The sequence below is a fragment of the Ovis canadensis genome, chromosome 20, assembly GCF_042477335.2.
Source record: "Ovis canadensis isolate MfBH-ARS-UI-01 breed Bighorn chromosome 20, ARS-UI_OviCan_v2, whole genome shotgun sequence".
Classification (NCBI taxonomy): Eukaryota; Metazoa; Chordata; class Mammalia; order Artiodactyla; family Bovidae; genus Ovis; species Ovis canadensis.
This window is the reverse complement of record NC_091264.1, coordinates 21,257,903-21,402,081: the sequence shown is the minus strand read 5'-3', so window position 1 is coordinate 21,402,081 and position 144,179 is coordinate 21,257,903. Positions and strand designations below refer to the sequence as shown.

Here is a 144,179-nt window from a genome sequence, read left to right as displayed (position 1 = left end):
ACTCCAGGTGTTTCTTGACTTCCTACTTTTGCATTCCAGTCCCCTATAATGAAAAGGACATCTTTCTTGGGTGTTAGTTCTAAAAGGTCTTGTAGGTCTTCATAGAACCGTTCAACTTCAGCTTCTTCAGCATTACTGGTTGGGGCATAGACTTGGATTATGGTGATATTGAATGGTTTGCCTTGGAAACGAACAGAGATCATCTGTTGTTTTTGAGATTGCATCCAAGTACTGCATTTCAGACTCTTTTGTCGACCATGATGACTACTCCATATCTTCTAAGGGATTCCTGCCCACAGTAGTAGATATAATGGTCATCTGAGTTAAATTCAGCCATTTCAGTCATTTTAGTTCACTGAATGTCAACGTTCACTCTTGCCATCTCCTGTTTGACCACTTCCAATTTGCCTTGATTCATGGACCTGACATTCCAGGTTCCTATGCAATATTGATCTTTACAGCATTGGACCTTGCTTCTATCACCAGTCACATCCACAACTGGGTATTGTTTTTGCTTTGGCTCCATCCCTTCATTCTTTCTGGAGTTATTTCTCCACTGATCTCCAGTAGCATATTGACTGACCTGGGGCGTTCCTCTTTCAGTATCCTATCATTTTGCCTTTTCAACTGTTCGTGGGTTTCTCAAAGCAAGAATACTGAACTGGTTTGCCATTCCCTTCTCCAGTGGACCACATTCTGTCAGACCTCTCCACCATGACCCGCCTGTCTTGGGTGGCCCCAAAGGGCATGGCTTAGTTTCAGTGAGTTAGACCAGGCTTTGGTCTGTGTGATTAGATTGACTAGTTTTCTGTGAGTATGGTTTCAGTGTGTCTGCCCTCTGATGCCCTCTTGCAACACCTACCATCTGACTTGGTTTTCTCTTACCTTGGACCTGGGGTATCTCTTCATGGCTGCTCCACAAAGTGAAGCTGCTTCTCCTTACCTTGGATGAGGGGTATCTCCTCATGGCCACCCCTCCTGACCTTGAATGTGAAGTGGCTCCTCTCAGCCCTCCTGTGCCCACAGAGCCACTGCTCCTTGGATGTGGGGTTGCTCCTCTCAGCCGCTGCCCCTGGTCTCTGGTGTTGGTTAGCTCCTCCTGGCTGCCACCCCTGACCTCGGATGTGGGGTAGCTCCTCTTGGCCATGCTTCTGAGAGGTCTGTCACAGCTGGCGCACTTCCCCCGCGCGGTCCGTCGCAGAGAGGAGGTAAAATAGGACCCGAGGGAGGAGCTGCCATGGGAAGATCCCATAGAGTCCTCTAGCATATCCAAAGATATGTGGGTTTCCCTGAAGAGGCAGCTGATAGCAAGGGTAGAGAGATCTGAGGGGATTGGTGGAGGATGGAGAAAGCCAGCTTCTACCCTTGATATTAGTGAGAGAAGAGGAGGGAAAGATATCAGGTAGGGGATACTGAAGATTCCTGGACAAATCTCAGCTTTAAGATTGGCACTATATCTACCTGGTCTGTGGGTAATCATGTGGACAATGTAAAAGGAGGACTCTGGGGAGATCCCTTCACCCCTGTGTAGAGTTCTGGGGATTTAGAGGTTCCCAGGTCAGAAGAAGGTGCTAAGAGGCCAGAGTGCTAGCACAGACTAAGTTCAGAATTTTTTTTTTTTTTTTTTTTTTAGAAAAGAAGCAATATATTTGAGCTTCAAGCCCACAGGCAAATAACTGGGATCATAGATTTTTATGATTGGTCTTTCCTGCCATCCCAAATGGTTTTCACTATATATCTGAGAGAACTCAGGAGCCTACTTCACAGCTAAGTGCAATGCAATTTGATAAGAAGATTGCATTGCTCAGAGTTTGGGTATAGTTTTTTAAAATTAAATTTACTGGGGTATAATTGATTTACAATATTGTATTAGTTTTAAGTTATATTACTTTATATTTAGTTATATTAGTTTATATATATTGTTATGTATGTATATATCTACCATAGTCCAGTGTGGACTTGATGAGAAGGCTTCTTCTGATTATGAAGCACTTTATTGAGATCATGTGATTACCACATCCTTAAGGGTAAGTGGAGTTTACTCAGGCAGAATAAGGAAGTGGGATTGACATTTCAGTCCTCAAACATCACATAAGTATAGGTCTAGAAGGGAGAAAGGACACATTCTGGGTGCTGTATTTCAAGTGGCTACAGCTCAGTTGGTAAAGAATCTGCCTGCAATGCAGGAGACCCTGATTTGATCCCTGGGTTGGGAAGGGACAGGCTACCCACTCCAGTATTCTTGGGCTTCCCTGGTGGACTCAGCTGGTAATGTCCATGGGGTCACAAAGAGTCAGATGTGACTGAGTGACTTTCACTCTCACAGGACAGTTTGAGGCACATTTTAGGTTCCCCCAGAAATGGAGTCTAAGACCGAGATGTCACTATAGAAAGTTACTGGGAAGTGTGTTCAGTTGACAGCACTCGCCAAGGAGAAAGAAGGAGGCGGGGCTGGGCTGCCAGAGAAGCTGGGCTGTGATGCAGTTACAGCAGGGACCTTAGGTTGCCACATAATAAGTTCTAGAACCAGGATGGCTCTTTAAAATTATCACAGATGTGAAGAAAGGAGAGGGTCCTTGTATTTTCCACTGACCTTGGATAAATGTTGCCCGGAGGTGAAGGAGTCACCTTGGCTGAGGCTGCTTCCTTTCATAGAAGACAAAATCCAGGAAAAGGTCTCAGTGGTGAGCTGTCAACTGGCCACCTTTGAGAGTCTCAGGAAAAGAGCCAGGACTTAAAGGGGCTCCCCAGCACAGCACAGTACTCACTGCAAGGAGTGAATCTGTAAAAGATGCAATTAGAAAGGTGAGAACATACCAGATGATATAGAGTCTTACAAGTCATATTTACAGGTTTGGACACTTTTTGTTTTAAGCAACAGGGAGCTACTGAAGAATTTTAAGCTGAGGTTAAATCAATACGCTCATGTCTGTATTTTAAAAGGATCACCATGGCTGCTGTGTAGAGAATTGATCAGAGAAAATACCGGAGGCAGGGCACTCTGTGAGGAAGTGGCTACAGTCATCAAATACAGACGTGATGAGAGTTTGAATTTACTAAGTGAAGAAATAAAGAAAAGTGGGCTGATTAAGGAGATAGAAAGCAAAATTAATCACATCCACTTATGGATGGATGGGCTTCCCTGGTGGCTCAGTGGTAAAGAATCCACCTGCAATGCAGGAGCTGCAGGAGATCCCTGGGTCAGGAAGATCCCCTGGAGGAGGGCACAGCTACTCACTCCAGTATTCTTGCCTGGAGAGTTTCATGGATGCAGGAGCCTGGCTGGCTACAGTTCATAGGGTCACAATGAGAAGGATATGACTGAAGCAACTTGGCATGCACACACACACTTATGGATGGGTAGAGCATGAGGATGATGGAGAAAACTGGATGAAGTCTAGATTCTGGTCTGGGAATCTGAAATAAGAAATTTAGTCAAAGACGATGCTGCATAGTTTTCATTTTCTGTCCTATCCTCTACCACATGGACGACTAGACTTGGCAACACTCTTGTGGTGAGGAGAGACAGTGTAGCTATTGCCAGTTGAGGAGATGTGCGTGGAGGGTATGGCTGCAACCTGGGATGAAGCTGCAGAAAGCCCAGTGCATCTTCTCCTCTGTTTCTTCCTCTTTTGTAGAAGGGGGGAGACCATACGTGGAGACGGTAGAGCCACAGACTCGAAGCAGCTGAGAACTCTGTGTCATGCTGAGGAGGCAGCTGCTCTGGATTGTTGCCCAGGCAGGAGAGGACACTGTGTGAGCTGGAAACAGACTTTTCATGTTATGCTTTAAGATTGGGGGTGTTCTTGCAGAATAAGGCTAGTCTGTCCTGAAAAATACTGAAACATAGAAGAATGTGTGTGTGTGTGTGTGTGTGTGTGTCTGAGTATGGCAATGTGTGTGTGTTTGGGTGTGTTGTTGTGGGGCTGGAGGCAAAAATAGAGAGGGTGGAAAAGGCAGAAGGTAAATTTAGTTTTACAAATGTTGAGTTTAAGGTTCCTGAGAGGTATTTTTTCTTTTTTATTAATTTTTAAATTGAATATAATTGCTCTGTAATGTGTTGGTTTCTGCCATATACCAACATGAGTCGGCCATAGGTGCGTATACATATGTGCCCTCTCTCCTAAACTCCCCCCCACGCCCACCTCTTCCCAGCCCTCTAGGTTGCCACAGAGCACCGGATTGAGCTCCCAGCATCGCATAGCACATCCCCGCCGGCTATCTATTTTACATACGGTGAGGTGCATGTTTCAGTGCTACTCTCTCATTCCACCCTCCCTCTCCTTCCCCCACTGTGTCCACAAGTCTTCTCCATGTCTGCATCGCTCCTGCTGCCATGCAAATAGGTTCACCCGTATCATTTTTCTAGATTCCATATATATGCGTTCAATTCAGTTCAGTTCAGTCACTCAGTCGTGTCTGACTCTTTGCGACCCCATGAATCGCAGCACGCCAGGCCTCCCTGTCCATCACCAGCTCCTGGAGTTCACTCAAACTCATGTCCATCGATGCAGTAATGCCATCCAGCCATCTCATCCTCGGTCGTCCCCTTCTCCTCCTGCCCCCAATCCCTCCCAGCATCAGGGTCTTTTCCAATGAGTCAACTCTTCACATGAGGTGGCCAAAGTATTGGAGTTAGTGTATGATATTTGTTTTTCCATTTCTGACTTACTTCACTCTGTATAATAGGCTCTAGGTTCATCCATCTCAGTAGAACTGACTCAAATTCATTCTTTTTTATGGCTGAGTAATTTTTCAATGTTTATATATACCTACATATATATATACACACAGTATATACGATTGTATACATTCCAATGTAGATATGTGCAGTATATGCTATATATATACACACACAGACACACACACCACAACTTCTTTATGCATTCATCTGTTGATGGACATGTAGGTTGCTTCCATGCCCTGGCTATTGTAAATACTGCTGCAATGAACATTGAAGTACATGTGTCTTTTAGAATTGTGTTTTTTTCAGGGCATATGCCCAGTAGTGGGGATTAATGGGTCATATAATAGATTTATTCCTAATTTTTTTTTCTTAAGAAATCTCCACACTGTTCTCCACAGTGGCTGTATCAATTTACATTCCCACGAACAGTGCAGGAGGGTTCCCTTTTCTTTACACCCTCTCCAGCATTTACTGTTTGTAGATTTTTTGATGATGACCATTCTGACTGGTGTGAGATGATAACTGATAGTTTTAATTTTCAATTCTCCAATAATAAGTGATGTTTATCATTTTTCATATGCTTACTAGCCATCTGTATGTATTTTATGGAGAAATATCTGTTTAGGTGTTCTGCCCATTGTTTGATTGGGTTATTTTTTCTGATATTGAGCTGCATGAGCTTTTTATATATTTTGGAGATTAATCCTTTGTAAGTTGTTTCATTTGCAATTATTTTCTCCCATTCTAAGGGTTATCTTTTCGTCTTGTTTTTGGCTTCCTTTAATGTGCAAAAGTTTTTAAGTTGAATTAGATTCTTTTTATTTTTGTTTTTATTACCATTACTCTAGGAAGTGGGTCATGGAGGATCTTGCTGTGATTTGTGCCAAAGAGTGTTCTGCCTATGTTATCCTCTAAGAGTTTTAGAGTCTTGTTTTACATTTAGGTCTTTAGTCCATATTGACTCTATTTTTGTGTTTGGTATTAGGAAGTACTCTAATTTCTTTCTTTTATAGTTTTCCAGTTTTCCTAGAACCACTTATTGAAGAGACTGTCTTTTCTTCATTGTATATTTTTGCCTCCTTTGTCAAAGATAAGGTGCCTACAGGTGCATGGGTCTATTTCTGGACTTTCTATCTTGTTCTGTTGATCTATATTTCTGTCTTTGTGCTGGTACCATACTATCTTGATGACTGTAGCTTTGTAGTATAGTCTAAAATCAGGTAAATTGGTTTCTCCAGCTCCATTTTTCTTTCTCAAGATTGCTTTAGCTATGTGGAGTCTTTTGTGTTTCTGTGCAAATTGTGAATTTTTTTGTTCTACTTCTGTGAAAAATGACATTGGTAACTTGATAGGGATTATATTGCATCTGTAGATAGCTTTTGGCAGTATAGCTGTTTTCACAATATCAGTTCTTCCAATCGAAGAACATGGTGGATCCCTCCATGTGTTTATTTCACCCATTTCTTTCCTCAGTGTATTACAGTTTTCTGTATACAGGTCTTTTGTCTCCTTCAGGCAGTTTGTTCTTTTTGTTGTAATGATGAATGGGATTGATTCCTTAATTTCTCTTTCTGATTTTTTTGTTGTTAGTGTATAGGAATGTAAGGGATGTCTATGTATTGATTTTGTATCCTATGACTTTACTAAATTTACTGATTTAGCTCGAGTAATTTTTGATAGTATCTTTAGCATTTTCTATGTGTAGTATCATGTCATCTACAAACAGTAAGAGGTTTACTTCTTCTTTTCCATTCTGGATTCCTTTTCTTTCTGTCTTTCCTCTGATTGCCATGGCTAGGACTTCCAAAACTATGTTGAATAACACTGTCAAGAGTGAGCATCATTGTCTTATTCCTGATCTTAGAGAAAATGTTTTCAGGTTTTCACTATTGAGAATAATATTTCCTCTGGGTTTGTCATATATGACTTTTATTATGTTGAGGTAGGTTATTCTATGCCCATTTTATGAGGAGTTTTTATTATAAATGGGTACTGAGTTTTGTCAAAAGCTTTTTCTGCATCTAAAGAGATTATCATATGATTTTTATCTTTCAATTTGCTAAAATGGTGTATCATATGTTTGATTTGCATAAATTAAACAATGTTTGCATCCCTAGGAAAAGCCCACTTGATCATAGTGTATGAACCTTTTAATGTGTTGTTGGGTATTGTTTGCTAGAATTTTGCTGAGAATTTTTGCATTTGTATTCATCAGTGATATTGACCTGCAATTTTCTTTCTTTTTTTTTGAAGTGTCTTTATCACAATTATATGGTATCAAGGTGATGATGGCCTTGTAGAATGAGTTTGGAAATGTTCTTCCCTCTGCAATTTTTTGAAAGAATTTGAGAAGAATAGATCTTAGCTCTTCTCTAAATATTCGATAGAATTCACCTGTGAAGCCATCTGGCCCCAAGCTTTTGCTTTAGGGGAGAGTTTTGATCACAGTTTTCGTTTTGGTACTTGTGATTGGTCTGTAATTAATTTTTATTTCTTCCTGGCTCAGTTTTGGAAGGTTGAACTTTTCTATTAATCTGTCTGTTTCTTCTAGGCTGTCCATTTTATTGGCATATACTTGTTCATAGTAGTCTTTTATTGGAGAAGGCAATGGCACTCGACTCCAGTACTCTTGCCTGGAAAATCCCACGGATGGAGGAGCCTGGTAGGCTGCAGTCCATGGGGTCTCTAAGAGTTGGACACGACTAAGCGACTTCACTTTCACTTTTCACTTTCATGCATTGGAGAAGGGGTTGCAATGGCAACCCACTCTAATGTTCTTGCCTGGAGAATTCCAGGGATGGGGGAGCCCGGTGGGCTGCTGTCTCTAGGGTCGCACAGAGTCAGACACGACTGAAGCGACTTAGCAGCAGCAGCAGCAGTAGTCTTTTATGATCCTTTATATTTCTGGATTGTCTTTTGTAACCTCTCATTTTTCATTTATAATTTTGTTGATTTGAGTCTTCTCTCTTTTCTCTTGGTAAGTCTGGGTAATGGTTTCTCAATTTTGTTTATCTTCTTAAAGAACCAGCTTTTAGTTTCATTGATCTTTTGCTATTGTTTCATTCATTTCATTTTCACTTATTTCTGCTCAGATCTTCATGATTTCTTTTCTTCTACTAACTTTGGGGATTTTTTTTTTTTTGTTCATCTATTTCCAGTTGCTTTAGGTGGAAGATTGGCTTGTCAATTCAATAATTTTCTTGCTGTCTTCTTTCTTGAGGTAGGATTGTATTGCTATAAACTTCCCTCTTAGAACTGCTTTTGCTGTATCTCATTGCCTTACAGATAGCTGTGAAAAGAAAAGAAGCAAAAAAACAAAGAGATAAGGAAAGATATATCCATTTGAATGCAAGTTCCAGAGAATAGCAAGGAGATAAGAAAGCCTTCCTCAGTGATCAGTGCAAAGACATAGAGGAAAACAATAGAATGGGAAAGACTAGAGATCTCTTCAAGAAAACTAGAGATACCAAGGGAGCATTTTATGCAAAGATGGGTTCAATAAAGGACATAAATGGTATAGACCTAACAGAAGCAGAAGATATTCAGAAGAGGTGGCAAGAATACACTGTACAAAAAAGATCTTCACAGCCCAGATAACCACGATGGCGTGATCACTCACCTAGAGCCAGACATCCTGGAATGAGAAGTCAAGTGGGTCTTAGAAAGCATCGTTACAAACAAAGCTAGTGGAGGTGATGGAATTCTAGCTGAGTTATTTCAAATCCTAAAAGATGATGCTGTGAAAGTGCTGCACTCAATATGCCAGCAAATTTGGAAAACTCAGCAGTAGCCACAGGACTGGAAAATGTCAGTTTTCATTCCAATCCCTAAGAAAGGCAATGCCAAAGAATGCTCAAACTACTGCACAATTGCACTCATCTCACATGCTAGTAAAGTAATGCTAAAAATTCTCCAAGCCAGGCTTCAGCAATATGTGAACCATGAACTTCCAGATGTTCAAGCTGGTTTTAGAAAAGGCAGAGGAACCAGAGATCAAATTGACAACATCCGCCGGATCATGGGAAAAGCAAGAGAGTTCCAGAAAAACATCTATTTCTGCTTTATTGACTATGCCAAAGCCTTTGACTGTGTGGATCACAATAAACTGTGGGAAATTCTGAAAGAGATGGGAATACCGAACTACCTGACCTGCCTCCTGAGAAATCTGTATGCAGGTCAGGAAGCAACAGATGGATGAACAGACTGGTTCCAAATAGGAAAAGGAGTACATCAAGGCTATATATTGTCCCCGTGCTTATTTAACTTATATGCAGACTACATCATGAGAAACTCTGGGCTGGATGAAGCACAAACTGGAATCAAGATTTCCAGGAGAAATATCAATAATCTCAGATATGCAGATGACACCACCATTATGACAAAAAGTGAAGAAGAACTAAAGAGCCTCTTGATGAAAGTGAAAGAGGAGAGTGAAAAAGTTGGCTTAAAACTCAACATTCAAAAAACTAAGATCATGGCATCCAGTCCCATCACTTCATGGCAAAAAGATGGGGAAACAGTGGAAACAGTGGCAGATATTTTTTTTTGGGGGGGGAGGGGTGGTGCCAGAATCACTGCAGATGGTGATTAGAGCCATGAAATTAAAAGACGTTTACTCCTTGGAAGAAAAGTTATGACCAACCTAGACCGCATATTAAAAAGCAGAGACAGTACTTTGCCAACAAAGGTCCATCTAGTTAAGGCTATGGTTTTTCCAGTAGTCACATATGGATGTGAGAGTTGGACTATAAAGAAAGCTGAGCACCAAAGGATTGATGCTTTTGAACTGTGGTATTAGAGAAGACTCTTGAGAGTCCCTTGGACGTCAAGGAGATCCAACTAGTCCATTCTTAAGGAATTCAGTCCTGAATATTCATTGGAAAGACTGATGTTTTGAAGCTGAAACTCCAATGCTTTGGCCACCTGATATGAAGAGCTGACTCATTTGAAAAGACTCTGTTGCTGTGAAAGATTGAATATGGGAAGAGAAGGGAATGACAGAGGATGGGATGGTTGGATGGCATCACCAACTCAATGGGCATGAGTTTGAGTAAACTCTGTCTGTTGGTGATGGACAGGGAGGCCTGGTGTGCTGCGGTCCATGGGGTCGCAGAGTCAGACACGACTGAGCAACTGAACTGAACTGATACATTTTGAGTAATCATGTATTCATTGTCATTTGTTTCTAGTTATATTTTGAATGACAAACCTAGACAGTGTATTAAAAATCAAAGACATCACTTTGCCAACAAACGTACATAGTCAAGGCCATGGTCTTTCCATTAGTCATGTATAGATGTGAGAGCTGGACCATAAAGAAGATAGTCCACCAAAGAATTGATGCTTTCAAATTATGGTGCTGGAGAAGACTTTTGAGAGTTCCTTGGACAACAAGGAGATCAAACCAGTCAATCTTAAAGGAAATCAACCGTGAATACTCATCAGAAGGACTGATGCTGAAGCTGAAGCTCCAATACTTTGGCCACTTGTGGGAAGAACTGATTCACTGGAAAAGACCCTGATGCAGGGAAAGATTGAAGGCAATAGGCAAAGAGGTCAGTTGGATGGCATCACTGATTCTATGGACATTAACTTGGGCAAACCCTGGGAGATGGTGAGGACAGGGAGGCCTGGCATGCTACAGTCCATGGGGGCACAAAAAGTCAGACACATTTTGGTGACTGAACAACAACAACAATTTTTTGATTTCCTCTTTGATTTCTTCAGTAATCTATTGGTTATTTATAAGTATACTGCTTAGTCTCCATGTATATGTGTGTTTTTTTAGTTTTTTGTTTCCTGTAATTGATATCTAGTCTCATAGCATTATCAGGAAAAGTGCTTGAAAAGTTTCAATTTTATTAAATTTACTGAAGCTTGATTTTTAACCCAAGATGTAATCTATCCTGGAGAATGTTCCTTGTGACCTTGAGAAGAAAGTGTAGTTTTCTGCATTTGAGTGAAGAAACCAACTAGGTCCATCTGATCTAATGTGTCATTTAAGGCTTGTGTTTCCTTGTTAATTTTCTGTCCTACTGATCTGTCCATTGGTGTAAATGGGGTGTTTAAGTCATCTACTATTATTGTGCTATTATTGATTTTCCCTTTCATGTCTGTTAGAGTTTGCCTTATATATTGACATGTTCCCATGTTGGTACATAAATATTTACAATTGTTATGCCTTCTTGGGTTGATCTCTTGATCATTTGGTAGTGTCCTTCCTTTTCTCTTTAATATCCTTTATTTTAAGATCTGTTTGTCTGATATGAGAATCGCTTCTCCGGTTTCTTCTGATTTCCATGGGATATCTTTTTCCATCCTTTCACTTTCGATCTGTATGCATCTCTAGGTCTGAAATGGGTCTCTTATAGGTAGCATATATAGGTCCTGTATTTGTATCCTTTTAGCCAGTCTGTTTATTTTGGTTGGAGTACTTAATCCATTTACATTTAAAGTAATTATTAATATATATGTTCCTATTGGCATTTTCTTAATTGTTTTGAGTTTGTTTTGGTAGGTCTTTTTCTCCTCTTGTGTTTCTTACCTATAGAAATCCTTTTAGCATTTGTCATGAAGCTGATTTGATGGTGATTAATTCTCTTAACTTTTGATTCTCTGTAAAGTTTTTCTTTTTATGTCTCCATTAATTTTGAGTGAGATCCTTGCTGGGTAATCTTGTTGTAGATTTTTCCCTTTCATTACTTTAACTATATCTCACTGCTCCCTTCTGGCCTGGAGAGTTTCTGCGGAAAGATCAGCTATTAACCTTATGGGGTTTCCCTTGTGTTTTGCTTGTTGTTTTTATTATTTTTTATTTGTGTTCAATTTCTGTTAGTTTGATTAATATGTGTCTCAGTGTGTTTCTCCTTGGGTTTAACTCATATAAGACTCTGCACTTCTTGGACTTGATTGACTATTTCTTTTCCCACATTAAGAAATATTTCAACTATAATGTCTTCAAAAATTTTCTGTACCTTTATTGTTTTCTTCTTCTTTTAGGCCACTGTAACTCAAATGTAGGTACATTTACTATTGTCCTAGAGGTCTCTGAGACTATCCTTAATTCTTTTTATTCTTTGTTCTTTATTCAGCTCTTCAGCAGTTATTTCCAACATTCTACCTTCCACCTCACTTATTCATTGTTCTGCCTCAGTTATTCTGCTATTGAATCTTTCTACAGTATTTTTAATTTCAGTAATTGTGTTCTTTGTCACTGTTTGCTTTCTCTTTATCTCTTGTAGGTCCTTGTTAAGTGTATTAAATTAGCCTTGCATTTTCTCTATTCTATTTTCAAAATTTTGGATCATATTTACTATCTTTACTCTGAATTCTTTCTTGGGCAATTTGCCTCTTTTCTCTTTGTTTATTTGGTCTTGTGGGTGTTTACCTTGTTCCTTCATTCACAAAATATTTCTCTATCTTTTCATTTTGTCAAGCTTTTCATGGATCTGCATATTCCTTTCCAGTGGTCAGAGATTCCAGCCAGTACTCACCTGGTTCTCAGCAAGATCCTCTGCATCTGAAGATGTATTTTTCATGCATCTGTAGAGAGAGATGTACTCCATGTCCACCTATTCCTTCACCACTTTGACTCCTCTTTAAATGAGAGATATCTGAAAGGACATGTCCAGTATACAGTTAAAATGTAGTAAGGGATCTGAGGCAAAATCAAGGCTGGGAATAAATTTCAAAAGACATCATAGCTAATAAGTGAAGCAATGTGAGAAATAAGATTCTTAAATATTCTGATGTTTAGATTAAGAAAAGAAACCTAGACAACATATTATAAAGCAGAGACATTACTTTCTCCACAAAGGTCCATATAGTCAAAGTTATGGTTTTTCCAGTAGTCATGTATAGATGTGAGAGTTGGGCCATAAAGAAAGTTGAGTGTCAAAGAATTGATACTAAAGTCAAGTAGGTCTTAGGAAGCATCATTATGAACAAAGATAATGGAGGTGATGGAATTTCAGTTGAGCTCTTTCAAATCCTAAAAGATGATGCTGTGAAAGCGCTCTACTAAATATGCCAGCAAATTTGGAAAACACAGCAGTGGCCACAGGACTGGAAAATGTCAGTTTTCATTCCAATCCCAAAGAAAGGCAATGCCAAAGAATGTTCAAACTACCACACAATTTCATTCATCTTACACGCTAGCAAAGTAATGCTCAAAATTCTCCGTTAGACTTCAATAGTACTTGAATTGAGAACTTCCAGATGTTCATGTTTGATGTAGAAAAGGCAAAGGAACTGGAAATCAAATTGCCAATATCTGTTGCATCACAGAAAAAAAAAAGAATTCCAGAAAAATATTTACTTCTACTTAATTAACTATGATAAAGCCTTTGATAGTGTGGATCACAACAAGCTGGAAAATTCTTAAAGAGATGGGAATACCAGACCACCTGACCTGCCTCCTGAGAAATCTGTATGCAAGTCAAGAAGCAACAGTAGGAACTGGACATGGAAAAAGGGACTGGTTCCAAATCAGGAAAGGAGTATACCAAGGCTGTATATTATCACTCTGCTTATTTAACTTATATGCAGGGTATGTCATGCAAACTACCAGACCAATGAAGCACAAGCTGGAATCAAGATTGCTGGGAGAAGGATCAATACCTGTGATATGCAGATGACACCACCCCTATGGCAGAAAACAATAGGAACTGAAGAGCCTTTTGATAAAATTGAAAGAGGAGAGTAAAAAGGTTGGCTTAAAAATTCAACATTTAAAAAATTAAGATCATGGCATCTGGTCCATCAATTTATGGAAAATAAATGGGGAAACAATGGAATCTGTGACGGACTGTATTTTCTTGTGCTCTAAAATCACTGCAGAGGGTGACTGCAGCCATGAAATTAAAAGACATTTACTTCTTGGAAGATAAGCTAAGACAAACCTAGACAGCATATTAAAAAGCAGAGACATTACTTTGCCGACAAAGGTCTGTCTAGTCAAAACTATGGTTTTTCCATTAGTCACGTATGGATGTGAGAATTGGACTCTAAAGAAAGCTGAGCACTGAAGAATTGATGCTTTTGAACTGTGGTGTTGGAGAAGACTCTTTAAAGTCCCTTGGACTGCAAGGATATCAAGCCAGCCAATTCTAGGGGAAATCAGTCCTGAATACTCATTGGAAGGACTGATGCTGAAGCTGAAGCTCCAATACTCTGGCCACCTGATGTGAAGAACTGACTCTTGGAAAAGACCCTGATGCTGGGCAAGATTGAGGGCAGGAGAAGAAGGGGACAACAGAAGATGGGATGGTTGGATGGGAACACCGACTCAATGGATATGAGTTTGAGCAAGCTCTGGGAGTTGGTGAAAGACAGGGAAGTATGGTGTTCTGCAGTGCATGGGATCACAGAGTCAGACAGCTGATTAACTGTACTGATCTGAAATATTCTGATCTAATTGAGCATATCATTTTCCAAAATGGTTTCTGTTTTTTTTTCTTAGAGAAAGCAATAGAATTCTAGAAAACTTTATTCTTTACTTTTAAAATTGCATAAGTTAATCTCAATATCACCATATAGTATAAAGATATTTTCATTTTTACACCTCTTCAAGATGCTGTAGACATCTGTGTGCCCTGTTTGAATTTTATTGAAGAACCAACTTCCACCTCAAAGAAGGGCAGGAAAAACGAACAATTGCTGTTAGAAATCTGCAACCAGTTTTTACCTAAGTGATGCTCAAACTAAGAGTTATTTTGAAAAATTATGTAAAAGGATCCTTTGTAGCGTAAGTATCAATATATTATTGTGGACAGCTATAGAATAATCTGAATATCATTTAGACACAAAGCTAAGAAAGCTATTTTGTAATGCAAAATTTACAACATTGAAGCACTTTGTAATGCTGAAGATTTTGTTGTTTTCAGGGATAAAATATAAGAAAGAATCTGATATGAGTTCATTGGCTATGATACCATGCAGAACCCTGTGGGGCTCCTGGGCATTGAAACCTTTCTGTGTCCTTAATTTCTTAGTTACAGGAAATATGCTCTATTCGGCCCCTCTGACCTTCCCTGAATTCCAAGGAGCAAGTTCAAACCGTTGCTAATTAGGGGAAAGAGAGGATGCAGAGATAAAGGAAGAGCAATCAAGAAGACAACAGTGCAGCCTTGCAGCAGATTCCTTGTTCCCCCTCAAATGATGCACACAACAATATCTTTGAGCTGTTTTGCAGACACTAAAAGCCCCATCAGGTGGAAGAAGTTAACTCTATGCTGGGCACAAGCATGTAGACCCCAGGCTGGTTGGAACCAGAAGGTTGATGATGCTGACGCCCACTTATCCTCACCACCAACCAATCAAAAAAGTGTCCACGTGCTGATCATGGCCTCCTCTTTGAACCCTTACTATAAAACCCCTTACTATCCCCCTCCTAGTTGGGACACCGCATTTTGTCAGCATGTTAGCCTACTGTGGCCCCCTTTGTCTGGCAAAGCAATAAAGCCATTCTTTTCTACTTCACTCAAAACTCTGTTTTCAAGATTTCATTCAGTGTTGGAGTGCAGAGGCTGGATATGATTTCAGATAGTCATTAGGCACCTAGACTGACTCTGAATCAAGCAGCAAAAATGTGTGGACATGAGATTTGTACCATATTGCAGGAGAGGCAGAAATATAGAAGTGGGTTTGACTTGGCTGATGGTCTACACTGTCAGTGTCCTTCACACAGACAACCTGCTTGGGAGGAAATATGCTGAACTGGTCTACTTATTGTCATTTCACTTTGAAACTGGTTTGCAGAAGGATTAAGTTATTTCTAAAAAATGCACCAAAATATGAGGGCTTACTATCAAAACCAAAAATTGGTCCTCCTTCACTCCAAAGCCCATACTTTCTCTTCTTGAACACAGTATTTTGAATGAAGTCATTTTAGTTGTGCAGGTGTGTTATTTATATCCCTCGGTATTGTGTAAGGGTGGGGGGCTTCTCAGGTGGCTTTAGTGGTAAATAACTCGCCTGCCAATGCAGGAGATGGGTATGGCAACCCACTCCAGTATTCTTGCCTGGAGACGCCCATAGATGGAAGAGCCTGGCAGGCTATAGTCCATAGGGTTACAAAGAGTCAAAAATGACTGAAGGAACTTAGGACACACACACATTGTGTAAGGATTGTGTTCCTCTATCTTTCTTTCTCCTTAGTGTTTTGAAACATCTCAGATAGTCATTTGTTTCCAATCTCCCTTTTATTTATAATAATGGAAACTCTTTCCTTCTCTCTCCTGGATTTTACTAGAGAAGCTGTTCAAAATGAGACTCAGCTTTTCTAATCAGCTGTGGTTCCTGCCTAATGCTGGGAGAGTGAAGGACCCACCGCATACATTCCTTTAAAACACACCAAGAGGTGTCTATTTCTGATGAGAAACAAGGAACCTTGTCCTGTCTGGAACCTTCACCATCACCCCCACCCCCGTCAATTCACACACAACCATCTCACCCAGTGTTTTATCTCATTTGCCTCACTGCGCTCTGATTGAACATCAACATTTTCAGAGGGGTTGCTATCACTGTCTCTGTGAGTAAATGAGAGGTAAATAGCCTTGGGATCTTTGCTCATGAATGAAAACTTTCCTTTATTCTACCAGAAGAAGAAACTCAACTATGGAAGAAACCCTCAAGAGAGTAGAATTTAAGGCTAGACAATTTAAAGTCCACCTAAGGCATTTTTTAAATTCAAAGGTGAATGATAGGCAGGGGAGAAGCGGAGAAAGAGCATGATCTAGAGAGGAAATGAATATGTATTGAGTGGCTATAATATATATAGTATAGAAGCTTTTTTTAAACTGCAGTATAGTTGATTTACAATGTTGTGTTAATTTCTGCTGTATAGCAAAGTGATTAGTTATACATATGTATATACACATTCTTTCTTTATGTTCTTTTCCATTACGGTTTATCATAGGTCACTGAATATAGTTCTCTGTGCTGTTATCCATCCTACATATAATAGTTTCCGTCTGCTAGCCGCGACTCCCAGTCCATCCCTTCCCCATTTCCCTCTCTCTCTCCTTGGCAACGTTGGGTCTCTTTTCTTTATCCTTGAGTCTGTTTCATGGGCAGCTTCATCTGCATCATATTTTAGATTCCACATATAACTGATATCACCCAGTATTTGTCTTTCTGTTTCTGACTGGCTCCACGTGGTGTGATCATCTCCAGTTGCATCCATGTTGCTGCAAATGGCATTTCACAGAAGCTTTTCCGCTCATAAATGTTCAGTTCATAGACCCTCATTTTGTGAATGAAATTGTGCTACAATTAAAAGCACCTACCACCAATAGACACACGTAGGTCATTTTTGGTTATTACGTTTTGTGAGTCATAGACAGGAAGTCTGCCGTGCATGTATTAGTCTCTCATTATCACGAACACCCCCGTTCTGGTAGATAAGCACAAAATAAGTGCCAAAATGAAAAGACATGATGGGATGAAAAGTAGATACAATTTTTGTAAATTAAAAGTGATAAAGAAATGGATGAGCATTACAGAAGAGTACGGAGTGACTCATTTTTCGATGAATCCAGAGCACATATTGCAAATCACGAAACACTTGAAGCAAGCCCTGGGTCTGTACCAAAATTAACAGACAAGAGCTAAGAAAAAGTGATTGAAGAAATGAACCAGATTTTGAATGTGGGATTCCAACAATTGTTTTTGAGTTTGACCATATTTCATACCATACCAATGAAATAATCATTTCTTGAGATAAGATCTGCAGATTGTTTACTTTTTGTTGTTGTTCGGTAGCTAAGTCATGTCCAAGTTGGTTAATTTGATTGTTTTTCATAAATTTTACTTTCCCAGTGACTCTATTCTGCAGCCAGTGTGAACCCCTGGGTTAGGATGTCAGAAGGGAGGCAATGGGTTTGTAAATGAAAAGGCTTTAAAAAGTTGGGTTTGCTGGTTTTATACATTTAGGATGATTGCTTCAAACTGATAGAGATTCGACAGACCCAAAGCTTTTTCAAAGCTTCCAAATTAAAACTAGTGATGAGGCAGTAAGTGTTACTGCCATATTCTAGAAATCCACTTTCACTTGTGCAGAGACCATTGAGAAAGTGGCCTTATTCACACATTTCATATTAATGAAACAATCAGGTTTTGAAAAATATTTCTAAATAAGTGCATATCAGCAAAGAGGATAAGATTATGTTTAAAGTCATTTTAAGGAAATGCATTAGGACCACAAGCTAAAAGAATGGGTCCCCTTTGGATTTTAAACACACTGGCTTAAGATCAACCTTTTGCAAACTAATCCTTTGCAAGGAAAGGAGCTTCTGCCTATTTCTAGTACTTTCTCATTGATTATTTTATTTAATCCTCAAAACAACTCTGTAAGATTGGTATTATGTTTTCAATTTTGATACATGAGTTAACCAAATCCATAAGAATATAAAACAGCTTGACTCATGTCATGTAGCTGGTAAGGAAATTCAATCGACTCTTGTCTTGAAAAAAATAAAAGCAAAAGCTAAGAGTCATTCTGATACACAGTGATGTCTCTCATAAAACATATACCTGAGGAATATTTGGAATTTTCCTATAGTTTGGGAAAAATGATTTTAAAATGTTCAGTATAGCCCATGAGGTTCTAAAATAAATTTCCTTACAAACACATTTAGACTATTCAGTATCTTCATTCCAGTGTCTTGCTCCAGGTCTGGCTGATGATGGGAAAAGCCATTCATGTTCATGGTTCTTAGCATATGTTCAGTTCAGTTCAGTTCAGTCGCTCAGTTGTATCCGACTCTCTGCGACCCCATGAATCACAGCATGCCAGGCCTCCCTGTCCTTCACCAACTCCCAGAGTTCACGCAAACTCATGTCCATCGAGTCGGTGATGCCATCCAACCATCTCATCCTCTGTCGTCCCCTTCTCCTCCTGCCCCCAATCCCTCCCAGCATCAGAGTCTTTTCCAATGAGTCAACTCTTCGCATGAGGTGGCCAAAGTACTGGAGTTTCAGCTTTAGTATCATTTCTTCCAAAGAACATCCAGGGCTGATCTCCTTTAGAATGGACTGGTTGGATCTCCTCACAGTCCAAGGGACTCTCAAAAGTCTTCTCCAGCACCACAGTTTTAAAGCATCAATTCTTCAGTGCTCAGCTTTCTTCGCAGTCCAACTCTCACATCCGTACATGACCAATGGAAAAACCATAGCCTTGACTAGACGGACCTTAGTTGGCAAAGTAATGTCTCTGCTTTTGAATATGCTATCCAGGTTGGTCATAACTTTCCTTCCAAGGAGTAAGTGTCTTTTAATTTCATGGCTGCAATTAAGATTAAGTTTTGTTGATCTATGCCTCCTCCCAATGTGCCTGGATTATGTTGTTGTTGTTTAGTCACTCAGTCATGTCTGACTGTTTGCAACCCCATGAACTGTAGCCCGACAGGCTCCTCTGTCCATGGACTTTTCCAGGCAAGAGTACTGGAGTGGGTTGCCATTCCTTTCTCCAGGGGATCACCCAACCCAGGGATCAAACCTGGATCTCCTGCATTGCAGGTGGAATCTTTAGCCACGTATACATAAATGTCTGGCGTTTGTATGTATATATGCATGCATACATATATATATTCATATATATACATGGAGAGAGAGTAAAACAGTGAGTGAATAGAAATGTCTTTTCTCAAAATGTTGTGCTATAAAAGCATGCTAAGAGGGTTAGATGACAGGCCTATTACTTTCAAGTGTTTCCTGTGGGAAAAAAGCATTAATTAAAAGTTTTTTATTAGCTCTAGAGGATAACTATTTGCTTTCCAGTTGTTTCCTATTTAAATACATTGAAATTAGTTTTGATGTGAAAGAAAATTTTGTATTAACTCATATGCACACTGATTTCTCTAATAAGTTTTCTTCTGTTGGCTTTTTCTCTGCTGCAGTCTTGTGTGATCTCCTAGGCCTTCGTGCATTGTCCTTCATATTTATTTATTTATTTGGTTTCTTTTGGGGTCTTGTCTTTATGAGGTTTCAAAGGCTCCTCCCCTGTTTACATCCAGGCAAAGACAGGGCAACATAAGCCCTGTAGGAGATCCTTGAAACAGAGTGGAGACCAGATGGGAGGAAAATGGGGCTTTGGTCAGGGCCTGTCTTTTCCTTCCAGGCCCTAATTGGACGCATCCTCTCAGCCCATTAGAGTCTGCCCATTAGATGATTATTGGTCTAAACCAAATACTCTCTTGAGGGTATCTTCATCTGGAAATGCATGCTACATAAATAGGTGTGGGTACAATTCTATGTTGGAAAAAAATTTTTAAATGGAATGAGATGTTGAAATTGCCATTTCAAAAAAATTAAAAAATGAAACAGAGGAAAAGTAAAACTGAAGTACCCATTTAATTATTGTGAGAGGTGAGAAGCTTTTGAGGAAAACTGCTTCTTGCTTGGACCTAGGCCCAGCATCCTGCACTCTCACCAGTTGGGGAGCTATTATATGATCCTCTTTTCCATTTCATGGATCTACTAAGTTTTGAATTTTTTATTTCAATTTTCTTAACAATGTACAGTTGCAAGTCTGCACCACAAACTTCCACAGAGGAGTAGCTTTCACTTGAGTGTTTACACAATGTACGTGTGTATGTGCTCTCAGTCACTTCAGTTGCGTCTGACTGTGACCCTGTGAACTATAGCCAGCCAGGTTCCTCAATCCATGGGATTCTCCAGGCAAGAGTACTGGAGTGGAATGCCATGCCCTCCTCCAGGGAATCTTCCTGAACCAGGGATCGGACCCACGTACATACACAGACATACATTGGAGTTACAATGTATAAAATCTTCTAGGCCTCCTTAGCAGCCTAATCCAAACATAACTACACATTGTAGGCAGAGGTTTTATGTCTCACTGAAATTTTTTATTCTAAAATTTGAGAAAACTCAGTGGAGTAGAAATAAGAAGAATATAGCCTCAAACTATTGCTGATGGCCCAGTGTGTGAAGATGAGCACATCCAGTTTCCTCAAACCAATCCCCACTCTGACATCCCCACTGGTCCATCCCACCACATCATTAGATCATCCTAGACCTCTCATGCAGGTGAGGGGACCAAGTCCCAGGCCCTCAAAGCTGACTTGGTAATTCTTGACTCACCTCACCGAAGAGCACTTGCTCCTGCAGGACACTTTTGCAGCCTCCATAATTTGAAGAGAGAAATCTTTAATGGTGGAAATTAAGCCAATAAAATAAACTGTTTTAGGCAAGCCCACCTTCCTGTTCTCTCTTTCCTTCTCTCTCTCCCTATATTTGCCTATTTAAATATACCTAAATCTTCCAGCTGTAGTACTACTCCTTTATCCACAGGGCATGCATTTGAAAAGCCCCAGTGAATGCCTGAAATCTTGGCTACTACAAACCGTATATGAATAACACTATGCTTTTTTCCTATACAAACACGCCGATAGTAAAGTTTCATTTAAAAGTTGGGCACAGTAAGAGAATATCTGAATTGCCAGCATCACTTCTCTAGTGCTTCGGGGACATGAGCATTAAGTAAGATAAGAGTTCCTTGAACATAAGGGCTGGGATGCCCCCACAGTCAATCTGATAATGGAGATGGCCAATAAGTGATGACAGGTGGGTAGCACGCCCAGCCCGGCACGCCAGACAGAGGGATGACTAGCATATTGGGTGCAATGAAGCTAGACAGTGTGGAGTTTCGTTACTCTGTTCAGAACAGTGTGTGCTTTTTAAACGGAGTGAGATAGTGCCATTTGCAGAGACGTGGATGGACCTAGAGACTATCAAACAGACAAGTAAGTAAAAAAGAGAAAAACAAATAATGTGTAGCATCACATATAAATGTGGAATCTAGAAAAATGATAGAGATGAACTAACTTGCAAAGCAGAAACAGAAACACAGAAGAAGAGAAGAAAAATATGGATATCAAGGGGGGGAAGAGGGAGTTGGATGAATTGGGAGATTGGGACTGACAGATACATGTTACTATGTATAAAATACATAACTAATGAGAACCTGCTGGATAGCAGGGGGCTCTCTTCAATGTTCTGTGGTGACCTAAATGGGAAGGAAATCCAAAAAAGAGGGGCCATATATATGTATGACTGATCCACTTTGCTGCACAGCAAGAAGCTAATAAAGCATTATAAAGCAACTAGACTCCAATAAAAATTAACAACTTAAAAAATTGCTTATTTATGGAATTTTCCACTTAATTTTTTCAAACAACACTTGAACATGGGGAGTTGAAACCACAGAAGGGGAAACTGTGAATCAGATGGATGACTGGATAAGCGTGGCCAAAATTTCTAGTGTCCAGTCAATCTTCACACATCTAGCTAAGATCTAGTGTTAAGAAACATATTTGATTAACTTAATTCTTTGCAAGAAAACATCTAAAGATTGTGATTCCCTTCATTGTTCTTGTGTAATGATGGTAGGAAAAATCACAAGAAGATGGAATCCAGTGCTTTTCTTTTCATCTGAAATGAAGCATGTCCAAGGAGAATCAGTTCAGTTCAGTTCAGTCGCTCAGTCGTATCCAACTCTTTGCGACCCCATGGATCGCAGCACGCCAGGCCTCCCTGTCCATCACCAACTCCTGGAGTTCACCCAGACTCACGTCCATCGAGTCTGTGATGCCATCCAGCCATCTCATCCTCAGTCGTCCCCTTCTCCTCCTGCCCCCAATCCCTGCCAGCATCAGAGTCTTTTCCAATGAGTCAACTCTTCGCATGAGGTGGCCAAAGTACTGGAGCTCCAACTTTAGCATCATTCCTTCCAAAGAAATCCCAGGGTTGATCTCCTTCAGAATGGACTGGTTGGATCTCCTTGCAGTCCAAGGGACTCTCAAGAGTCTTCTCCAACACCACAGTTCAAAAGCATCAATTCTTTGGGGCTCAGCCTTCTTCACAGTCCAACTCTCACATCCACACATGACCACGGGAAAAACCATAGCCTTGACTAGACGGACCTTAGTCAGCAAAGTAATGTCTCTGCTCTTGATGGTCATGTAGAAAGAGAGTGTGGTGCGGCAGGCTCTGATCTTTCTAGTTATGCATATCCTACATCCAATTTCTTGAAAAGCTACTCCAATATTTATGTATTACTGTTACTGGTTATTATCGCAAAGAAGTCATTTATTGGAAATTCATCTGATCAACCTTCATGTAAATCCAAATTGCAAGTAAACATGATCATTTCATTTTCTTTTTCTGATTTCTTGTTGGTTGTTTTATTTTGTTTTTATTTATTTTTTTAAGGTTTTCATTCTTTATTTTTTTAATTTTTTTTTAATTTTAAAATCTTTAATTCTTACATGCGTTCCCAAACATGAACCCCCCTCCCACCTCCCTCCCCATAACATCTCTCTGGGTCATCCCCCTGCACCAGCCCCAAGCATGCTGTATCCTGCGTCAGACATAGACTGGCGATTCGATTCTTACATGATAGTATACATGTTACAATGCCATTCTCCCAAATCATCCCACCCTCTCCCTCTCCCTCTGAGGCCAAAAGTCCGTTATACACATCTGTGTCTTTTTGGCTGTCTTGCATACAGGGTCGTCATTGCCATCTTCCTAAATTCTATATATATGTGTTAGTATACTGTATTGGTGTTTTTCTTTCTGGCTTACTTCACTCTGTATAATCGGCTCCAGTTTCATCCATCTCATCAGAACTGATTCAAGTGAATTCTTTTTAACGGCTGAGTAAACCTAGATGTCCATCAGCAGATGAATGGATAAGAAAGCTGTGGTACATATACACAATGTTGGTTGTTTTAAAACGTTTGTAATGTGTCAATCAAGGTTCACAAACAGCATCATTACTGACAATTTTGGCCAGATAATTGTTGTGAGCTCTGTCCTGTGCACTCTAGGAAGCGCTGCAGTATCCCTAGCCACCATTCACTAGATCCTTGTGGTCTAGACAAACAAAACAGTCTGTGACCTGAAAAATAAAGTCTCTGGCCATGGCTAAATTTCTGTTGGAAGGTAAAGTCATTCTTTGTTGAAAACTGCTAGTCTAAAGGAATTTATTAGTTGTAGAATTTGTGTCAAATATGTCACTTTCAATATGAAGTTTCTTTACAGGAATATTTGAAAGCTTTAGTTAATTTCTAGACCATAAATTGATTGAAGTGAGATAGTATAATTAATAGATACACTTGAACTACAATATTTAACCATGTGCTGGAAACAAATAAGTTAGGGTGCCACTTTCAATCCCTCCCAACTGCAGGTTCCCACTCCTACCTCAGGGTGAAAGTAATATGTATGTGGGTATCAGAGATAACCCCTCAAAGAACAAGGAGAAGTACTTATACATACACTCTTCCATGCATTCTTTAAAGACTGCTCCTGGGTTTCAGAGAAGGTGTTTATTCTCAGCTCTCTTGGATTGGGGTGGGGGAAGTGCTGGAGAAGAGGAGGATTCTGGTGAGTAAATCATAGTGTTGCAGTTTCAGCCAGCTTGTCCTAAGACGGTGAGCTGTGCAGATGGTAATATGTGGAGAGTGCCAGTAGCGTCTGCTGCAATCCTACTCATGGACTGAAGTCACTGAATGAGAAAGGGGTTGAATATGTATGGGAACTAAAAGATAAGTGAAGGGCGAAGAGAAATGGTGGCACATTTAAGCATCATAGGTGGGAGGATTGCTTGGGGACAGGATGACACCTCATCTTCTGAGTCTGGAAAGAAGATGGGAAGGATGGCTGCAGATGGACATGGGTTTATGTGTTTGATGACAGAAGTAATAGGACTGACATTTACCATCTTTGTCTCCTTGGTAACCTCTGAGAGAACATATTCCCTGGAAAGTGATGATCTCTGAGAAGTTAAGAAATCAATAGCTATGAAGAGAACAAGTTAAAGACATGTGAGCAGCATCTAAAAGCTTAGCTGAGACAAAAATCTGAAAATTTGTGGTGGCACCAAGACTGTCGTGGGTCATCTCCAATAGTACCTAAGAGACATTGTACAAGCATAGAAAATGAAAATGGTAGTACTCATATATTTATGAAATAAATGTATATTGACTGCCCGATATGTGTCAAGAACTAAGGGCTGAAGATAAAACAGGCAACAGACAAATTAGACAAAATTCTATGATTTACAGAGCTTTCTGGAGGGGAAATATAGAAAGCAAATAATTGATGAATACAATTATAATGTATTAGGGTGAGGCAGGGTTGGAGATGGGGTGTCTTTTTATATAGCAAATGTGGACCAGGACTCTCAGAGAAGGTGTCATTTGAGGAAAGACTTAAAAGAGGTGAGAAATGAAGTCTTGAGGATTCAGGGAAGCATGGTTCAAGGAGAAGGAAGAGCAAGTGTCAGGATTCTAAGATAGGAGAGAGTGTGGCATGGTGAACAAGAGCAAAGTTAGTGTGATGGCTGGACCAATATGAGCGAGGAGTAAACTGGTTAAATTGAGGCCAGAGAGATACCAAAGCTGGAGGTCCACATTGTATAAGATCTTTGTAGTCTATGGCTTTTAGGTTGGTTTAATGCTAAGAATAATGAGGAAATATTATTTGAGACAACCAGGGAGGAAAAGGATTGAGGATATTATAAAAACATATTTTAAATGACCATAGAAAAGGAGAGGAAGTGAGTCCAAGATGATGTCCAAGAAGAAGATGAATTGGGGGCCTGATGAAAAATGGGATGAGAAGCAGGGGGGAATGTTCAGTTCAGTTCAGCTGTTCAGTTCAGTCGCTCAGTTGTGTCCGACTCTTTGTGACCCCATGGACTGCAGCATGCCAGGCTTCCTTGCTCATCACCAACTCCTGGAGCTTACTCAAACTGATATTCATCGAGTCAGTGATGCCATCCAACCATCTCATTCTCTGACATCCCCTTCTCAGTGAAAGTGCAGGATTTAAAAGATGAGAGAGCTCTTAGGTGGAATAAGTTGTAAAGAGTGAAAATAAGCTATAAAGAACAATATTGTATAGAAACCTGGAATGTTAGGTCCCTGAATCAAAATAAACTGGAAGTGGTCAGACAGGAGATGGCAAGGGTGAACATTGACATTTTAGGAATCAGCAAACTAAAATGGAGTGGAACAGTTGAATTTAACTCAGACGACCATTATTTAAAAATTTTATTTATTTCAACTATTTTTTAATAAACTAGTAAGTTTTATATTATAATATCTAACTCATGACTAAACTTAGAAAATGAAGCTAGATCTTGCACTGTCTAAATATGTCTTGATATGTCTTTGTCTCTGGGTAATATTTTTGAGATTAATTTGTAAATGAGCTCTATTTATTTGGCTTAAAAAAAGGTAAGTGCTTACAAATCAAATAATCCTAAATTAAACAATAAACTCCAGGTTCATGTGAACTGGGAAATATTCAGTATTAAATAATTGATATTAATGTTTGTTTGTTGGCCTAATATAGACATGTCTTAGAGTAATTAACATTAAGTAGAATATTTTCTGGAGAAGGCAATGGCACCCCACTCCAGTACTTTTGCCTGGAAAATTCCATGGATGGAGGAGCCTGGTAGGCTGCAGTCCATGGGGTCACTGAGGGTTGGACACGACTGAGCAACTTCCCTTTCACTTTTCACTTTCATGCACTGGAGAAGGAAATGGCAACCCACTCCAGTGTTCTTGCCTGGAGAACCCAGGGACGGGGGAATCCGGTGGGCTTCTGTATACGGGGTCGCACAGAGTTGGACATGACTGAAGCGACCTAGCAGTAGTAGCAGCAGACCATTATATCTACTACTGTAGGCAGGAATCCCTTAGAAGCAATGGAGTAGCCATCGGAGTCAACAAGAGTCCAAAATGCAGTACTTGGATGCAATCTCAAAAACAACAGAATGATCTCTGTTCGTTTCCAAGCAAACCATACAATATCACAGAAATCCAAGCCTATGCCCCAACCACTAACATCAAAGAAGCTGAAGTTGAACGGTTCTGTGAAGACCTACAAGACCTTCTAGAATTAACACCCAAAAAAGATGTCCTTTTCGTTATAGGGGACTGGAATACAAAAGTAGAAAGTCAAGATACACCTGGAGTAACAGGCAAATTTGGCCTTGGAGTACAAAATGAAGCAGGGCAAAAGGTAACAGAGTTTTGCCAAGAGAACGCACTGGTCATAGCAAACACACTCTTCCAACAACACAAGAGAAGACTCTACACATGGACATCACCAGATGGTCAACACTGAAATCAGATTGATTATATTCTTTGCAGCCAAAGGTGGAGAAGCTCTATACAATCAGCAAAAACAAGACCAGGAGCTGACTGTGGCTCAGATCATGAACTCCTGATTGCCAAATTCAGACTTAAATTGAAGAAAGTGTGGGAAACCACTAGACCATTCAGGTATGACCTAAATCAAATCCCTTATGATTATACAGTGGAAGTAAGAAATAGATTTAAGGGACTAGATCTGATTGAATACCTGATGAACTATGGACGGAGGTTCACGACATTGTACAGGAGACAGGGATCAAGACTATCCCCAGAAGAAGAAATGCAAAAAGGTTAAATGGTTGTCTGAGGAGGCCTTACAAATAGCTGAGAAGTGAAAGGCAAAGGAGAAAAGGAAAAGATATATCCATTTGAATGCAGAGCTCCAAAGAATAGCAAGAAGAGATAAGAAAGCCCTTCTAAGTGAAAAATGCAAAGAAATAGAGGAAAACAACAGAATGGGAAAGACTAGAGATCTCTTCAGGAAAATGAGAGATACCAAGGGAACATTTCATGCTAAGATGGGCTCAATAAAGGACAGAAATGGTATGGACCTAACAGAAATAGAATATATTAAGAAGAGGTGACAAGAATATACAGAAGAATTATACAAAGAATATCTTAATGACCCAGATAACCATGATGATGTGATCATTCACCTAGAGCCAGACATCCTGGAGTGTGAAGTCAAGTGAGCCTTAGGAAGCATCACTATGAGAAAAGTTAGTGGAGGTGATGAAACTCAGCTGAGCTATTCCAAGTCCTAAAAGATGATGCTGTGAAAGTGCTGCACTCAATATGCCAGCAAATTTGGAAAACTCAGCAGTGCCCACAGGACTGGAAAAGGTCAGTTTTCATTCCAATCCCAAAGAAAGGCAATGCCAAATAATGTTCAAACTACTGCACAATTGCACTCATCTCACACGCTAGCAAAGTAGTGCACCAATTTTTCCAAGCAAAGCTTCCATAGTATGTGAACTGAGAACTTCATGTTCAAGCTGGTTTTAGAAAAGGCAGAGGAACCAGAGATCAAATTGCCAACATCTGCTGGATCATTGCAAAAGCAAGAGAGTTCCAGAAAAGCGTCTACTTCTGCTTTATTGACTATGCCAAAGCCTTTGACTGTGTGGATCACAAGAAACTGTGGAAAATTCTTCAAGAGATGGGATTACCAGACCATCTGACTTGTCTCCTGAATAATCTGTATGCAGGTCAAGAAGCAACAGTTAAAACTGTACAAGAAACAACAGACTGGTTCCAAATTGGGAAAGGAGTAGGTCAAGGCTGTATATTGTCACCCTGCTTATTTAACTCATATGCAGAGTACATCATGGAAAATGCTGGATTGGATGAAGCACAAGCTGAAATCAAGATTGTCGGGAGAAACATTAATAACCTCAGATGTGCAGATGACACCACCCTTATGGCAAAAAACTGAGGAGGAACTGAAGAGCCTCTTGATGAAAGTGAAAGAAGAGGGTGAAAAAGTTGGCTTAAAACTCAACATTCAGTAAACTAAGATCATGGCATCTGGTCCCATCATCACTTCATGGACAATAAATGGGAAAACAGTGGAAAGAGTGACAGACTTTATTTTGGGGGGCTCCAGAATCACTGCAGATGGTAATTGCAGCCAAGAAATTAAAAGATGCTTACTCCTTGGAAGACAAGTTATGACCAACCTAGACAGCATATTAAAAAGCAGTGACATTAGTTTGCAAACAAAAGTCTGTCTAGTCAAAACTATGGTTTCTCCAATAGTCATGTATGGATGTGAGAGTTGGGCTATAAAGAAAGCTGAGCACCAAAGAATCGATGCTTTTGAATTGTGGTGATGGAGAAGATTCTTGAGAGTTCCTTGGACAGCAAGGAGATCAAACTAGTCAATTCTAAAAGAAACAAGTCCTGAATATTTATTGGAAGAACTGCTGAAGCTGAAGCTTCAATACTTTGGCCACCTGTTTAAGAACTGACTCATTGGAAAAGATCCTGATGCTGGGAAAGATTGAAGGCGGGAGGAGAAGGGGACAACAGCAGATGAGATGGTTTGATGGCATCACCGACTCAGTGGACATGAGTTTGAGCAGTTTTTGGTAGTTGGTGATGGACAGGGAAGGCTGGCATGCTGCAGTCCATGGGGTTGCAGAGTCGGACATGACTGAGCAACTGAACTATTATGAACGATGTGCTAAGGACTTTTATGTCTTATCTCATTTAACTTTTGCAGCCACCTGATATGGGAATAAATTTTGTTATCTAAATGTTGCAGCTGATGAAATTGAAGCAGAGAGAGACTAATCCACTTTCTTAAAGATGTGTTGCTAATCATTGGTGAAACTAGAATATAATTTCCATTAGTCTCTCTAGGTCCTGTTCTTGACCAGTTCATTGTACAGGGCTAAACGCTGTGGAAGATTCAGGTGTGATGATATGGACTCAGGTCAATGAGAATCGAGGTTAGAGATGATTGAATATGGCTGGAAATGGCACTTTGCAGTACTTTAGTGACTCGGTGGGTGGCAAGGAATCAGAGGCAGCAGAATTAGGATTGCACAGGCAGGATTATGGATATCAACACCAAGATTATATTAAATTAAAACAACAAAAGATAAACACTTGCACTAGTTTATAGCCTGAGAGAAAGGTGCCAAAGAAAGGGAAACAATGAAGATAAAAGTATGAGTTAAATAATTTACAGAGCAAAGTCGGGGAATATGTTTGATATGCTGGAGTTATGAATTAACTTTGGAGAGAAAGACTCTCATTTTATAGGAAAATAACAGGACCAGAGAAGCAAATCATGAACCCAAGATCATAAAGCCAATTAAATAGTAGCTCAGGGACAAGGGTCCAGGTTTTCTGATCTTCAGGACAAGTCCTTTCCACTAGGCAACCCAGACACTCTTGCTGAATCATTGTCTCCTGGTGACTTGTCTCTAATCCAAAGGAAGATATTATAGTTAATGAGTAAATACAGGATGGCAAAACCCACAGCCATACAGAAACATGAAAGGTATCTTGACCTTTGAGTTTCCTTCACATCTCTTCCCTCCCCCCTCCCCAACAGCTCCTTAGCTCAGATCACTGACTTTTCTTGACTATAAATTGCCTTTCAGATATTGCAGACCCCTGCATTGATGTCAAGCAGAAATTCAGGGAGAGAAAACTAAGGTCACCTTCAGGGAATTTCTAGCTAAATTAGGCTCCACTAAGTTTTGAAATCAAAATACTTCTGGTAGGTGAATGCTGTATGGATGTGATATGAAGCCTGTGTGTGACTGGGCATTTGTTATTGATATGACAGAGCCTAGTAGACAATCTCAGGAGAGTCTGGATTTTAGTGGCAGTGCAAGTAGGTGAGATGAATAATTGTGTTTTTGACTTCTGAATTTCCTACACCTTGCCAGTAGTCACTGCAGCCAAAATTTGGGCCATGTGTATTCCAGAGAGGTTTTTGATTTAAGAATCTAGGTTATTTTGAAGGCAAGCAATATTCAATGTATCATCTACACTGAAGATTTTATGTATTTATTTTTATGGTAATGGAGGTTTTTCCTGTAATATGAAATATAAAATTTTAATGTTGGAGGAATGACAATGGTCTATTGCTAACATGCACATTATCTTTGGCAAGCATTGAAATTCCTGATTAATATTTAACTACAAGAAATACACTCAGTTCAAGTAAAGGATCAGTTTCAGGATTCAGGCTGAGTTGTCTTGATGATTAGAACTTAGGCTCCAAGGAGAAGCCCCAAGGCCAAGGGGATCAAACATATCAACCAGTGGGAGCCTTGCTGACTTCTGGAGAATGTGGGCCGGATATAAGATCTTAATCCTTGCTTATCTCACCACAGAAATTTGGACGGAGAGACAGTATTTATCACAACGAGAAGTTGACCCAGGAGCTGAGTTCACTAGGAATCACACCATTTCGGAAGGTACTCGATTCAAAAGAGCCATTTTCGAAGGGCAGTACTGTCGAAGTTTTGGTTGCTGTGAAGACAGAGATGATGGCTGTGTAACTCGGTTTTATGAGGCGGATGCGCTGTGTTACTGTGATAAATTCTGTGAAAGGGAAAATTCTGATTGCTGTCCTGATTACAAGTCATTTTGCCGTGAAGAAAAGGGATGGCCTCTTCACACAAAGCCTTGGTCCCCAGAAGGTAGGATTCGGGAATGTGTTCAAGTATTGCCCTAGTTCATGACAAGGTCTGTCCAACTGTCTTCTCTTTCCTTCCTTCCTGCCTCCATCTCTCCTCTTCCATCTTTCCTTCTTTCCCTCCCCCCCCCCCTCCTTTCTTTCCTCCTTTCCTTTCTTAAGCTGAAATGAAAAACGAATACTTTGATCACAAGGTTAAATTTCTTTGGATTGTTAACAAGCTTTGATTCAGATGCCGGCACCTGCCTCAGCCTAGCACCTTCGGCAAAGTCCTGGTGTGACGGCCACGAAGGCTGATTTCCGTTCTGCTTTGAATAGCCACTCACCTTATAAAAAGTTACTTAAAATTCTTTCTTTGTAAAATGTCTTGACAAAAAACAACCTCTCGTGCTTTTTGGAGTGTAACCTCAGAGAATCACAACAAAGTCACAAGACTGATCCTCTGCAGATGTATGTAACATTTTACTTATTGGCTCATGAGTGGCATTAGAACCTGTGTTACAGCAATGCCATTGAAACCAATGCTGGAGTGTAATAAAGGTGGCCACCCTCCCTGCCTATGTAATACCAAAGAGATTCTCCCTGTACATTTTTGTTCATTTTGCCAATCAGGGATTTTACAAAAAAACAAAACAGTGCTTCATACAGGGTAGTTTTAAAAGTAAGACTGAGTGAATAAATACAAATATTGGGTTGGCCAAAAAGTTAATTTGGGTTTTTCTGTTACATTGTATAGAGCAACCTGAATGAATATTTTGGTCAACTCAATACTTCATATGGAAAATGGTGTTATTTACTCTATTGGTTTAATTATAGTAGAATGATTATAGGTTCTGAGCGATCAATATATCTAAAGTTTGCAAAAAAACACACAACAAAACTCTCTTGCTCCACTTTATATGAGGCAAAATTCAGGTTTCCTCAAAGCTCTGTCACATAATTTTAAGTAGGTGATGGTGAGTGGAAATTACAATTAGAAGACAGTGCAGGAAAAATTAGAATTTGTATCTTTATAGCAAAATCCAGATGCTGACTTTTGCTTTCATTTTCAATAGTGTCGTCTTGTTTGTATAACACACGTGCTACGTTAGAATTTCCACAGCATGGTCATTCCTGCAAGACCTTTGCCTTTCCCAGAAAACAGCAATTAGATAGTCTATCAGAAATAGGATATCTTGTCATTCAGTGAAAAATATTCATTGACCATTGCCACCATGCCAGACATTGCACTTTTGCTGGGGCAACCATGGGGATGAAAAAAGACAAATCTTATCCTCATGGGAGTGATAGTCAAGTTTATGTGTGTGTTTGGGGGGGGGGTGCGTGGTATAAGATATTTAATAAATTCACTGTACAGTTGCAAATTGTGTTAAATTCTCAGAAGGAAACATTTCGGGTGCTGTGGGAAAGCCTATCAGAATATAATGTCAGCATGAAAAGTAGTATACAGTATTAGCTTGGGGAGTGAGGTGTGTGGTCACCTGAGGAGCTGACAGAATGGGGTCTGGGGACCAGGAGCTTGGTGTGGACTAGGTGCTGGATGGAGGCCACCATTTCTGGAGAGTCATGGCCGGAGGAGGGTTGAAGGTGACATAAGAAGGGGTTTGTATACTAACGCATATATATGGAATTTAGAAAGATGGTAATGATAACCCTGTATGCGAGACAGCTAAAGAGACTCAGATGTATAGAACAGTCTTTTGGACTCTGAGAGAGGGAGAGGGTGGGATGATTTGGGAGAATGGCTTAGAAACATGTATAATATCATATAAGAAACCAATCGCCAGTCTAGGTTTGATGCAGAGTGCAGGATGCTTGGGACTGGTGCAATGGGATGACCTGGAGGGATGGTGGGAGGGGGGTTTGGGATTGGGAACATGTGTACACCCATGGAGGATTCATGTTGATGTGTGGCAAAACCAATACAAAATTGTAAAGTAAAATAATAATAATAATAATAATAATAATAATAATAATAAAAAGAAGGGGTTTGAGAGGAGTAGAGATCAGATTTTGCTGGGACTTAGAGGCTATATCAAGAATTTTAAATTTTATCCTATTATGAGAACTCATTGAAAGGTGTCAGGTATGAGAAGGGTCGGCTTCACGAATGCTGAGGGTAAGTATTATGTATTAGCTGCAGCGCTGTTGATGTGCTAAATACTTGAGCTTTTCTTATTTGAGCCCTGTAGCCCTTTTAGATGGAGAAGGCAATGGCAACCCACTCCAGTACTCTTGCCTGGAAAATCCCATGGATGGAGGAGCCTGGTAGGCTGCAGTCTATGGGGTAGCAAAGAGTTGGACATGACTGAGTGACTTCCCTTTCACTTTTCACTTTCATGCATTGGAAAAGGAAATGGCAATCCACTCCAGTGTTCTTGCCTGGAGAATCCCAGGGACAGTGGAGCCTGGTGGGCTGCCGTCTATGGGGTCGCAAAGAGTCAAATACACTGAAGTGACTTAGCAGCAGCAGCAGCAGCAGCCCATTTAGAAAAGAAACTGCTACTTCAACTATGTCTGTTTTTGCTTGAAAGCTAAGACTTTGCTAAGACTCTAATTTAACGTATGTTTTAGGTAGAACTTATGTCCCTGGTATAGCTTTTATTCCATCCATGATGGAGGGAAGCAATTTATTATTTTATTTAGTAGCAAAAGATTCACATCATAACTGTACTCATGAAGGTAATTGTTTCTTTTGTTTTTTCTTTCTTATGAAAGTAGCTTGTTGAAAGAAAATAGCACTACACAATATTGAAAAATGATATAAAATTATATAGAATAAAAAGATAATGGCATACTATTTGTAGTAATTTTTTGCATGCATGAAGTGACTTTCCTCTGAGATGCTAGAAACAAAATCACTGATTTATTAAATGTTTTTCAGTTATTTAACTGAATGATATGGTCTAATTTCTTATACTGTAATTCTTTTCAACCTGGGACTTAAAACTGTATTATCTTAAGGTTTAAAAAAATATTTCAAAAAAGTAAATAATGTCCCTTTTTAAAGAAATTTATTTATTTTAGTTGGAGGCTAATTACTTTACAATATTGTAGTGGTTTTTGCCACACTTTGACATGAATTAGCCATGGATGTACACATGTTCCCCATCCTGAACCCCCTCCCACCTTCCTCCCCCTCCCATCCCTTTGGGTCATCCCAGTGCACCAGCCCTGAGCACCCTGTATCATGCATTGAACCTGGACTGGTGATTCGGTTCACATATGATAATTTACATATTTCAATGCTATTCTCTCAGATCATCCCACCCTTACCTTCTCCCACAGAGTCCAAAAGACTGTTCTATACATCTGTGTCTCTCTTGCTGTCTTGCATACAGGGTCATCATTACCATCTTTCTAAATTCCATATATATGCATTATTATACTGTATTGGTGTTTTTCTTTCTGGCTTACTTCACTCTGTATAATAGGTTCCAGTTTCATCCACCTCATTAGAACTGATTCAAATGTATTCTTTTTAATGGCTGAGTAATACTCCATTGTGTATATGTACCATAGCTTTCTTACCCATTCATCTGCTGATGGACATCTAGGTTGCTTCCATATCTTAAACCACTTGTAAAAGAATGAAACTAGAATACTTTCTAACACCATACACAAAAATAAACTCAAAATGGATTAAAGATCTAAACGTAAGACCAGAAACTATAAAACTCCTAGAGGAGGACATAGGCAAAACACTCTCCGACATAAATCAAAGCAGGATCCTCTATGATCCACCTCCCACAATACTTCCACAATACAAATAAAAGCAAAAATAAACAAATGGGACCTAATTAAACTTAAAAGCTTTTGCACAACAGAGGAAACTATAAGCAAGGTGAAAAGACAGCCTTCTGAATGGGAGAAAATAATAGCAAATGAAGCAACTGACAAAGAACTAATCTCAAAAATATACATGCAACTCCTGAAGCTCAATTCCAGAAAAGTAAATTACCCAATCAACAAATGGGCCAAAGAAATAAACAGAGAGTTCTCCAAAGAAGACATACAGATGGCTAACAAACACATGAAAAGATGCTCAACATCACTCATTATCAGAGAAATGCAAATCAAAACCACAATGAGGTACCATTTCACGCCAGTCAGAATGGCTGCTATCCAAAAATCTATAAACAACAAAACAAAACAAACAAACAAACAAAAAATCTATAAACAGTAAATGCTGGAGAGGGTGTGGAGAAAAGGGAACCCTCTTACATTGATGGTGGGAATGCAAACTAGTACAGCCACTATGGAGAACAGTGTGGAGATTCCTTAAAAAACTGGAAAGAGAACTGCCATATGACCCAGCAATCCCACTGCTGGGCATACACACCGAGGAAACCAGAATTGAAAGAGACACGTGGACCCCAATGTTCATCGCAGCACTGTTCATAATGTCCCTTTTGTATAAATTGGAACTTGGACATATAGTTACTTCCAGTCACTGGAGAATTTCAAAGGTCAGATACAGAAAACAAGTGAGAGAGTTTGAAATGCAACGAGACTGGATTTTCCAGACAAAATCTCTAGTGTGGCAGATTTTAAGGAAAGAGTCTAGTGAACCATCTGCTGTGAACAGACATAAGCTAATTTGATTATACACAATTTCTATGTTCACATTGGCTAGAAAAAAATGGATGTAAATCACTGACATTTGGATTGAATGAGGGTTATTTACCCTTTAACAACCTCCTTAACCACATTACAATGAAGATAAATCACATTCCAAATTCTGCTGTGCGTACTGATAATTACAAAAATATACATTGGCACAGAGACCTAAACTAGTCTATAAACCTGTGTAAGCTTCAATAAGTCTCAGGTCCCCATCCTGTTAGATGTTGCCACATCAACCATGCTTGAAAAATTTATTGGCATTTTCCCATATATGATAATATTACAGATTATCAGGTTATAATAAATCTACCTACCCAGTGGCTGGACAGATGTTTTAGAGATTAATCCTAGGGTATCAGGTTTAAGCATGAAGTCTCTTGATCTTAAGAGATACATAAACACTGGGAGTATGAGTGGGATATGATTTTTAACTATTTAAACTAATCTATATAAATTGAATATTGTTAAGTGATGAGTTGATTGCTTATATCCATTATGCTGATTAAACAAGTCACTAATTTTACCAATGAAAGCCCATATCTGACACTCATTATGCTACACTCTAGTGTTCACTGAAAGATGGAACCCCTTGGAGGAGCTGCCCTTGAGTCTGGACTTTCAGGATAAATGATATTGACCACTCATGGGATGCAGACTCCTGGTTAAAGCAGGCAACTGCCTTCCCTGAAGTGATGTTGGGACCAACACAGATAGTAGAACACATTATGATGGAGTATTTTTAAAGAAATTATATTATACTGTCATTTTTTCTAAAATCAAGAGACTTATTTCACTTTCCAAAAATCTGATTTACCTAAGTCTTGTAATAATGGCTGTCAATGTTGCAAAACTCCTTTGGTTTCGACAGTCACTGCTATGCATCTATCTACTTATTTATTTAGTTATATCAAGGTGTAACCAGTTTGACTACCTCACACTGAAGGCCTTTATATGCTTTTCACTGAGAAAATAAAGACACCAGGAATTCTTTCATCTCTCATCATAATTTTCAACTTACTGCCATCTTGGTTACTCTTTCCATGAAGTAGATTCCTCTTCTTGAGCTCTGAATCCCGTCATCTCTTGTCTTTTCAAGATCTCCACCCTTACAATTGTCCCTTCCTCCCTTCTCCCCTGCCCCTTTTCTCTTTCCTCTCTCCCTTTTTCTCCCTCTTTCTCTCCTAAGCCATCATTTCCCTCCTTCTTTTTTTTTTTAATTTTACAATATTGTATTGGTTTTGCCATACATCAGCATGTATCCGCCACAGGTATACACATGTTCCCCATCCTGAACCCCCTCCCTCCTCCCTCCCCGTACCATCCCTCAGGGTCATCTCAGTGCACCAGCCCCAAGCATCCAGTATCCTGCATTGGACCTGGGCTGGCGACTCATTTCATATATGGTATTCTACATGTTTCAATGCCATTCTCCCAAATCATCCTACTCTCTCCCTCTCCCACAGAGTTCAAAAGACTGTTCTATACATCTGTGTCTCTTTTGCGGTCTTGCATACAGGGTTATCGTTACCATCTTTCTAAATTTCATATATATGCATTAGTATACTGTATTGGTGTTTTTCTTTCTGGCTTACTTCACTCTGTAAACTGGAATCCGTCTTTTCTGGATCAATCAATTTACAAAGTTATTGATTTATGAAAGTGTTTTTGTAGCTCCCAACTTTTCTTTAACTCCTCAATTTCTACTGCCTTTAAATCATCAATCATATTTTCAAATTAACATTTTAAAAGAGATATTTTTTATTTAAAACTAGTAGAATCCAAAACAGGATAGAAACATTGCTTGGGAGATGGAGCTAGACATCAAAGGTTAATTTCTAATCCTGACTCTGTTTCCATGACGAAGTGATACCTAGCGTGGGAACAAAAGTTACAGTTTATTCCTTAGAATAACACAGGATAATTCATCTTTTCATTGCTGGTGAGTGTAAAGTGGCGAAATCATTCCCCCCCCCCCAAAAAAAAGACAATATGAATTAAATGCCTTAAAGATGTCCAAACCTCAATTTTGACCCAGAACTTCCACTTCTTGGAACTTTTCCTGAGGAAATAACTAAGAAAGTGAGCAAATGTCATTTACAAGACATTCTCTTGCAGGACTCTGGTGAGTAGTTGTAGCTCCCAACTTTGAAAAAGCCCAAACTTACCTCCATGTCCTTAACCAGTTTTATCTTATTTCCTCCTTTCCTTCAATGGCAAAATATCTGAAAGAAACATTTCACTTCCTGACTTCTAAACCTCTCATCAGCTCATTCCTACAAGACCTTGTTCCCTGCTACTTTACCAAGCTTTATCTTGGCAGGGTTATTGAAGACTTCCATGTTTTCAAGTGGAGTATTCAGGTGTACATTCTTCTATTTTTTGTTTTTGCTATTCAGCATGTAGGATCTTATTTCCCCTACCAGGGATCAAACCTGCCTCCCCTGCATTGGAAGTGCAGACTCTTAACCACTGGACTACCAGGGAAGTCCCAGATCTCCATTCTTTTCTTGACCCCTCAGCCATACTTTATGTTAGGTAACTGTTTCTACTTCTATGGAATACGTCTGTTGCTTTCTAGGACTCCACCATCCCCTGAATTCCCCCCTTCTTCCCAGGTCACTTCTTTCCAGTTCATTTTTCTAAATGTCTGTTGGTTACAGTGTTTGAGCTTAGTCCTGGATGTCTTTCTCTTACCTACAAACACTCTCTCAAGGAGACTGTTATTTATTCTCAAAAACTTAAAGATATGTATTACTGGCTCTGAAATTCATGTTCCAGCCTTGACTCGACTTTGGACATCCATTACTACTCTACTTGGTGTTCTCCTTTGGGATGTCTAACTTAGATTTGATCTTAGTCCTAAATATGTAAAGCAGAAGCTTGATTTCTCACCACAAACCTGTTCCTTATTTCAATATTAGCGTCACTGCTTCTCTATCCCTAAAGCCAAAATCTTAGTGAGACTTCTGCGACCCTTCTTTTTCCTGATTCTCCAATAGTTAATCCCATTTGCTTTGGCTCCAAATTAAGTTCATCCAGTTCTTTCCACCCTTATCTGTATCAGGCGAATCCTGGAGAGGTGAGGACACAGATTATGGAAGAGACACTTTGGATAAGGTCTCATAAGTCCTTGTAAGAAGTTCAGTTTTAGTCTAAATTTAATACAGAAAAACATGAGGATTTAAAGCAGGGAGTGACAAAACACAGACCTTAAGAGATCTCTCTAAATGCTGTCCACGGGATGACAGATACACTGGAGTCAGGCGGGAGCAGAGGAAGGGGTTGAACTGAATCTCTGTATTAGTGTAGAAGCTGATGCTTCACTTTGTCAGTACTTTGGCCAGGCTCGGATGAACAAATAATGGTTTTTGTTCAAGAAGCCACCTCTCAAGTGAGATTGTAGCAAACATTGTTTCTGATAGTCAATTCTGACTTCACATGAAGGAAGGAAGACCAAGAAATGGGACTTTTGATAACACTAGACATAGTACTCGGAGAAGGCAATGGCACCCCACTCCAGTATTCTTGCCTGGAAAATCCCATGGGCGGAGGAGCCTGGTAGGCTGCAGTCCATGAGGTTGCTATGACTCAGGCACGACTGAGTGACTTCACTTTCACTTTTCATTTTCATGCATTGGAGAAGGCAATGGCAACCCACTCCAGTACTCTTGCCTGGAAAATCCCACGGGTGGAGGAGCCTGGTAGGCTGCAGTCCATGAGGTCGCTATGAGTCAGACACGACTGAGTGACTTCACTTTCACTTTTCATTTTCATGCATTGGAGAAGGAAATGGCAACCCACTCCAGTACTCTTGCCTGGAGAATCCCAGGGATGGTGGAGCCTGGTGGGCTGCCGTCTCTGGGGTTGCACAGAGTCGGACACGACTAAAGCGACTTAGCAGCAGCAGCAGCAGCACCCATAGTCCTAATGATGTTGGGTAGGCCTGGGGATAGCATTCTCTTGGCTTCAAAATTAGTAGCTGGGGAACAGATCAGGGAAGGGACAGCCTCCTTCAATTAGGACCTTTGTAATTTCTGGTCCCTTTATCTGTATAACTGGTATGTTGGACAAGAAACATTTAAACTGTATGAATACAAACCAGCTTTCAGATATACCTATGTATACGTACATACATACAACATCAGTTCAGTTCAGTAGCTCAGTCATGTCTGACTCTTTGCAACCCTATGGACCGCAGCATGCCAGGCCTCCCTGTCTGTCACTAACTGCCAGAGTTTACTCAAACTCATGTCCATTGAGTCAGTGATGCCATCCAACCATCTTATCATCTGTCGTCCCCTTCTCCTCCTGCCTTCAATCTTTCTCATCATCAGGGCCTTTTCAAATGAGTCAGGTCTCGCATCAGGTGGCCAAAGTACTGGAGTTTCAGCTTCAACATCAGTCCTTCCAGTGAACACCCAGGACTGATCTCCTTTAGGATGGACTGTTTGGATCTCCTTGCAGTCCAGGGGACTCTCAAGAGTCTTCTCCAACACCACAGTTCAAAAGCATCAATTCTTTGGCACTCAGCTTTCTTTATAGTCCAACTCTCACATCCATATATGACCACTGGAAAAACCATAGCTTTGACTAGACAGACCTTTGCTGGCAAAGTAATGTCTCTGCTTTTTTAATATGCTGTCTAGGTTGCTCATAACTTTCCTTCCAAGGAGCAAGCGTCTTTCAATTTCATGGCTGCAGTCACCATCTGCAGTGACTTTGGAGCCCCCCAAAATAAAGTCTGACACTGTTTTCACTGTTTCCCCATCTATTTCCCATGAAGTGATGAGAGCAGATGTCATGATGTTCGTTTTCTCAATGTTTTAAGCCAACTTTTTCACTCTCCTCTTTCACTTTCATCAAAAGTCTCTTTAGTTCTTCTTCGCGTTCTGCCATAAGGGTGGTGTCATCTGCATGTCTGAGGTTATGGATATTTCTCTCTGCAATCTTGATTCCAGCTTGTGCTTCATCCAGCCCAGTGTTTCTCATGATTCACTCTGCATATAAGTTAAATAAGCAGGGTGACACTATACAGCCTTGATGTACTCCCTCCTGATTTGTTCCATGTCCAGTTCTAACTGTTGCTTCCTGACCTGCATACAGGTTTCTCAAGAGGCAGGTCAGGAGGTCTGGTATTTCCATCTCTTTCAGAATTTTCCACAGTTTGTTGTGATCCACACAGTCAAAGGATTTGGCATAGTCAATAAATCAGAAGTAGATGTTTTTCTGGAGCTCTCTTGCTTTTTTGATGATCCAGCAGATGTTGGCAATTTGATCTCTGGTTCCTCTGCCTTCTCTAAATCCAGCTTGAACATCTGGAAGTTCATGGTTCATGTACTGTTGAAGCCTGGCTTGAAGAATTTTGAACATTACTTTGCTAGCGTGTGAGATGAGTACAATTGTGTGGTAGTTTGAGCATTCTTTGGCATACATACATACATACATACATACATACATACATACATATATATATGTGTATGTATGTGTGAGAAAATTTTTGCTTCTGGGATTTTTGGTGCCTACCTCCCTTTTACCCCTCCGGTTTCAAACAATGAAACTTTACCACAGGCGGTGCAGTGGTAAAGAATACACCTGTAATGCAGGAAACACAAGAGACATGGGTTTGATCCCTGGGTTGGGAAGAGTCCCTGGTGTAGGAAATGGCAACAGACTCTAGTATTCTTACCTCAAAGATTCCATGGGCAGACGAGCCTGGCAGGCTACAGTCCATGGGGTCCCAGTCAGACGTGACTGAGCCACTGAACACACACACACACACACACACACATGTGTACACATACATACATACTGAATCATTTGCTGTTCAGCATAAATTAACACAGCACTGTAAATCAACTATACTCCAGTAAAATAAATGTTAAAAATCAGCTTTCCCCCCACTTTCATCCACCCTTTAGAACTAATCAGTGGAGTACTTTCCTTGACTTGGTATGAAACTTGAACTGTTGCTTGAATTTTCACTGTTGCTTGCCTAGGTAATGAAAAGTTCTAGGATCTTTGTAAATTGCAAACATAGAAATTTATTTATAAAAAGTGTTTAATCCTGGGTAGTAATTAAAACTCTGAACTTAATTTAAAGTTGAGTCTTTTTCCTCCCGTGTGGGCCACAAGAGAAGTGTTTTACTTCTCTTTTCCTGTGATGGTGGAATACACGGAAAAGGGATGGATAGATGCAAATACAAGGAGATTCGAAATTCATTAAGCAAAACAGTGAACTGTGAGAACATGGTGCTTGCTTAAGAAAGCAGCTGTAGATGTTTCCTGAGAAACAATTTTTTGAAAAATTGAAAGATAGCTAATCTGAAATTGGCTTTTGTGACATTATGGCTTGTAGTTCAACCAGGTCCCTTGAAATGGTTTTTAAACATGTAGATTTACTCCTATTATTATATACAGTAAAAAGTTGGAATTCCTAGAGGGGTGGGATGGGGTGAGAGGTGGGAGGGAGCTTCTAGAGGGAAGGGACATTTGTATACCTCTGGCTGACTCATGTTGATGTATGGCAGAAACCAACGCAATATTGTAAAGCAATTGTCCTCCAATTAAAAATAAATAATTTTTTTAAGTTAGAATTCATTTTATTTAACTAGGGGCCATTGATGTGATCTCTCAATGATACGTTTCCATCAAACAAGTTTTCATGTGACATAGGAGTGAATTATGTTACTTTTGCTAATTCAGTAATTTGTGTAAGTTATATTTACAAAGGGATTTAGTTTCTAGCCAGTGCACTATTTTACCATATCTTTCTGATTGGTTTTCATGCAATGATAATTCACCATTGATCTCTTTGGAGTAGTTTCTATAATCTGGTAAAACAGCAAAAATGTCCATTAATGTGACTTCGCTGGTGGCTCAGACCATAAAGAACCTTCCTGTAATGTGGAAGACCCAGGTTCAGTCCTTGGACTGGGAAGATCCCCTGAAGAAGGGAATGGCTACCCACTCCAGTATTCTTGCCTGGAGAAATCCATGGACAGAGGAGCCTAGAGTGCTGCAGTCCATGGGGATGCAAAGAGCTGGACAGACCTGACCAACTAACACTTTCACTTTTTGGTTAATAGTTGAGAAACATTTAGATTTAGAACAGAATGGGCTGCAATCTTATAAACTTTTCTCCTGATTCAAATTCTGGAGAAAAAATAGAGTTTCTCTTTGTAGGTGAATTCGCTGAAATAGCTTCGTACTTTGGTCCAAAACCTTGTTCCTTCCTCTACTCATATGCAACTGTTTATATCCACATGAGACTTGATTAGATATTAAGATGAGAAATGCTATTAATTATTTCAAACACTATTTTACCGCTTACCTATTTCTTTAAACAGATTAATTATTTTTTGAGTGTGTTTAGTGATTAATACCTCAGTAATCTAGTTTTTAATGCTTTACAAATCCTCTCAGTTGGAACAAATACACAGTGCAATGATAGAAGCTCATGGAACAAATCCAAAAAAATTGGATATATAAACCCTGACAAAAACCCCATGTAGATTTCTGTCAGATCGGCACCAACTATTTTTTGCATATTTGAAAAACTAAGGTCCGTCTAGTCAAGGCTATGGTTTTTCCAGTAGTCACGTATAGATGTGAGAGGTGGGCTGTGAAGAAGGCTGAGTGCTGAAGAATTGATGCTTTTGAACTGTGGTGTTGGAGAAGACTCTTGAGAGTCCCTTGGACTGCAAGGAGATCCAACTAGTCCATTCTGAAGGAGATCAACCCTGGGATTTCTTTGGAGGGAATGATGCTAAAGCTGAAACTCCAATACTTTGGCCACCTTATGTGAAGAGTTGACTCTTTGGAAAAGACTCTGATGCTGGGAGGGATTGGGGACAGGAGGAGAAGGGGACGACAGAGGATGAGATGGCTGGATGGCATCACTGACTCAATGGACGTGAGCCTGAGTGAACTCCAGGAGTTGGTGATGGACAGGGAGGCCTGGTGTGCTGCGATTCATGGGGTTGCAAAGAGTAGGACACGACTGAGTGACTGAACTGAACTGAACTGAAACACAATTTTAGAGTACATGTTATGTGAATGCATTTTATTAATCAATTTAGAATATTGATTTGTTTTTATGTTATATTGACAGGTTGCCACAGAGATGGTCAACATTATGAAGAAGGATCCGTAATTAAAGAAAACTGCAACTCCTGGTAATGAATTTAAGTGGCACAGAACTGAATTCTACTGTCTGTGCATGTTTTCTTCAAATAAAAGGAACATTTGTGAAACAAAACATATGTTTAAATACAGATACACAGAATCATAAGATATCACATATTAATGGTCTTTATGAACATATTTAATTTTAATAGATGCGTCAAATCTACACATGAATATTTCTTTTAATGTTCGAGTCTGATGTTAGTGACAGTACATTAAGCATACCTATTAATTACAAATATTCCGATATACTACAGGCAAATCGAATCATATTTCCTTGAGCACAGTAACTAAATATATTATAATCAGACTGCCTTAAAATGATTATCCTGCAGAAAATTTCCAATTACATATACTGAATCTGCTGTCTTCATTGTTGTCTGTTTTCAAACTTCAATGACTGAGTGGTCATTTCATTCATTAACTGCCTGGAGTAAAAGATACTGTATTGTCCCATAGTTAACAAATGTGTTGTGATTTGTTTTTGCCAAGAATTAAAGAGCCATATGGTTAACATTAATCAAAAATTTTTATGCCTTAACAAGGTGCAATTCTGGGTAGTAATTTTGTAAATGTGCTCCTAAAAGGCCAAGTCACTTTCATAATGTTTGTATTTTTACAGCAAATGCTCAGGACAGCAGTGGAAATGCTCCCAGCATGCATGCCTTGTTCAACCAGGATTAATTGAACATGTCAATAAAGGAGACTATGGGTGAGAAAAAGTTTGCTTTCTGGGATTTTTGGTGCCCACCTCCCTGTTACCCCTCAGGTTTCAAACAATGTCGTTCCTATCACTTATCTGCAAAAAAAGATCATTCTTTAAAATGAAATAAAAACAAAAGAGTGTGAGAGAAATGGAGAGGGAGATAGAAAGACATGTGAAAGTGGAATACACAGAGGTAAACTTCAAATAACTAAAAATTAAATTGTATAAAGGAGAAATGTGGAGCATGGTCTTAAATTATTCAGGAAGGAGCAGTGTCATGGTATGAGTGAGGCGTGTAGGAGGAAATTTAGTTTAAATAACTAGCCAGACAAAATCAGGAAGTAGCAAACTGATTCATTCATGTTTATTTTCTTTCCTTCCACATTTGCCCTGACCTAGCCAATCACAAGCTCAAGCTCTCCTGTGCAGCATCTTACCTTAAGAGAGTAATATTTTATCTTGAGGATTCCCCAAAAGACCAGTCCATCTAGACAGTTTCACTGAGATGACTGTTATCTAGCCAATTTCACTCATAGTTGAGTCAAAAGGTCAGGCCATTTTACTTTGCTAATAAACAAAAACTTGGGCTGGTTGACATTTAAAATAACTGTCTGATGCTCTGATAGATTAGCAAAGTCACTTTGCCACTTACATAGAAGGAGTAAGAAGAAGATGTCAACACTGGCTTTCTTTATGGAACTAAAAGGAAGAGGGATGGCGGGATGGTTTCTGCCTCAGGATTTCTCTACCCTTGATAACATTTTCCACCTTCAGGAAAAGATTTCACTTGAAAAGATCTATTGTCTAGCAACTATAAAAGTGAAGTCATCCTCAAATGAATTTTTTAAAGCTAAAAATATCATTTCTCTCCACACTTAAGCTGTATGTTTCCCAGCACAATGGGGCACCAATTTCCAACGTACCCTGAGTATTTTCTTGGAAGATATGAAAGACAGAAGTCGCATTTGTTGATATTAATATTCTCAAACCATTTTAAACTCCTCTCTGTGTGTGTTTCACCAATATTTCAGGTGACATTATGATCTCTGTGTGTGTTTCACCAATATTTCAGGTGATATTATGATGACATTTTAAGTATTTCTAGGGAAAATCAATTCTTTTCCATGGCTAAGTGATACTTAAATTATTAAAAGAACATGAGAGTATGTGTTATCATGAGAGATTATTTTAATCAGGTGCCTAAAAGGATTCAAATGCTAGACTTAACAAGCACACACTTCCAGGAAGCCAAGATAAGCAGCCAACCTTTCTGCTATCCCTGAACCCAAGAGAAACCACCGCTTAAAGCAGTGTGGAGAGAAAGTCATATAAGAGCCTAGATCTGTTGGGAATGCTATCTCCTCATATAAGAGTCTAGATCTGTTGGGAATGCTATCTCCTCATATAAGAGTCTAGATCTGTTGGGAATGCTATCTCCTCATATAAGAGTCTAGATCTGTTGGGAATGCTATCTCCTCATATAAGAGTCTAGATCTGTTGGGAATGCTATCTCCCTCGGAAGGAAATATTTTTGCATCATTCGTTTACTGTTGAGAGTACTCCAGGAATATTTCAGAGGCATGGGCTTTACCTTTTAGTAGCAAACACAGACGACTCAAAAAAAAAAAAATGGAAATAAAATTGCAGCAAAAGAAAATATACATAGACAAAATGGGGGAAAGAGGTGTATCGCTGATGGCCCCGCTTGTGGCGCCAACTGTCTTGCTGTATCCCAGTGTGCACACTGTTCGTTGAACCGAGGGTAGGCAAGGCACAAGCTAACAGGCTAGAAAGAGGCTCAAGGAGCGGTAGGAACTTTATTCTCTCCAGGTGGGCACAGCAGCCGTAACACAGCCGCTCTCTTGTCTGGCTGAGCGGACGTACTGCAGTTCTCTCCTCTTGGGACTGACCCAATGGACACAGCCACGAGGCAGCAGTAACTCCTCCTACTTTATGGGTGGAGCTTACATATATGCAAATCGCACACAACTCATGACCAACTGAGAACCTTATGACGTGCATGTGCAGTACTATAAATGATTTCAGCTGTTACACAGTCATTATTTACAAAATGTGGGGCAAGACAGCCTGGACAGCCATCTTGGCCAATTTGCTCTCTCCCCACACTCCACCCCTTCAGGGTCTCTCGCTCACATTCTATGCGTCGTCCATCTGTGATATTTCTTTGGCCAGTAACACTGACCCTTGGGTTTACATCTTGCAAAAGCAGTAGCTACAACAGCAGTTACATCCCCAATGCATAGCAAAACCCAACACCAGGTATCACTTGGGACTCCTGTTGCAGTCCTTGCCCTGATGGTGCTGGAAGAGCCGGCCACCACATGTGGAGTGCCTCTATCTTTCATGGCCAAGTCCAGTGCACCATCTGTCCTTGTGAGATTCTAGGAAAGCCTCCACAGGGGCAACTCCACTCCTGCAGAATTTTTATTAAGGACACACAAACCCCCCCCAGGCACCAGGCCCACCCTGCAAGGAAGGGATCTTTTGCGGTGTTCACAGTCCACCCACATGATTACACTTTTCTAAATCTGAGGACACGGCCTTTACAGTACACTCCCCATAAATTAGCCCACATTTGCATCTGCATAACCCAGTTGGGACTCCTGCTAGCTTGGGCCCCCTGTGGGCTCTTTGCACTTTCAAAATGGCATCCTGCATGCCGTCTCTCTACTTCTCTCAGGGAAGTGAAGTGAAGTCGCTCAGTTGTGTCTGACTCTTTGCAACCCCATGGACTGTAGCCTGCCAGGCTCCTCCGTCCTTGGGATTTTCCAGGCAAGAACACTGGAGTGTGGTTGCCATTTCCTTCTCCCGGGCTTCTCTCAGTAAGGACCTGCAAAGCCTCTCAGGTGCCGGGCCCACCCCTGTGTCCCAAAGTCGCAAAAGCCGTGCTTCCAAGTGTTCCTGTGTGTTTGCTGAAACTGCTAACCCAAGTTGGCCAACTCCACCTGAGTGTATGTCATGAACTCAGTCACACCGGGGCCCCTTGACCATGTCCCCCAGCCTTGGCCTTAGGCTGCTCACGCTTCACTTTCTGCTGCACAGCGGGCCTCGCTGTCAAGCGGGGACCCACGGGTTCATAACGTTCATCATCACAGTCACTTACCACCTCGCTGTCAGAGATGCTGGGTTCTTCAGGGCCACGGGGTTCTTGCTCTAACACCAGTATACGCTGCTCCAGTTCTTCCAAGTGTCTCTGCACACTGCACACCGGCATGGCATCACAGAGAGCACTATCAATACTCGCCTTCAGTGCAGTCAGGAAAACCCATCCCACAGTGCCAGGCAGTTAGTGCTGCCTTTTTCGGCAAATGGGAACTCACTGCCTGTAATGCCTTTCAATACTATCCAGTGAACCATCCACCACTTCCCAGTCTTCCAACTGGAGCCCATGTCAAGAGAACAGAGGCCACACAGTACCATATGCTATCTGGTGGCCACTGGCTTCCTCCATCGAGTGGAGCCTCAGACTCCCCTACCCACTGGGTATCCTGCCAACTATGCCAATCGTATCGCTGATCATCCTGTTTGTGGCACCAATTGTCTTGCTGTATCTCACTGTGTGCACTGTTCTTTGAACTCAGGGAAGGCAAGCCGTGAGCTTAGAGGCTGGAGGGAGACTGGAGGGGCCACAGGAACTGCAGGCACATTTATTCTCTGCTGGCTGGCACAGACTTTCTCTTGGCTGGTTCAGCAGCCATAGCAGTATTCTCTCCTGGCTGATGCAGCAGCCACACAGTTCTCTCCTCTCGTGACTGATCCAACAGACACAGCCATGACATCATAGTAAAACCCCCAGTTTATGGGTGGAGCTCACATATATGTGTGCTGCACACAACCTGTGACCACGTGAGTACCTCATGACATGCACGTGCAGCGCTATAAATGATCTCTGCTATTACATACTCATTGTTTATAAAACATGGGCCCAGAGAGCCTGAACACACCATCCCGGCCAATTTGCTCTCTGCCTGCAAGAGGTAAGTAAAAGAGATGAGAGATGAAGAAAAGGACTAACACTGAAATTATTTACCAGGGAAGTAAAGACAGACTGTCCTTGAATTTAAAAGAAAGTTCTGATTCTCAGATATTTACTGTTTCTGATGTTCAAGTTGCTTTCATGTGTGAAAATGAAATCATTTATATCATTCAATGTCTATTTTAGGCTCTTTTAAAAATAACCTACATGGAAATATCTGCAGCCTTTGCTTTAAAGCATTTATTTCTGTCATCTTGGTAGTATTTAGATCCAAGCCTTTATTCATTCTGCATAACCTACTTTGGTGCTTATTTGTTCCTTGTATTATGTTTTCATGCAATTAATATTAACAAAACATGTGTTTCCCTTTTGGCACTGCTGAGAATACAAATAAATAATGTCTTAGAGGAATTTACAATCCAGCTGAGGAGCCCACATGCCATAGCTTTGTAAAAGGGTTTCTAATGATAGGGCTGTTATAAATCCCAAATTCGTAGCACAAGTGATAACTAGCAAGTTAGTGGAATGAAGGGAGAAAGAGATAGTCTCAGTTATCTGATGCTATGTCACAAAATTACTTTGGAATTTAGTAGCTTAAAACCACAAGCTTTATTTATTTATTTTTTAAAAGTTCTCTTTATTTTGGCTGTACCGTGCAACAAGTGGGATCTTTTTTTAAAATTAACTTATTTTTTATTGAAGGATAATTGCTTTACAGAATTTTGCTGTTTTCTGTCAAACCTTAACATGAATCAGCCACAGGTATACATACATCTCCTCCCTTTTGAAACTCCCTCCCATCTCCCTCCCCATCCCACCCCTCTAGGTTGATACAGTAACATGGAAACTTACCTTACATTACTATATGTAAAATAGATTTGCTGTATGGCTCAGGAAACTCAAACAGGGGCACAAGCTTTATTTATTTATTTTCTTTTTTTTATTAAATTAATTAATTTATTTTAATTGGAGGCTAATTACTTTACAATATTATAGTGGTTTTTGCCATACATTGACATGGAAGCAACCTAGATGTCCATTGGCAGATGAATGGATAAGAAAACTGTGGTACATATACATAATGGAATATTACTCAGCCATTAAAAAGAATGCATTTGAATCAGTTCTAATGAGGTGGATGAAACTGGAGCCTATCGTACAGAGTGAAGTAAGTTGGAAAGAAAAACACCAATACAGTATATTAACACATATATATGGAATTTAGAAATATGGTAACGATGACCCCATATGCGGGACAGCAAGAGAGACACAGATGTAAAGAACAGACTTTTGGACTCTGTGGGAGAAGGCAAGGGTGGGATGATTTGAGAGAATAGTGTTGAAACATGTATATTATCATAAGTGAAATAGATCACCAGTCCAGGTTTGATGCATGAGACAGGGTGCTCAGGGCTGGAGCACTGGGATGACCCTGAGGGATGGGGTAGGGAGGGAGGTGGGAGGGGGGTTCAGAGTGGGGAACACATGTACACCCATGGCTTTATTTTTATGTTCACATCAGCAGTGCAGGATGAGCTTAGCTGAGGCTCTTTTCCTGATCTTTCCTGTGGATGTGTCCACAGACATCTGGAGCCTTAGCTGGGCTGCACTGTCTAGGTGGCCTCACTCCCATGGCTGGTGGTTGGTGCTGGTTGTTGGGGGCCCAGATGTCTCCAGGAGGACAGCCTTGGCTTCTTCACATAATGACAGTGTTCAAGCAGGACACAAGTGGAGGCTAGAAATGGCCCCTTTGGAGGCCAAGGCTTGAAATTTTCACACTGCCAGTTTCACTGCTTTCTACTGAGCAGAGCAAGTCACCAGGCCAGCTCATTTTCAACAGTTGGAAAAAATGAACTCCATTTCTTAATGGGAAGAAATGGAGAAGAATTTGTGCCCATTTTTAATCTATCCTATCTCTAAATCTGATTTTTTTTTTATGAGCTCAGTGTTTAGTCTATTGAATAAGTTGGTCCTGATTTCTCAATGATGTGTCAAATCAAAAATACCCCAACTGAAAAGATGAGCCCTTGGCTTGTGCTTGGTTGCTGGCAGCTCCCTCTACCTTGTCAACTAAGCCAGAATACCCAAAGTTAGTGTCAGGCTTTCCCTCTCTTCCCTCTCTTATTTTTCTCACCAGGCTTATTTTAGAAATTTGTTTCCTATATTTCTATGCTATATTGTAGTGCATTTCTTGATCAAGCCTAGCTTGAAGTGATCTGACTTTTTCTTTTGTTTCCAGCCGAATGTACCTCACACCAATCCTTTATACTTTCATGGCTATCCTTCTAAAACAAAGCTTTGCTTCTGTCACTCTTGTTCTTGAAAACTCTTCAATGACACTCCATTGCTTTAGAATAGAATTACGCTCCTCTGCATAAATGACAATTTGGCCCAAATGCTTTACCACCTCATCATTTACACTCTTTCCAGCCTGTCTTTCTGGTGTCTCTCATAGTTTAAGCATTACATATCTCCTCTTTTGTAATATATGCTTCCCAATTTCAAATCTGCTTTACTCCAGAGTTGCCTTTGTTTAGAATAAATTCTATCTTCTCCCACATCTGGCTACCTAACTCATTCACATTCTTCTAGGATGAGCACTGAAAACTCACTGTCTGTAAAAAATTGTTCTAACTTCTTCAGGCAGAGTTATGTTTCAAGTCTCTACTCTGATCAGGGTTTGACCTACTGCTAATAAATAACGCAAACTGAAGTCATTTCTCTCTTTGTCATTTTTTAGGGTATGAGATTTTTGAAGGTTGAGAAGTTGATTTATTTCTATGTTCCCAGTGTTTATTGGAGAATATGATCGATAAATTAAGAGGATTCAGTAAATGCTAACTTGGAGTGTGATGACAGACATAGAAAACAGATCTGTGGTTGCCAAGCAGGAAGCAGGGTAGGGGAGAGATGGATTGGGAGTTTGGAGATAGTAGATGCAAACTGTTACATATAGAATGGATAATGACAAAGTTCTACTGTGTAGCACAGGAAAATATATTCAATATCTTGGAATAAACCATAATAGAAGTTTATTTTTTTAGAAACTATATATGTGTAAAAATATTTTAAATGTTTCTTAAGGAATTTTCTTCAAATATCAACATAAGAGTTTGAAAACAAATCTTCCTTTTCTATGTAAGGCATGAAATATGTTTCTAGAAAAGTATGTGCTTTTTTGTTATTTAATTTTACATCAATTGAATTCATATTATTGTTAATAATGACTAAGATTATTGGGCACTTAACACAAATTAACTCATTTATATGCAATAAACTATTTTAATATTTAAATAAAATTAATTAGCATTGCTATAGTCTTTTTAAGTGTAACTATTTTGTCTTCAATTTTTCATGGATACTTCTTTTTACACCGTCAACTTCTTTTCAAATCTAAATTATAAACAATACATTACCTTATTTAACCTATACATTCAAGCTTCTGTCTAAAATGCATTTAATGATTTTTAAAAGAAACTACATATATTGGCCTTTTACTAAAATCACTTCACTGTAAGTAGAGATTCCATATTCTTAAATTTAGTCTATGTTGATACAGCCTTAGTTTCCTCATATGAGTTATTTAAATCATTGATGTAGACCTAATTTAAGAAGAGTGATATGCTTCCATATTAGAGTGATCAATAATGCATCATTAATATAACAAATACCTAGTTTTCAGTAATGGTTCCAATTTTGTCAGACTTGCTTCTGTATAATTTCAGAAAAACACATGAAGCTATATTGATGAAAGTGACATCATATAACCTGCACCTATTCTTTCTCTTTCATTTGTAAGGCAGATGGACAGCCCAGAACTATAGCCAGTTCTGGGGAATGACATTAGAGGAAGGTTTCAAATATCGCCTTGGCACCTTACCACCCAGCCCCCTGCTTCTGAGCATGAACGAAGTGACCGTAAGTATTTGCTCAGTTTGATTCATGTATATGTGTGTTTGTATAAGTGTGTTCATAGGTGCATTTAAAGCAATTTTTAAAATTAACTTTTATTGGGGTATAGTTGCCTTACAATATTGTGTTCGTTTCTACTGTACAGCAAAGTGAATCAGCTATAATTATACACATGCTCAGGCATTCAGAGGTGTCTGACTTTTTGTGACCCTTTGGACTGTAGCCCACCAGGCTCCACTGTCCATGAGAGTTTTCAGGTGAGAATATTGGAGTGGTTGCCATTTCCTCTTCCAGGGAAACTTCCTGACGCAGAGCTCAAATCCATGTCTCCTGTGCCTCCTGGGTGGCAGATGAATTCTTTACCACTGAGACATAGGGGAAGCCCACATTTACATATATCCCCTCTTTTCCGGATTTCCTTCCCATTTAGGTCACACAGAGCATTGAGTGGAGTTCACTCTGCTACACAGCAGGTTCTCATCAGTTACCTATCTACACGCAGTATCAATAGTGTGTATGTCAGTCTCCATCTCTCAGTTCCTCCCATTCAACCCCTTTCCCCTCTTGGTGCCCATACGTTTGCTCTCTATGTCTCTGTCTCTATTTCTGCTTTGCAAATAAAATCATTTAAAATAACTGAAATAGTGAGTTTTGAGCAGATGAGTGTGCTTTGATGATTAACGAAGTTTATCTTAAAAAATCCTCACATTTTTTCATTTAAAGAACACCTTCAAATTTTGCCTGACAAGCTGGCAAACTCACGAAATTGCCACATTTCCTAACACCTTCATGCTCTGTACTACTGAATTAGTTTTCCCTTTCATTCCTGAGAGGTGTTATCTTCTGATCATAGGCGTCTTGGATAAAGAGACTTCTCCTTCTCTAGTTATCACAAATCTCTAACTTAGAGCTGCAGCTTTACTACCCCACATGTGGACCTCTCAGTTGAGATGTTGATTATATTCAACGCCTGTTACAAATGCCCAGGGCATTTGTACTTCTTTTTTTAAGATTCCACCTATAAGTGATATCATAGGATATATTTCTTTCTCTGTCTTACTTCAAAAACAAACTTATGGTTACCAAAAGGGAAAGGTGGAAAGAGGGATAAATTAGGAGTTTGGAATTAGCATATACACATTGTGTGCATGCCTGTATGGTCTGATTCTTTGCCACCCGTGTCTCTTGCATCTAGTAGTATCAGGCTGATTCTTTACCACTGAACTCCCTGGGAAGCTCTTGTATATAAAATAGATAATGGGGCTTTCCTGGTGGCTCAGATAGTAAGGAATCTGTCTGCAATGCAGGAGATTCAGGTTCAATACCTGGATCAGGAAGATAGCCTGAAGAAGGGAATGATAATCCACTCCAGTATTCTTGCCTGGAGCATTTCATGGACAGAAGAGCCTGGAGGGCTGCAGTCCATGAGGTCTCAAAGAGTCAGATATGACTCAGTGACTAATACAACACACTCTGTGTATCTCAGGGAACTCTACTCAATATTCTGTAATAAACTTCATGGAAAAAGGATCTGAAAAAGGATGAATATTTGCATATAGACAAACCGAATCACTTTGCTGTACCCCTAAAACAAACACAACATTGAAAATCAATTATGCTCCAATATAAAATAAAAATGAAATTTGAAAAAGCCCAAAGAACAAATGTGCAGGCTGCTAAGGAACTAGCACTTCACTCTGGAATGAAGATGTCGGTTCCTGGCTGTCTGGAAGCTCTCAGCATTTGAGAGCAAGCAGTGCTGCTGTTTGCTGTTGGATAAGTTGTAAATCCACAAGTTTCTCATTAAATGTTTAATGTGCTTTGCTTTCGAAAGATGTAATCCCCTGAGCTATTATTCCAATTCACATTCCAGTAGCAGACTCTGCTAAATTGTAACTAGTATGCGAAAAGATCATAACAGCTGCCATGGATTGAGTAGTTGTGTGCCAAGCACTCTTATTAGCACTTTCATACATTATCTCATCTAATTCTTGGCTTGATGTAGTGGGTACTGTAATTATCTGTGTTTTAAAGACAAGAACACTGAGAAAGAGAGAGGCTAAGTCACGCTGAAGTAGAGAGAAGCCACCTAGAACTATTTACATGGCAGAGCCAGAACTATACTATTGTAATTTTTTTATTCTAGTAGAATTGGTTTACAATGTGTTAGCTTCTGCTGTACAACAACGTGAATCAGCTATATGTGTACATTTATTCTCTCCCTCTTGAGCCTCCCTCCCCTTCCCATCTCACCCCTCTAGGTCATCACAGCACTGGGCAGAGTTCACTGTGTATACAAGAGGCAGTTTTTCCACTATCTGTTTTATACGTGGTAGTGATTTTATGTCAATGCTAGTCTCTCAGCTCATCTCAGCCACTCCCCACTCGACTGTGTTCACAATTGCTTCCTGTATGTATTTATCTTTATTCTTGCTCTGCAGATAGGTTCAGCTGTGGCATTTTTCTAGATCCCATAATATATACATTAATATGCGATATTTTCCTCTTCCTGATTTACTTCACTCTATATGACAAACTCTAGTTTCATCCACAACACTACGAATGATCCAATTTTGTTCCTTTTTATATCTGAGTAATACTCCACTGTATATATACATGTACCATATCTTCTTTATCCATTTATCTGTTGATAGACATCTAAGTTGTTCCGTATCATGGGCAGAGCCAGGACTTTAAAAGATCTGTCCCCCAAATGGTACTGAGTGTTCCTGTAGAATCAGTTAACTTTGACCCATTCAGGTTCAAAATAGCAAAATGGATTTTAATCTTGGAACCAGATATCTTTCTGAAATGATCAGCTTAGATATATTTCTAAGCAGCAAATATGATTCATTGACTACACCTACTTCTGCTTCATTGATGGCACTAAAGCCTTTGACTGTGTGGATCACAACAAACTGTGAAAAATTCTTAAAGAGATGGGAATACCAGGTCACCTTACCTGCCTCCTGAGAAATCTGTATGCAGGTCAAGAAGCAACAGTTAGTACCGGACATGGAACAATGGACTGGTTCAATATTTGGAAGGGAGTACATCAAGGCTGTGTATTGTCACCCTGTTCATTTAACTTATATGCTGAGTCAGTTCAGTTCAGTTCAGTCACTCAGTCGTGTCCGACTCTTTGGGACCCCATGAATCGCAGCACGCCAGGCCTCCCTGTCCATCACCAACTCCCGGAGTTCACTCAGACTCACTTCCATTGAGTCCGTGATGCCATCCAGCCATCTCATCCTCTGTTGTCCCCTTCTCTTCCTGCCCCCAATCCCTCCAAGCATCAGAGTCTTTTCCAATGAGTCAACTCTTCGCATGAGGTGGCCAAAGTACTGGAGTTTCAGCTTTAGCATCATTCCTTCCAAAGAAATCCCAGGGCTGATCTCCTTCAGAATGGACTGGTTGGATCTCCTTGCAGTCCAAGGGACTCTCAAGAGTCTTCTCCAACACATGATGCCAAATGCTGGGCTGGATGAAGCACAAACTGGAATCAAGATTTCCCAGAGAAATATTAATAACCTCAGATATGCAGATGACTCCATCCTTATGGCAGAAAATGAAGAGGGACTAAGGAGCCTCTTGATGAAGATGAAAGAGAAGAGTGAAAAAGCTGTCTTAAAATTCAACATTCAGAAAACTAATATCATGGCATCTGGTCCCATCAGTTTATGGCAAATAGATGGGGAAAAATGGAAACAGTGACAGACTTAATTTTTGTAGGCTCCAAAATCACTGCAGGCGGTGACTACAGGCATGAAGTTAAAAGATGCTTGCTCCTTGGAAGAAAAGCTATGGAAAACCTAGACAGTGTACTGAAAAGCAGAGATATTATTTTACCTACAAATATCCCTTTAGTTAAAGCTATGATTTTTCCAATTCACATGTATGCGTGTGAGAGTTGGACCATAAAGAAGGCTGAAAACCAAAGAATTGATGTTTTTTAACTGTGGCATTGGAGAAGACTCTTGAGAGTCCCTTAGACTTCAAGGAGATAAAGCAGTCAATCCTAAAGGAAATCAATCCTGAATATTCTTTGGAAGGACTGATGTTGAAATTCCGATACTTTGGTCACTGATGAGAAGAGTCAACTCATTAGAAAAGATCCTGACGCTGGGAAAGATTGAAGGCAGGAGGAGAAGGGGATGGAGAAGGGGATGGCAGAGGACGAGACATTGGGTGGCATCACTGATTCAATGAATATGAGTTTGAACAAGCTCCAGGAGATGGTGATGGACAGGGATGCTTGGCATGCTGCAGTCCATGGGGTAGCAAAGAGTCAGACACATCTGAGTGACTGAACAGCTACAATAGATATATTTTTGGATTTTTTTTCTACAATCAGTAAATTATAACATCTTTAGAGGTTATCATAACTTTGAGTGACTTAATTATATGATCAGTTGTAAAAGAGATACTTTTTCCTGGTTTTTTCTTTTTCATTTTTGTCCTTATCTGGATAAAAAGAGACAGAATTGTTTGGGAAAATAAGAAATTCATCCCCTCAATAAGGACTATTTTTCCCTTGCTTCTAGTGAGGGCCCACTAAGCCAAATACTCATTTAGGTGTCAATATACATTTTCTCTGAATTCTTTCTAACATATCTTATGAAGCTCTATTTTCTTGCAATTTAGAGTATTTTATATTCTAGGGGAAATGAGGTACATTTTTTTCCCAGGTTGCCACAGTTTATAGCATAGAAAAAGGAAATCTAATTCTAAATCACTTATTGGCTCCTGGGGATTTGTTTGCATAAAAGTCACTAAAGTGATATTTAAATGAAAAACGATTAGTGATTTGGGAGAATTTAAATTACCTAGCACTATGAATAAATGTAATAAAGTTGCCAAATAGTTCCAGGAAGGCAATAAGGAAAATCTGGCTGATCTGTAAGAGTTCTGTTGATGCAAAGCAAGGAAATCGCTTCTCATTTCTAAGGTACAGTAGCTTGAGGGCTGAAGTCTCTTCAGAAAATTTCTGATTGTTGAAATTGTCCTGGTATCTGGTCGAATACTAGAAAATCAGAAACATAACAAGTACTTCAGTGAATAACATGAGATCAAATGAACTGAGTTAAACTGGTTGCTACAGGAAGAGCTTTAAAAATAGGTTAATGCTTAGCCTGGTGGCTACATATAATACAAAATACCCCCAATTATCAAATGGACTCTGAATACAGTAGAAATGAATTATTTTGTGTGTTTGCTTCTGGATAACTCCCCCCGCCCCCACACACACATTTTTTAAAGTACAATTTTAAACATAGGATGGTGTATTACATACTAACTGTACTAACTGGATAGGCAGTTACCAAGTGTTGGGATGGTTTTTCTGAGAACTCTGCATCACCAGCCCAAGACATGTCCTTTTCCTTGATCACATTACCTGAATGAGAACTGAGATTTATCATATTCTTTATCTTGAGTGGGAAAGGTGAACTGTGAGTCATCCCTGTTTCCTGGGAAAGCTCTTATCTTCTCTAGCTGGCTTCCTGGCTTCCTGGCTTGACTGAAGCCATTATTTCCATAATATGTCTTCTGAGCTAAGTTAGAGGCTTATCAACAGGTCTTCTATAGAGAGTTCCATGATCATATAAATATGAAAAAAAAACTGGCTAATCTATATGAATTCAGTTCAGTTCAGTCACTCAGTCATGTCCAACTCTTTGTGACCTCATGAATCGCAGCACACCAGGCCTCCCTGTCCATCACCAACTCCCAGAGTTTACCCAAATTCATGTCCATTGAGTCAGTAATGCCATCCAGCTATTTCTTCCTCTGTTGTCCCCTTCTCCTCCTGCCCCCAATCCATCCCAGCATCAGAGATTTTCCAATGAGTCAACTCTTTGCATGAGGAGGCTGAAGTATTGGAGTTTCAACTTCAGCATCAGTCCTTCCAGTGAACACCCAGGACTGATCTCCTTTAGGATGGACTGGTTGGATCTCCTTGCAGTCCAAGGGACTCTCAAGAGTCTTCTCCAACACCACAGATCAAAAGCATCAATTCTTTAGCACTCAGCTTTCTTTATAGTCCAACTCTCACATCCATACATGATCACTGGAAAATGACCATACATGGCCATACATGACCATAGCCTTGACTAGACAGACCTTTGTTGGCAAAGTAATGTCTCTGCTTTTGAATATGCTATCTAGGTTGGTCATAACTTTCCTTCCAAGGAGTAAGCGTCTTTTAATTTCATGGCTGCATCACCATCTGCAGTGATTTTGGAGACTCCCAAAGTATGAATTAATTCAACCCAAATGAAGTTTTGTAGACTGTGATGTGTAACAATGAGGAATAGAATATACTGATCATGGGAGGTTAGAAAGAGTCTAGCTTAAAGATTTTGGTAGCTCTTCCTGGATGACAGTCCTAAGTGTCAGCAGACAAAAGGAAACAGAGACTGACTGTTTTCCCTGGTACAAGCAGACTGACTACAGGAAGTGAGGGAGGGGAAGGGAAGAGGGCAAGAGGTCCTGCCTAGACCGTGCAGATCCTTGTTTTGTAGGAAGACTCACTTCTATCCACTTTAGATTTATGTCTAGTGTCAAGTCAAATGACATCGGCTGATCAGCCTTTGCCTAACCTTTTCTTAAAGGTGCTTTCTTGAGATTGTTCAAAATAATGTCTTGATTGGACAACCCTTTTCCAAATTGTTTTCCTCTCAATTAGATTAACCGACAATTTTCTCTCAGCCCATTTGGACTTTGTGTGCTGTCTTGATAAATTCACAGTGGGACTGATGGGGAGCTGGTCTTTGGAAGACCATAGCTCCCTGAAAATTTAAATTCTACCACTTTAGACTTTTTTCTCTTTATGGTAGAAATACAGGTTAGAAACTATTTAAAACACAGTTAAAACAGGTTAGAAAACACAGAAATTTATTTCAATATTTCTCAACATATGTGCCATTAGCCATCAATCCTGCAAGGTTTGGAATAAAGATGTCCTATCTGTGGTCAAGTATATTTGTGAAATGGTGTATCTTCCTTCCAAAGACTCACACTATTCATTAATATACTGAAGAGAATTCTGCCTTCATTGACATTTTTTTTTTTACCCCATGTTTCCTAAATCATGACATCATAGAACCTTTTCTTCTTTGCTTATAATGATGGTTAATATTCCACAGGATTTATATTCCACAGAACACACTTAGGAGATGCTGCAATATTGAAAGAAAAGTGCTGGAGGGAGCAGAAATGCATTCAGGGATAAAACAAAGGTTTCTTAGTGTCTCAGAAAGAATTCTTATGATTGTAGGCAAAATTGGCGTGCAACTGTCCACTGTTAGTGATGGACAGGGAAGCATGGCATGCTTCTGTCCATGGGGTCGCTGAACTGAAAACTGAAGTCCTTTGAAGCCAACAGAAACAACACAGTTGAGGTCAGTTGATAGGGACATGTAGGCAGTGCATTTAGTCACATGGCTGTCTTTCATATGCCCTGATGGACATGAGCTCTGCATGCTGTGTCTTTGGATCTTATTTAGTCTGGCTTAAATGTTTATAGCAGAGGTACCCAGCTCACAGGCCTGTGAGAAGTCCATGAAATGATGAATAATAAGTACTTACCACACAGTTATAATAGTTATAATGCTCAATAATAGTTGAGCATAACAGAAATGTTATTATATAAGATATAAATTTATTCTTTCTTCCTTGCATTAACCTTGGGAGAATAGCAGATTTCTGAAACAGGTAAATTCTGTAAGAGCTAACTAATGAAAGGCTTCATTATTTAGAGCATTTTATTTCATAAATAGAGTGTTCTGGATTTATTGGCCCTGATGGACTTTATGTATTTCTGGTGAACCTGAAAATTCTATTCTGCTCCTAAATCAAATCAAATCAAATCAAATCATGTCAAGTCTAATCTAATCAAATGAACAGCTCTGTACCTGATTGTTTTTCAGGCATCAAGTTGAAGTGCATTGAATTTGAGAGAGAACTTTAAGAGGCTTCCCTGAGTTATACTCTATTATAAATATTGCAAATATTTTGAATAAAAGATACTGTTTTCAAACAGAGATGGGGAAAGTCAGAGTTCATTTTTCTACTTGGCTTAGTCAAAAAATATAATTTTAATAGCTTTGTTATTCATTCCCTGGAAGAACAATGAAGTTAACTAAGTTATCCCAAGTAAGACTCGCCTCTTAGGTGGAGCTATTTGGAAACTATTAAAACACTAATAAAGCTGGTATAACATTTACAGGAGTAGCTTTGGCCACCTCATGCGAAGAGTTGACTCATTGGAAGAGACTCTGATGCTGGGAGGGATTGGGGGGAAGAGGAGAAGGGGACGACAGAGGATGAGATGGCTGGATGGATGTGAGTCTGAGTCTGAGTGAACTCTGGGAGTTGGTGCTGGACAGGGAGGCCTGGTGTGCTGTGATTCATGCGGTCGCAAAGAGTTGGACACGACTGAGCAACTGAACTGAACTGAATTGAAGGAGTTCATATGCCACAACTCAGACCCGATGCAGCCAAATAAATAAGCAATAATAAACATTTAAAGCCTGTAACTTTACTACATTATATGGTATCAGGTTGATGTATATAAACATGTTCTAAATTTGGGGGATAACCTCATTGTTTACTAGTACATCTTTTCTCAGACACTCAATACACATGATATTAGTGTGTCTAAGTTGGCATCACTAACAAATAAAAAATATCATATTTTTCTTTTGTTTGTTGGAAGTTAAAGTAAAGTAACATTTCATATATTATACAACTTTTAAAACCACTGATCATTGAAGTGAGAAAGGAAAATTCACTTCATTACCTGGATCATCATTATCTAGATAAAACATAGTATGTGATTGACTAAATCTATTTCTCTAGGAGGCAGTTGTTTTTTATTTTCTGAGATGTATTTTAGTGTTGGTAAATACTGAACAATGAGAGGTACCTTTGGGAAATATCAGAGTGACTGTTCCCAAGGTCCTTTTTACCCGTCATTAGTCTTTGTGTCCAGTTCTTTGCGACCCCATGAACTGCGCACACGCCAAGCTTCACTCTCCTTCACATTCTCCCAGAGCTTGCTCAAATTCATGTTCATTGAATAGGTGATGCCATCCAAACCTGTCATCCTTTGTTGCCCACTTCTCCTCCTGCCCTCAATCTTTCCCAGCATCAGGGTCTTTTCTAGTGAGTCAGCTCTTCACAACAGGGGGCCAAAGTATTGGAGCTTCAGCTTCAGCATCAATCCTTCCAATGTATATTCAGGGTTGATTTCCTTTAGGATTGACTGGTTTGATCTCCTTGTTGTCCAAGGGACTCTCAAGAGTCTTTTCTAGCACCACAGTTCGAAACCATCAATTGTTTGGCGCTCAGCCTTCTTTATGGTCCAACTTTCCCATCCTTCCATGACTACTGGAAAAACCATAGCTTTGACTATACAGCCCTTTTGTCAGCAAAGTGATGTCTCTGCTTTTTAATAGGCTGTCTAGGTTTGTCATAGCACACAGTAGGTGTAAATGATGTGGCAGAAGAACATGACAGGCAGATGTCATGGTGGACTTTAAGCGCACACTTCCCTCAGTTCATCCCAGCATCTCCTCCACTCTGTGGGTGAAGAACCAGGGGCAGAACTGGATGTCTCTGAAACAAGCATTTTGAAATTCAAAGAGCATCAAGCATTTCCTTATGTTTCCTCCAGGCTCTCTTTTTTCTTTCTCTCTCTCCTCAAAACAGAATCGCAAACCCTTCAGCAAACTTGAGGAAAAACACACTGTCCTCACTCCTTGTTCAGCTGAACTTGTGGCAGAATGAATGTGTTATCAGTCTGCTCCTGAGTTTTTAGTTTATTTTCTTTACTAGTCGAAGCCTGATGCGTAGCACTGTGATGTAATTGAATCAACATCATGGGGCTGAATTGATCACCACAGGACATATCTTTGAGAGAGAAATGTGAAAATTTACTTTTTCCCTTTTCTGGGAACAAAAATTGGGGGCTGTTAAAAAGTAGATTCCTGAGGTGATTCCTGAGGTGATTCCTGAGGTGATTCCTGAGGTGTGCTTATATAATAGATACCTGCTCTTTGGCTGTTGCCGAAATATGGCCTCTGTTCACTGGTGCTGAATAGAAACTCAGAGAGAGAGTTTTGTGTGAGACAGAAAAGAATAGCTTTATTGCTTTGCCAGGCAAGAGGGCACAGCGGGCTAGCGCCCTCAAGACTGTGTTTCTGACCTGGAGAGGGTAGTGAGTTTTACAGCAACAGGTCGAAGAGGGCATCGTGAGCTTGTGGACTGTCTTCTGACCGGTTGGTGGTGAGGCAAGTGGGAGTCCACATCATTAACCTTCTGGTTGGAAGCGGTCTGGGATCTAAGTCCTTGCGGCAGCATATAGTTAACTTCTCCCACCTGGTGGGGGTTTCAGTGTCTGCAAAACAGCTTGAAACAGCTCAAAATGTGACCTGAATATTTATCTAGAGTCCTTGAGAAATAACTAAAGGAGGCCTTAGACTTTGTTTAATGGCTAAAGTATTATTATTTTGTCTTGCTTCACTGTTTTCCTTTCTTTTTGCATTTTCTCATTCCTTTAATTAAACTCATTCTTTAACTAAATTTCTAAAGACATGGAGAAGGAAATGGCAACCCACTCCAGTATTCTTGCCTGGAGAATCCCATGGACAGAGGAGCCTGGTGGGCTACAGTCTATGGGGTCACAAGAGTCGCACACGACTGAGTGCCTTTCACTTCACTTCTAAAGACAAAAGGCAGGTGGAGGACACGAGTGGTGGTCTGTTTTCAGATGATTTTTTAGGGTCCTTCTGGGCTACATGGACTCCCCAAGTTAGAAACTATCTAATCTATATGATGATTCTTCCCAAAGTGAGTTCCATGAAACACTAGTCCTCTGATCTACTTCACAGCAAAAATGACGTTAAATCAAATGAAATAGAGTAGAATACGTTGCATTGGGTCACGCATTATTGAGAATCACAAATATTATTTTTGTTTCTTCCAGCCTCTCAGCACTTAGGTAGTTTATAAAAAATATTGCAGTGAGGACAAAAAAGACTATTTAATTTTTGAAGCTGGTGTTTCTTAGAACTGTTTGATTAATCTGCTGCTCCTCTTGTAATTATCTATTACAATTTCTCAGAACTAGTGTTCTGAGAAAGTCATCTTAAGAGAGAGCAGCTCATCAATTTCCAGAGGCACATTTTCTTTATTATCACACCTCTGAAGCTGGGATGCTTCCTACATTTGACAATGTCCTGGGTTCAAGCAAAAAAAAAAAAAGATAAAAGGATAAATAAAAAGGGGTAAAATTCCATGGGACAGAGCTTAGTAATGTGGCCACACCTGGAAGTCAAGGGAGACCAAGAAATATAGTCATTTTTCTGAACCTGCAGGTACTGAACTAAAATTGCTATCACTAAACCTTATAAATGGAAGGAAAGCCTACTCAAAGCAGGAGCCCTGAGGAGCTAGCACCATCTGCCATAGTGTGGGCACTGATTAATGATATTTACAAGAAACTAGTTCCGTATAAAAACCAAAACTGGCCAAGTAACAAAACAAAACTCTTTCAGATTTCAGGCATGAAGGGCAAATATTATCGAAGATGAAAAATTCATTTTGCCATTAGCACCTGGAAGTTAGCCCTTTCTCCTCCAATATTAAGAAGCTTAGAAGAAATTTCGTGGTGTGCATGGCCCCTGAACTTGGTCAGAAGAGAATAATATTTTCTGTTGACTTCTTGGGTCACTCATTATCCACATTTAAGTGGGAGTAAGTGCAACTAGGGCATGAAGGGGTGATTCACCAAGTGGATACTGTGCAGACATGGGCTCTTAGTAACACTGTCCAAAATGTCCAGAATTTGATTAGTTAGTTCTCAGTCTGCTTTGTGACTGGGTTTCCTTTACTTTTAGAGAGTTTGATTCTATTAAATGCAACAATTATTGTAAAATATTCTCCAGCATTCACCAATGCTTTTAATTCTTACATTTATTCACAGGATATTTAATCTTTAATCAAAATTGAAATATTAAGGTGGGAGACTGTTCAAGTTTGTCTAATCTTAATCTGGAAACAGAATGTGGCTGAAATTTTTCAGCATTACAATGAAAGTAAAATGCCATCTGTAATAGTGTAAAACTTTTTAAAATTAAAATTTTGCCTCTTTAGGTCACTGTCATTTTGGAATTTCTGTCTCTGTCAGCTGATCCTCTTGACTTTTTTGCTTTATTAAGTTATCCTTTGACCAAGGGAAAAAAAATCATTTAATGAAGTCAGACTTCATTACCAACTCCTAAAAGCTGTTATTCTGTGGTGTTTACTTTTCTTTATTAGCTCTTGAAAACATTCTTACTTTATAGAGGAATGCAATAATCATGGAGTAATGAGGTGTAAAATTTGCCCTGTGTTTATTATATCAGATTGTCTGGTATCGTAAAGTAAATAAAATTTCAAGGTAACACACGCTTCTTGGGTCTCAAGTCCTATGGGCTTATTTTAAAGAAAAGCAATATTAAATAATTGGTAAAAAGTCTTGTAAGATCTGACAGGTGAGCTTCATGAATTGATCTGACTTAGTGATAAATACTGTAAATATGTTTTCAAAAAATATGGTATTTTGCCTGTTGTTTCTCTATCACCTTTTCTGATGGAGAAGGATTATACATTCATATACTTTTATTTTTAAACAGTAAATCATAAAAAATAAATAAATGCTATTATTATAACAATGTGCTTGTGGGGAGGAAATGATTTTCTTAAAGTTGTGCAGTCTATCAGATAGATGTGTATTTCCTCATTATTATCAGATATTCACTGCATACCTCCCATGTACAAAGTTCTCTGGCCAACTTTGGAACTGCTGCTGCTGCTGCTGCTAAGTCACTTCAGTCGTGTCCGACTCTGTGTGACCCCATAGACGGCAGCCCACCAGGCTCCCCCATCCCTGGGATTCTCCAGGCAAGAACACTGGAGTGGGTTGCCATTTCCTTCTCCAATGCATGAAAGTGAAAAGTGAAAGTGAATTTGCTCAGTCCTGTCAGACTCTTAGCGACCCCACAGACTGCAGCCCACCAGGCTCCTCCATCCATGGGATTTTCCAGGCAAGAGTACTGGAATGGGGTGCTATTGCCTTCTCCGAACTTTGGAAAGTGGATGTCAAATTCTGAATAGCTCAACCCTGCAAAAATGTGTTATACTTTTATTACTTCCACAGAGCAGAAGGGAAATAGCACAGCTCCATTATTAAATTAGAATTCTAAAGTGATAAATTGCAATAACAATGATAATCTAGCTTTTTCTGGAACATGAGACAGCTTAATATTATAAATTCCTAAAAGCACACTGATTAACCAATAATGAAGGTATGAGAAATGTATAAGGTAGGTATATTTCTGTCCCAGGTAGAAAGACTTTGAGAATGTGTCTATATCTCTGAAACGATCTACTCAGAGAAGCAAATTTATTCTGCTCCAACTCCAAGATTCTGCAGTGTGGCCAATCTGATGACATAAGAATCAAAAACCACCCAGATTTCTAGGATTTCTATGGCACTGCTCTTCGAGTTTTCACGCAGACACTCTACCACAATCTACTTGAGAATTTGACACTTTTATCCCATCACCTAAATAGCAGCAAATAGCAGCAAATAGCAACAAAAACAGTGGCCAAAATTATTGCATTATATAGTAACCGAGAAAACACATTCTATGTATTCTTTCAATTTTGTACTATGTTATGATTCCCCACATTGAATTGCTATTTTAAATAGAGTGAAATAGATATGTTACATAGATAATACATTTAAGAAATGTCATTCAGAACAGCTGAACGTACAAAATAAAAAAAAAAAAACTTTATAACAGGGCATGGGGATTTCTTATAATGGTTATTGGGATAAATTGGAAAAACTCTGACACATTGCTTCTTTTTCTTCTTTAGGCTTCTTTAGCTGAAACGACTGATCTTCCAGAATTCTTTATTGCATCTTACAAATGGCCTGGATGGACCCATGGCCCTTTGGATCAGAAAAATTGTGCTGCATCCTGGGCTTTTTCCACTGCAAGTAATAAAGTCATTTTAATTACTTCCTTATAAATTCTCCCTTTTACTCTAGACCCTGGGATAGTAATTAAAAGGGTTTTTAATTTAGAACATGTAAATATTATCACTTGGTCAATAAAATAAAATCTTACTTTGACCAGAGAAAGCAGCCTGAAGATTAAATAAAAATCCATTTTTACTCTGAAATTGGTCTGTATCATCACAGACTAATTTTAAATAGAGAGTAGATCAAAAGAGCAACAGAGAAAAGTTGCCAAAATTTGTTTGTTCTTTGAGAATTAAGGGCAGATCATAAGAAGAGTATAAGATTCTTCTTTACCCATAGTACTATCTGCAATACTAATAAGTATGTTATACAGACAAATAATTCTTATATTCTCTTCTCTTGATTAGATCTGCAGAAATATATTTAATTATGAAATTAATATATTTGATGTAGAGACTTCAGAACTTAGTGATAGTGGATTAATGGATAATGGATTTCATTTTAGATAAAATCAGTTTTGTAGATTCTGACTCTACAGTGATACAACTGATCTTCTAACAAGAGTAGTTTCCAAATTACTTTAAAAGTGTAAGGAGGGACTTTCCTGGTGGCTCAGTGGTTAAGACTTTGCCTTCCAGTGAAAACGGTGTGGGTTTGATCCTTAGTGGGAGAGCTAAGATCCAGCATGTCTTTTGGCCAAAATACTAAAATGTAAAACAGAAGCAATATTGTAAAAAAATTCAGTAAAGACTTAAAAAAAGTTCATTAAAAGCAGTGTGAGGGATGACATACGTCTATTACAGCAACTTCATACAGTTTCACGAGCCAGGACATCAGTACTCAGGTTAATTCCAAGATTTGGCCTCCAAAGTATCCTCAAAATGTGTTGATTGTATTATAACAATTAGACCTCATACCACATTGTCGACTCTCAAAGATCAGTTTCATAAAACTGTGCTCTATGCTTGGAAATAATTCCAAGAGTCCTTAAAAACAGACTAAGTACCGAATGCATCATGGAATAACTTCCTAGGCTCTGAAGGGTGGCACTTCGTAGGACAGAGGAGTGCTGATACTTTCTCTAAATACCATCACTTCATAGAATAAGCCAGTTTGTTCTAGAAAAGATGCATCTGGTTGAGCTCACCCTGGAGCATCTCCATCTGTTACTTCTATGGTAATGCTTATTCCCTCCGGGTAAACATTCTCTGGCATGGGAATCTCTTTGAGCCTTGTTTCAAATGGATGGGGACAGATTTAATCAGATACATCGTTTACCGTTTTATGTTTATATGGTTAATGTATTACACCTCCTAAGGGATATGCAATAATTTTACTTTAAGCTAGACCAGCATTTCTGAAGATGTCTTAGGAAAGATATTTGCTGTGAAATACTGAGAGTAACTTGCTAAGCTGATCTGGGCTCTGTTTTTTTGGAGTCCATTGATTACAGTCCCATAGACGGCCTCAGCACAAGGCTAAGTCCATCTGTCCTCTGCCTAACGGATGTCAGTTTTGTATCCTGCATAGTCAATATAGCAGTGGTTACAATGAGAAAAGCTGTCTTTCAAAGAAGCTAAAAAGTATAAAATGGGATAAAGAAGACAATCCACACGTATAAAAATATGGTTATATAGCTAAATAAACTTTAAGCAAGATGTCAGAAGCTAAGAGGCGAAGGAGTTCCGAATGGTAGGGGTGATGCCTGCTGCAGAGCAAACTTGGAGAGGAATAAATTAAGCAGGAAAAATAGCAGTGTGAGTCTCAGAGGTAAAGCTCGGTGAAAGTTTTCATATAAAGAGCAGAAAACAATTTGTTGAACTGAGTCATTCTTAAATCTTCTGACCTTTTCTAAGTATTTCAAGAGAATTTGGATTAAACCTTCACTGAGATTCAGGAATGCCTGTAATAAGAGCAACATGTTGAATATCATTAGAATTTAAAGCTCTTATCCTTTGGTTGGAATCTACAGATTCATGGGGCTGGAAGGGAAGAAGAAGTCCCCATTTTCAAGCCTTTGCTTTTATAAAAGAGGCACAAACAAAAGAAGTGACCTGCCCTAAGTGAAAGGCAAGAAGTCCCAGAAGTGAGCCCAGAGGCAGGGTTCTGACTCCTTCAGTATTGTTTGTGAAAGGCTTTTATGAACCAGAGAGTGGTTACGGGAATACTTGATTCTGAGCCCTTGTACTGAAAGTCAAAGCATCAGGAATTCCTATTTTCTGTTATGAAACAGGGAATTATTTTCTTGAGACAGAGAGATGGAGGTATAATGATTTTTGCTCCTGTGAAATATATCCTAGCACAAAATACATGGGAAGTGAGAAGCAAGTAGGAGGTTATAGATCCAACACACTCTGAGCATCTAAAATATGCCAGCAATTACACTACAGAATTGCATATGTGCTGTAATTATGTTTTATAAATACGTATACAGAAATACATATACAAAGGCATTATTTTTAAAGAATTTATTTCAGCGCTAGTTTAATAATTCTGCACTAGCATTGTGAGGGGTTCCAGTACACAGATAATTTTGATGAGTAAAAACTATAACTTCTGAGAAAAGTGGATAGGTAGAAAAAGGTTATGAATGTGCTTCCTTTAATCAAAAGTGAGTCCCAGACTAAGAAGAAGACTATATCAGGTCTCCAACAACAACAAAAGTCTGTACCAAAATGTCACTGACTCCAATTTTCTTGTGATCTCCACACATTATCATGGCAGCATGATCAAAATGCTCACACATATAGTTTTCTGCTACTGGTTGATTAGTTTCCCCAGTCTATCATTCTATGAGGTCAGGATGATGACTTGATTTTGTTCTTTGTTGCACTTTCTACTGCTTAGTCTTGTGCCTGCCACCTAGCAGGTGGTGAACAAATGTGTACTGGGGAAAGGAACACACATTAACAACAGCCATGCTAGGGAATTATTCAAACAAAGAGAATGTTCCAGTCACAAAGGGTAGGCATATACATAAAACAAGGTGAATTCTACATCTACTGAGATTAGGAACATGATCTTCAAGAAAATTATAAGCACAAAAGTGTGCTATATAGCTTTTTGATAATTTTTAAAATCAGGGTTTAGTTGCTTTACAGCATTTTGTTGATTTCTGCTGTACCGTAGAATGAATCAGCTACATGTAAATGAATCAGCGATACATGTATCGCCTCCCTCTTGAGCCATCCCCGCATCCCAGCCCTCTAGGTCATCACAGAGCAAGGAGCTGAGCTCTCTGTGTTACACAGCATCTTTCCACAGTTATCTATTTCACTCATGGTAGTGTACGTACGTTAATCCTACTCTCTCAATTTGTCCCACTCTTTGATTCCTCCTAACTGTATATACAAGTCTGTTTTCTATGTCTGCGTCTCTGTTCCTGCCCTGCAAGTAGGTTCATCTGTACTATCTTTCTAGATTCCATACATAAGTATTAATTAGTGATAGTTTATAATGTAGATTCATGCTAGTCTCAATTAATTTTAAAACCAAAATTTAATTTACTCCACTATATCAGATTAACATGGATACATTTTCAATGAATATTTCTGTGATTAGCTTTTCTGATTGCCTCAGGTTAGTTACATTTATTATATAATGAATATATATATTCATTATATATATTCATAAACACACATTTTAAATACAGGTGATACAAATGTAAGCAAGATATGACTCTTGCTAGTAAGGTGTTTCACTTGACAGGTTACTTAATGAAGACTTCAGAAGTATATAGAACATGAAAAGAACAAGGAACTAGAACAGACTTTGAAGATGGTAACATAATGCAGCAATGCCAAAACCGGACATAAACTATGACTGAAATTATGACATGGTTGAGAGTGTTGGAATATGCATCACATTTGGCCTTTAAGTTCCATTAAGTTTCAGAGCCTAGTTTAATGATTCAGACAAAAAGGGCTATGCAAATTTTGGCAATATTATATGTCATTAGAATATTAATTAATATTCTCTTTGAGGCAGGTGTGGCAGCTGACCGCATAGCAATTCAGTCCCAAGGTCGATACACCGCCAACCTGTCCCCTCAGAATTTGATCTCTTGCTGTGCCAAGAAGCGCCATGGATGCAACAGCGGAAGTGTTGATAGGGCTTGGTGGTACCTGAGAAAACGTGGGTAAATAGCTCCCCAACATGCATCTCTAGGATTCTTAAGAGTGCTGCTTGGGTTAGAATAAGGGGAAAAAACATTTTGCATTTTCTCCGAACTCTACAAATATATATGCTACATCTATATAAACACAGGAATTTCATTTAAATATATTCTCTGTTTGGTATCTACTGAAGTTATAAGCTATCAGAAACAACTGTTTGAAAAAATGTATACTTTTCTAGCTAAATTAATAGAGACAAGTAAGCACTGTCTTCTTGTGGTTCTGAGCCAAATGGTTGTAGAGTCCCACAGTGGGGGTAGAGTTGAACTTATCTTGAGACTCTGAGTTCCCCAGGCAGATTAATAGATGATGCCAGGGGAAGATTAGCCTAAGACCCAGAGGGATGATATAAAGACATGCTGTATAGTTGCCTCAACTCATCAACATCATTGTCACCATTAATTCCATCTGATGAGACGATGCAGGTTGCATTTCTTTACTCTCATGTAGTCTGATACCCATGCAGCACCCTGTGTTTACTATAAGATCTACTTAAAAGCTGAGTTATTTGGCAAAGGAAATAGCAGCTGATAACTAATAGTTGATGTATGTGCTGCCCACGTGTTCTTTCCTCATCCACTGAGTGCTCTGGACAGAGGAGCCTGGCGGGCTACAGTCCGTAGGGTCACAAGAGTTGGACATGACTTAGCGACTAAACCACCACCATGGTGACTTGATATTCCTATTGCAAAAAGTTATGACCCACTAAAGGCTCAGATGGTTAATATTTTTTTAGCAATAAAGTATCTTTTAATTGAGATGTATGCATTTCTGGGTGTGCTATAAGAGACTGGGTGTTATGTATTTATAAAGTTCTTTAAAATTTGTATCTAATGCTTTGCTAATAAGATGGTGATTAGAATGGGCAACTTTGGCTAATACCTTCCTGATTTAATAGTGCCCAGTCAGCTTCTGTTTGTATTATTTTACTATAATAAAAGTTAAAGCCCTTTAGGAGCTTAAAAATATAACAACATTGAAGGCCAATTAAATCTCCTTGTATTAGTCTGCTCAGGTTAACATACCAAAACACCATAAACTCTGGCCTAAACCACAGAGTTTTAATTTCTGGAAGCTAAGTTCACAATCAAGGTGCTCAAAGTCAAATCACTTTCTGGTGAGACCCCTCCTCTTGGCTTGCCTTCTTACTGAGTCCCCACTCACAGAGGGAGACATCTCTGTTCCTCTTATCAGGGTCCTAATCTCAGCATGAGGGTCCCACCCTCATGACTTAATTTAAAGCTAATTATCTATCTATACTGATATAACTATATATCTATATAGAGAGATAATATAGATAATCTGTATACAGAAAGATAAATCTATGGTTGAAAAGTAAAGCTCACAAATGTTTGAAAAGGAGAGAAAAGTGAATGAATAAAGAATAACTAAACTTATATGGAGCAGAAGTTTTGTAGGGAGATGTGAAAAGTTAGCATAAGGAAACATTTTCTGGAAAGAAAGTGCTAATTCATATATATATTGTGAATTATATGCTTTCTTTCTGAAAATTTTGTCCATAATCTTACCTTGCTCATGGATGATCTGATAATCATGGTTTGTTTCCAGCCTAGTATATTTTTCAAGAATGTGAATATTTTCACTACTGGTTTAAATAAAGTTATATTACCGCACACAAAAAGAAGCTAATTATCTTTCTAAGTTCCCATCTCTAAATGCCATTGCATTGGTGATTAGAGCTTAAAGTCATGAATTTAGGGTGATACACCTCAATCCATAGTACTTATTATCCCCAAGTAATCCACTGGTACCTTTTGTGAAAGTAGCTTAGCTTTCATCATGCTTCTTACTCAGATTCTCTCACTTTTTTCACACTGTTGAATTTCCTTGAGGCAATCCTAGGACTATAATTCTATGGCCAGCTGAACATCAACTATCCATGAAATAAATTCACTGTTTTATTTTCCTTATCGTCTGCTTCCATACTCAATGAATTGTGTTAGATTTGGATCCAAATAATTTGTATTTTTCTATGTTCAGTTTCAAAATCAGAAACCAAAATTCTTTTATCATTTGTATAATGTATATATCTGATAACTTTCTATCTTATTAACGTCAATACTGTAGTAGTATATACAATTTCTCTTGAAGGATCATGAATTATAAGCACATAATAATTGAAGTCCTATGAGAAGGTATTTATAACAATAAAAATATAAAAATACTTAATTCTAAAACATATAATTTATCAGAATACTCCATCTGAATGTGATAAAACCTGTTCTTTTTCATATTAAATTTCGCTTTTTTAACTTATCTGTTTTTAATTGAAGGATAATTGCTTCACAGTATTGTGTTGGTTTCTGCCAAACATTAATATGAATCAGCCATAGGTATACATATGTCCCTCTTGAAACTCCCTCCTTCTTCCCTCCCCAGCTCCGGTTCGAGTTCTCTGAGTCATACGGCAAATTTCCTTTGGCTATCTATTTGGCTTTTTATATTATAGTTATAAATGAAGACTTAAGGAGTTATTTTATTAATCATTGCTTTTCATCTTCACAAAATTCTATTTGGTAGATAAATGTCTTTATTAGAATGGATTTGAACAAGGTTTTAGAACCTAAAAAAAATTGATACAAATAAGCTTATTTATAAAACAGAACAGACTCACAGGCTTAGAGAAAAAAATTATGGTTACCAGAGGGCAAGGGTTAGAGGGAGGGATAGATTGGGAGTTTGGGATTGGCAAGTACACCCTGCTATATTTAAAATAAAATGCCTTACCATGAAAAAAACTATAACAAAGATATAGGAATGGGGCAGGGAAAGGGTTCATATGATTGAACGACTCTGTTCAGTGTCCTGAAACTTATATGTAAGTAGCCAGAAAGATTTACAAATATGTAAATCAGTAAAACCGTACGGAGATAGGTCATTACTGCATTTCCTAAGTATTACATTTACTTCTTTGCTTACTCCTCATAGACTGGTATCCCATGCATGCTATCCACTTTTCAAGGACCAAAATGCTACCAACAATGGCTGCGCCATGGCAAGTAGGTCTGATGGACGGGGAAAACGGCATGCCACCACACCATGTCCCAACAGCATTGAGAAATCCAATAGGATCTACCAGTGTTCTCCTCCGTATAGGGTCTCTTCCAATGTAAGTCAGAATTGCAAAACTTCTTAGTGGTTAGCTTTCTCAAAAATATATACTACTGTTAATAAAACTATTTATAAACAAGTATATTCTAAAATAATACTATACTTTCAGATATAATTTTTGATATTATTGAAGTGTTTATTAACGACTTCCAATTTGGGTATAATTTTTGATCTTTGTAATATTATCTGTGCAAATGATTGCCTTAAATTTTAAAATTTCCTTGGGAATAGAGTTTTATTTATTTATTTTTTAATTTTTATTTTTACTTTATTTTGCTTTACAATACTGTATTGATTTTGCCATACATTGCCATGAATCAGCCATGGGTGTACATGAGTTCCCAATCCTGAACCGCCCCTCCCACCTCCCACCCCATATCATCTCTCTGGATCATCCCCACGCACCAGCCCCAAGCATCCTGTATCCTGTATCGAACATAGACTGGCGATTCGTTTCTTACCTGATAGTATACATGTTTCAATGCCATTCTCCCAAATCATCCCACCCTCTCCCTCTCCCACAGAGACTAAAAGTCCATTCCAATACAGTATACTAACACATATATATGGAATTTAGAAAGATGGTAATGATAACCCTCTATGCGAGACAGCAAAAGAGACACAGATGTATAGAATGGAATAGAGTTTTAGAATTCTGTTTATTATATAACACACATGTATATATGTGTATATAAAGTAAATGGTGGTTTAGTTGCTAAGTTGGATCTGGCTCCTTTGCAACCCCATGGACTCTTCTGTGATCCTGCCAGGCTCATCTTTCCATGGGATTCTCCGTGCAAGAATACTGGAGCGGGCTGCCATTTCTTTCTCTAGGGGATTTCCCTGACCCAGGGATTGAATCTGCATTTCCTGCATTTCAGGTGGATTCTTTGCTGGCTGAGCCACCAGGAAAGCCTATACACACATACATATATACATAGTTGACAGATAAAAGCTAAAGCAAACCTTTTTTCATTGACCTTTTGGTGGTATTAGCTTATTTTATTCATCCTTTGCCTTACTCCACAAAATACTTGAAATGGAAATAGTCATGGTGGGAAAAAGATTCCCCTGGATTCCAGTTTGTCATGTTAAAATTCTGGGAGAATTTTACTCCATCTTATCAGTGTCACCCAGACATTCTCACTTTCAGACTGTTTGAAGCTTCAGCGATTTCCAATTATCTGTAGAATACAGTTCAACATTCTTACCATGACGTACAGGTCCTTCATGGCTTGGTTCTGATCTACTGCTTTTTGGACTCATGTCCAACCAACCTACCCATTCCCCACCTGCCCATGTTCCTCATAAACTGACCGCTATCTGCTCCCCACATGCACCAGGCCCTCTTTGCTTCCACTTAGCTGGGTGATGATTCCTCTCACACCAGTGGTTATCCCACCAACTTCCATGTCAAAGAAGTAGGTCAAAACTTCATCTTCCCTGAGACGTTTTCTTGACTTCTAGGTAGAATCAATGTCCCGTTCTTGTTTGCATCCACGGTATTTGTGCTTGTCTCTATAGTCAAGCTTAGTATATCATGATTAGTTATGGTACTTAGTATTTCATAGTTATGTTACTTAGCAATTAGTTATGTGATTGTCTGTCTACTCCACCAAAATGGAAATATCTTGAGGACTGGTGCAGGGTTAATATTTGTTTTTGTCCTAGTTTCTGGGATGTACTCTAATCAAAGTGCATATGTGAATGAACTTCTTCATTCCTAAAAGTTGCATTACACAGTGGATTAAAACAGAGAAATATTTGTATGCTAAAACTGAGGAACCTCACAAAATAATCATCTGGGATCACTGTTGTGGTCTGAAGAATGGAGATGACACTACTTTCCACTGATAAAACAGTGTTTTATTTAATTTTTTCTTTTTGACCATAAAAATTATTATATTTTCTCTTCATTCCAAAATATTGCCAGTGGTACGAGTCAATGAAACATGCACGTGCCTTGTCTTTAACAAATTCACCAATGTGGAGATTCACATGCAAGTATTTCAAAGTATGATTAAGAGTAAATTGCAAGTTGTCAAGGCACACTGGGCTCCATAATTCCTAAGCTGATTGTACAGCCCCTAACATTACAGACCAACCAATAGGTGTAGTGTACTCTGACAACAATAACGGTGTTCACTGATATTTTTCCCTCCAGGAAACTGAGATCATGAGAGAAATCATGCAAAATGGACCAGTTCAAGGTAAGCTTGGGCTTCCCAGGTGGCACTCACCTGTCAATCAGGAGATATAAGAGATACGGGTTTGATCCCTGGGTCGGAAAGATCCCCTGGAGGAGGGCATGGCAATCCATTCCAGTATTCTTGCCTGGAGAATCCCATGGACAGAGGAGCCTGGAAGGCTACAGTCTATAGAGTCGCAAAGAGTCGGACTTGATTGAAATGCCTTAGCATGCGCACAAGGTAAGCTTGGATGAAATATGATTGTGTCTTATTTATTCCTTTAATAAACAACATTGCATTTAACTCCTATATAAAGAGCTTAATAAATGATAGATATCTTTTGCTTTTAGATAATTCTTAAAGATTCAATGGTTGCAAGACCAATGTAATTATAGGAGATATGCTCACCGAATAGCCTCATTAGCTCCTCTTGTTCTTGAAGAAGACAGACTCATTCATAAATTGAATTGTTGAATAAATGATATTGACACATTGGATGAAAGTCAGCTTAGTCTATACAAAGTGATCATGGACCCAAAAGACATTCAAACAGGAAATACTGAGAGCTTGTTTGATTGTTTAGTTATATTTGACTCATACATAGTGTTAAAAATCTTCTCACTTCCGTTTAAATGGATTAGATAATGGATTGTAAAAAAATGAAGGTTTAGCAATAGAAAAAAAGTAGACACTTCCCTTTTCCTATGAGCTCAAAAGAAATCAAATAAACCAGGATGATTTTTGCGTTTTATAAAATGCTTTCCATTTTGATCTATTTTGAAAATGTGTTATGGATAGTAAACCAAAATCAATAAGGAAATCATATACTAATTTATAAAATGTCCTTTGATTTAATATGAAGATATTATATCTGATACACGGTTCCTCTGCTATCTATTGGAATTTATTTTGCACCAATGGTATGAATAAAAATAAGTTCACAGTGGATATTTCCAGTATTAAAGATTACCTTGAAATGCTTGGAAGAACAAAACCAGTGAGGCCTAAAATAGAAATTCAGGCTGTGAATACTGAAAAGTCCAAAAATATATTAATATTATCAATACAGTGGAATTGATAAATACATAAAATAATTAGGTTAAACAAACCAAAATTAAATTGAAAACATTTGATGTATACCCAAGGAACTATTGGTTATATGTATTTTTGTGTTTCTGAATGCCGGCCTAATCAATATTGGTTCAACAGATAATAGGAACAACAGATTTTAAAATTGTGTTGGAAAGACTTTTATTGATCTTTATCATCGCTTAACATTTATTGAGAAACCAAAGCTTATTCTGAACAGGGCCTGAATTCAGTTTTTAAAATCCTGGGGCCATACACAAAACCTGAAATGAATAAAAAGAATTTTTTTTTCTCCTTTCAGTTGTGTAATCTTTGAAGGCTAGAAAAACAGTAGGGAATTAATGTGTAATTTAAATATATCCTTCATTAACTAGAGTTTGTGTGATAAACTTGAAGGAAGCCAGGCATTTGAAGTCAAGGTTGAATTTGAAATTCCAGCTTTGACATTTGCTACTTAAATGACTTTGGTCAAATTTTGTAAACCTCTTTGAGTCTTTAAATCATTATATTACTGTTTAAAGTTTCTCTCTCATGCTTTTATTTTTTTTTTCCGTTTTTATTTATTTTTTAATTTTAAAATCTTTAATTCTTATATGCGTTCTCTCTCATGCTTTTAATCAGTTAAAAGAAATCTGCAGCATAATGATTGAAAATTGAGAATATCTTATGTTTATTTAATGGTCAGATACTTAAGTATTCATGAATTTTACAGACTGAATCAAAAATAAAGAGGTAAAATTTGAAAATAATAAAGTTGAAGTTCAAATTATTCAGCATCATGGAACCAAGGTTTGTTGAGAACTTTCCTCCTGCCAGGCTGAACCAAGAGCAGAAGACAGCTCAGTATCCTACCCTCGTGTGTGGGTACAGTGTAATAAATTTGTGTGGTTTTCCAAAAGTAAAATTGCACTATGGTAGCTTATGCAGTTAGATCATCAGGTCTGTTTGGTGTCAGAAACTCAAGGAGGAATCCATCTTCAAGTTAATTGTCATGGCATCTCATTCATGTTTCTTTAGTTGGGGAGGGTATTTTTCTGCGTTGAAGAGTACTTTTTATTCATGGTGCTTTGAATGCTAATGGAGTCAGTAGCTCTATGGGAGAGATTGCCGATAGCAATATTTTCACGGTTATAAATGCGGTTGCCTCATCTTGCTGTAGATGCAACATGGCTGTCTGCATGTTGTCGCCAGTGCTAATGTACAACTTTTCCCCCTTTGCCTTTGAATGTAAAATGTGATGGAATGATGAATAAATAGTACTGTGTGCATTCTTCTAAAATCTGTAGAATTAAAAAGAAGTTTAGGTGCGGGAAAGAGGACAAAAGCAAAGAGCTGAATAGAGTACAGTTATATAAATTCCTAATCCTATGGAAACGTTTGTTCAAGTAAATAAAGATTTCATCTCTTTTATGAATATTTGGACACCATCAGAAAAGGCATGCAACCTTAAAAAATGAGATAAAAAGTAGAAATCAAAAGTAATACTTGACTTTGGAGGAGAAGCTTCATGTTAGGATCTGTCAAATGTTAGTGGCTTGCTTTCTTATTTTATCTAAAATTCACATCAAACTAAGACAAGCATGTTGCACAATTGTCCAGGTATTTGTAACTAGCCCAAATAAAAATGCTTTCAATTCATGTCTTCTAGAGGAGAAGTTTAAAGTATTCACCGTAAATTGCTCAAGCCTTTCAATAAAACAGTCACAATACAGAAAAGAAAAAGAAATAATCTAGGTGAGGGAAGAAAGAAGAGTTTTATAAAATATAAGCTCTTCCTTTCTGAAGAATACACTATTGGCTTAGCTCCCCGAAGCTGGAGGGATGCAATCTTGCCAGAGTATTCTTTTGCTAAGGGTTTACTTTTTATTCAAACGTACCAAGGAAACTTTTGTATTTACTTCTAAGGAGGAAGGACAATTACTTTAAACCCTGTTTGTTAGGTTCACCCTTCACTGATAGCTTAATTGGAATTTTAAGGGACTGGTGGAGAAGCCCAAGGTTAATGGAGAAATAGTGATCACCAGTGAGTGTTGTGGGTTTCCTTCAAGGATTCAGCTCCTGATAATAGTGCTTCTGTCAAAAAAGATCGAGTTCTAAATGTATAACGTGACTTTGAGTAATATGCTAAGTAGCTAAAAGATACTTTTATAAGAGAACTAGGAAATGTTTCAGTCAATTAAGTAGGAAAGAAAATTAAGCTGAACTGCAAAATTCCTGCAAGATTCTACCCCTGGTAATTTACTTGTTGACTGTTCTGTAAGAATTTCTGAAGTTTTTTTTTAAGATAATGATTTAAAATCATGTCATTTATCCTGTTGGGTTTTATTTTAGCTATAATGCAAGTTCATGAGGATTTCTTCAATTATAAGACAGGGATATATAGACACATTACCAGCACAAATGAAGACTCAGAAAAATATCGAAAGTTTCGGACACATGCAGTCAAACTCACTGGGTAAGGTGATTTCTCAAAAGTCTTCATTTAATACTTCTTGAAAATAAAATTGAAAATAGATTATGTAGTGCGTTTGGGTGCCAGAATTCCTCTTGGTATGAGAGGTTCTCATACAAATTAAAAATTATAAAACCTTGACATTATTTAGTCATTATTTTAAAATCCAGTGAAAAATCAACCCATTAGTTTAGGAAAGGTACCAAAGCATGTCTCTCATTTACTTGGGAATCCATCCTAAGAACCTGTTCTAAGGGCAATGAAATAGATTATTGGAATTCTACATATGGGATGATCAAGGAAAGTGTGCAAAACCAAGGTGTGCTAGGATGTGGGGAGAAGGTTTTGGATGGAATTACAAATGGTAGAGATTAAGCAGGAAGACAGGGTAAGATCTCCTTTATTCAATGTAAAATTATTTGTTTAAATCTATGTGAGAATTGTGAAAACTTGTCTTGTTTTACTTTGTTTTTCCATTCTTAGCTGTTCAGTGACTTTTCAGAAAGGCAAACGGAGTAATAAATTCATTTATCCTGCTACTGGAACTGGGGATTCAGTGCCACTCGAATTCCATTTCCCTTCAGTTTGAAAGTCCTGTTTCTTCTAAATCTCCTTCCTATGTATGTTTCATTATCAATTTTTGTTTCCCCTGGTAATAATCATGATTTGGAAACATTTTTCCCACACACTGGGTGATTGAAATAATCTTTCTTATTATTCAGAGAACTCTGGAAATGGCAACCTTGATGTGGACCCTTTCTTGATTGATTAGAACTGATTCTTTATTATCTCTCTCCTGCCTTGCTGATGTTTTCTTCATTCTACTCCTAAATTTGTTCATGCTGGGGTTGGACAATATTAATGTGTTTGTATTAATCACTCTGCACTGTTTGTATATTTTCCATATTGAGTGTGTCAATTGAAATAATGTGTTCACTTTTATAAACTCCTAAAAGATTGAGACACTTAAAAATTTATCTCACATGTGTGACAATTAGCAAGGCTAATTCTGCTAGTGAGCAAATAACTTTTGGAGATTTTGTTTATTTTTCAGAAATATGTTTGGGCCCTTGGGAATTGTTAAATGCCCTGAGGCAGTAGATTTTTATTCATTTCTCTATTAGTAATTCCTGATTTGGTAATTACTGTATTCAGAAAATTAATGCATCAGTGAATTAGAGAGTAATCAAATAACCCAAGTAAGTTAATGTTCCTTATCAGAGAACGTAGTGTACTTCTCAGAAATACCTTACAAATTTATTGCATCAAATTTTATTTGCTATGAATTTGTCAAACACGAAGCTATTAGATTTAACTCACTTGTGCTTAATGAATTTAAATTTCTATCAAATGCCCATCGCTGAGGAATACAAGGAAGATTAATACATAGTCCTGTTCTTAAGGAGTTTAGGGAATAAAGTAGAGACAGTCACAAGTGATTACAGTAAAAGGTGATAAAAGTGGTGTATTTCCATATGCATGGCATTATATATATTACATATATGCTTATGCTATTTTATATATACTACATACATATATATTGCATATGTATTGTACACACACATATATATACTTTTATATATTTACAGTAGGTAGATAGATAAACACTTAAATTCCCTTGCTCCTCATCATTTTATTTTGTTTTTAACTGGAAGGTTATTACGTTACAATATTGTGATGGTTTCTGTCGCACAGCAGGCTGAATCAGCCGTCGGTGGACATTTGTCCTCTCCCTCTTAAACCTCCCTCCCACCTTCCTCCCCACCCCACCCCTCCAGGCTGTCACAGAGCACCTGCTTTGGGGTCCCTGCATCATATAGCAAATTCCCACTGGCTATCTGTTTTACATATGGTGATGTACATGTTTTAATACTACTCTCTCCAACCCTCTTCCTCCCCCACTGTGACCCTAAGTCTGTTCTTTATGTCTGTGTCTCCCTTGCTGCCCTGCAAATAGGATCATCAGTTCCATCTTCCCAGATTCCATACCTATGTGCTAATACTCAGCATTTGTCTTTCTCTTTTTAACTTACTTCATTCTGTATAATAGGTTCTAGGTTCATCCATCTGATTAGAACTGATTCAAATGCATAATGGGGTACAGGTGCCTTTTTCAATATGCTTTCCTGAGGGCCTATGCCCAGTAGTGGAATTGCTGGGTCATATGATAGCTTTATTCCTATTTTATTTTTATTTTTAATTGAAAGATAATTGCTTTGCAATACTGGTTTGATTTCTGCCATACATCAACATAAATTAGACATAGGTGTACATGTGTCTCCTCCCTCTTGAACCTCCCTCCCACCTCCCACCCTTTCCCGCCCCTCTAAGTGGTTATGGAGCCCCAGTTTATTCCTGAATCATACAGCAAATTTCCAGTGGCTATCTACTTTACATACTGTAATGTATATGCTCCCATGCTGCTCTCTCCATTCATCTCACCCTCTCCTTCCTCCCCTCACCCTTGTTTATAAGTCTGTTCTCTATGTCTGCATCTCCAGTGCTGCCCTACAAGTAGATTCATCAGCACCATCTTTGTAGATCCCATTTATAAGGATTAATAGATGATATTATTTTTATCTTTCTGGCCTACTTCCCTCATATAATAGGCTCTAGGTTCATCCACCTCATTAGAACGGACTCAAATATGTACCTTTCCATGGCTGAGTAGTTTCCATTGTATATATGTACCATAGCTTTTTTATCCATTCATGTGTTGATGGACATCTAGGTTGCTTCCACATCCTAGCTATTGTAAACATTGCTGCAATAAATATTGGGGTATATGTGTCTTTTTCAGTTTTGGTTTCCTCAGGGTATATGTCTAGAAGGGGTATTGCTTGGTCAAATGGTGATTTTATTCCTAGTTTTTTAAGGAATCTCCGTAGTGGCTGTATCAATTTATATTCCTATCAGCAATGTAAGGGAGTTCCCTAATCTCCACATCCTTTCCAGCAATTCTTTGTGGATTTTTTGATGGTGGCCATTCTCACTGGTATGAGGTGATAGCTCATTGTAGATTTGATTTGCCTTTCTCTAATAATGAGCAGTGTTGAGCATCTTTTCATGTGTTTGTTAGCCATTTGTACATTTTCTTTGAAAAAAGGTATGTTTAGTTTTTCTGCCCTTTTTTAGATTGGATAGTTTGTTTTCCTAGTATTGAACCACATGAGCAGCTTGTATATTTTGGAGTTAATCCTTTGCCAGCTGTTTCATTTGTTATTATTTTCTCCCTTTCTGAGAGTTGTCTTTTCCCCTTGCTTATAGTTTCCTTCATTGTGCAGAAGTTTTTAAGTGTAATTAGGTCCCATTTGTTTATTTTGCTTTTATTTCCATTATTCTAGGAGGTGGGTCATAGACGATCTTGCTGTCATTTATGTCAAAGAGTGTTCTGCCTAAATTTTCCTCTAAAAGTTTTATATTTTTTGGTCTTTAATCCATTTTGAGTTTATTTTTGTGTATGGTGTTAAGAGGTGTTCTAATTTCATTCTTTCACATGTAGTTCCTCAACTTTCCTAGTACCAATTATTGAAGATACTGTCTTTTCTCTATTGTATATTCTTGCCTCCTTCATCAAAGATAAGGTCCCCATAGGTGCATGGATTTTTCTCTGAATTTCTATCTTGTTCCATTGGTCTATATTTCTTTTTTTGTGACAGTACCATACTGTCTTGAAGACTGTCACTTTTTAGTATAGTCTGATGTCAGGCAGATTGATTTCTTCAGCTCCAATCTCCTTTCTCAAGATTGCTTTGGCTATTTGAGGTGTTCTTTGTTTCCGTGCAAATTGTAAAATGATTTGTTCTAATTTTGTGAAAAATATCACTGATAGTTTGATAGGAATTGCCCATCAGTTCTTTGGCACTCAGTCTTCTTTATGGTCCAACTCTCACATCAGTACATGACTACTGGAAAAACCATATCTTTGACTATACAGACCTTTGTTGGCAAACTGATGTCTGTGCTTTGTCTCTTTAGGTAGGTTTATTCCTAGGTGTTTTATTCTTTTTGCCACAATGGTGAAAGTGATTGTTTCCTTAATTTCTCCTGATATTTCATTGTTAGTGTATAGGAGTGCAAGCGATTTCTGTGTATTAACTTTGTATCCTTTTTGACTTTGCTACTTTCTTTGATTAGTGTTAGTAATTTTCTGGTGACATCTTTAAAGTTTTCTTTGTAAAGAATCATGTCATCTGCAAACAGTGAGAGTTTTACTTCTTTTCCAGTCTGGTTCCTTTTATTTCTTTTCCTTCTCTGATTGCTGTGGCTAGGACTGCCAAAACTACACTGAACAAGAGTGGCAAGAGTGGGCACCCTGGTCTTGTTCTTGATTTTAGAGGAAATGCTTTAAATTTTTCACCATTGAGAATAATATTTGCTGTGGAATTGTCATATATGGCCTTTATTATCTTGAGGTAGGCTGCTTCTGTTCCTACTTTCTGGAGAGTTTTATCATAGATTGGTACTGAATTTTGTCAAAAGTTTTCTCTGCATCTATTGAGATAATCATACGGTTTTTATCTTTCAGTTTGTTAATATGGTGTCTCAAATCGATTGATTTGCATATATTGAAGAATCCTTACATCCCTGGGATAAAGCCCATTTGGTAATGATTAATGATCTTTTTTTTTTTATTAAATTTTAAAATCTTTAATTCTTACATGCATTCCCAAACATGAACCCCCCTCCCACCTCCCTCCCCATAACATCTTTCTGGGTCATCCCCATGCACCAGCCCCAAGCATGCTGCATCCTGCGTCAGACATAGACTGGCGATTCAATTCACATGATAGTATACATGTTAGAATGGCATTCTCCCAAATCATCCCACCCTCTCCCTCTGAGTCCAAAAGTCCGTTATACACATCTGTGTCTCTTTCCCTGTCTTGCATACAGGGTCATCCTTGCCATCTTCCTAAATTCCATATATATGTGTTAGTATACTGTATTGGTGTTTTTCTTTCTGGCTTACTTCACTCTGTATAATCGGCTCCAGTTTCATCCACCTCAACAGAACTGATTCAAATGAATTCTTTTTAACGGCTGAGTAATACTCCATTGTGTATATGTACCACAGCTTTCTTATCCATTCATCTGCTGATGGACATTGGAAAAGAAGAAGTAAAACTCTCACTGTTTGCAGATGACATGATCCTCTACATGGAAAACCCTAAAGACTCCACCAGAAAATTATTAGAGCTCATCAATGAATATAGTAAAGTTGCAGGATATAAAATCAACACACAGAAATCCCTTGCATTCCTATACACTAATAATGAGAAAGTAGAAAAAGAAATTAAGGAAACAATTCCATTCACCATTGCAACGAAAAGAATAAAATACTTAGGAATATATCTTCCTAAAGAAACTAAAGACCTATATATAGAAAACTATAAAACACTGATGAAAGAAATCAAAGAGGACACTAATAGATGGAGAAATATACCATGTTCATGGATTGGAAGAATCAATATAGTGAAAATGAGTATACTACCCAAAGCAATTTACAAATTCAATGCAATCCCTATCAAGCTACCAGCCACATTTTTCACAGAACTAGAACAAATAATTTCAAGATTTGTATGGAAATACAAAAAACCTCGAATAGCCAAAGCAATCTTGAGAAAGAAGAATGGAACTGGAGGAATCAACTTGCCTGACTTCAGGCTCTACTACAAAGCCACAGTCATCAAGACAGTATGGTACTGGCACAAAGACAGACATATAGATCAATGGAACAAAATAGAAAGCCCAGAGATAAATCCACACACATATGGACACCTTATCTTTGACAAAGGAGGCAAGAATATACAATGGAGTAAAGACAATCTCTTTAACAAGCGGTGCTGGGAAAACTGGTCAACCACTTGTAAAAGAATGAAGCTAGATTAATGATCTTTTTAATGTGCTGTTGAATTTTGTTTGCTAGAATTTTGTTGAAAATTTTTGCATAAATGTTCATCAGTGATATCGGCCTATAATTTTCTTTTCTTGTGGCGTATTTGTCTGGTTTTGGCACTGGCGTGTTACTGGTCTCACAGAGTGAGTTTGGGAGTTTTCCTCCCTCTGAAATTTTCTGGAAGAGTCTGAGTAGGATAGGTGTTAGCTCTTTAAACTTTTGCTGGAATTCACCTTTGAAGGTCTCTGAGTCTTTGTTTACTGGAAGATTTTTTTTATTATTATAGTTTTGATTTCTGTGTCTGTAATTGGCCTATTCATATTTTCTACTTTGTCCTGGTTCAGTTTTGGAAGGCTATACTTTTCTAAGAATTTGCCGATTTTTTCCAGGTTGTCCATATTATTGGGATATAGTTGCTCATAGTAGGATCTTACAGTCCTTTGTATTTCTGTGTTGTCTGTTATAACTCCTCCTTTTTCACTTCTAATTTTATTAATTTTAGTCTTCTCCCTTCTTTTCTTGATGAGTCTGGCTAACAATATGTCAGTTATGATCATTATGTAGTGTCTTTCTTTGTTTCATAAATGTCTTTATTTTAAAGTCTATTTTATCTGATATGAGTATTGCTACTCATGCTTTCTTTTGATTTCCATTTGCATGATATATCTTTTTCCAGCTCCTCACTCTCTGTATGTCTCCTTAGGTCTCAGGTGGATCTCTTGTAGACAGCATACATAGGGGTCTTCTTTATGTATCCATTCAGCCAATCTGTGTCTTTTAGTTGGAACATTTAGCCCATTTACATTTAAGGTAATTATCGATAAATATCATCCTGTTACCATTTACTTTATTGTTTTGGATTTGTTTTTATAAGCCTTTCTTTGTATGTTTCTTGTCTAGAGAAGTTCCTTTAGCATTTATTGAAGAACTGGTTTGGTGGTTCTGAATTCTCTTAACTTTTGTTTGTCTTTAAAGCTTTTGATTTCTCCTTCAAATCTAAATGAGATCCCTGCTGAATAAAATAATCTTGGTTGTAGTTTTTTCTGCTTTCATCACTTGACATAAAAAGGTCAGCTGTTGGCTTTATGGGGGTCCTCTTGTATGTTATTTGTTGATTTTCCCTTGCTGCTTTTAATATTTGTTCTTGTGTTCAATTTTCATTAGTTTGATTAATATGTGTCTTGGTGTTTCTCCTTGGATTTATCCTGTATGGGACTCTGGGCTTCCTGAACTTGGGTGGCTATTTCCTTTCCATTTCAGGGAAACCTTCAATTATAATCTCTTCAAATATTTTCTCATGCCTTTTCCTTTTGTCTTCTTCTTCTAGGACACATATGATTTGAATGTTGGGATGCTTAATGTTGTTCCAGAGGTCTCTGAGGTGGTCCTCATTTCTTTTTATTCTTTTTCCTACTCTGCTTCAGGTATTTCCACCATTCTATCTTCCAGCTTACTTATCCATTCTTCCATCTCAGTTACTCTACTGTTGGTTCCCTCCAGTATATTTTCATGCTCAGTTATTTCATTGTTCATTGTCGATTATTTTGTAATTCTTCTAGTCCTTGTTAGATATTTCTTGCATCTTCTTGAACTTACCTCCAGTCTACTTATCTGTGCCTCCACTGTGCTTTCAAGACCCAGAGAGATGTTATGGGGAGGGAGGTGGGAGGGGGGTTCATGTTTGGGAACGCATGTAAGAATTAAAGATTTTAAAATTTAAAAAATAAAAAACTAAACTAAAATAAAATAAATTAAAATAAAAATAAAAATAAAAGATTTTAAATCATCTTTCTATCATTATTTTAAATTCTCTTTCAGGTGGACTACCTATTTCTGCCTCGCTTGTTTTGTCTTGTAGCTTTGTACCATGTTCCGTCATCTGCTGTATATTTCTGTCTTTTCATTTGGTTTAATTTATTGAGTTTGAGGTCTCCTTTCTGCAGGCTGGAAGGTTGTAGTTCCTCCTAATTGTGGAGTCTATCCCCCTATGGGTAGGTTGGGACCAGTGTCTTGTGAAGACTTTCCTAGTTGGAAGGACTTTTGCCTGTGTCCTGGTGGATGGAGCTGGATCTTGTCTTTCTGGAGGGTAGTGCTGTGTCCAGTAGTGTGTTTTGGGGTATCTATGGGTTCAATATGGATTTGGGCAGACTGCCTGTTGATGTGCAGAGTTGTGCTCATGTTTTGCTGAAGGATTGGTATGGGCCATCCTGAACTATAGCTTGCTGGCTCTTGGGTGGTGCTTGGTCTGTGTTGAGTTGGAGCACTTTGGGTGGGCTCTTGTCTATTAATGTTCCATGTGGTGAGGAGTTCTCTGAAGGTCCAAAGTACTAGATTTAAGTCTCCTGCCTCTGGGATTCAGACCTGACTCCTTACAATAGCATTAAGACTTGTCAGGCCACACTGCACAGAAGACAAAGCCTCTAGATTAATGGTGAAACAGCTCTCAACAGCCAAGAACACCCAAAGAGATTCATGGACTCATTCCAAAGATGTTGGTTTGCCTTTCTGGATGTCTGGGGTCCTCTGCCAGTGTTCAGAAGATGTTTTGTGTTAATTGTTACACCTGGGGTGCTCTGTCTCCTCATAGCCACTGCTCCATTAGGAAGCTTTGTCTGGCTGAAAGATTTCATATAAGGACTCTCATTTCAAAAGTACTCTGAAGCATAGTATTAGACATCCTCACAGCCCTCATGATAATCCTTTTCTGGTTGGTACTTTTTTCCCTTTTTCTCCTCCTGGATCTTCTTGTCCACTTCACTCCTCATCATTTTAGTTTACTCTTCTCTCTTTTCTTACCAAAACCTCTGTTTTGAATACTATCATCATGAAAGGATTTAATTGAATTAAAAAGACCAGATATTTTGAAACATGGCTTATTTTATATGACAATAACAATAATAAGAAAAATGAAATGTTACTAATTAAACTAAGCAACTCCATTGATCATTAGATTGATTTCAACTTAGAGATGTTAAAATGTGGGGTGAAAGTGTATCGCACAATGAAGAATATGATAATTAAGACTTTCATTGTGGCCAGTGGTCTCTGTGTTATGGTCCTGTGTATGAGTGACAGTTCATCCTGTGTCTTTGTCCACCAAAACTTATGAACTTTAAACCCTCATTTGGAAGTATAAAGTAGCACCTTAAAGGCATTTACTTTTGCATATGATTTCAGAAATTACCACTAAAACTCAAATGAAAAAAAAGTAGCAGCTATATATTTTAGAAAGTTACAGGAATTTATGTGGATAAATCATTGTCATCCCTGCTTATGGGACAGTATTTTACTGAGGAATAATCTCTCTGTTACAAAAGAGAATAATAAAAATTATTTTAGGACATTTTTGCTGTTCTTCAATAATGCTTTATGAAAGTTTATTTATTCAGCAAATATTTTATTGAGTACTTCTATGTTCCAGATGTGTTGTTAAGAAGCTAAGGATATATCAGGGAAAAAAATAGACACAGGGTCTTCATCAAATTTATATTCTATGAATTGATGTATGGCTATTAGGCAAATACAATTGTGTTTATGAAAGGCTAGAATTTTTATGTTGTTTGTATGTTTGTGTGTTTGGGGTCAAAAGTATCAAATTTTTAACATATAAAAATTGACTCAGAGAGAAAAGGCAAACAATTGGAAGGTGGAGGCCAAAAGGAAAGCAAACATTGAGAAAGTCCAAGAAAAACAGATGAAAAAATAACAAAGATGTTTCAAGTAGATTATAAATGAGGACTGCAGTTTTTTAAATTAAATTAAATTCAGTTCAGTTCAGTTCAGCTGCTCAGTCATGTCCAACTCTGCAACCCATGAATCACAGCATGCCAGGCCTCCCTGTCCATCACCAACTCCCAGAGTTCACTCAGACTCACGTCCATCGAGTCAGTGATGCCATCCAGCCATCTCATCCTCTGTCGTCCCCTTCTCCTCCTGTCCCCAATTCCTCCCAGCATCAGAGTCTTTTCCAATGAGTCAACTCTTAGCATGAGGTGGCCAAACTTCTAGAGTTTCAGCTTTAGCATCATTCCCTCTAAAGAAACCCCAGGGCTGATCTCCTTCAGAGTGGACTGGTTGGATCTCCTTGCAGTCCAAGGGACTCTCAAGAGTCTTCTTCAACACCACACTTCAAAAGCATCAATTCTTTGGTGCTCAGCCTTCTTCACAGTCCAACTCTCACATCCATACATGACTACTGGAAAAACCATAGCCTTGACTAGACAAAACCCCAAATACATTACTTTTTTGGGGCTCCAAAATCACTGCAAATGGTGATTGGAGCCATGAAATTAAAAGACGCTTACTCCTTGGAAGGAAAGTTATGACCAACCTAGATAGTATATTGAAAAGCAGCCAGCAGAAATATCAATAACATCAGATATGCAGATGACACCACCCTTATGGCAGAAAGTGAAGAGGAACTCAAAAGCCTCTTGATGAAAGTGAAAGAGGAGAGCGAAAAAGTTGGCTTAAAGCTCAACATTCAGAAAACGAAGATCATGGCATCTGCTCCCATCATTTCATGGGAAATAGATGGGGAAACAGTGGAAACACTGTCAGACTTTATTTTTTGGGCTCCAAAATCACTGCAGATGGTGACTGCAGCCATGAAATTAAAAGACACTTACTCCTTGGAAGGAAAGTTATGACCAACCTAGATAGCATATTGAAAAGCAGAGACATTAGTTTGCCAACAAAGGTCTGTCTAGTCAAGGCTATGGTTTTTCCAGTGGTCATGTATGGATATGAGAGTTGGACTGTGAAGAAAGCTGAGCGCTGAAGAATTGATGCTTTTGAACTATGGTGTTGGAGAAGACTCTTGAGAGTCCCTTGGACTGCAAGGAGATCCAACCAGTCCATTCTGAAGAAGATCAGCCCTGGGATTTCTTTGGCAGGAATGATACTAAAGCTGAAACTCCAATACTTTGGCCACCTCATGTGAAGAGTTGACTCATTGGAGAAGACCCTGATGCTGGGAGGGATTGGGGGCATGAGGAGAAGGGGACGACAGAGGATGAGATGGCTGGATGGCATCACCGACTCCATGGACGTGAGTCTGAGTGAACTCCGGGAGTTGGTGATGGACAGGCAGGCCTGGCGTGCTGCGATTCACGGGGTCGCAAAGAGTCAGACATGACTGAGTGACTGGACTGACTGACTGAAATACATTAAAATGTTGCAAATTGATAGAAATTGGGCATATTTCCAAAAAATGACTGTGAAGGCATTTGGCTTGAGTAAATTATTGAAAATCCAAGTCAGAGATTTCTGTAAGCTTGATGCAAATCCATGATGTTACTTAAAATTGGACACAGAATGAGTCGTGTCTCTTTTTTACATATTCAACAAACATTAAAAGAAAGCCCATCTTCTTCCTCATGTTGTGCTAGGTATCAGATATGAAAAGAAAAATGAAAACAAAAACAAAAACACACAACATTTGCCCTCACAGTGCAACTATATATTAACCAAAAACACTCAAAAAAGGGAAGTTTTGATACATTTAACAAGGTAGGGTGGAAAGTTTTAAGATTTATTATAATACCTGATCTAGATTTGAAGATCTGAGAAAGACTCTTGAGGAAAAAAAGTAGGAGATAAGATTTATGAGTTGTTTAGTAGCAGGCAAGGGATTAGCTTGTGTAAAGTCCTTGTGGTCAGAAGGATACAAAGTAGTACATGAACACAAAGAAAGTTGTGTTTGATGAATTTTGGAAGGCAAGGAATTAATGGCACCCCACTCCAGTACTCTTGCCTGGAAAATCCCATGGACGGAGGAGCCTGGTAGGTGCAGTCCATGGGGTGGCTAAGAGTCGGACATGACTGAGCGACTTCACTTTCACTTTTCACTTTCGTGCACTGGAGAAGGAAATGGCAACCCACTCCAGTGTTCTTGCCTAGAGAATCCCAGGGACAGGGGATCCTGGTGGGCTGCCATCTATGGGGTCACACAGAGTTGGACACGACTGAAGTGACTTAGCAGCAGCAGTAGTAGAGTTTAGTCAGAGATACTAAGTATTCCATTAAGGACCTTAAGAGCAAAGGGAAGTCATTGAAGATTTACGTATGAAAGTGGTATGATGTTTGTATTTTTAAAAAATATTGCATTGTTAAAGCAATAAATATAAAGAATGTGATACAAAAGGCAAATGGTGATAATTGTAGTAAAAGATAATGGTCTGGACTTAGATGGTGGAAGAGTTGAGAAAATAAGGGTGAATCAAAAAATATTTCAAGAGAAAAGCTGGAAGATTGGATGTGGATTTAATATTGAAATGGATGATAAAATCGACACATGGTGTTCCCTACTGGGCTTGGTGACTTCAAGATGTCTTTGAGACATAAAAATGCAGATAAATATCAGAGAAGGTAGGTAGATATACGGACCTCAAGGTCATAGTAGGGGCAAGGGATGAAGATGGATGGTGCTGAACAGAATAAGGAAAGCAAAAAAAGGAAGACAGACTGAGGCTAAGGCATGGGAGAAAGCTAATATTCATAACTGGCTAGAAAATGATGAGTCTGCATAGAAAGAGTAGAAACCAGTGAGGATATTTTAAGAAGTGGTTATTGTAAGATCTGGAGAAAAATGGAAAACTGTAAGCTTGGGATCCAGAGTATGTGAAGACATCTGTCTTAGAGAAAGACTGAGTGACAAGTCTATTATATCATCAGAGAAGGAATAAAGGAGGTTAAATGAAACTTCTGACATGAAAGGTAGTGGTAAGTTGAGGAAAATTCCTATCAGATTGCTTTTCTTTTTCTAACCCCCAGGAATTAGGAGGTGAGTTTAACTGTAGAGGGAAGAGGTGGTGGGGGGATGAATGATCAGAAATTTGAGAATAGAGGTGGTTTGCAATGATCCTCTGGGTATTTGGGTGAGGGAGTTGCCCCAGGAACCAATAGGAATTGCCTTACATTGCTGATGGTACCTTCTGCCCTCATATATATGATCTCTGCAGCTATAATCAGCACTTTGGTGGATGCAAAGAGAAATGAGTTCATTAAAGACAGAAAGTTCTCCAAATGGGTGCAATGAGGCATCGGAAAAGCAAGGGGTTTAGGATATGAGTAAGATGGCAGAAAACTTGATCAGTCTGATGAAAAGAAAGAGTTGATGGATTCAAAGAAAATAGAAAAATCACTGGACTAGAGACCATGATGATTCTAATCTCTGTGATTTTTATGATTCTCTAACTTATTTTTCTTACCTTTTAGAGCTTTAATGTTTTATTTTTACTGTTTATGAGAAAAAAGTTACCATGTAATAATGAGGTAATATTTTATAGATTATGAACATCGTGGTAGAATGACTAAGTCAGAATTTTATATGTTAGCACCTAATTATCTTGGAATACTCAGCCTCTCTTAGGTCCTAAACACTTGATTTCTGCCTATCTATCTTATCTATCTTATATATTTATTTATCTATTCATCTGTCACTTAAAGATAGTTACCCCAAAGAGATTATGAAAGTAGTGCTTCACCTTGTAATAACTTACAATGAAAGAGAATGTAAGAAAAGAATATATATACATATAACTCATTTTACTAACACAACATTATAAAATCAACTATATTTCATTAAAAAAGTAAAAATAATGCTTCAGAGTTAAAATTCTAATATAATTTCTCATATTTTCTAAACATACAAAGAGAAAAGATTCCAGGAACACAAATCACTAAGTGCAACTGCACCTTTTTTTATGTAGTTTAATTAGGGCCACCGCTTGTTTTTCCCCATTCATTTTTTTCCCCTTCTTCCTTTCTAAATAATAACTGAATGGTAAACCTGAAATTTCATGCTATGTTATGTTTAACCCCTGGCAAATTGTTACATTCTGAGCAGATATTTTAATTAGAGGTTTTTAATGAATGGAAAAGACTCTGATGCTGGGAGGGATTAGGGCAGGAGGAGAAGGGGACAACAGAGGATGAGATGGCTGGATGGCATCACGGACTCGATGGACGTGAGTCTGAGTGAACTCCGGGAGTTGGTGATGGACAGGGAGGCCTGGCGTGCTGCAATTCATGGGGTTGCAAAGAGTCGGACACGACTGAGTGACTGAACTGAACTGACTGAATGAATGGCGAAGTCGTAGACAGATCAATGAACACTTACTTAGAAAATGGAAATAAATATGTGATAATCAGTAAAGGCAATGCAAAAACATTGAGTTTGGGTTTTCGGGCATCTTTAATGGCAAAGTACTTAGTTCTTTCTTTTGGGGAGGGGGCTAGAGGGTGCGCTGCTTTGAATAACAAAAGTTGCTGCAACAAACAGACTCAAAACACTTGATAATTCAAATACATTTATAGAAGCATATTATTCATTTAATAGTTTAAGATCGGAGGTCTTAGATTTGGGGTGGCTTTCACTATATGGTTTCAGGGACCCAAGCTTTTTCTACTTTGTTGCTCTGCTGTCTTTTAGGGTCACATGTTTCATTTTATTCTGCATCTGGAAAATAAGAGCATGAGGAGGACTTTTTAAATTCACTTCTTTTAAAGCCTTGACTCAGACATGACCTTTCTAGTCCATTCATGTCTGTTTGGTTAAAGCTCATTGATATGACTCACCCAGCTGTGGTCAGCAAGGAAGTATAAAAGTTCTGTCAGTAACATTATAATATCAGAACAAATAGAGGTATATCTTCAAGTAGAATTCCAAATTTGCATAAACTTAAAAAAAATAAAACACAGAAACACAAATTTCAGTTTGTGGAGAGCTGACTCGATCTGTATCTCCTAGGCCCTCAGAGGTTATGTGTTCTGCTTTTAGAGAATCTTATTGGGAAATTCTAAGATTTACTGCTCTATAAGATTAAACCAATTAATAAATACATTTGATTAATATACCAACTATATTTATAATTGCTGAAGTAGCACTGACACACAATCTTCCTGTTCAAAAAGCCTTATGAGACGGAATTATCATTCCACTTTACTAGAAATAAGAGCCTGAAAATGTTTTAGAAAACTTTTTACATTCTTCAAAATATCTGTTTCAACAGTACTATCAGTTCAGTTCAGTTCAGTCACTTAGTCATGTCCGACTTTTTGCAACCCCATGATTCGCAGCACACCAGCCCTCCCTGTCCATCACCATCTCCCGGAGTTGACTCAGACTTGCGTCCATCGAGTCACTGATGCCATCCAGCCATCTCATCATCTGTTGTCCCCTTCTCCTCCTGCTCCCAATCCCTCCCAGCATCAGGGTCTTCTCCAATGAGTCAACTCTTTGCGTGAGGTGGCCAAAGTAGTGGAGTTTCAGCTTTAGCATCATTCTTTCCAAAAAACATCCAGGACTGATCTCCTTTAAGGATGGACTGGATGGATCTCCTTGCAGTCCAAGGGACTCTCAAGAGTCTTCTCCAACACCACAGTACAAAAGCAACAATTTTTCTGCACTCAGCTTTCTTCACAGTCCAACTCTCACATCCATACATGACCCCTGGAAAAACCATAGCCTTGACTAGATGGACCTTTGTTGGCAAAGTAATGCCTCTGCTTTTCAATATGCTATCTAGGTTGGTCATAACTTTCCTTCCAAGGAGTAAGCATCTTTTAATTTCATGGCTGCAGTCACCATCTGCAGTGATTTTGCAGCCCCCAAAAAGAAAGTCTGACACTGTTTCCACTGTTTCCCCATCTATTTCCATTGAAGTGATGGGACTAGATGCCATGATCTTCGTTTTCTGAATGTTGAGCTTTAAGTCAACTTTTCACTCTCCTCTTTCACTTTCATCAAGAGGCTTTTGAGTTCCTCTTCACTTTCTGCCATAAGGGTGGTGTCATCTGCATATCTGAGGTTATTGATAATTCTCCCAGCAATCTTGATTCCAGCTTGTGCTTCTTCCAGCCCAGCGTTTCTCATGATGTATTCTGCATAGAAGTTAAATAAGCAGGGTGACAATACACAGCCTTGATGTACTCCTTTTCCTATTTGGAACCAGTCTGTTGTTCCAGGTCCAGTTCTAACTGTTGCTTCCTGACCTATATATAGGGTTCTCAAGAGGCAGGTCAGGTGGTCTGGTATTCCCATCTCCCTCAGAATTTTCCACAGTTTATTGTGATCCACTCAGTCAAAGGCTTTGGCATAGTCAATAAGGCAGAAATAGATGTTTTTCTGGAACTCTCTTGCTTTTTCAATGATCCAGCGGATGTTGTCAAGTTGATCTCTGTCTGGTTCCTCTGACTTTTCTAAAACAGCTAGAACAGCTGGAAGTTCATGGTTCACGTATTGCTGAAGTCTGGCTTGGAGAATTTTGAGCATTACTTTACTAGCATGTGAGATGAGTGCAATTGTGCAGTAGTTTGAGCATTCTTTGGCATTGCCCTCTTTGGGATTGGAATGAAAACTGACCTTTTCCAGTCCTGTGGCCACTGCTGAATTTTCCAAATTTGTTGGCATATTGAGTGCAGCACTTTCACAGCATCGTCTTTCAGGATTTGAAATAGCTCAACTGAAATGCCATCACCTCCACTAGCTTTGTTTGTAGTGATGCTTTCTAAGGCCCACCTGACTTCACATTCCAAGATGTCTGGCTCTTGGTGAGTGATCACAACATCGTGATTATGTTGGTTGTGAAGATCTTTTTTGTACAGTTCTTCTCTGCATTCTTGCCACCTCTTCTTAATATCTTCTGCTTTTGTTAGGTCCGTACCATTTCTGTCCTTTATTGAGCCCATCTTTTTTTTTTTAATTTTTAATTTTTTAAATTTTTTTATTTTTTTATAGTACTGTACTATATTTATTGATATCATAAAGTTCATATCATCTATTTATAGGGTGAATAGTTTGTCAGTACCTACATCAATAATGTCTTTTTTTTCCCCATATTTTTGTTAACCTTTTATTTTAGAAGAGTTTTAGATTTATAGAAAAGTTGCTCAGCTAGTACAGACCTTTCCCATATATTCCAGATCCCGTTTCCTGTATTATTGACAACTTGTATTAACGCAACACACTGGTCACAATTTCTGAGCCAATATTAGCACAATAATAATTAATTAGGTCCACACCTTATTCAGGCTTCCTTACCTTTTAAAAAAATTATTATTATTATTATTTTTAATTTTTTAATTTTTTTAATTTTAAAATCTTTAATTCTTACATGCGTTCCCAAACATGAACCCCCCTCCCACCTCCCTCCCCATAACATCTCTCTGGGTCATCCCCATGCACCAGCCCCAAGCATGCTGTATCCTGCATCAGACATAGACTGGCGATTTGATTCTTACATGATAGTATACATGTTAGAATGCCATTCTCCCAAATCATCCCACCCTCTCCCTCTCCCTCTGAGTCCAAAAGTCCGTTATACACATCTGTGTCATTGAGCCCATCTTTGCATGAAATGTTCCCTTGGTATCTCTAATTTTCTTGAAGAGATCTCTAGTCTTTCCCATTCTGTTGTTTTCCTCTATTCTTTGCATTGATTGCTGAAGAAGGCTTTCTTATCTCTCCTTGCTATTCTTTGAAACTCTGCATTCAAATGGGTATATCTTTCCTTTTCTCATTTGTTTTTAGCTTCTCTTCTTTTCTCAGCTATTTGTAAGGCCTCCTCAGACTGCCATTTTGCTTTTTTGCATTTCTTTTTCTTGGGGATGGTCTTGATCCCTGTCTCCTGTACAATGTCATGAACCTCCATCTACAGTTCATCAGGCCCTCTATCTATCAGATCTATTCCCTTAAATCTATTTATCACTTTCACTGTATAAATTAAAGGATTTGATTTGGGTCCTACCTGAATGGTCTAGTGGTTTTCCCTACTTTCTTCAATTTAAGTCTGAATTTGGCAATAAGGAGTTCATTATCTGAGGCATAGTCAGCTCCCGGTCTTGTTTTTGCTGACTCTATAGAGCTTCTCCATCTTTTGCTGCAAAGAATATAATCAATCTGATTTCAGTGTTGACCATCTGGTGATGTCCATGTGTAAAATCTTCTCTTTTGTTGTTGGAAGAGGGTTTTTGCTTTGACCAGTGTGTTCTCTTGGCAAAACTCTAGTAGCCTTTGCCCTGTTTCATTCCATACTCCAAGGCCAAATTTGCCTGTTACCCCAGGTGTCTCCTGACTTCCTAGTTTTGCATTCCAGTCCCCTATAATGAAAAGGACATCTTGTTTGAGTGTTAGTTCTAAAAGGTCTTGTAGGTCTTCATAGAACTGTTCAACTTCAGCTTCTTCAGCATTACTGGTTGGGGCTTAGGCTCAGATTACTGTGATATTGAATGGTTTGCCTTGGAAACAAACAGAGATCATTCTGTCATTTTTGAGATTGCATCCAAGTCCTGCATTTTGGACTCTTTTGTTGACCATGATGGCTACTCCATTTTGTCCAAGGGATTCCTGCCCACAGTAGTAGATATAATGGTCATCTGAGTTCAATTCACCCATTCCAGTCCATTTTAGTTTGCTGATTCCTAGAATGTCGACGTTCACTCTTGCCATCTCTTGTTTGACCACTTCCAATTTGCCTTGATTCATGGACCTGACATTCCAGGTCCTATGTGGTATTGCTCCCTACAGCACTGGACCTTGCTTCTCTCACCAGTCACATCCACAACTGGGTATTGTTTTTGCTTTGGCTCCATCCCTTCATTCTTTCTGGAGTTATTTCTCCACTGATCTCCAGTAGCATATTGGGCACCTACCAACCTGGGGAGTTCCTCTTTCAGTATCCTATCATTTTGCCTTTTCATGCTGTTCATGGGGTTTAGTTATATATAAATGTTAACTATATTTATATCTTTCTTTCCATCTAACTCTTATCCATCTAATATCTATCTATCAAAGAAGTTCCAGTGTCAAGATTCACTCAGTGTATATTTACCACATAGGTTTTCTGAAGGAACTGTTCTATTTTTTCTTTTACAAAAAATTCCATTAGGGTAAAAATAGATGTATCCTTTTGTTCCTATATAAAATTATAATCTTCATTGCTTTGATCACCCACCTTTAATCTATACATAAAGACTTTTCCCTAATTTTTCAGCAAGAAACTTACTTTTGAGTATGTAATATGTGTCAAGTACTGTGCTAGGCATAAAGAATACAAATAGCAAAAATATCGTGCTCTGCTCCTGTTTTCAAGCAGGTGGAGAGAGAGAAACAGGGGGTGCAGAGAAGGCGATGGGGAGACAGAGAGGGAGAGAGGAGAAAGCGTACTAACAACACACCATGTCTCAAGTGTGGAGGTGCAAACACAACAGGAATTTAAATTGAGTCTTGAGTGCATGTATCATATAGGAAGGTACATGACTCCACTTCTGGGGCTGGAGAAAACTCCAGGGAAGCTGTAACACCTGTTGTGCATGTCAGCAGAGCAGAGAGGAATTACTAAAGCTATGTGGAAAGAGAAGAGAAAAAGTAAGCAGAAAATGGACAATCTCACAGTAAGAGAGAATATGATCCACTTAAGGCACTGGAGGAGAAGGCAATGGCACCCGACTCCAGTACTCTTGCCTGGAAAATCCCATGGATGGAGGAGCCTGGTAGGCTGCAGTCCATAGGGTTGCTAAGAGTCGGACATGACTGAGCGACTTCACTTTCACTTTTCACTTTCATGCCTTGGAGAAGGAAATGGCAACCCATTCCAGTATTCTTGCCTAGAGAATCCCAGGGATGGGGGAGCCTGGTGGGCTGCCATCTATGGGGCTGCACAGAGTTGGACACGACTGAAGCAACTTAGCAGCAAGGCACCGGAAGTATTAAATAGGTAGCGAGTAGAGCAAGGGGCAATCTAGTGATAACTGAGACTAAAAGGCAGCCTAATCCTGGAGCATTCTTCTAGTAATGATAATTTACTTACCTATTCGGGGCCTCACGTGGTCTGAGTGCTTCGGCACCTCTGGGTTTGCCTCCCTGTCCCCATCGACTCTGCAGGAATCTGTATGTCTTTGCAGCAACATTGTTTGGTTTTCAGTGAAAGTTCCAAGCGCCCAGGTGGTTTTTCTCCTCCCCCTGTTCTGTGATGTTCAGTTTAACTCAGTTCAGCCTGTTTCTGGGTCATTGTACTTTGAGATGCAGGTGTATCTGAGATCAGAAATTGTTACCAAAGAAGAGAAATGCGATTTCAATAAACGAGATCCACTCTGCAGTTTCTGCTGTAAAGCGAGTAGTGCAAACTGAATAACATTCAAAAAGAAAAGGAATCTTTCTCCCCTGACACATTGTGGCAGACCTGAGCTCTGGGAAGTCATGTTCATACATTCGCCTGGTCTTGAACTGTTTCCAGTACGGTAGTGGAGGTAGCCCTGTAAACACAGGGTGTGAGAGGAGGTGAGCTCAGGGCATTTCTACTCTGCCATTTGGCTGATATCCAGCAATTAAAACAAACAAACAATGCATATAATGTAACTGCATTGAAATGTAAGTGGTTTTGAAACGGATGAAATCAAAGTGCTTGAAAGCCTGGGCATGGGGCAATCTTCACCAAAGAGTGTGCAGGTGAGGACTAGAGTAGGAAGTGACCCTAGAATAAAAGTCACTAGCATTCTTGTCCTTTATTCATTTTTCTAGCAGAGACTTCAGTTTTAAAATCTTGATGGGCATGAGCTCATAATGTATTGGGAACTTGACTTTTTTATACTACTGACTAAATCTCAGTTTATTTTTGGCTTCATAAATTTACTTTTAATACCTTTGACCTGGACAATGCTCCAACTTTTATTCTAGATTTTCAAACTTCTATTTCTAAGGTAATTAAGTCAGAGCTGTACCTGGAAGATATTTGGGTGAATGATGTGTACTGATGATCTATTTTTTTTCTCTAAACTCTGAACTAAAAGCAGCAAGGCCATATAATAAATAATCCATTCCTTCTTTACCCTTTGAAGTGCATTTTTTATGGCTTATTAAATTATTACATAAATTCATTATGGTTTGACTCTAGGGTGTTCTGTTCAAAAGACAAGCTATTGTTCAGTTTCCTACAGCTTTATTTTACTATCAGGTTGTTTCAAATTGCTATATTGCTCTCATTTTTCAATATTTATCTAGTTATTTTCAAGTTTATTTATCTAATGATATTAAAACAAAAAAAATACTCAGAGTAACTTAAATTGGAACTTGTTTGTTTTATTTATAAATAACATAACATAAACTTTCTTACTTTAAAGGCTATTTAGTCCCTTGCATTTATTTTTCTTAAGAGAAATGTTATTTTTAAAAGATTTTGTTTTTATAAAACTTTTTTTCTCTTCACTATACCTTAAGTATTAAAAATAGTATTAAAAATAAAAGAAGTATTAACATGCTAATTTCATTAAATTGATTAGATAATCTGCTACTTTTAAAACTTAAAATATTTTATCCAGGAAGATCCCCTGGAGAAGGAAATGGCAATCCACTCCAGTATTCTTGCCTGGAGAATCCCATGGACAGAGAAGCCTAGTAGGTTACAGTCCATGGGGTCGCAAAGAGTTGGACACGACTGAGTGACTTCACCTGACCTCACCTCAAGATCTGTAAAGAACCCTGGATTTTATCTTCCCAATAACCTAATATAAAAAAAGAGGGCATAGTAATAGAGATTTTCCAGAGATTACATGCTGGTTAGTTGCAGACCCAATATTCAGCTGAAACCAGTTCAATACTAATCTTGTTTAGTAAACCATTGGGCTGACATTAGAGAATCTATATCAAAGCTATTGTTATAATTTACTTAGATGTTTATTCTTTTGTAAGCTAGGGATAAAAGGATGTTTGTGAGGAATAAATGGGATCATGCATACACAGTACTCATATGCTGGATATTCGGGAACATTCAATAAATGTTTGCTGTTATTAGTAATAATATCAACAATGGGGATCGATTGGGCCATATTTGTAACTAGATATATAATTCAACAACTTTTTTTAAGTTTTAAAGTTTTTTTTTATATAGACCATTTTTATAGTCTGCATTGAATCTGATATGTTGTTGCTTCTGTTGTTTATGTCTTGGTGCTTTGCAGTGAAGTATGCGGGATCTTAGCTGCCTGGAGTGAAACGAACTGAAAGTTGCTTAGTCGCGTGTCATGTCCGACTCTTTGTGATGCATGGACTATATGGTCCACGGAATTCTCCAGGCTGATTACTGAAGTGGGTAGCCTTTCCCTTCTCCAGGGGCTCTTCCTAAACCAGGGAGGATACCCAGGTCTCCCTCATTGCAGATAGTTGGTAAAGAATCCGCCTCCAATGCGGGAGACTTGGGTGTGATCCCTGAGTTGGGAGGAGCCCCTGGAGAGTGGAAAGGCTACCCACTCCAGTATTCTGGCCTAGAGAATTCCATGGACTGTACAGTCCATGGGGTCACAAAGAGTCAGACACGACTAAGCAACTTAGCTCCCTGATCAGGAATCAAACCCTCACCTCCTGATCTGGAGAGCAAAGTCTTAACCACTGGACTGGCAGGGAAATCCCAAAAACCTTTTAAAATTTGCTGAAGTTCCCTCCCAATATGTGACATTTTGAAGAAATTAATAATTGTAAATGACATTCTCAAATTTTAAATGTTATTCAGATTCTTTCCTTGTGAATGAAGGTTGAACTTCTAATCTGAGAAGATGGAACTGATGAAATGGAAAATAAAATCATCCTGGGTGTTTTAGTAAGTGGCATCATCTAAATAATTCTTAAAAGTTGGCTTGATTTTTTTTCTAATATTTTCAAAGATTTTAAATTTATACATGCTAGGAGCTGAGGGTACTGAGATAAATAACACTGAGAGCCTTAATAAATAAAACAAGACCCACTGTTTTGATGCAGCTGCCTAGGGGAAGCTATCGATCATTCAGAAAAGCCATGGAGTGGCTACACAGACAGTTGGGATCTTTTGAGCTGAGTTCATTGACAGAAGAGTGTAGATGAAGAGAGACCCAGGGAGGTGAAACTGATTTTATTTTGCTTCTGTGTTCAGAGCTGATGGCATCACACTGCCTTGTCTGTCAATGCTGCATCAGGCTGACAGCACAGTCTGTGTCCCCTGCGTTTCTCTTGTTGGACACTGCTCTTTCATTGATTTGTCGTCTGAAACACTGACCAGGACTGCTAACTCTGTAACTGCTGTTATCAACAACAGCAAAAATTATTGCTTTTATAAAACAAAGCGATAGAAGAGAGTACAGCTTTATTTTCATTTAGGGAAAGGCAAGGTTGGTTTAAAAAGCATTAACATGTGCACACACACACACACACATATATATGTTTGTGTATGTAATTTAGAAAGACGGTAATGACGATGCGATATGCAAGGCAGCCAAAGAGACACAGATGAAAAGAACGGACTTTTGGACTATGTGGGAGAAGGCGAGGGTGGGATATATGAAGGAATAGCATTGAAACATGTATATTACCATATGCAAAATAGATGACCAGAGCAAGTTCCATGCGTGAGGCAGGACACCCAAAGCTGGTGCGCTAGGACAACCCAGAGGGATGGGATGCGGAGGGAGGTGACGGGGGCTTCAGGATGGTGGGAAACACCATGGCTGATTCATGTCAATGCACACCAAAACCACCACAGTATTGTAAAGTAATTAGCCTCTGATTAAAATAAATAATTTTCAAAAGAACTCATACGAAATAATGCCATTTGCAGCAATGTGGATGGACACGGAGAATATCATACTAAGTGAAGAAAGAAAAAAAATCATATGATATCTATTATACTTGGGACCTAAAAAAAATACAGAAAGAACTCATTTACAAAATGGAAACAGACTAACAGATTTCAAAATTAAACAGTTCAGTTCAGTTCAGTTCAGTCGCACAGTCATGTCCAACTTTTTGAGACCCCATGAGTCGCACCACACCAGGCCTCGCTGTCCATCACAAATTTCCAGAGATCACTCAAACTCATGTCCATCGAGTCGGTGATGCCATCCAGGCATCTCATCCTCTATTGTCCCCTTCTCCTCCTGCCCCCAATCCCTCCCAGCATCAGTCTTTTCTAATGAGTCAACTCTTCCCATGAGGTGGCCAAAGTATTGGAGTTTCAGCTTTAGCATCGTTCCTTCCAAAGAACACCCAGGACTGATCTCCTTGAGGATGGACTGGTTGGATCTCCTTGCAGTCCAAGGGACTCTCAAGAGTCTTCTCCAACACCACAGTTCAAAAGCATCAATTTGTCAGTGCTCAGCTTTCTTCACAGTCCAACTCTCATCCATACATGACCACTGGAAAAACCATTAACCTTAACTAGAGGGACCTTTGTTGGGAAAGTAATGTCTCTGCTTTTCAATATACTATCTAGGTTGGTCATAACTTTCCTTCCAAGGAGTGTCTTTTAATTTCATGGCTGCAATTACCATCTGCAGTGATTTTAGAGACCAGAAAAATAAAGTCTGACACTGTTTCCACTGTTTCCCCATCTATTTCCCTTGAAGTGATGGGACTAGATGCCATCATCTTCGTTTTCTGAATGTTGAGCTTTAAGCCAACATTTTCACTCTCTTCTTTCACTTTCATCAAGAGGCTTTTGAGTTCCTCTTTACTTTCTGCCATAAAGGTGGTGTCATCTGCATATCTGAGGTTATTGATATTTCTCCCAGCAATCTTGTTTCCAGCTTGTGCTTCTTCCAGCCCAGCATTTCTCATGATGTACTCTGCATAAAAGTTAAATAACGAACTCCTTATCCTGTTTGGAACCAGTCTGTTGTTCCATGTCCAGTTCTAACTGTTGCTTCCTGACCTGCATACAGATTTCTGAGGAGGCAGGTCAGGTGGTCTGGTATTCCCATCTCTTGAAGCACTTTTACAGCATCATCTTTCAGGATTTGAAATAGCTCAACTGGAATGTCATCACCTCCACTAGCTTTGTTTGTAGTGATGCTTTCTAAGGCCCACTTGACTTCACATTCTAGGATGTCTGGCTCTGGGTGAGTGATCACACCATTGTGATTGTCTGGGTCATGAAGATCTTTTCTGTACAATTTTCTGTGTATTCTTGCCACCTCTTCTTAATATCTTCTGCTTCTATTAGGTCCATACCATTTCTGTCCTTTATCGAGCCCATCTTTGCATGAAATGTTCCCTTGGTATCTCTAATTTTCTTGAAGAGATCTCTAGTCTTTCCCATTCTTTTGTTTTCTTTCTTTGTGTTGATTGCTGAGGAAGGCTTTCTTATCTCTCCTTGCTATTCTCTGGAACTCTGCATTCACATGCTTATATCTCTCCTTTTCTCCTTTGCTTTTCACTTCTCTTCTTTTTGCAGCTGTTTGTAAGGCATCCCCAGACAGCCATTTTGCTTTTTTGCATTTCTTTTCCATGGGGATGGTCTTGATCCCTGTCTCCCGTACAATGTCACGAACCTCCATATATAGTTCATCAGGCACTCTATCTATCAGATCTAGGCCCTTAAATCTATTTCTCACTTCCACTGTATAAACATAAGGGATTTGATTTAGGTCCTACCTGAATGGTCTAGTGGTTTTCCCTACTTTCTTTAATTTAAGTCTGAATTTGGCAATCAGGAGCTCATGATCTGAGCCACAGTCAGCTCCCAGTCTTGTTTTGCTGACTATGTAGACCTTCTCCATTTTTGACTGGAAAGAGTATAATCAGTCTGATTTCACTGTTGACCATCTGGTGATGTCCATGTGTAGAGTCTACTCTTGTGCTGTTGGAAGAGGGTTTTTGCTATGACCAGTGCGTTCTCTTGGCTAAACTCTATTAGCCTTTGCCCTGTTTTATTCCATATTCCAAGGCCAAATTTGCCTGTTACCCCAGGTGTTTCTTGACTTCCTAATTTTGCATTCCAATCTCCTATATTGAAAAGGACATCTTTTTTGGGTGTTAGTTCTAAGAGGTCTTGTAGGTCTTCATAGAACCATTCCACTTCAGCTTCTTCAGCATTACTGATTGGGGCATAAGCTTGGATTACTGTGATATTGAATGGATTGCCTTGGAATTGAACAGAGATCATTCTGTCGTTTTTGAGATTGCATTGAAATACTGCATTTCAGACTCTTTTGTTGACCATTATGGTGACTCCATTTTGTTTAAGGGATTCCAGCCCACAGTAGTAGATATAATGGTCATCTAAGTTAAATTCTAAAGTTCCAAAGAATAGCAAGAAGAGATACAGCCTTCCTCAGCGATCAATGCAAAGAAACAGGAAAACAACAGAATGGGAAAACTAGAGATCTCTTTAAGAAAATTTGAAATACCAAGGGAACATTTCGTGCAAAGATGGGCTCAATAAAGGATAGAAATGGTATGGACATAACAGAAACAGAAGATATTAAGAAGAGGTGGCAAGAATACACAGAAGAACTGTACAGAAAAGATCTTCAAAACCAACATAATCATGATGGTGTGATCACTCACCAAGAGCCAGACATCCTAGAATGTGAAGTCAAGTGGGCCTTAGAAAGCATCACTACAAACAAAGCTAGTGGAGGTGATGGCATTCCAGTTGACCTGTTTCAAATCCTGAAAGATGATGCTGTGAAAGTGCTACACTTAATATGCCAGCAAATTGGGAAAACTCAGCAGTGGTCACAGGACTGGAAAAGGTCAGTTTTCATTTCAATCCCAAAGAAAGGCAATGCCAAAGAATGCTCAAACTACTGCACAATTGCACTCATCTCACACGCTAGCAAAGTAATGCTCAAAATTCCCCAAGCCAGTCTTCAGCAATACGTGAACCGTGAACTTCCAGATGTTCAAGCTGGTTTTAGAAAAGGCAGAGGAACCAGATATCAAATTGCCAACATCTGCTGGATCATCGAAAAAGCAAGGGAGTTCCAGAAAAACATCTATTTCTGCTTTATTGACAATGCCAAACCTTTGACTGAGTGGATCACAATAAACTGTGGAAAATTCTGAAAGAGATGGGAATACCAGACCACCTAACCTGCCTCTTGAGAAATCTGTATGCAGGTCAGGAAGCAACAGTTAGAACTGGACATGAAACAACAGACTGGTTCCAAATAGGAAAAGGAGTACATCAAGGCTGTATATTGTCACCCTGCTTATTTAACTTCTATGCAGAGTACATCATGAGAAATGCTGGGCTGGAAGAAGCACAAGCTGGAATCAAGATTGCCAGGAGAAATATCAATAACCTCAGATATGCAGATGACACCACCCTTATGGCAGAAAGTGAAGAGGAACTCAAAAACCTCTTGATGAAAAGTGAAAGAAGAGAGTGAAAACGTTGGCTTAAAGCTCAACATTCAGAAAACGAAGATGATGGCATCTAGTCCCATCACTTCAAGGGAAATAGATGGGGAAACAGTGGAAACAGTGTCAGACTTTATTTTGGGGGGCTGCAAAATCACTGCAGATTGTGACTGCAGCCATGAAATTAAAAGATGCTTACTCCTTGGAAGGAACGTTATGACCAACCTAGATAGTATATTGAAAAGCAGAGACATTACCAAGAAAGGTCCATCTAGTCAAGGCTAATGGTTTTTCCAATGGTCATGTATGGATGTGAGAGTTGGACTCTGCAGAAAGCTGAGCGCTGATGAATTGATGCTTTTGAAATGTGGTGTTGGAGAAGACTCTTGAGAGTCCCTCGGACTGCAAGGAGATCCATCTAGTCCATCCTTAAAGGAGATCAGTCCTGGGATTTCTTTGGAGGGAATGATGCTGAAGCTGAAACTCCAGTACTTTGGCCAGCTGATGTGAAGAGTTGACTCATTGGAAAAGACTCTGATGCTGGGAGGGATTGGGGGCAGGAGGAGAAGGGGATGACAGAGGATGAGATGGCTGGATGGCATCACGGACTCGATGGACGTGAGTGTTAGTGAACTCTGGGAGTTGGTGATGGACAGGGAGGCCTGGCGTGCTGCGATTCATGGGGTCACAAAGAGTCGGACACGACTGAGCGACTGAACTGAACCGAGCTGAACTGTGTCTGCTTCCTGATAGGGTACTCATTGTACATGTTCTTTAATATCTATAAAAACTTGTATTTTCCTGAACTTTTTAATTTATTACCTTGAATCTGTTTTAAGAATTGTTTTTCAAAAGTATAATATGAAGCTGATTCTAATTAGGGCATTAGTAAGTACTGATCAGGGACATGATGTACTTTTACCCTTATCATTTCAATTTATTATTCTTTTTAGACAATGATCCAATTATTCCTAGAAGACAAGCAACTGAATAAAAATGAGAAGGGAAAAAGAAATGTGACTAAAGGAGGGAAAATTTTATTTCTTTGATAAATATGATAACAATCTTATGATGTTAGATAGTATGATTCTGTTTGCACCAAGAAAGTCAGATAGGTAGTTGGGAGTTTGGTTTTACATTTATGCTGGTTTCACATACATTTTAATTCTATAGGATTGTGTGAAACATGTAGTTTGAAATAATAATTTTCTATTTGGTAAATATCGAGGAAAGACATGGTACATGAACAAATGTTTCGATTGTGGAAGGTGATTATAGACAATTCCCTAGATTTATGGAGAACTTGGATTACAACAAGGCTGAGAGTGGCTTTCAGGTACTGGGAAAGCACACTGTATCTTCCTGCTGAGATGAGTTTTAATGCTTGTGGATGCTTCAGTTTTGGGAGGCCTGTGTGATGGAGCTTTATTATGAGCCCCTGGCACAGTGCTACCTTTCAAATTTAGCTTTTTCCTCTTTGTAGCTTAGTATATTATTATTATTATGATTCTGTTTTATTTCTGTTTTCTAACCTAATACCTTCTGTGGTAGGTATGTCATTACATTCTTAGTGCGTCCAACTCTTTGCGACCCTGTAGACTATAGCTTGCCAGGCTTCTCTGTCCATGGAATTTTCCAAGCAAGAATACTGGAATGTGCTGCCATTTCCTTCTCCAGGGATCTTCCTGACCCAGGGATTTAACCTGCATCTCTTATGCCCGCTGCATTGGCAGGTGGGCTCTTTATCACTAGGGTAGATATCGTCCTCAAAATTTCAAATATGGTAGAGTTCACATGAAGGCTAGGTAAAGTGTATGTTTATGAACTTTCAAGACTGTCCCTTGAAAGACAGAGTACTTTCAAAATAATCACTATACATTTTTAGAAAGTATGTATTAGGTTGGCCAAAGGATTTATTCAGGTTTTCCATAAGACGCTGTGGAAAAACTCAAATAAACTTTGTGGCCAAACCAATAATAGAAGTTTACTGTGTTGTAATCTAGGCTCAGGATTTTATCTTCTGTTCCAGGAGTATAACAATTCTGATGGATGAATGAACTGGGAAGTTTTGTTAAAAGCATGTGTTGCTATAGTGATTTACATGTTTCTGAACAAAAACATGTAGGATATGATTGACTCCTTCAATAAGAGAAGGTCAGGCCGAGTCTATGTTTCACTAACAAAGGGAAAGGTGGCAGAAAAAATAAATTTCATAGATGATGAATGATTACTACCTGTGAAACTAAACAAAAACTTTATTTTGATCCTCAAAATAAGTGTGTCAAATATTATTTTCATCCCAGTGATTCTAATAATTAGGTTAATTATGTTTCTGTGTATACATAAGTTGGCTGGATGTGAGTGAATGCAACCCTAATGGAATGCTGTTATCACAACCAAGCTGTCCCTCCTGACTCCATCCCCATACTTTTCGTTTTAGCCCACCTTGTTCACCATCACCAGCATTATCCTTCTAGGGCTGCCTACAGCCCTTCCCATTCCAAACCTTTCATGACACCTCCATGCAGTCACAAAACGTAACCCCTGATATTATCTCCTTCTCTTCTCTCAGCTGTGACCCCTTTCCCTTGGTATCTTCTACAAATTGCTCAAGTCCCATCATTCACTGCCTGTTCACCTCTGGTTCTACATTTTGTTGCTTGTGTTCCTTAGACACTAGGGCAATTTGGCCACTTACTACAGAATTTTGAATTGTTACTTAACTTCTTTTGGCCTCAGTTGCATTAACTGTGAAGGAAATAAACTTAATTACAGTCAGATTAAATTTTTTGATCTTGACTATTCAACTCTGCCATTTGCTGACATAAATAATATGTAGATGAATGAGCTTGACTGTTCCATAACTGAGTCACTTTGCTGTACACCTGAAACTAACACAACATTGTAAATCAACTCTCTCTCAATAAAAAATAAAATAACAAACAACCAAACAGGCTATGGACCAGATTTAGCCTGTTAGTCATGAATTCAAACCCAAAGTCTTCTTTCAGTGCTAAGATTTTATAAGAAAATAGAAAGCCATTTCTATTCCCAACATTAAAGGGCTGAAGTTTTCCCTCACGGTGTAGCTTCATTAGATATTACCCTAGTTCATTGTTATTGATGATGATGGATAGTTTTGGTCCTACAGTCTCTCCCAGCACATTTCTCATGGTGCAGACATCTCAGCACATATTATGTTAACGTAGTAAATGCAGAGGAATACTTCTCCCAGTTTCACAGCAGGTCATTCTGACCAGGGCATGAACTGAGTACAACCTTGTCATCAAGGTTATACTTTCATTATGGAGGAAACACCATAATCCTTTCTGTAGGTCAAATTAAATGTGATAGTACACTCAGCAATCCTTTTGCTTCCTGAAGTATTACAATAGGGCAGTGTAAGCAATATTCCTGCAGCTCAATAAACAGTGTTGTTTGGATGACATTAATATAAGGAGCACACAAAACATACAATCTTCTCTGACACTTTCATACAAAAACTGATCTTTCAGAAGCCTCCATATGCTATTTCAGCCAATGATAAAGTTTATAGCTCACTGGCAGAATGCATCAATAAAAGTAGTCAATCTTAGATTCACTGAACCCTGGCTTGATGTACATTTTGTGTCAGTAGAAAAATGAAGAAGGATGGGGGAGACCATCATTTTATTTTGCTTTCCCATGCGAACTATTCTCATTCATCTCTGATCTAGCATTAATTAGCACTTTGCGATGGCTCTCTGTCCTATTCAAGATGGCCATGCTCCCCAAGCCTGAGTAATTTTTTGAATGAAGTTACTAAGTGTCACCACTAGAACACTCATAAAACAATAAATCCCTGTGTATCTTTGCCTCATGATTACTGCAGTTATCTTTCAAATCTTTGTGTTAAAGAGCCCTAATTATCTGGCTGTAGTCTCACCTTTAAAAGTGTAGTCCTATATCAGAGTAGTCTTATCATTGTTATGACTTGAAACTCATTTGGTGGTTTCTTTTTACTTGTATCCTATCTGGCTTTCATTTCCTTAATAAGAAGGGTTGGAGTTTCATATCAGGCTCTCTTAATGTATCTGTTCCCTGTTTTCCTCCAAAATTTCCGGATTTAGTTGTCTGTACTGCATCAAATTTCTTTACATGTCCACTGTTTAGAAACTTTGCTTTTTATCTGTCTGGATCTGTATTCACTAATATGGAACTGGTCTGCCCAGAAAGCATGCGTTTGAGTTCCTCTTTTCAGTCTATTGGATAAATGCTGGGACCCCAGAAGTGAAAATTATCTGAAGCATTGCAACATTTTGATCTAGATATTTGGATCACAGTGTAATATACTTACCATCAATATAATATTTTTTTTCTTCTTGTCACTCCAAATTCTTAGCTGGATTTAAAGAACTTGATTCTTAAGCAAATATGGTCTTGACTTTGTAGGTTACAAAATAATTGTTCTCATCACAGAATTCCTTCCTTTGTGTGTGTGTGTGTGTGCTCATTCACTTGTATCCACCTCTTTGTGACCCCATGGATTGTAGCCCACCAGCCTCCACCAGGCTCCTCTGTCCATGGGATTTTCCCCAGCACACATCCTGGAGGGGGATGCAATTTCCTCCTCTCGGTTCTCACTCTGCAGAAAGTCACGTTCACCATTATTTTAAATCATCAGCTTTCCTTCTTTATTTCAGCGTTGTACTTGTCAGAACCCCTGAACAACCATGAATTTAAAAGTTAATAAGCAGAGCCACTATCATAGAGAGAACTCCCAAGAAGAACAAGCAGTTCTGTTATTACAGTCTTGGTGTTGATCAGTCAACCCAGCTGCAGGAATACATCTTTGTATCATGTGACATGTACACCAAGATTTGCCATATTTGATGTACCCTCCTGCTCATTCAACCTTGAAACCCTGTACGTAGCCTCAAGTCTTTCTCCCTTTCAGTTGGTATATATTAGCCAGTAAATTCCACCCCTTTTATCTCCAAAATAGCTCTCAAACCTATGCCTTCCTGTTCATTCCCAGTATTTGCTCAAAAAAGTGTCTATTGAGGGTTACCTCTGTGATAGTCACTTTTTCAGGAGTTAGAGACACAGCCGTTGAAAAAACCAGCATTTGCCTGAGAGGGCTTCCCTTCTTACTGGGTATTTCATTATGTCTTGCTTTAATGACAACATTCATCCTAAGCTGTCGGTCTTCTCCCTCTGCAATCTATTCCTATGCTAACACCAAAGTTGTCCCTGGATCATGTAACATCCCAAATTTGGGTGACTCTTTATCAGCAGCTTTGTAACTGCCAAGCGTTGTAGCCTAGAGTGCTCTTTATGGGCTGAGCCACTCCCACCGCTGTTCTCCAGTCCCCGGACTAAGTGCTGCTGTAAGAATAGGCTGCAGTAGAGTTTTCACCGCTCTCTTGTGACTTTGCATTACGTGCTTGCAATTCCACACTCCATTTCCACCTGAAGAATTTCTGTTCCACTCTGTGAAGGGAGTTGTCTTTGCTCTCACTGTTAATTTCTTCTTCTGTAAACTATAGAAAAGTTGTGAAACACTCTTTCAAAAAGGTAGCAATTATAGACTTCAATTTATTCTTATACTTTTTTGATACAATATCATATTAGTTTTGGATATACAGCATAGAGAAGTTACAGTCTATCACCATACAAAGTTATGACAATATTATTGACTATATTCCCTAAGTTGTATATTACATGTCCATGACATTTATTTTTTACTATTTTTTAATTTTTATTTTTGAACCAATTAAATATAATTAAGATTTATAAAACTTCACACAACAGTAGGATACAAGTTCTATTCAAGTTCCCATAGATTGTAAACTAGAAGACACTGGAACATATCCAGGGACATGAACAAGATACAAAAATTCATTTGTTTTTCATTTCCAACATCACTCCCATTAGATAATCAGCATCTTGAAGGGAGAAGATATATTTTCTTTGCCCTAAAGAGTAGTTTGCTGAATAAAGGCAGAAATAAATCGATGAAGTACACAAGAGATTCTGTGCTTTCATACTAAAAAAATACTTATAGGAATATCAATGTTACTTTAAGAAAATTACATATTCAGTTTTCTCTTATTTACCATGTCGAATATGACCAACATTGGATAAATGGGTCTCAATGGCAAAATCAAGTGAAACCAAAGGAGAGGAAAGAAAATATTTAAAATCTTCTATTGATACAAAGTACTTATTTAGTTCTAATTATTTTATTATCTAGACAGAACTTAAAACAGCATTTTAGGAAGTCTAGTATCATTTAGCACAGTTGTCTGAAAAGAATAACATCCTTTTCAAAGGGAATAACCTTAGCAATACAAAATCTTACATCATTCTTTAATGTTTACTTTGCAGAACTTATGGTCTCTCTAAAAAAGACTTAATATTATGCAAAGCATAATGTTTCCAGAACTACCTGAAAGTAAGCATATAAGATAAATCCAGAAGGCAGAGTTTAAGTTATGCATATACATAATTCCACTCTTCTTTGAAGGTTCTTTCCCCATATAGGTCATTACAAAATATTGCATAGAGTTTCCTGTGCTATATAATAGGTCCTTATTAGTTCTGTATTATTTATAGCAGTGGGTTTCCCAGGTGGCGCTAGTGGCAAAGAACTTGCCTGCCAATGCAGGAGACATAAGACACATGGGTTTGATCCCCTGGAGAAGAGCATGGGAACCCACTCCATTTTTCTTTCTGAGAGAATCCCATGGACAGATGGAGCCTGGCAGGCTACAGTCCATAGGGTCACAATCAGACACGACTGAAGACTTAGCACGTATGCACACATATATAGTAGTATGTGTATGTCAATCCCAATCTCCCAATTCATCCCTCCCTAAGAAACAATCTTAGGGACTTCCCTGGTGGTTCAGTGGTTAATTAAGGTGGTCCCCTTCCACTGCAGGGGGCATGGGCTTGATGCTTAATTGAGGTACTGGGATCCCACATGCCATGTGGGGTAGCCCCCCAAATTGGAATAATTTATATAAAACATCTTTATTTTAAAAAGGAAAGAATCTCAGCAAAGGACAGTTAAGGTACTGGTCCATTTAAACAAATATTTGTGAATACTTCTCAAAATGAAGAGGTACAAGGGAAGCAAAGAAGAGTGTAAACAGGTTTTGAGCAAATATTAATGTAAAGAAAATCCTCATGTCCTCAAAGACATTTGTTGTCTGATGAGTAGATATTTGTAAAAATATATACACATTTCTAAAATTTTCAACCTGTTTGTACAATGGCAAGCAAAATCCAGTACCAAAATTCAGGAAAGTATAAATGTGTGTGTGTGTGTGTGTGTGTGTGTGTGTGTATGTATAGATTCACTATATACTATTCATATATATATATATATATATATATGCATTCACTATGATATTAATAATCTAGGGTCTGATTCTTCCCAGTCATGCAGATCCTGGGATATTTAGAAAATAACCCACATGACTACCTTTCTATAACACTTCTTTGCAACTTTATGGGATATTTGATTACCATCTTAGGAATTGTCCACAGAGGAGAAAGGAAAGAAAAGATAGCTGAAGATTGTAGTGCAAACATTAGAGTCTCTGATGGATGAAACTTGCTTGTCATTTGACACAGAAGCTGTAACACAGGGAAACTGAACAATAGCTTCTGTGCGGAGGTGTGATATGTTCTTTCTGACTGAATTTTGCATAAAGGTCAACATCCTTTGTTTATAATTTTTTTTTTTCACAAGCATCCAAACCCCTGAAACTATCAGCTTTATCCTACTTATTTTCCTTTTCCTCTCTCACTTTTATTGAAGGATAATGAACTTTTCTGTCTATCTTGAGAATGTTGATAATGGTTTGAACACTGACTTTCTCCCTGGGTTAAAAATGATTGGTGCTCAAAATAATGCATCTTAAAATGGTAATAAATAGCAATACTACTTGAAAAGAAATTTAAGGCAACTGCAAAGAGTTGACAGCCTTATAAGATAAGAATGCTTGCTATTATATCATTAAAATATTATTTAGATAGTCATAACAAAATATTAGGAACATAAGAAAAATATGACAGTTGACCAAAAGTAAAAGTGATAGTTTTTACTTCTTAGGTATCTACAGAATAGTTTATTTACTTTTTTTTCAGTGATATAGAATAAGAAAAATTATACAACTACACTTCTTCTTTGTGAGAAAATGCTGTTTCTTAGGGCTGTTAGAATTACGGTTGATCCTAGAACAACGCTGGCATTAAGCATGAGCCCCACATCCTTGGAATCCTGAATGTAACTTTGCAATCTGCTCTCAGCACCCCTACTTCAGCATCCACGGATTCAACCAACTTCAGACTCTGTGGTATTGTAGAATGTATTTAGTGAAAACAAACTCCATATACGTGGACCTATGCCATTCAAGCCCATATTATTCAAAGGTCCACTGTAGTTAGTGTTTGATTGTTGATAGTGGAATTATTGTGTAGTCATCATTTTGGTATATCTTAACCCCATATGCAGTTGTGGATCTTCATGCTCAATATTTCTGAGAGTGCTAGGAATATCTAAAATGGGCTTATAATACATGCAATATTTACTTCATGGTGTATTTTGCCATTATGTCTTTTCAATTCCTTCTGGTAACTGCTTTGTCTTCCCATGCACCATCCTCAATGCAGTGGAACCTAGGAAGTTAGAAATCTTTTACAAAGTGGGAAAGAAACGTATGCATTTCTATCATTACCCTCTATTTTTTAGTATTACTGAAAGTGTTTTATGGCATACACAGCTTTTAGTGAAATAGCTTTTTCAGATTTTAAGAAAAAGTCTGACCTGTTTCTGCCCCAACTCCAAACTTAGCTGAGTTCATTATGGAGCTCTATTTGGACGTATCTGAGTGACAGGGAATGGATTATACTATCAATGGCTCCTCCTCATTGTTGACAAATGTTTAACTACTGGATTGAGCTCGTTGTGTCTAGACACCTCTTTCTCTAATGGAAGTTCTTTCCTATGAGGCTCTTTAGTGCCTCAATCATGATGTACCTCAACTTTTCGCCACGTCTGATGGATCTCAGATTTGGGGGTCCTCTCCTGCCTATATTGTTTTGGAGTCAAGTGGCTCCTTAGATTCTTCTGATTTAGTTGTGTATTTTGTATTTGGTATAAATAGCTGAAGTAATTAGTGGACAGACCACCTGAAATAATGTTTCCTTGAGTGGTCCAGAATTTGACCTTCCTGAAATTGACATGATAGCCATTATGAGCAGAAAGTGAGCAACTCAATGTTTCAGATATGCTCTGCTGGTAGAAGCACACAATGACCCTTGAATATTTGGGGCTGAATCATTTGACAGGTAAATTTTTCAATGTCAGTAGCTTATTTAGAAAAGTTACAAGAATGTAGATGTAATTATAAAGTTGAAAAATGATTTTGAAAACTGAATCAGTTTGAAAAGTGTAAGTGTTAGTCACTAAATTGTGTCCAGCTCTTTTGCGACCCCATGGCCTGTAGCTTGCCAAGCTTCTCTGTCCATGGAATTCTCCAGGCAAGAATACTGGAGTGGGTTGCCATTTGCTTCTCCTGGAGATCTTCCTGACCCAGGGATTGAAGTCAGGTCTCCTGCATTGCAGGCAGATTCTTTACCATCTGAGCCACTAGGGAAGAAGGAGAGATAACCTCTTAGTCACAGGATCAAATGATCCAAATGCATTATTACCTATTCTCATGAATGCCCCCAAGATCCTTAAAATAAACCTGCCATCTTTAAATAATACTTCTATGGTACTGCATTATCATTCTATTCATACCCTATTAAAAACAGCTTACTGGGAAATGGACATATTGATAATATTTGAACAGCAAATTCGTATCTTTTCCAGAATGTTTTTTATACAATGGAAACCACTCATTTGAGGTATTAGGGGCTAATTGATGTGAGCAGGATTATTTTCCCATAATCCACCAAAGCACATGGAAGTGGTGATCAATATGCTTTCTCCACATAAAACTGATGCCATTCATGACACATTGCAGTTGAGAACTGAATGTTTATAAGAGAAGTAATATAACATATTGAGAAGAACATGAGATTTGGAGTCATGGTTCAACATACCTATTCTGGGATCTTGGACACATCTTGATATTTCATTAGTAAATAGAACATGTTAGTAACATTTATGTCACTGGGTTTAATCAAGAGAAAAAGAAGAGGTATTTTAAGTCTTGATTTTTTTTTTAATGAATTGTTTCCTGTTACATTGAGAATGTAATCATCCTCATCATTCAGTCTTTAAGTTGTATTCGACTCTTTGCAACCCCATGGACTGTAACAAGCCAGGCTCCTTTCTCCTTTACTATCTTCCACAGTCTGCTCAAATTCATGTACATTGAGTAAGTGAGGAAGCTTCCTTCATAGCTCAGCTGGTAAAGAATCCGCTTGCAATGCAGGAGACCTGGGTTCAATCCTTGGGTTGGGAAGATCCCCTGGAGAAGAGAAAGGCTACCCACTCCAGTATTCTGGCCTGGAGAATTCCACATACTGTAAAGTCCATGGGGTCACAAAAAGTCAGACATGACCGAGCAACTTTCACTTTCCACTGAGTCAGTGATGCTATCTAACCATCTCATACTCTGCCACCCCTTTCTTCTTTCTCCTTCAATCCTTCCTAGCATCAGGGTCTTTTCCAATTTGTCAGCTCTTCACATCAGGTAGCCAAAGTATTGGAGCTTCAGCATCAATCCTTCCAATGAATATTCAGGACTGAATTCCTTTAGGATTGACTTGTTTGATCTCCTTGATGTCCAAGGGACACTTAAGAGTCTTCTCCATCTTCTCCACAATTCAAAAGCATCAGTTCTTCAGTGCTCAGCCTTCTTTACAGTCCAACTCTCACATCTGTACATGACTACTGGAAAAATTGTAGCTTTGACTATATGGACCTTTGTCAGCAAAGTGATGTCTTTGCTTTTTAATACACTGTCTAGGTTTGCCATAGCTTTCCTTCCAAGGAGCAAACATCTTTTAATTTCATGGCCATAGTCACCATCCACAGTGATTTTGGAGCCCAAGAAAATAAAATCTGTCACTGCTTCCACTTTTGCCCCTTCTATTCGCCATGAAGCGATCGGACTGGTTGCCATGATCTTAGTTTTTTTAATGTTGGCTTTTAAGACAGCTTTTTTACTTTCCTCCTTCATCCTCGTCAATAGGCTCTTAAGTTCCTCTTCATATTCTGCAACTTTCTCCTCTTCATTTACTGAGAATATAGGGTTTGATTTCCATATGTGCATGTATATAGAGAAATCCCATATTAGTCATTTTATGGAATAATATATGCATATGAATATATTTGCAAAAACACACTTTTATAGCAATTATCTTTATTCACATCATGGTTTTATCAGTATTCTTGGAGAGTTTTAGTAGTTTTGGAAGATGAGACGTAAAGAGGGGAGATATATTTAAATACTTTAAATCCTTGCATCCCAGCTGCCCTAAGGCTTATTTCCTTTGATCAATGAGTTTGATTTCAAGCTATTTGGACTAGATAAGTGTACTCTTAAAAAGTCAATGATGCTTTGGTAAAAAAGAAAGGGTACATTCACCTTTCTGTAGGCAATGATGATAGTGCCATAATGAAACATGGTGGGACAAAGGGAAATAGAAAAGATATAATTCCCACAGTAATTTGTGCTTTATCAAGATGCAACTCAAGCATTTTTAACCATGCCAATAATTTTTATTATTATTTCTAGATGGGGCACACTAAGAGGAGCACATGGGCAGAAAGAAAAATTTTGGGTATGTAACACTTTGCAATTGAATTCCTGCTGTGAAGTGAGTATTTTAGAATCATCTGTGCCTCTACTCCCTGTTTTGTATTATTCAGTCATATCCTAAATCACTATACTATTGATTGTAATGTTGGTATTTTCTCCAGGACAAAATCCATTATAATCATTTATGTTATAGTAATAGTTTTCAACTTTTCATATTTCAAATTGTAACAGTGAATCAGTATTTTTTTCAAAATGAAATCAACAGAAAAACTTGTCTGTTATCATTTATATAAACTTAAAAAATTGATCAGTATTCTCTCACATATGTCAATCAACTTTGTATTCTTAGATTATTTTTGTTATGGATGATGCTTTGTAATGTTAGTATTGAATATACATATAGAGTTTTATTTTTATTTCCACCAATTTATAACACATATGTTTCTATACTGAGAAAAAATAGTCATTAGCCTAAAATTATAGAAAGTTATATGTAAGAAACAGTTTGAAGAAGATTGGAATTATTACCTGATTGACTACAATAAACTTTGATGAACTATCCTAGGTCCTTATAGCATATACCCTTTGTGTGTATGTGTGCCAAGTTGCTTCAGTCATGTCAGACTCTTTGTGACCCTATGGACTGTAGCCCACCAGGCTCCTTGGACCATGGGATTCTCCAGGCAAGAATACTGGAGTGGGTTCCTCTGCCCTCCTCCAAAGGATCTTTCTGACCTAGGGATGGAATCCGTGTCTCCTGCAGTTACTGCATTGTGTGTGGATTCTTTACTGCTGAGCCACTAGGGAAACTCCATATACCCTTTATTCTGTCAGAAATAAAGTTTCAGTTTAGCTCAGTTCAGTTGCTCAGTCGTGTCCGACTCTCTGCGACCCCATAGATGGCAGCCCACTAGGCTCCCCTGTCCCTGGGATTCTCCAGGCAAGAACACAGGAGTGGGTTGCCATTTCCTTCTCCAATGCATGAAAGTGAAAAGGGAAAGTGAAATGGCTCACTTGTGTCCAACTCCCAGCGACCCCATGGTTGCAGCCTACCAGGCTCTTCTGTCCATGGGATTTTCCAGGCAAGAGTAGTGGAATATGTCTATTTATCGTAGAATTTTAATTTGAATGTATGCATTAGAAGGAATATTATAACTTACAATTACTAAATATTAGGGCTTGTGCTCACTCGAGTGACTCTTGTTAATTAGATTTTTCCAAAAGGCACTCACAAAAAATTAATTACCAAAGTGTGTGGTCACCACCTGTATTTGTCTTGTTGATATACAGAGGTGTTATGCCATTGAGTATGGGCTTTCCAGGTGGCTCAGTGGTAAAGAATCTGCCTGCAAAGCAGGACACATGGATTGGATCCTTGTGTTGGAAGATCCCCTTGTGGAGGGCATAGCAACCTACTCTAGTATTCTTGGCTGAAGAGTCCCATGGACAGAGGTGCCTGGTGGGTCACAAAGAGTCATACATGATTTAGCAACTTAGCAGGCACACACACGTGACCTTGAGTAGAATGATGCTTTTTTGTATTTAAACTTAGCTTTCTCAAATATCATATTCCTTATTAAAATACAACTTGAGGTAGTCAATAATTAACATTAGTGTTCAACAGTTAATATTTATAATATTTGAAAGATATATTATTTGAGCCTCCTGGAATATTTCAGAATGCTGGGGTATTATGAGTAGTTATGGGAAGGGGAAGACAGAGTGTCTAAATTGCTGCCAAGAGTGGGGATGGACAAGCCTGAAGAGAGCCCAAAACACGTACATGGTAGGCATAGCCGTTGAAATATTTGCAACCAGGCACACACACATGTGCACACACACACACACACACACACACACACACACAAATAAGTTTAACCAAACTTTTCTGTAGCTCTGACCATGCTCAGTTCTTGACTAAATTGAGGGGTTCCATTCTTCACCATATCACTCTTGAAAAAGAAAAGATTGACCTTCTTTAGGAAATAATCTGTGTCAATATCTATGCAGTTAGCCCTCCATATCTGCCAGTTCTGCATCCACAGATTCAACAAAACATATTTTAAAAATTCTACAGAGTTTCAAAAAGCAAAACTTGAATTTGCTGTACACTGACAACTATTTATATAGTATTTTTTAAAATACAAATTTATTTATTTTAATTGGAGGTTAATTACTTTACAATATTGTATTGCTTTTGCCATACATCAACATGTATCCACCACAGGTATACACGTGTTCCCCATCCTGAACCCCCCTCCCTCCTTCCTCCCCATACCATCCCTCTGGCTCATCTCAGTGCACCAGCCCCAAGCATCCAGGATCATGCATCGAAACTGGACTGGTGATTCATTTCACATATGATACTATACATGTTTCAATGCCATTCGCCCAAAGTATCCCACCCGCTCCCTCTCCCACAGAGCCCAAAAGACTGTTCTATACATCTGTGTCTCTTTTGCTATCTTGCATGCAGGGTTATCGTTACCATCTTTCTAAATTCCATATATATGCATTAGTATCCTGTATTGGTGTTTTTCTTTCTGGCTTACTTCACTCTGTATAATCGGCTCCAGTTTCATCCACCTCATTAGAACTGATTCAAGTGTATTCTTTTTAATGGCTGAGTAATACTCCATTGTGTATATGCACCACAGCTTTCTTATCCATTTGTCTGCTGATGGACATCTAGGTTGTTTCCATGTCCTGGCTATTATAAACAGTGCTGTGATGAACACTGGGGTACACGTGACTCTTTCAATTCTGGTTTCCTCAGTGTGTATGCCCAGCAGTGGGATTGCTGGGTCATGATGCAGTTCTATTTCCAGTTTTTTAAGGGATCTCCACACTGTTCTCCATCGTGGCTGTACTAGTTTGCATTCCCACCAACCGTGTAAGAGGGTTCCCTTTTCTGCACACCCTCTCCAGCATTTATTGCTTGTAGACTTTTGGATCACAGCCATTCTGATTGGCGTGAAATGGTACCTCACTGTGGTTTTGATTTGCATTTCTCTGATAATGAGTGATGTTGAGCATCTTTTCATGTGTTTGTCAGCCATCTGTATGTCTTCTTTGGAGAAATGTCTGTTTATATTGCATTTTCAACTTTTTACATAACATTTACCTTGCATTAGGTATTATAAGTAACCTAGAGATGGTTTAAAGTATATGAGAGTATGTGTGCAGGTTGTACACAAATATTATGCCATTTTTTATAAAGACTTGTCCAAAACCCCCACAATGTGAGAGTTGTGAGTTAAGTTTTATTTCGGGCCAAATAAGGACCAGGAGATAGCCTCTCAGATAGCTCTGAGAAACTGCCTGTAAGAGATGAGGGAGAGGTTGATATATATCTGGTTTGGGTGATGGGAGAGTACATGCAGTCAAATACACGTTTTTGCAGAAGGTTGCTGCTAGTTTTGTAGAGGTTACTGCTAGTCACGAGGAGCGGATGTCTCCATTAAAGATTTTAGTGCTTTTCTGGATATGAGAAAATGCAAGAATTTAAGCTCATAAAATCTCCTACAAATATTTAATTATCTAAAGACCTGTTCTGCCAGTTTTCCAGAACACAGGGTGCCTCATTCCTGATCTCATCCCTGAACTCTTTTCAGGTGTATTGAAGCTCAGAGACTGCAGTGGCTAGTGACTTCATCCTTTTAGAGGCAGATGTGCTAGGCGTAATTGCTCAGTCATGCCTGCCTCTTTGTGACCCCTTGGCCTGTAGTCCACCAGGCTCCTCAGTCCATGATATTCTCCAGGCAAGAATACTGGAGTGGGCTGCCATGCTGGAAAGTGTCAATTCTTAGTTGGCAGAGTTTAGCAACTATGGATTTTGGTGCAGAGGAGAGGGGTCCCATGGAACCAATCCCCTACAGACATCAAGGGACAACACTAATTATTATGTATAATATATAAGTATATATTTAAAGTATATAGCATACATTTAAACATTTTGAGACACGTGAAGCAGAAAACATGACAATAACCAAGGGAAAAGGCTATCAATAGAAGCAATAGATGTAATAATCATTGTAAAAAATATTTAAAAATATGAATGAAAAGATGGAGAATTTCATCGAATGGTTTCAGTATACAAAGAGAGAGAGAGAGAGAGAGAGAGAGAGAGAGAGAGAGAGAGAGAGAGAGAGAGAGAGAGAGAGATTTTGTAGGTATGAATGCAATGCCAGAAATTAAGAACTCAATGTATAGGTTAAATAGCATACAAACTTAGATATCTTAAATAAATGCAATAAAATATATCCAGGTTGCAGTACACAGAGGAAAATATAATGGAAAATCCAAAACACTAGGAAGAGATGGGTGGGACACATTCAGACTTTTGTTTGTTTTTATTGGAGTATAGTTGCTTTACAGTGTTGGGTTAGTTTCTGCTATACAATTAAGTAAATCAGCCGTGTGTATACATATATCCCCACCCTGTTAGACCTCCTTCTCACCTCCCCACCCCACCCCCTAGGTTATCACAGAGCACAGACCTGAGCCCTGTGCTGTACAGCAGCTCCCCACCATTTCACACGTGGTGGTGAACGTATGGAAATCCGTCTCCCAGTTTATCCCATCCCACTTCCTTGCCCCGCCTCGTGTCCACCTGTCTGCTCTCTGCATCTGCATCTCTGTTCTCACCCTGCAAATAGGTTCCTCTGCACCAGTTTCCTAGATTCCACATATATGTGTTAATATATGATATTTGCTTTTCTCTTCCTGACTTAATTCACTATATGTATAACTATATTCTCAGAAGGATAAGAGAGAGAGGATGAGGCAGTATCAAAATCTGAAGAACTGGTGGTTAAAAGTTTTCCAAAATGGAGAGACATCAACCTAAGCTCAATAAACTCTAAGTAAGCAAAACTAGAATTTTATTAATATATCCATTGACAACTTTCTTCAAAGAAGGCAAATAGGAAACAGTTTCATTCAAACTAAAGCTAAAATAACAGCATGAAAAATATAAAGCAAAAGTCATAAAAAAAGAGAGAAACAAATCTACAATTTGGTTGCCTATTCCAGCATGTCTCACTTATAATTTCATACAGAAAACAGCTAAAATATAAGTAAAGATATAGAAGATTTTTAAAAAAGCCATTAGCTAGCTTAAAATTCATACACCACTAGACACAAATATTAACGGACAGCTTCTTGTGCACATGGAATATTTCCCAAAGTTGACCATATGCTGGTTATAGGGCAAATTCAACAAACTAAAAGGATTTAAATTTTACAGAGTGTGCTATGAAAAACTTGTGTTAGTTAGCTAAGGCAGTACTGAATTTAGTAGGAAATGCATGTATTTAAAAATAAAAGGTTAAAATCAATACATATATTAGAACAGGAAAAGCTGAAAATAGCAATTTAATAATCTAGATAAAGAACTCAAACCTCAAAAACAAACAAAAAAAATAGAAGGAAGGGAATAAAAAGGAAAAGGGCAGAAATCAATGAAAAAAGTGGACATACAATAGAGAATATCAAGAGAGCAAAGATTTGATTCTTTGATAAGATTAAATTCCTAGGAAAACTTGTAAAGAAACCAAAAGAGAGAAAAAAGTTACCATAGAAATAAAAAAGGAAGGCTGTCTTCAGTTCGATAGATATTGCTGTTGTTGTTCAGTCATTAACCCATGTCTAACTCTTTGCAACCCTGCAGACTGCGGCATGGAGAAGGCAATGGCACCCCACTCCAGTACTCTTGCCTGGAAAATCCCATGGATGTAGGAGCCTGGAAGGCTGCAGTCCATGGGGTCGCTGAGGGTCGGACATGACTGAGCGACTTCACTTTGACTTTTCACTTTCATGCATTGGAGAAGGAAATGGCAACCCACTCCAGTGTTCTTGTCTGGAGAATCCCAGGGATGGGGGAGCCTGGTGGGCTGCCGTCTATGGGGTCACACAGAGTCGGACATGACTGAAGTGACTTAGCAGCAGCAGACTGCAGCATGCCAGGCCTCCCTGTTCCTCACTATCTCCCAGAGTTTTCTCAAGTTCATGTCCACTGGGTCAGTGATATTATCCAACCATCTCACCCTCTGTTGCCCTCTTCTTCTTTTCTCTTCAATCTTTCCCAGCATCAGGGTCTTTTCCAATGAGTCAGATCTTCACATCAGGTGGCCAAAGTACTGGGGCTTCAGCTTCAGCGTCAGTCCTTCCAATGAATATTCAGGATTAATTTCCTTTACGATTACTGGTTTGATCTCCTTGCAGTCTAAGGGACTTTCAAAGGTCTTCTCCAGCACCATAATTTGAAAGCATCAATTCTTTGGCACTCAGTGTTCTTTATGGTCTAATTCTTACAACTGTACATGACTACTGGAAAGACCATAGCTTTGACAATATGGACCTTTGTCGGTGATGCCTTTGCTTTTTAATGCACTGTCTAGGTTTGTCATAGGTTTCCTTCCAGGAAGCAAGCATCTTTTAATTTCATGGCTGCAGTCACCATCCGCAGTGATTTTGGAGCCCAAGAAGAGAGAATCTGTCACTGCTTCCACTTTTCCCCTTTCTGTTTGCCATTAAGTGATGGGACTAGACATGATCTTAATTTTTTGGATGTTGAATTTTAAGCCAGCTTTTTCACTCTCCTCTTTCATGATTATTGAGGCTCTAAGATGCTATGCAAACATCACGCCACTATATTTGAAAATATAGATGAAATGGATAAATTCATTGGAAAACAAAGCATCAAAAATCATACATGGTGAGAATAGAAAATCTATCTATAATATGGTTTGAAAAGCTGACTGTATTAAAAAGAAACTCTTACCAAAAGCACCAGTCTCTAATCACTTCACTGGTAAATTCTTCCAAACATTTAAAGAACAAATAAAATCAATTTTACATCAGTATACCTTAGGAAAATAGAGAAGAAACATTTCCTGACTCATTTTACAAATCAGCGTCAGTTCAGTTCAGTCGCTCAGTCGTTTGCCCATGAATTGCAGCACGCCAGGCCTCCCTGTTCATCACCATCTCCTGAAGTTCACTCAGACTCACGTCCATCGAGTCCGTGATGCCATCCAGCCATCTCATCCTCGGTCATCCCCTTCTCCTCCTGCCCCCAATCCCTCCCAGCATCAGAGTCTTTTCCAATGAGTCAGCTCTTCTCATGAGGTGGACAAAGTACTGGAGTTTCAGCTTTAACATCATTCCTTCTGAAGAAATCCCAGGGTTGATCTCCTTCAGAATGGACTGGTTGGATCTCCTTGCAGTCCAAGGGACTCTCAAGAGTCTTCTCCAACACCACAGTTCAAAAGCATAGATTCTTTGACGCTCAGCCTTCTTCACAGTCGAACTCTCACATCCATACATGACCACAGGAAAAACCGTAGCCTTGACTAGATGGACCTTAGTCGGCAAAGTAATGTCTCTGTTTTTGAATATGCTATCTAGGTTGGTCATAACTTTTCTTCCAAGGAATAAGCGTCTTTTAATTTCATGGCTGTAGTCACCATCTGCAGTGATTCTGGAGTTTTGGTATTGGTATTATGCTGCAAATCAGCATAATACCAATACCAAAACTTGACAGAGACAACTCAAGAAAGGAAAACAACAGGTCAATATCTCTTATGAAGGCAAAATTCTAAACAAAACATCACAGTTGCAAAATGTAAAAAGGGCAAATATAATCAAATGAGGTTTATAGCAGGAGTGTGAAGTTGGTTTTAAATGTAAAATCAATAAACAGTTCATCACATTGCCAGACTAAAGATGGAAAAAAATGCTTATCTTAATTGGTGTGTGTGTGTTAGTCGTGTCCAACTCTTTCCAACCCTATGGACTGTAGCCTGTCAGGCTCCTCTGTCCGTGGAGTTTTCCCCCAAGCAAGAATACTGGATTGGGTTGCCATTTCCTTCTCCAGAGGATCTTTGCAACCTAGGGACTGAACCCAGATCTGCTTCATTGCAGGCAGATTCTTTACCGTTTGGGCCACCAGGGAAGCCTCATCTTAATTGGTGCTGAAATGTAATAATAATAGCTTTTTGCCACTTGCTCCCTCCTAGGTACTCTCATACATCCTCTCCAAATGATAGCTGCAAGATCATTAGAGCAACAGTTTCCGATTTCTAGATTCTCTTTCAAAGGGCTCGCATGATTAGCTTAGGCAAAATAATCTCCCTTTTAATTAACTCACAGCAAATTGATTGGGGATTTGATCACATCTTCAAAACTTACTTAAATTTGTCAGACAACATGATCTAATCAAAGGTGTGACATCCCATTAAATCAGGTCCTTTCCACAATCAAGTGAGAAGATTATATGGGGCAGCCACACCAAGGAGCAGGAATGTGGGGGGTTATTATAGAATTCTGCTGACCTCAAATGTCATTTATGATCTAAAAACCTCAGCAAATTAGGAAAAGAACCTACCTTCCTTAATCTTATAAAGTCTACTTTCAAAAACCCAGTAGATAACATCATAATTAATGGTCAAGTGCTGAACATTTTTCCCTTATCATTGAACAGTAAAACATTTATTGTCATTTTTGTTAACATTTTATTGAAGGTTCCATCTAGTATAGTAAAATAAAAAAATAAAGGCAGAGTTGTGGAAAGAAATACAACCTAAGTTATTTGCGGATGACATGGTTATGTGTATAGAAAATTAAAAAATACATATAGAAATAAACTGTTAGAAATAGCATTATTTAGCAAGCTTTCTTGATATTCAGTTCAGTTCAGTTGCTCAGTCGTGTCTGACTCAGTGCAACCCCATGAATCGCAGCACGCCAGACCTCCCTGTCCATCACCAACTCCCTGAGTCCACCCAAACTCGTGTCCACTGAGTTGGTGATGCCATCCAGCCATCTCATCCTTCTCTTCCTGCCTTCAATCTTTCCCAGCATCAGGGTCTTTTCAAATGAGACAGTTCTTCACATCAGGTGGCCAAAAATTGTAGTTTCAGTTTCAACATCAGTCAAATTAGGTCAATATAAAATACAAATTATAGTTCTATATAGTAGTTAGAAACAATGGGAAATTTAAAATAAACATGACCTAAAATGGTGTAACTATTTAAAATTTAAGGGAATATTTCAATGAAAAATGTGCAAGATTTTCAGTGTTGGGAGAAATTAAAGAAGCCCTAGCTAAAAGGAGTGGAGAAGGCAATGGCAACCCACTCCAGCACTCTTGCCTGGGAAATCCCAGGGACGGGGGAGCCTGGTGGGCTGCTGTCTATGGGGTCGCACAGAGTCGGACATGACTGAAGCGACTTAGCAGCAGCAGCTTAAAGGAGAATTATACCATATTAATGACGCCAAACCTCTAGATTAGCATTCCCAACTTGATTTACTAAGTTACTAACATTCTAATCTAAAAATTAGAGATTTATTTATTTATGGTTTTGGAAGAGAGAGGATTATATTGAAAAAATGATTCTAAACTTTAGATGGGAATGTAAAAACCCTACAGGCCCAAGATAGCCACAGTAAAGGAGAACAAAGCTGGAGGATGTACGCTGCCAGGTTTCAAGAATTCATATACATCTACAGCAATTAAGACATTTTATTACCGCCAAATTGAATACAGAAGCACATTTAAAAAATCATTCACAATGATCATGATTTATACCTGGCATGCAAGGATATTTTAACATATACAAACCAATCAATATGAAATATCCATTGACAGAATGACATATATATTATCAGTGAGGTACATTTTATCTACAGTTAATTTGTTTAGTTTGTATCATGAACGAATACAGAATTTGTCAAATTTCTTTCTGAATCTATTAAGATTACTATATATAATAATATTAATTTTATATACTGTTGTTCAGGTGCTAAGTCATGTCTGACTCTCTGCTATCCCATGAACTCCAGCCTGCCAGGCTTCCCTGTCCTTCACTATCTCCCTGAATGTGTTCAGACTCATGTCCATTGAGTCAGTGATGCCAGCCAACCATTTAATCCTCTGTTGCTCCCTTCTCTGTTCAAACTCACGTCCGTCCAGTTGGTGATGCCATCTCATCCTATGTTGTCCCCTTCTCTTCCTTCCTTCAATCTTTCCCAGAATCAGGGTCTTTTCAAATGAGTCAGTTTTTCCTTTGCATCAGGTGGCCAAAGTATTGGAGTTTCAGCTTCAGCATTAGTCCTTCCAATAGTCATGACTGATTTCCTTTAGAATTGACTGGTTTGATTTTTCAGTCCAAGGGACTCCCAAGAGTCTTCTCCAATGCCACAGTTCAAAAGCATCAATTCTTCAGCACTCAGCTGACTTTATGGTCCAAACCTCATACCCATACGTGACTACTGAGCTTTGACTAGACCTACCTTTGTTAGCAAAGTGATGTCTCTGCTTTTTAATATCTGTCTAGGTTGGTCAGGCCTGGCATGCTGCGATTCATGGGGTCGCAAAGAGTCGGACACGACTGAGCGACTGAACTGAACTGAACTGAAGTTGGTCAGAGCTTTTCTTCCAAGGAGCAAGCGTCTTTTAATTTTATGGTTGCAGTCACCATCTGCAGTGATTTTGGAGCCCAAGAAAATAAAGTCTGTCACTCTGTCCATTGTTTCCCCATCTATTTGCCATGAAGTGATGGGACCTAATGTCACGATCTTCGGTTTTTGAATGTTCAGTTTTAAGCTAGCTTTTTCACTCTCCTCTTTCACTTGCATGAAGAGGTTCTTCAGTTCCTCTTCACTTTCTGCCATAAGGATGGTGACATCTGCATATATAAGGTTATTGATATTTATCCTGGCAATAATGATTCCAGCTTGTGCTTCATCCAGTCCAGCATTTCACATGATGTACTCTGCATAGAAGTTAAATAAGCAGGGTGACAATATACCACCTTGATGTACTCCTTTCCCAATTTGGAACCAAATCATTGTTCCATGCCTGGTTTTAACTGTTACTTCTTGACCTATGTACAGATTTCTCAGGAGGCAGGTAAGGTGGTCTGGTATTCCCATCTCTTTAAGAATTTTCCAGTTTGTTGTGATCTACACAGTCAAAGGCTTTGGTGTAGTCAATAAAGCAGGAGCAGTTGTTTTTCTGGAATGCTCTCACTTTTTCAATGATCCAAAAGATGTTGGCAATTTGATCTCTGGTTCCCCTGCCTTTCAAAATCCAGCTTGAACATCTCGAAGTTCTCAGTTCACATACTGTTGAAGCCTGGCTTGGAGAATTTTGAGCATTCCTTTGCTAGCATGTGAGATGAGTACAATTGTGCATTTGTTTGAACATTCTTTGGCGTTTCCTTTCTTTGGGATTGGAATGAAAAGTGACATTTTGCAGTCCTGTGGGCATAGCTGAGTTTTCCAAATTTGCTGGCATATTGAGTGCAGCACTTTCACAATGCCATCTTTTAGGACTTGAGAATAGCTCAACTGGAATGCCATCACCTCAACCAGCTTTGTTTGTAGTGATAATTCCTAAGGCCCTCTTGATTTCACACTCCAGGATGTCTGGCTCTAGGTGAGTGATCACAGCATTGTGGTTATCTGGGTCATGAAGATCTTTTTTTGTATAGTTCTTCTGTGTATTCTTACCACCTCTTCTTAATATCTTGTGCTTCTGTTAGGTCCATACCATTTCTGGCTTTTATTGTGCCCATCTTTGCATGAAATGTTCCCTTGGTATGTCTGATTTTCTTGAAGAGATCTCTAGTCTTTCCCATTTTATGATTTTCCTCTATTTTTTTGCATTGATCACTGAAGGCTTTCTTATGTCTCTTTGCTATTCTTTGGAACTCTGCATTCAGATGGGCCTATCTTTCCTTTTCTCCTTTGCCTTTAGCCTCTCTTCTTTTCTCAGCTGTTTGTAAGGCCTCCTCTGACAACCGTTTAGCCTTTTTACATTCCTTTTTCTTGGGGATGTTCTTGATCACTACCTCTTGTACAATGTCACAAACCTCCATCCATAGTTTTTCAGGCACGTTGTCTATCAAGGCTGCTAGTTAGGGTCTGACAAACATGGTCCACTGGAGAAGGAAATGGCAAACCACTTCAGTATTCTTGCCTTGATAACCCCATGAGCAGTCAGTCAGTTCAGTGGCTCAATCGTGTCCAACTGTTTGTGACCCCGTGAACAGCAGCACACGAGGCCTCCCTTTCCAGCACCAACTCCTGGAGTCCACCCAAACCCATGTCCATCGAGTCAGTTGTGCCATCCAACCATCTCGTCCTCTGTCATCCCCTTCTCCTCCTGCCCTCAATCTTTCCCAGCATCAGCTCTTCACATCATGTGGCCAAAGTATTGGAGTTTCAGCTTCAGCATCAGTCCTTCCAATGAACACCCAGGACTGATCTCCTTTAGAATGGCTGGCTGGATCTCCTTGCAGTCCAAGGGACTCTCAAGAGTCTTCTACAACACCATAGTTCAAAAGCATCAATTCTTTTGTGCTCAGCTTTCTTTATAGTCCAACTCTTGCATCCATACATGATCACTGGAAAAACCATAGCCTTGACTAGACGGACCTTTGTTGACAAAGTAATGTCTCTGCTTTTTAATATGCTGTCCAGATTGGTCATAACTTTCCTTCCAATGAGTAAGTGTCTTGTAATTTCATGGCTTCAGTCACCATCTGCAGTGATTTTGCAGTCCAGAAAAGTAAAGACTGACACTGTTTCCACTGTTTCCACATCTATTTGCCATGAAGTGATGGGACCGGATGCCGTGATCTTAGTTTTCTGAATGTTGAGCTTTAAGCCAGCTTTCTCACTCTCCTCTTTCACTTTCATCAAGAGACTCTTTAGTTCTTCTTCACTTTCTGCCATAAGGGTAGTGTCATCTGCATATCTTAGGCTGTTGATATTTCAGTCTGGGGTTTCTCATGAACAGTACGAAAAGGCAAAACTGAGAGACAAACCCCTAGGTCAGTAGGTGTCCAATATGCTGCTGGGAGCCTTTTCTCATGGATCAGATGGTAAAGAATCTGCCTGCAATGCTGAAGACCCAGGTTCAATCTCTGGGTTGGGAAGATCCCCTGGAGAAGGGAATGGCAATCCACTGCAGTGCCCTTGCCTGGAGAATTCCAAAGACAGAGGAGCCTGCTGAGCTACAGTCCATGGGGTTGCAAAGCGTTGGACATGATTGAGTGACTAAGACACTCGCACACACTTCAGGGGAAGACCAGAGAAATAGCCCAAGAAAGAATGAAGAGGCTGAACCAAAGCAGAAACGGCGTCTATTTATAGTTGTACTTGGTGGTGAAAGTAAATATTGATGCTGTAAAGAAAAATATTGCATAGAAACATGGAAAGTTAGATCCATGAATCAAGATAAATTGGATGTGGTCAAACAGGAAATTGCAAGAGTAAACACTGACATTTTATGAATCAGTAAACTAAAATGGACAGGAATGGGTGAATTTAATTCAGATGACTATTATATCTACTATTGTGGGCAAGAATCCCTTAGAAGGAATGGAGTAGCCCTCATAGTCAACAAAAGAGTCCTTGGTTACAATCTCAAAAATGAAAGATTGATCCTGGTTCATTTCCAAGGCAAACCATTCAATATCATAGTAATCCAAGTCTATGCCCCAACCAATAATGCTGAAGAAGCTGAAGTTGAAGGATTCTATGAAGACCTACAAGACCTTCTAGAACTAACACTGAAAAATGATGTCCTTTTCATCATAGGAGACTGGAATGCAAAAGTAGGAAGTCAAGAGATACCTAGAGTAACAGGCAAGTTTTTCCTTGCAGTACAGAACGAAGCAGGGCACATGCTGAAATAATTTTGCCAAGAGAAAGCACTAGTCATAGCAAACATTCTTTTCCAACAACACAAGGGACAACTCTACACATGGACATCACCAGATGGTAGATACCAAAATCAGATTGATTATATTCTTTGCAGCCAAAGATGGAGAAGCTCTATACAGTCAGCAAAAACAAAACCTGGAGCTGACTGTGTCTCAGATCATCTGCTCCTTATTGCAAAATTCAAGCTCAAAATGATTAAAGTAGGGAACACCAGTAGGCCATTCAGGGTATGACCTAAACCAAATCCCTTAAGATTATACAGTGGAGATGATGAATAGATTCAAGGGACTAGATCTGGTACAGTGCCTGAAGAACTATGGATGAAGGCTTATAACATTGTACGGGAGGGATGAACAAAACCATCCCCAAGAAAAAGAAATGCAAGGAGGCAAAGTGGTTGTCTCAGGAGGCTTTACAAATAGCTGAGAAAAGAAGAGATGTGAAAGACAAAGGAGAAACAGAAAGATATATCCAACTGAATGCAGAGTCCCAGAGGAAACCAAGGAGAAATAAAAAAGCTTTCTTAAGTGAAAAATGCAAAGAAATAGAGGAATACAACAGAATGGGAAAGACTAGAGGTCTCTTTAAGAAAACTGGAGATTCCAAGGGGACATTTCATGCAAAAAAAGGCACAATAAACGACAGAAATGGAAAGGACCTAACAGAAGCAGAAGAGATTAAGAAAAGGTGGCAAGGATGTACAGAATAATTGTACAAAAAAAGGTCTTAATGACCCAGATAACCACCATGGTGTGGTCATTCACCTAGATCCAGACATCCTGGAATGTGAAGTCAAGAGGGCCTTAGGAAACATTATTATGAACAAAGCTAGTGGAGGTGGTGGAATTCTAGCTGAGCTATTTCAAATCCTAAAAGTTGATGCTGTGAAAGTGCTGCACTAGTTATGCCAGCAAATTTGGAAAACTCAGCAGTTGCCATAGGACTGGAAAAGGTCAGGATTCATTCCAATTCCAAAGAAAGGCAAAGCCAAAGAATGGTCAAATGACCTTACAATTGCACTCATTTCACATGCAAGCATGATTATGCTCAAAATCCTTCAAGCTAGGCTTCAGCACTATGTGAACCAAGAAATTCTAGATGTTCAAGCTGGATTTAGAGAAAAAAAAAGAAAAGTCAGAGAAACTAGAGATCAAATTGCCAGCATATATTGGATAATAGAAAAAGCAAGGATTTTCCAAAAAACATCTACTTCTGATTATTGACTATGCTGAAGCCTTTGGCTGTGTGGGTCCCAACAAACTGGGATATTCTTAATGAGTTGGGAATACCAGACCACATTACCTGTCTCCTGAGAATCCTATATGCAGGACAAGAAGCAATAATTGGAACTGGACATGGAACAACAAATTGCTTCCAAATTGGGAAAGGATTGCATTAAGGCTGTATATTGTCAGTATATACTATATATACACATATACTGATAATATATATATACCCTGTATATAATATATAGCATAACTAATATATATACTGATAACATTATACTTAATAACATATGTGACATATATATTTACTGATAATATTTTATATATATACATACACACATATATATTGACATACACACACACACACACACACACACATATATATATATATATACACTTAATGGTTTCAGGTTGAAATCTTTTCCTCTAAGTTGAGAAACAAGACAATGGTGCTCATTCTCACCACACCTATTCAACATAGGTCTAGATGTCTGTTGTTTAAGTCTGGGTCTCCTTTTCTGCCCTTCATGTAGAATGATTGTTACCATCTTTCTAAATTCCATATATATCCATAATATACAGTATTTATCTTTCTCTTTCTGACTTACTTCATTCTATATAATAGGCTTCAGGTTCATCCACCTCATTAGAACTGACTCAGATGTGTTCCTTTTTATACCTGAGTAACATTTCATTGTGTATATGAGGGCTTCCCTGACAGCTCAGTTGGTAAAGAATCTGCCTGCAATGCAGGAGACCCTGGTTTGATTCCTGGGTTGGGAAGATCTGCTGGAGAAGGAAAGGCCACCCACTCTAGTATTCTTGGGCTTCCCTTGCGGCTCAGTATATGTACCACAGCTTCCTTATCCATTCATCTGACGTTGGACATCTAGGTTTCCTCCAGGTCCTAGCTATTGTAAATTGTGCTGCAATGAACATTGGGGCACAAGTGTCTCTTCCAGTTCTGGTTTCCTCATTGTATATGCCTAGTAGTGGGATTATTGGGTCATATTGCTTTTCTATTTCCAGATTTTAAGGAATCTCCACACTGTTCTGCATAGTGACTGTACCAGTTTGCATTCCCAACTGTGTGAGAGGGTTTTCTTTTCTCCACACCCTTTCCAGCATTTATTCTGTAGACTTTTTGATAATGGCTGTCTGACTAGTGTGAGGTGACACCTCACTGTGGCTTTGATTTGCATTTCTCTACTAATGAGTGGTGCTGAGCATGTTTTCAAGTATTTATTAGCATCTGTACGTCTTCTTTGGAGAAATATCTGTTTAGGTGTTTTGCCTGCTTTTCAATTAGGTTGTTCATCAGTTGTTTCATTTGCTATTATTTTCTCCCTTTCTGAAGGCTGTCTTTTCATTTTGCTTATAGTTTCCTTCATTGTCCAAAAGCTTTTAAGTTGAATTATGTCCCATTTGTTTATTTTTGTTTTTATTTCCATTTCTAGAAGTGGTTAATAGAGGATTTTGTTAGGATTTATGTCAGAGAGTGTTCTGCTTATGTTTTCCTCTAAAAGTTATGCATTTTCTAGTCTTACATTTAGTGTAATCTTTAATCCACTTTGTGTTTCTTGTGTGTGTGTGTGTGTGTGTGTGTCTTTTTGTGTATGGAATTAGAAACTGTTCTAGTTTCATTCTTTGACATGTAGTTGACCAGTTTTCCCAGCATCACTTGTTGAAGAGACTGTATTTTCTCCATTCTATATTTTTGCCTCCTTTGTCAAAGATAAGCTATCCATAGGTGTGTGAATTTACTTCTGGACTTTCCATTTTGTTCCATTGATTTATATTGCTGTCTTTGTGCCAGTAGCAATCTGTTTTGATCACTGTAATTTTGTGGTATAGTCTGAGCGCATAACATTGAAACATACATTAGCATATGTAAAATAGATGACCAGTGCAAGTTTGATGCATGAAGCAGGACACCCAGAGCTGGTGCTCTGGAACAACCCAGAGGGATGGGGTGGGGAGGGAGGGGGGATTCAGGATGGGGGGACACATGTGCACCTGTGGCTGATCCGTGCTGATGTGCAGCAAAACCATCACAATACTGCAAATAATTATCCTCTAATTAAAATAAGTAAATTCATTTAAAAGAAACAAACAGTACTGGAAGTCCTTTCCAGAGCCATCTGGCAAAAAAAGAAATAAAAGTCATCAGAGTTGGAAAGAAAGAAGTAAAATCATCTTTATTTGTAGATGCATGATTTTATATACAGGCATGCTGTGTTTCATTGCACTTCGCTTTTTGGCTCTTTTCAACTTTTTTCTTTTTTTAACAAATTGAAGATTTATGGCAGTAGGCTGTATTGAGCAGCCTGTAGGCACCATTTTTCCAGAAGCATTTACTCACTTTGTGTCTCTATGTTACATTTTGGTAATGCTTGCAATATTTTAAACCCTCTACCAGCAAAAATATTTCAACTTCCAAAATAATCACATGATGATTTGCATTTTTTAGCAATAAAGTATTCTTGAAGTATGCACATTATTTTTTGACATAATGCTACTGTACACTTAATAGACTACTGTATAGTGTAAATATAACTTTATAGGCACTAGGAAACCAAAAATTTCCTGTGACTCACTTTATTGCAATATTCATTTTATAGCTGTGCTGGGACTGAATCTGCAAAATCTCCAAGGTATACATGTTTGGAAAATCCTAAAGACTTCATCCCAAAGTTGTCAGATCAAATCAATTAATTCAGTAAAATTATAGGATAGCAAAACTAACATACAAAAATCAATAACCTTTTTATATACTAGCAACAGATTATCAGAAAAAAATAAAGAAAATAAGCAATCCCATGTACAATAGCATCAAAAAAAAAAGGTGAAAAACCTTTACTCTGAAAACTATAAGACATTGATGAAAGATGTTTATTTTACTTTTTAGTCACAAATAAGTGAAAGGGTATCCTGTACTCTTGAATGAGAAGAATTAATATTATTAAACATTTATACTGCCAAAAAACTATAGATTCAGTGTAATCCCTATCAAGATTCCAATGGCATTTTTATAGATATAGAAAAACCATTCTAAAATTTATATGGAAACAAAAAAGAGTAGACAAAACAATCCTTCAAAAGAACAAAGCAAGGAATACCGTCTTACCCTATTTCAAGCTATACTATAAATTTATAGTAATTAAAACAATATGATTCTGGCATAAAAACAGACAGATTAATGGAACAGTATTGAGAGCTCAGAAATAAAGGTGAAAAGGAAGTTTCTTTTTTTTTAAATTTTTATTTTTACTTTATTTCACTTTACAATACTGTATTGGTTTTGCCATACATTGACATGAATCCACCACGGGTGTACATGCGTTCCCAAACATGAATCCCCCTCCCACCTCCCTCCCCATAACATCTCTCTGGGTCATCCCTGTGCACCAGCCCCAAGCATGCTGTATCCTGCATTGTTTAATCAGAAAGCCAGTAACCTGGGGAGAAGGTGGACTTGTGCCCCCTGAAAAACAAGTCTGAAGATTCTACTTCATCACAAAAATTTTAAAGGGAAAAGGGGAATGATCTCAGTTAATCACTGGGGTGGGGGTCAGGGTCATCACTGTCCCCCACTGCCTTCAGCGTTGTCAACTTTCTGTGGTCTTTCTTTAGTTGCTATCTTGTTCACACAGTTCATTTTTGAAATTACTGAAGGGGAAGCTGGGGAAGAGGTCTAGTCACCTGCTGGCTACTTAATCTTCGTTTCTATTTCTTTGATTTATGGGAAGAACCAACGGGTTAGACATGGTAGTGTGTGATCAAAAGATTTGAAAAGTGTGCTTAGGTTGAGATGAGCAGAGCATGAGAAGGCCCTGAGTTAAGTTTAGTTAAAATATAGCTTCGCTAACATGGCAAAAGAAGGGGTTTCCTGCTGAGGACAGTTTTCAGCAAAGGGCTGCTTACATCCCTGCATTTTTCCCCAGCCTTTTAAAATTTACCCATCTCAGTTCATAGAGAGTAATGTAATCAAAATGTAAATTTGTCCACCTGTTTTCCTGCTGGAAGCAACAATGACTTGTATCATTTTCACCATTGTTTTCTCTGCATGGATTTCCTTTCCTTCCCTTCCAGCCTCATAAGCTACCAACTTGCTTTTGTTTTATGATCAATGACAACTTTGTTGCTTTATTTCAATGCTTCATGCTTTTATATTTATGTTTTTACTGTTTCCCTTTACCCGAATCTCTCTTTCTCCTTTTTTTCCTGGTCAATTGACTCCCAGGCTTTAATAAGCATTTTGGGTGGTACTTCCTCCGACAACCTCCCTGAACCATTCAGATGAATGAGATGCTTCTCTATGCACATACTCCTACCTTAGTACTTGCCTTATGTTGATCATCTCTCGTTAGACTGTAAGCTCCCTGAACACAGGCTATTTTTTTATCGTGGACCAGTCACATAGCAGACCCTCTGTAACTGCAGTTTTGTGTCATCTAATGTGGCACTTCAAACCCATGCATATGTTACCATTGTACTCTGTGAAGAAGTGAAGTGAAGTCATTCAGTCGTGTCCGACTCTTTGTGATCCCATAGACAGTAGCCTACCAAGCTCATCCATCCATGGGATTTTCCAGGCAAGAGTACTGGCGTGGGTTGCCATTTCCTTCTCCAGAGGATCTTCCCAACCCAGGGATCGAACCTGGGTCTCCCACGTTGTAGGCAGACGCTTTACCGTCTGAGCCACCAGGGAAGCCAACTCTACTTATTGAACATGAGGATACATGCCTATGAATGTAATTAATGAGTAACATAATTGTTTTGTTCTTATTTAGAAAATATGCAGGTTCTCAATAATCACAGTCTATAATAAGTCAAAGGCATATAAAATGACGCAGGAATCCCTTGTAACATTACAGACTGGATTAAATATCCAAACATGGTACTCAGTATTCCTCTCTCTCTCTCTCTCTCTTTTTTTTTTCCTACAGATTGCTGCCAATTCCTGGGGAAAGTCCTGGGGAGAGAATGGCTATTTTAGGATTCTTCGAGGAGTAAATGAGTCTGACATTGAAAAGTTGATTATCGCAGCTTGGGGCCAGCTGACAAGTGCAGATGAACCATAGCATATCATTAAATTTCCATCAGGCCAAGCGTTCAAGTCACCCTTTAAATTGAAATTAAGCCATGTGAGCTTCTCTGTGACAGTGCAATCTTTGCCTTGTCCCCTTGTCATCACAACCTGCTTGTTTTCTTTCTCACCCCAGGCCCTCAGCTCCCATTTCCTTTGTGTCACCGAGTACGTAAAACCACTAACAGAGGACTGAAGAGGGACTAAATGCCTTTAAATTCCCTAGTATTCTTCATTTCCCTCGCATGACAATGTTCTTTTTGACTTTGATCATTTGCAAACAGAGTGATGACATTTGTTTTAAAAGTTCATAGCATTTGTTTGTGGAAATGATCTGGTCTCTCTCTTTGAACAATGAGAATGTCAGACAACAAAAAGCACTGAAAACACCGGTTTGCCATCATTTGCAATTTTTTTCCACCCAATAATGCTTTCTTAATTCTGACATTGCTTATGATTTGCTAAAAAGCAGTGGAAATATATTGTTTCTCTCAGTAATCTCACATTTTGGTTCTTTTCATTCATCTAAACTGAACTTGCAATCTAACTCAAAAGGAGAGTCATAGGAAAGAACTACTCTTTACAATGTAATTGCTTATGGGAAGCAATTGCGGGGAAGATAGTAAGTAACAAAAAAACTTAGATGCTGACAATGGAAGTACTGTCTTAATGTGTATGTAGGACACACACTTTTATTTTGGGAAACCAGCGCACTTGGTGTGAAGTCTATTAAAATGAGCTGCAAAACTGTATTGGGCAAGATCACACATTTACCCCCCAAAACAGCTCAGTTGTCACAAATTTGCATCTAATTTCAGTTCTCAATAGTCAGAGAAACAAAAATAGCCTCATCATCCTTGTTGGGAAAGGATGCAATCTTCTAATAGTTCACTGACATCTTAAATGACAAATTAATAAATGAAGAAGCAAAGCTGGCGGATTATAGTGACAATGGTGGGATATCCATGACCTTCACTTCTGGGCCCTCTATTGTCTGGATTTCCAGTGTAGAGCTCTTTTATGTGGTCGCACCCAACAATACCCTGGTTAAATGAGCCAGATGTGTGGAAAATGTGAGAAAACAGAGTACAAAAATGGGAAGTGCTGCTGCAGTGGTTGTTGTCTCCATTAATCTCTGCTGTATTATCAGAAGAAGCATCTGTTCACTTAGTTCTCCCCTAGAAACCATACAGGAGTCTCATTCACCTTGTTGTGGTTGGTTGATACATACATGTGTACATACATATCTGTAGGTACATGCATATGTATGTGTGTATGTACATTTATATACACATATATATAATGTAATATATAATATTACTCAGCCAAAAAAAAGAAATCATGCCAGATGTATTTAGAGATTATCATCTTAAGTGAAATAAATCAAATGGAGAAAGACAAATGCCATATGATATCATTTCTGTGTCAAATCTAAATAAATTGTTTAAATGAACTCATTTACGAAACAGAAACAGATATAGAGATATAGAAGACAAATTTATGGCTACCAAAGCACAAAGTTGAGGATAAATTAGGAGGTTGAGGATAAATTAGGAGGTTGGGATTAACAGATACATATGGCAGTATGTTAAAACAGATAAATAACAAGGACCTAATGTAGAGCACACAGAAGTATAGTCAATATCTTGTAATAAACTATAATAATCAAAATGTTCTCATTCTTTTAACTTTAAAGAGCATATTTGGTTCTATTTATTATCTGAAGTCCCCAAGGTGGCCTTCAGAAAATAGTGATTGGCATCTTCCTTTGCCCACTAAGCAGTAAGTAGCTGTTTGTGGAATAGATTTGATTGCTGACTAGAAGTGTCCTCCTATGCTATGATTTTTCTTGGCCTGTTTATGTGCCCTACTCACCTTGGCCTGGACTGAGCAATGAGAAGAACCACACATTTGGTCCATGTGACTTCAGCATTCCAGCCTCTGTTAACACATATGAGGTCTCATTATTTTGTGTTTAGAGCATAGGAGGGAAGAATCGTCCTATGATCACTTAACACCCAGGACACTAAGTCTCAGATTGGGTGACACCGAGAGCACTCAGACCTGGTTTTCTTCCTGTTCAGTCCAAAGTATGTGCCACTTATGTGCTGTTCATGGGTTTCAGTTGAAATCCAGAACTTCGTCTAGTTTTTCCTGGAAAAACCAGGAAATAGTCCCAAGATAGCACATTGAATTACAGCCTGGCTGCTCCCCCTGTTGAATCATGATTCTTTCTTCAACTGTCATTAGGAAACATACATAAGAAAGAAACAGAGAAGATCTGGAAGATAGGACCCATGTCCTTTCAGGGTTCGCCATGTTTGAGTCCCACCTCTTTGTCTTCTCAACAAGAAATAGGCTTCTCCAGGTTTTTAAAATTCATATTCGTGAATTCTCTTTAAACCCCCAAATGGAATTGTTGGTTGATATTCTACCAGAAAAAAGGAAATGTCTCTAAGTGTTTGCAATAAGAAGAATAAAGTGAAAAGACTTGGTTATGTAGGTGATGGAGGAGCAGAGAGGGGAGTAAAGTATGCTGAGTCAGTCCAGGGATGAGCCACAGGAGGAGGCTATCAGAATCCTTAGACCGAGGGCTCAAAGTGAAGCAGGGGGTGACTGGGATTTGGGGACAGGTGTTTTCCTGCTGGTAGATGGGAGCAGGACTGACCTGTTTGGTGAAAGCTGGAGTTATGGAAAGACAAAGTGTTGCCAAATGTGCCACCTGAAGCAGAGAGGGAGACAAATACTAAAGCTTCTACCTTGCTCAGACCTTCCAAACTCTCATCAGTGCCTCTCATTGGCTGATCCTGCTGAAAGACAATTGATACAGGAGGTGATGAAATCAAGCTGTCATGGTTAAATTCCATCCTTTACCAGATACAAAGAATAGGATGAGGATAGGGGATAAATGATAGAAGAAACAGAAAATATATTTTTGTTTCATTCCATATAGATATTGGAAATTAAGAGTTCATGAAGGAACAATTTCTCACTGATTAATTACATTGGATCCCACCAAAAATGACACCCCACATCCAAAGGCAAAGGAGAAGCCCCAGCAACACAGTAGGAGGGTTGAAATTGCATTTAGAATCAAATCCCATACCCACCAGAGATACTCAGAGGGCTCAAACAAAACCTTCTATGCACCGGGACCCAGAGACCCCACAGAGACTGGGCCAGACCCGTCTTTGAGTGTCTGAGTGTCTCCTGCAGAGGCATGGGGCAGCAGTGGCCGGCCGCAGGGACAGGGGCTCTGGCTACGGCAGATCTGGGACACCTGGCGTGTGGCATAAGCCCTCTTAGAGGAGGTCGCCATTGGCCCCACCATGGAGCTGCTGGGCAGACGATTCACAAACTGCAGAACGATTATACCAAAGAAATTCTCACACTGTTAAGGAAGTGCTAGGACCCACAGTGGATTTTCCAACCTGGGGACCTAGCAAGGGGACTGAGAACCCCCAGGGAATTTGACTTTGGAGGCCAGTGGAATTTAATTGCAGAACTTCCACAGGACTGGGGAAACAGATTCTTGGACAGACAAAGCCTTGTGTGCACCAGGACCCAGGAGAAAGGAGCAGTGAGCCCACAAAACACTGAGCCAGACTTGCCTGTGAGTGTCCACGAGTCTCCTGCGGAGGGGTGGGAAGACAGTAGCCTGCTGCGCACTGAGTACGACAGTGGGAGCTTAAGCCCTTTTGAAGGAGGCCGCCATTACTGCCATTACCGCTACCATAGCTTTTACCCCTACCATAGTTTGGCCTCAGGCCAAGCGACAGGAAGGGAACACAGCTCCACCCAACAGAAAATTAGATTAAAGATTTACTGAGCATGGCCCTGCCCATCAGAAGAAGACCCAGGTTCCCCCACAGTCAGACTGTTGCATCAGGAAGCTTCCACAGGCCTCTAATCCATCAAAGGGCAGAGAGAATGAAAAGGACAAGCACAGAAAATGAACCAAGCTGATCACATGGATCACAGCCTTGTCTAACCCAGTGAAGCTATGAACCATGCCCTGTAGGGCCACTCAGGACAGACTGGTCATGGTGGAGAGTTCTGACAAAATGTGGTCCACTGTAGAAGGGAATGGCAAACCACTTCAGTATTCTTCCCTTAAGAACCCCATGAACAGTATGAAAAGGCAAAAAGATATGACACTGAAAGATGAACGCCCCAGCTCAGTAGGTGCCCAATATGCTACTGGAGAAGAGTAGAGAAATAGCTCCAGAAAGAAGAGATGGAGTCAAAGCAAAAACAATGCCCAGTGTGGATGTGACTGGTGATAGAAGTAAAGTCTGGTGCTGTAAAGAACAATACTTGCATATGAACCTGGAATGGTAGGTCCATGAGTCAAGGTAAATTGGAAGTGGTCAAAAAGGAGATGGCAAGAGTGAATATCAACATTTCAGAAATCAGTGAACTAAAATGGACTGGAATGGGTGAAAATTCAGATGACCATTATATTTACTACTGTGGGCAAGAATCCTTTAGAAAAAATGGAGTAGCCCTCATAGTTAACAAAAGAGTCCAAAGTGCAATACTTGTGCAATCTCAAAAATGGCAGAATGGTAACTGTTCATTTCCAAGGCAAATCATACAATACCACACTAATGCAAGTCTATGCCCCAATCTCTAATCCCAAGGAAACTGAAGTTTCATGGTTCTATGATGGCTTACACGACCTTCTAGGACTAATATCCAAAAAAAGATGTCTTTTTCATCATAGGGGACTGGAATGCAAAAGTAAAGAGATACCTGGAGTAACAGACAAGTTTTGTTTTGGAGTACAAAATGAAGCAGGGCAAAGACTAACAGAGTTTTGCCAAGAGGGCATACTGGTCCTAGCAAACACACTCTTCCGACAACACAAGAGGCAACTCTACACATGGACATCACCAGATGTTCAATACTTAAATCCAATTGATTGTATTATTTGCAGCTGAAGATGGAGAAGCTCTATATAGTCAGCAAAAACAGGACTGGGAGATGACTGTGGCTCACATCATGAGCTCCTTATTGCAAAATTCAGACGTAAATTGAAGAAAGTAGGGAAAACCACTAGACCATTCAAACTGAAAGTGAGAGTTGCTCAGTTGTGTCCAACTCTTTGCAACCCATTGGACTATACAATCCATGGAACTTTCCAGGCCAGAATACTGGAGTGAGTAGCTATTCCTTTCTCTAGGGGATCTTCATAACCCAACAATCAAACCCATGTCTCCTGCATTGCAGGTGGATTCTTTATGAGCTGAGCCACCACAGAAGCCCAAGAATACTGGAGTGGGTAGTCTATCCCTTCTTAGGGGGATCTTTCTGACCCAGGAGTCAAACGAGGGTCTCCTGTACTGGAGGCGAATTCTTCATCAACTGAGCTACCAGGGAAGTCAGATATTTCAGGTATGATCTAAATCAAACCCCTTATGATTATACACTGGAAGTGACAAATAAATTAAAAGGATTAGGTCTGATAGAGTGCCTGAAGTACTGTGGATGGAGGTTCATGGCATTGTACAGGAGGTGGCGATCAAAACCATCCCCAAGGGGGGGAAAAATGCAAAAAGGCAAAATGGTGTCTGAAGAGTCTTTACAAATAGCTGAGAAAAGAAGATAACTGAAAGACAAAGGAGAAATGGGAAGAGTTCCAAAGACGGGCAAGGAGAGATAAGAAAACTTTCCTCAGTGGTCAATGCAAAGAAAAAGAGGAAAACAATAGAATGGGAAAGAGATCTCTAATCTCTTCAAGAAAATTAGAGATACCAAGGGAACATTTCATGCAAAGATGGGCTCGATAAAGGACAGAAACAGTCTTAACAGA

The 144,179-nt window shown here is 38.9% G+C and overlaps 1 protein-coding gene across 4 annotated transcripts; it reads left to right on the top strand.

Moving 5' to 3' along the window:
* Positions 1–30,542: 30,542 nt before the first annotated feature.
* TINAG (tubulointerstitial nephritis antigen) lies at positions 30,543–138,867 on the top strand. 4 transcript variants are annotated; one of them, XR_011251390.1, is made up of 12 exons: positions 30,543–31,043; positions 43,776–43,839; positions 44,472–44,561; positions 52,356–52,470; positions 66,391–66,514; positions 70,487–70,637; positions 73,624–73,804; positions 75,971–76,016; positions 79,416–79,539; positions 101,941–102,027; positions 118,289–118,334; positions 138,225–138,867. XR_011251390.1 is itself a non-coding variant. In XM_069564106.1 (11 exons), exons 1-11 carry the CDS (start codon positions 30,689–30,691, stop codon positions 138,357–138,359), a joined length of 1,206 nt encoding a protein of 401 aa, XP_069420207.1. In that variant the 5' UTR covers positions 30,543–30,688; the 3' UTR covers positions 138,360–138,867. The 4 variants fall into 4 exon arrangements, 3 of the variants coding, with proteins under 3 accessions (XP_069420207.1, XP_069420205.1, XP_069420206.1); XM_069564106.1 differs by lacking the exon at positions 101,941–102,027 and having other exon boundaries at positions 30,543–30,818; XM_069564104.1 differs by lacking the exon at positions 101,941–102,027.
* Positions 138,868–144,179: the final 5,312 nt, after the last annotated feature.

Bases quoted from the DNA above. Each gene is read 5' to 3' on its own strand.
- TINAG (XM_069564104.1), top strand. From the start codon at position 30,689: ATGTGGGCCGGATATAAGATCTTAATCCTTGCTTATCTCACCACAGAA. The intron at 44,562-52,355 runs GTGAGAAAAAGT...TTTGTAAGGCAG, and splicing joins GTCAATAAAGGAGACTATGG to ATGGACAGCCCAGAACTATA. The intron at 70,638-73,623 runs GTAAATAGCTCC...TACTCCTCATAG, and splicing joins TGGTACCTGAGAAAACGTGG to ACTGGTATCCCATGCATGCT.